Source organism: Rissa tridactyla, chromosome 2 (genome assembly GCF_028500815.1).
Source record: "Rissa tridactyla isolate bRisTri1 chromosome 2, bRisTri1.patW.cur.20221130, whole genome shotgun sequence".
Classification (NCBI taxonomy): Eukaryota; Metazoa; Chordata; class Aves; order Charadriiformes; family Laridae; genus Rissa; species Rissa tridactyla.
The window spans coordinates 150129082-150236109 of NC_071467.1; the positions used below are offsets into that span (position 1 = coordinate 150129082).

At 37.1% G+C, this 107028-nt stretch overlaps 1 protein-coding gene across 2 annotated transcripts; it reads right to left on the minus strand.

Annotated features, from left to right (window-relative positions):
* Positions 1-8580: 8580 nt before the first annotated feature.
* On the minus strand, positions 8581-95835 carry ODAD2 (outer dynein arm docking complex subunit 2). Of its 2 annotated transcripts, none has more exons than XM_054193330.1 (19): positions 95612-95835; positions 94317-94474; positions 92757-92952; positions 92078-92184; positions 91487-91623; positions 90361-90477; positions 87346-87563; positions 85485-85610; positions 85133-85277; positions 65381-65527; positions 64875-65084; positions 64471-64707; positions 61988-62098; positions 61350-61504; positions 57866-58108; positions 50248-50362; positions 36628-36816; positions 35832-36053; positions 8581-8822 (listed from the first exon to the last, which is right to left on the minus strand). In XM_054193330.1, exons 1-19 carry the CDS (start codon positions 95833-95835, stop codon positions 8709-8711), a joined length of 3171 nt encoding a protein of 1056 aa, XP_054049305.1. In that variant the 3' UTR covers positions 8581-8708. The 2 variants fall into 2 exon arrangements, with proteins under 2 accessions (XP_054049305.1, XP_054049304.1); XM_054193329.1 differs by having other exon boundaries at positions 85485-85616; positions 87343-87563.
* Between the last annotated feature and the right edge of the window lie 11193 nt (positions 95836-107028).

Below are 107028 nucleotides of genomic sequence, written 5' to 3' on the forward strand. Positions count from 1 at the left end.
TTGGGATCTGCAGGACAGCAGCCATCTGAGAAGGTTTTGGGAGACTGCACTGTTATCAGACGGAGACAGAAGGAAATCGTCTGAGCTGGAGGCAAGGCAGCCCATGGAGCTTAATGCACGTTTTCATTTTGCAAGTCCTCTTGCTTCCCCCGTGGCTCAGCCACTCGTCAGGACAGCCTGTCTGCACAGGCGGGAGGGATGCCCTCCTGAGGTTGCCTGCCCATGAACGCCAGTGAATGCCATGACACCAGGAGGGCATTTGAGTCACAGACCCTGTTGGGATCCTCCACTGCAAGAAAAGTTTCTGTAAGGTTTTTTGGAGCTCCCTTTTCACAGCAGAGTGAGGAGGGTAATCTGTATCACCATATACTTGCAAGCCTTTATGGAAAGGGGAGGAGCACGAGGGTAGTATATAGTGTATAGGGCACATACCCTTTTCCTGAGTGGAAGCAGCACTGTTTCATATGCCTTATTGGCTGGAATGATTCCCCAAAAGAGGGGTTGCCTTTGGATCCTGACAGTCTGGGTCGCCATCCACCATGCAGCATCCCGAAATCTGCATTTATCAAGCTAAGAGACTAAATCATCTTTCTTTGCTTCTTAACAAAGTCCTGCCTTAATAAATCTTTCTTTCCTCTGTGCTTCCTTCCACGCAGTGATGCGACTGAGCAGCAGCCCTCCCTGCAGCTGAGGACGCGGCTGCGCTCGTGTGGGCCCTGCAGCAAAGAGCACGGTGACAGACGGGGTGCGTGGGTGCGGTTGTGCTGCCCCGGTGCTGCCAGGGCCGGAGCGCATCGTGTGCCTGCACACCAGCAGGAGACGCAGGAATCACTGGGAGTAACTCCTGTATCCCTCCCTTTAGAATTTCCTTGGGCAGAAGCGATATTCTACAATTCGTCTTTTGATTTTCGCGCTGCCACCTATCGCTCAGAGCTTCCCAAGGGAACTAAGTGTTCCTGGTGATGGCAGGCTGGGTTTGCAGCATGTCCACAGCTGTCTCATTCAGCTGTTTTGCCATCACTTTGTTTGCAGTTATTTAAGACACGTTTGCCCAAATCACACTTGGTACTGACCAACACAAAATATTACCTGGTGAGATTTCACCTATTTTTCCACAAACCTTATTGGTTAAAACCTTGAAGGAGTACCTGCAGATTGTAACTGAATTCCCTCCACATTCTTACTGCTTTGTAAAACTGCTACTAGTTGATTATAGAAGCACAACTTGTTACTTCGTTGGCCCGTTTCATTTTAGAAAAGTAAATCTGGTGGACTTGTGACAATTACTAACTTTCTCATTGGATTAAATTCTTAGACAGTTTTATTGTTTCATTCTGCGGGATTTTCCAGGGTTTTCTTTGGCTGGGTCAGCCTTTCTAAACTGCCACTTAAGATTTCTATGAAAATATCTGCCTCTGGGCATCCAGTGCACACCCTGAGCCCTGAGCCCAGGCTGCTTATCAAGCCCCTGCCCAGCACTGCAGGATGCGTACGCACCTCCAGCGGAGCTTGTGGCGCTGGGAAACCCCATGGAGAAGCTCTGTGCTCAATCTCAGGCCTCTCAGGGACATAGACACTTACTTTAGGTTGCAAAGAGATGCTTCACAGCCCTAAAGCCGCTTCTGGAGTTGAGCATTTTGGACAGCACTTTCAGGGTCCCCAGCATCACAGCTGCGTTTTGTCCTAGTTGTAATGGTTGTCCATGCTACAGAACAGCTGTTACCGGGCCATGAGGGTCCTCTCTCTCGTTGTCTTTCTCTAATGGAGACTCTCTGAGACTTGCAGAGTGTCTGAGGGTGCTGGGGAGCACTTGAGCCTGAATTTCCCATCTCCCAGAGCAAGGATGCACATGGTAGAGTACAGAGTATTATCCTCTTAAAGCTGAAATATTTCCGTTCTTTAGGTTGGTGGGTGTGGATGTGGCAGTCATGTAGGAGAGGAGACACATGATTCAAATTCAGTTCTAGCAAAAGTTAAAGTGGTTTCTTTTACACATTCCTACAAAGTTCAGAACAGATTAAGTGGTAATTAGATATCAGTAATTGCCAGTGGAACTGAAATCATAACAAAGATCTCAGTAACTGTGTTGATTTAGAAGTGTCGACAATAATGAGTCTACACTCGTACTTGCAGAGCCCTAAGACTGATGAAAACAAGTATGTCCACGCAATGTCTTAAAGATATGCAAAAATCTGAAAAGCAACGTGGAGGGACTGAAAAGAGTTCTGTTTTGGTTTTGTTTTTGTTTTTTTTTAATGTCGAGTTTGGAAAGAATTAGGCCTCAGTTTCTTCAGAGAAATCACTCCTCTTTGTTTTGTACCTCTTCACGCCACATCAGATCCAGTGTTTGGCAGTCACCTATATTCCTTAGCTGCTGCGCTGAAAAACATTCACCTAGTCATTACATTCTGGGAAGCATACCAAGGCTGGCCCGCAGATGTCCGCTTTTCCAAATATTTTTCCTTTTACATGACACCCCACCACAGACAGTTGCAGAACGTGTTGGAAGGAGGCATCAATCTGACCATAACCTCTGCTTCTGAACATACTTTGCCCCTCATCTGCAAGTGCATATGGCATATTTCTCTCCAAGAGTTGCTCCAGCTCCACTTTGAATATTTTCCTGCCTAACCTCATGCAGGGGTAAGGATGAGGTAGTCTGCTTTCCAAATGGTGTAATTAAAAAAGAAAGTCAGCTGTAAGTGGGTTCAATGAAGATCTGCACAGCAAGACTGGCAGCCATGGGGACAGGAATTTTCCATATACTGGGCAAACACAGCACAAAAAGTGGCAATCCTAGATCCTCTGCACTATTGCACCCCTTGTGACCAAGCACAGTTATCAAGGACGGTGTGACTTTGGTTATCAAGACTGAAGCAACACCGATCTCTTATCTCAGAACATTAGGAGCTGTTTTTCCTTTGGGCTGGTTGCCCCCTGGAAAGTGGTCAGAAAAGACCCAGCAGTTTAATACATGTTATCGTCCTCCAGCGGGTCTCAGCTTGGCCCTAATCAACCCCGGTCCCATAACCAAGGTTTACTAAACTGCTGACCATCTACCACCAGCCTCCTTCTCCTCTTCTGTTTCCCCACTTTTTGAGTGTCTGTTTGTCCCAGTATGGGTTCCCCCACCCTTCCGTCATTGGAAGGTTTAATGCTGAGTGAAAAACCACGAACAGCCTTTGAACGTGTTCTGCCAAGTCTCTTTACAGTACAATACTGGCAGGAGTAAAACAGTGGGGCCAGGCAAATATGCAAGCTTCATCACATTAAAGGAAGCAGAGCAGCACAGTTATTGCATCATTCTATGGCTTCCCAGACGTTGTTGTTATTTTTTCATTAGAGCAACAGAACTGCACTTGGTGCTTTTTGCTGAAGAGCCAAGAAGGCCCCAAAAGGCTGTCGATTGGAGAAGAGAATCCAGCAACTGGAAAGATGAGTGGTTTACTGCACTAATTTTATAGCGCAGCCTTTACCAGTCTGTGGTAGAGGGAACCAGCAACATGATCTGTGTTCACATTTTTTTAAAAGACACGTAGCCAAATGCTTAAAACTATTTGCTTGTTCAAGACAAGTTATTTGGAAATTTAACTACTACCGAATCAACCAACATTTTTCAACACTAAATCATTTCAATTCCATATCATATGTTCTTAATTTTATCAGCATCTGTAACTTTTTAATTACCATTTTTATTAAAGCCTTTTTTTTCTTCCCAGAAGCAGTACACAAATCCCTAGTTATTTAATCTGGGTATTAGAAGGCGCAGTTCAAGGCTCGGCCATTGGAGCAAAATTCTGCTGGCAGAAGCACCCACTGAATCGCAGGTGCTCTGCTCTGTGTTGCTCTCCTGCATTCACCAAGCCCCTTGGAGAAGTGGGCTGTGTTGCGGCATGGAGGGACAAAACCTTACCATCGAGATTGTAATGAACAATCCCCTCCCCCTGCCCCCAGTTTCTAGGCAAATTCTCACCTAATGAAGAGTGGAGAAGCTTTAAAGGCACTCCAGGATCCTGACGCAATGCGGAGTTGACTGAAAACTGCTGGTTTATGACCTATTGTTTCATGGTTCAACATTATTATAAAGTCATTCTTCTGGCCTTTCTCCAATACACACTCAAAATGACAACAAGCAAAGATTTTGACTGGCCAACTACTTATCTTGTCACCACGTCAGGGTTCCCAAATAACGGAAGAAAACACATGAAATTAGTGAAGATGGTTTTGTGCCACTGGAGAACTGAAAAAGTGATAGGATTAGGCCATCCCATATAATTTGGTAGCTAAAGTCAAAGCTTCCTTACGTGGGTTTATGAACCTTTCAGAAAAAAAACATTTGTGTTCAAAGTACAATTGGTTACAGTCCTTGTAGAAGAAAGATCAAGCAGCTGAAGGGTACCGTGCTCCACGTAGACAAGGATAAAACACATAACTTGCCAATGACAACAAGAGAGAGGAACTTGCCAACTGAATGGTGTCTGGCAGATAGCACAGAAACAAGTCAAGAGGATAAACACAAGCCATGGTGATGCTGTCCATGGAAATCCTTCCCAGCAAGTCATATTACTGAACTGATAACTAGGCAGTAGGATGAAAAGCGCACGTTACAATGTAAAATCGCACTCAAGGAAAAGATTCATGAAAATGGATGACTTCTGTCTGGTTTGAATAGCCAAAGCAGCAAAATATTGAGCGTTGAGGAATATCTCTGTTTAAGCAGGGGAGAGAACAATAATTGCTAAAATTAATTTCTTCAGAAAGGGGCAACGTGACTTCCCGCTGCAATGGCTACGGCTGCAGACAGGCCGGTCCTGGCATGTGCCAGGTCACCGAACAGCAGAAGATTAGGTTGTCTGAATTGAGAAGCGGCCAAGTGCAGCACTGCTTCCTTCTGTTGTTCTGGATCCTGAGCAATGTGTGGCAAAGCTTAAGCAGCTGAAGAAGAGACAAACCGCAATTTACAGTGGGCGAGCAGTTACCTTCTGGCTCTGGAAATAAGCTCCGCAAACAGCCCGCATGGAAACTTGACTACCAGTGCTGAAGAAACATGTTACATGTTTCCATTGCTGTCATCCTGCTGTCATGGGTAAAAAAAAGATTATTTTGGTGGAAATGTGCAAGGAACAGCCATTTAATTTATTATGAAATGAAATTCTTAAACTAACATATTATCTACTTCAGCCTCGTGGGGCGATTCACATCTGACCCCCGACGTCAGCAGCTCATTCGACTCATTTCAGGAGAGATGGAATGAAAGAGGTACCGTGCTTTCCACAAAGCGATCGGTTAGCCTAAAGCAAATTAGTGAGTCAATTCTCAAGACAGCCATGTGAATCTCAAGCTCATTTACTCGCCAAAGAAAAGTTTCAGTGATGGAGCAGAATAACAAAGCCCCTAATATATTGCAGATCCATTGCACCCAGGCCGTGAAGTTTATATTTCCCTAACAACTTGGAGACAATATTGTGTGTCAGAACACATGCACTTGTCATTAGCATGAGCATTAAGAGGAAATGAACATAAATCCCAGATTCAAATGTGTAGTTTGAACATCCTGGGACAATTAAATTATTGATAATGGTTATCTGTCACCAAGCAATAAATCATAAAGTCACGGAGTGGTAGAAGAAAAGCTATCTTGCTGCCGACAGACGCGTAGACTGAAAGATGTGGTGGGCCTTTAAGCTTCCAGAAATAATTGCAAAAAGGTGAAAGATTTCTTCTCTTGCCTTTTTTCTCATCAACTACGGCATTTCCATACTCAAACCAACACTTTCTCATGACAACTGTTCTTACTTGGCCTCTGTTTTCTGACATTTTAATGAAAATGAGAAACGAAGCTGAAAAGGAGCAGCCAGTGAATAGCGGGCCTGGCCTTGTGGCTGTAAGTTGGAGCGCGACGCTCCATGTAGAGCCGGAAGCTGGGTCCCAAAATTGTCAAAAGTGACGGATACTCTCTGCTGACGGTAATATTGCTGTAAATAAACTGAAACTATTACAAGACTGTGAAAATACAGGAATTGCATAGAGAAAAGAAAGAGGCAGCACACTGAGCAGGCAATGGCAAATGAACAGAACAGAGGCTGGTCCTCCTTTTTATGTCACTTCATTTTTGCAATTAAAATACGACTCTACATTGAATTTGCACATGAAATTGCTCTGCACTGAATGTAACGTTGAGCTGCAGTGCTCAGTGTAACCGTATTTCCTAAGAGGCTACAGGTTTACGTGGACAAGTAGCAGCTGGTGGAAAGAGAACGCAGTGAAGGCATTTCCCGTCCACCACAGGAGCCGGGGAGCAGGAACTGGCTGGTGCCCGGTTATATGTGGTGGGAACGCTGGGACCAGGGCGGCTGCGGCTGCTCCAGTCGGTGCCAGGGCTTGAATAGGCTGACGGGGGCTGCCAGGAGGGGTGTGTGAGCAGCAAGTGGGACCCAGCTTTGTGAGGATCCCTTTTCAGAGGGCTGCGGCGCTGTGAAACTCAACACAGCCCTGCGGAGAAAGTGGAAGCTTTTCAAATGTACACGCTGTACTGCGCTGCTCAGAAAGGCTAGGGATCACATTCATTTATTCTCTTTCCAACAACTAAATCTCTTTGTATCAATTACATGGCATCCACCAGTTTTGGCCAAGAGAGATGTATTTTTTTAATACTGATCCTTTGCCCGTGTGGTGATCTGTATCGATGTCAGCATTTCTTCTCCTTGTACAGAACTTAAAAACTGCAGGCATAGGAGAGGAAAAGAAAACAGGACAAATAAGTCAGCTTAAGTCTGGGATTAACTGTCTGAGGACTTAAAATAGAGACTTCTGATCAACAACTCAGAGGCATGAGGGCTACCAGCATGAGTGAGAGTGGCAAGCTGAGGCCATTTCATTGTCAGCAACATGACATTTATTGCCCTGACGCCTGCGTCATAAAATTAAGTTTACATTAGAACTTGTTCCATTTGAAATCCACACTAAATGGTCAAGAGTGCCTGGAGAGGTCATGTTGAGGACAACAGTTATTGTCAGTGAGTTTTTTTTCCCGTCAACAGTTAGAAAAATAAGCCACCATTTTACATATTTTTCATAAGCAAGACTGTGATGAACTATTTGGATCTACAGCTCTTCTCCCAGAAAAGACAAAAATAAAACCAACCCTCTCCTCTTCCAAATGAATTTGGCAATTAGCATTTATTTTAGAAGTATTTTTGGGTATAGTGATGAAGCATATGATACTACTACAGCTGTGACATCAGTATAATAATAGGGATATATTTATTCAAAATAACACACCAGCCCTATGGGATAGAGCTGGAAAATACCTAAAATAGTATTTGCTTGGTCACTGGTTGCTGATGGAACTTGTGACAAACCCATGACTATGCTGGTGTTTGCCTTGATCAAAAAATATTACTTGGGTTAATATTTTGATCTCCACACTGTCAGCACCTGTCCGTACTTTGTTTCCTTTACAATACTCTCTACACCTGCCCTACGGGCCCAGTGCAATCCTCCGTTTTCAGAATTGCATCATTCTAAACCGAAATATTAACTGAGCCTTCACGTCTGCTTCAGAGAAAACATAAAAAGAAGTTGGATTTGCATTATGTCTTCCTTAGCAGCTTCTGCTATCAATAAAATTAGTTGCCTTGAGTAGCCATGCTAGTTAGAAGAAAAATAATGAAATTACAAACTACTTCCAAAACAAGAAAATTAAGGTCACTAAAAAAATCACTCAGAAGTGAGTACTTGACAAACACAAGTTATTTAAACATTTGGGTTTTTTCAGGTTTGTCAGCAGTCTGTGCTTGTAATTAAGACGTTACTGATCTCAGGGAAATACTTTAATATTGTTGAACACGGTACATACAGTGGGTCTGTAATCTACAATATCAAACATTGTTTATGTGGTTATTGAAAGCAACTCTTATTCTGAATATAATTTTATGAAGAAAAATAAAGTCACTACGTCAATACAATGTTGTCCTCAGTTTAAAAACAAAAAAAACCCCACAATAAGATAACGTATAAACGTAAATGTAATTCTCCACTTTCTATTTACAGCTGCTAAATTTAAATTTGAGCTAAACATGTTAATTAAAACACATTTCACCAGCTACTTATAAAATTAAGTACTATTTTGTCTGATGTTAGTAGAAACAGGAAATTTGGAGTGATGTCTACTGCTACAGCTGTTTGCAGTCCTTATATAACACCAGATGTGAGATTGATGTATCTGTATTTTGTCCTCTCCTGTGAATTGCAAGTGATCAAACAGGCAAAAACATAATGACAGGATGATTGGACAAGTTTAGCACGAAGGGAATTGTTCAAGACATTCATAAATCATTGCACAACCACACACGCAGTGAAGGAAGTTTTATTGTAATGTCACAGATACGCAAAACCATTTATATCTACAATGAATTTCAAATACAAGCGTATTAATTGTAGAAAAAGACTTTGACATATCTTAACTGATAGTCTTTTGAATGATGTAACACTAAAAGACACACAAAACTAGGTGTGAGTTTTATAAAAGCTAGACGTTGACAAACCAAAAATGTAAAAACAAACATAATTTTCCACAGATTTATTTTTGTTGTTAAATTATCCTCATGTAAATGAGCTCTGCTATGAAATACAGATGCTAGGAGTAATCACGTATTTAAACGTAGCTGTACTGCAAAACAAGTGTGGTGGTAAAAGCTGCTAAAGCATCAGCCATACTTTGCTTTTTCTGTTGCTAGAGCCAATCTGCGAATGTTTGCTATGCAACCAGCTGCTGCCTCCTGCAGAGTTTCATCTGTAGAGCCTACCATAGCCAGTAGGAGCTAGCAAAAATACAAGAGAGAAACAGTATAAGAAAAACAAATAAGTATGCTATTATTTAAATAATATTCAAATCATATCTAGAACAATTGCATGAATTTACTCAGACACATAATAAAATACTAACAATCACATTAACAACCCTGTATTATATATGTATGTATACCTATATATGTATACTTTTGTACATCTGTATGTATTAACATACACATAGAGCATGTCGCTTTATATTTTATCATATTTGTACCTCTAATTTGATATTTTTGTGTCTGATTTTCTGTTTAGCGTATCACGCCTGTCTATTGGTTGTGACATGGATTTTTTTTTTCTAAGTAGAAATTGCATATGCTATAATTGATATAATGGTTTCTTCCCCAGGTACACTAGTTTATTTGTACATGCTCAAGATTTTTAATAAACAAAGCCGTAGTTGGTTTTTTTTGGCCTTGATCCTGAAACTGGATCCATGTGCATGTCCCATTGACTGCAGCAGTTTTGGTTTCTTTGTTGTTACAGCAAACCACGCACATTAAACAGCCTGAGGGATACAGATCAAGGCATATAATTCTTAAACATTTGCATGTAAAAGTGAAAAACAAAAGCTCAAAAAAGGCGCCAAATTTCTGGCACTGATTCAGCTTTTCAGTCATGTGGAGTAGATCCTCTACTCTGGAAGTCATTCAATTCTTTCAATGGAAATTCCCTTGGAGTAAGGTATTGTTCAACACAAGTATGACATAAGACAGGCCTTCATGATAAAACATTTTTACATATCAGAAAACTATTAATAATGGTTTTGGATCTCACTTCCTCAGTGTGTTGCAAGTCAGTGATGCAACTGCAAATGCAATATATGCTGGAAAACAGAAGACTCTTGCTTAGCTTAAATCAGCTCCATGCAATCCCCAGATTTCTGAAAACCTGCCAAGCTTAATGTGCGTTCAGGTATTTTGAAGCTCAGACAGCTCTAATTAAAACCTGTATTTTCAGTCTGCAATACTTAGGATTCTGTGTTCACCCAAACAACGTTGAGTCAAACCACAGAGAAATCTGTTATCACTCAACTCCGGTGCATATTTTTCATACAGCTAAAATATTACACAAAATTATGAACTGCTAAATATAAAAGCATAAATTGAATGCAGACATCAAATTCGTATGCTACCTTTTTGTAACCTTCCAGCATTCATGAGGCATGGGCCACAGCTGCACACATATGGCATTTGCTTATAGAGATCAAAGCATTTTATACTTGAGGAAGTATTTGTGTTAGCCAAATGTACAAAACAAGCATCTTGCCAGTCACCTTTCACCCTTTGACCCCTACATGTAACTTGTAAAGGTGGCTGTGATGGGCCTGAATTATGTCAAAAAGAGTATTATGTAAATTAAGCATAAATGATAGGTTTTTTCTAGCAAGTCTTCCTATAATTTCCATTAATGTAATCACATGTCTCTGTACAAATAGCTAGATAAGAATTCTTAAAGTGTGAACTCTCCTAAAGGCATATGCCAGAGTTACAATTACATGACAAGAAATGATATGAGAAAGATTTGTATTTTTAAACTTTACTTGCATGGAAATGTTGGGCCAGGGGCAGCAACCAGAGAAGTCACTGGAAGTTTCACCACTGACTTCAACTGGCAGAAAGACCAAGGAGCCCATCTTTGCGTAGTGATAAAGCTGCTCTACAAAGCACAAAGACCAGAATGCAAGTCTTATCAGATGCTTAACTTCTTTTTTTTTTTTTTCTTCAGAAATATTGCTGGATGAAGATCTTTCCTCCTTGCTATTTTCCACCAGCTGACTTCTCATCAGCTTAAACTATAAAGTGTTTCTTTGGGTGCCTCTCAACTTTCTTGTATAACTTAAAGAGGAAAACTCGTATAGATCCTTCATATCCTTGACTCAAACCCCCAAATATGTATGCACATACCATTCATACAGTGGTTTTGGTAAAGCCGTAAGTTTGAAATTTGAGGGCAAGGAAACTATATGCCTTGTGATTATTCACTGCATCTTCACTGACCTAGTGGAAGGCTTCTTCAGCGCAGTGAATGGGGAACTCAAACTTTCATAATTTCATCATAAGATTTCTTATCAGCTTGTAAGAGCTTTTCATCACAAAAATAATATTTTGGGGACACATTATCTAGTAGAAATATAGCAAACAGCAAAAATAGATCTTTACCTTTATTATGACTACATGTTAGGTAGGACTCAATTCAAGATTATTTATTTATTTTATCCATCACTTCTTTCTAGGCTCAGAAAACTTAGGAAAATAGATATTTTTCTGTCACTTTCCACGCACAGCTCAATATTAAACAATAAAAATAGTAGGGGGGGGGGGAACTGTGCTCTTTATTGAAGGTGCATTTTGGAAAATCAGTGTTAGGTATCAAAGAACAGCGTACTACATAACACTGGTTAAAAGTACCCAAATAGATTTCTTAAGAATTAGTGGCATGAATGGAACCAATGCAAACAGCAATTTTTATAAAGGTATCAAATACTGTTTTTTTCCCTTCTGAGTTTGGGAGATCAAGGATCAGTTCCTCTCTAATTCATTGTTCTTCCAAGTCACTTGCCAGTGGTAACATCCATAAGACCTGCCACGTCATACAAAATCCTGTACTACACTGCGGCTCGGGGTTTTCATAATACGACTTCAAAGGAATATTCTTGGAAACACAGTCTAATACAGTAGCTGCCTCTGAGGACTGAGGATATACAGCAACATTTGTCAGTCAACCTACTCCTTTTGTGCTAACAAAAAGGCAGCTGAAGAGAAGATTATCGAAAATGCAAAATATTTCAATTTAAGTAGGTCCATATTTAGGAATCTAACTTTGAAGATTTTGATATAAATCCTGCCTTAAATGAAATAAAACTTTATTCTTTTTGTATGTACCAAGAAAGTTATAATTCTTTCGCTTCCTGACTGCCACTCCTTGACCCTTTCATGGGTTCAGTTCGATTTACCGGCAACTTGGGTTGTCCAATTCAGGTATGGAAATGTATTCATAGATTGTATACACAGACCATACCCACATATTAGATACATTTGACAAGTCCAAGAAATCTTTTTCTTATTCCAATGCACCAGTGCAATATAACGTCCTTTTTCTTGATGCAATGCCCTTGAACTTCATGTATCCCTTCCCTTTACTGTTCAGGTATTGTTTTCTGACACATGTAAATGTTAACAGATGTGAGAAGCAGTAAAAAAGCATGTGGTATAAATGCTTCTTTCTGGCACATAAGAGTCACTTTCCATAGACAGAGAAAGCATTTGCAGCACTATGTAGCCTTCATTTTCTGTTGGCAGGTATCTATATTCTACGGCGAGAGTCCAAAATTTTTTGCACAGTTAGCACGTCATACCAGCAAATAAGCACAAATACAAGCTGTTTGGAGAATGTACAGAGCATATGTAGCATTTCTGGGTTCCAAAAGCAAGAGCAATGCACAGCCGAACCATTTAAATATTCAGAACAATTAAGAAGATTTTGCTATTACTATCCCAGCTTTAAAATAGCACCGAATTGTGATACTATATTAGGATTGCACAATCATAGAATAATTCAGAATAGAAAGGATCTCAGGACGTCTTTAGTCCAATGTCATAGAATCATAGAGTTGGCTACAAGGTTAGACCACGTTCTCAGGGTTTTATCCAGCCTGATCTTGAAAATCTCCATTGATGGAGATGGCACAACCTCTTTGGGCACCCTATTGCAATGTTTGACTGGTCTCATAGACCCTACATTCAGTCAGTGGTTTCAGCTTATGTCTGTTGTCTCTCAGCCTCTTGCCATGCATCACTGCGAAAAGCCCAGCTCCATCTTTTGGATGACTGGCCTCCTTGTAGGTACCAGAAGGCTGCTATTAAGTCTGCTTGAAGCTCTCCCTTCTACAGGCTGGAAAAGCACAATTTCCTTAGTTTCTCCTCATAGGGAAATGCTCCAGCTCTTGACGGTACAGGTGGTCCTCTGCTGAACCCATTATAGTTTAGACACATCTTTCCCATACTGGAGGGCCAAAGCTGCGTGCAGTATTCTGTATCACTGCAAGTGCAAGTGCAAGTCCCTCTCAGGTGCAGGACTTTGCATTTCTCCTTGCTGAATTTCCTAACGTTCCTGTTGGCCGGCTCCAGCGCTGCCTAGGCATCTCTGAATGGCAGCCCTTCCCTTGACTCTATCAAAACCGTCTCCCTTGCCTCAACTGGTGATTTGGTGTACTTGCAAACTCTATGAGCAAGCAGTCCATTGCCTTCCCCAGGTCACTGACAAACATTAAATGGGACAGGTCCCAACAGAAAGAGCCATTCAGCGCTCCCCTTGCCATCATTAACTACTTATTATTATTAACTAACATTAGGCTTATTAACTACTACCCTCTGAACTGGATCATCTAATCATTTTTAATCCATTTGGTTGTTCACACATCTAGAATATTCTAACTTTGACAGAAGAATGTTGTGGGAAACAACGTTGAAAACCTTCTTAAAGTCAAGGTAAATGACATCCACTGCTCTCCTCTCATCTACAAACTTAGACACATAGAAGGCAATCAGGTTTACCTTTGTTAAATCTATGTTGACTGTTCCAAATCGTCTTTTTCTTCTCGTGCCCAGAAATGTGTTCCAAGAGGACTCCCTCCATGATTTCCCCAGAGACCAACATAAAGCTGACCAGTCTGTAATGCCGCAGACTGGGAGGAGGAATTGTTGCTCTGAAGACATGCTTTGCAGACTCTCATTGTTGGGTCTTATGCTTTCTGGCATACCAAAGGTGTAACAAAAATGGAAAATCTTTTTTTTTTTTCAGGGCAATAGTAAGAGGTAAGGGAGTAAGCCATAATATTTGCTTGGATATTCATGCATCGTGAATGATGCCACCTTCCACTGTCTGATAGCACAGCTTCCTTAAAATACTATCTCTACGGTCGCAAAATAACCAATTGAAAAATTATTTTCAAAAAGATAACATAAGCATCAACATAGGAAGTTGTAAAAGTGTAATTCCAAAATGGGTATGGATCCCTGGATGAGTAAGACAATAATAAAAAGGGGCTATTAATTCTCTTTTCTATGAAGATGTCTTTCTAGAATTTTTCACTTCTATGAAAGGAGTAGCTCAAGGGGATTTTAAAGCAGAAAAAGCGTAGACAAGTTTTGCAACAATAAATCCCGAATCTGACAAAATCTCAGATGTTCCATGTACGGGTACAATAATTTATAAATACTCAGTTTCCTTTGGTCACAGTCATTGCAACTTCCAGGCTCAGAGGTAGGAAGCAGGAAACATAGGAAGTGGAGATTTCAGAAAGAATACAGTTTTGCACATATTAATCTTTAAATAAGGGGTTAGTTATGTGATGTTTCTACAACAAGTTTTCCAAAACAGTGGAAAGTGTAGAAGAATACTGCTGGAAAGAGGTTCTCTTGCTCATATAAAACAGATAAAAGATCAGCCTATTCAGTACTCTGGAGTCCTGTGAACATGAATGCAAACAGTGAATAAAGAATAACTATAAAAAGAATATTTAATGCCCTTATTTTTTCTGGCTTCTTTAGTTTTTCTGCCCTGTAAAACAAATTTTATTTTGTTTTTTCTAATCAGAAGGAAATATGGACAAACTCCTTCAACAAGATTCCTATCTATGCTGGGAAGCTAGTCAGAGTTCACATAGAGCTTAACATTCCGGGAACTAAAGACATTTACTTCAATACAACTGCTGCTTCTATCTGCTGCGCTGGTGATGACATCTTGTAGATTGACACAGCATTTCCAGTTGGTGGTAGGACTTGCCTTTTTTTTTTAGATTTAGATTTAGTATCTCCCTTCTTTTACATGAAACATTTCCTAAAGGATGCTAAATTTCCAACACTATGATTTTCTAATTGCATAACACTTCTTTTCCAAAGAAGACATTTCTCACATGCTTTTTATAAATCTAACTTAAAAGAAAAAATACTTTAAATAAAAGCATATGGCAGAACCTTATCCAAGAAAGTATCAGTCTAGATCCAGCCAGCATTTTGCTAACTTTCAACACCATATTGCACACTGGAAAATATTAAAGCACCCAGTTTGAGTGTTATGTTACACATATTCCTATGAAAATACTTCTCATAAAATTAAATTATAAATAATAAAACATACTCCACAATCAAAGCATAATGAAGGTTAAGCTAAGTCTCTGTTTCTAAACTAAAATTGAGGCTGATTTCCTGATTTCCTCTTTCAGCTGAGAGAAAGGGTAAGACAACATGTACCATGCATGGCCTCCCAAGAAGAAGATGCTCGTAAGTTCTGCCGCGTTTTCTGTTAAGTTTTGCTCAGGTGGCACAAAGGGAATAGATTTCAGACATAAAGTCCTGTGTGCCAGGGAACACTCAGCTAGCAGACATACAAAATCCAGTACCAAGAAATTCCAGTAAAAGCAAAAGATGGGCTGGGCAGAAACCTACTGTGCTGATTCCCTCTTGTATAAGGTCTCTCCTCTCTGGGACTAAAGTCAGAGCAGCCCCTGGTGTAGCCTGATTCACTCACTTTGAATGTAAGGAGGTGGGAACTGAAGCTCTCTGGCTGGGATGGGACAAATCCTAGGAAGATTGCACCTGGCTTCTTTTCCCCTCCTCTCATTCCTGTCTTTCTTCTTCCCTCTCCCATAAACACATCTCCATTCTGGATAACAGACTCTGGGAATCGCTCAGGCATGGCTGGGGGGAAGGGGAGGTCCAGAGGATGCAGCTTGGGCGAAGGGACACCTAAACATGCTGGCAGTCAGCAGGCTGGGCGGGAGCTGTCTCTTCTTACTCATCTTTCTCTTCCCCCCTCAGAAAACCAGTAAATGAGTACAGGGGCAGGCAAATCTGGGCACTTTCTGCAAACAGGTGCAGGACATGTTAGGATGAGAACAAACTTGTCTGCAGTTTGTGGTGCACTTCCAGATATTAAACCATTTCACCTATCTCAGGACTTACGACAGGTGACTTGTCCTCTGCAAGTTGTTACTTTTTCCTGTGTGACTGTCTGTGACAATCCCCCAAAATGCTGGGAAACACGGGAGAGAGAAGAGTAGGGCTTGAGAGATTCAGTGAAGCATTCTGAATATCTGATTACTGGAACCCTATAATGAGATATTTACTATTTCTTCAGAATACACAGCTTCAGTGAACTTCAACTGATTTTACACCACAATAGATTTGAAGTTTAAAATCCTTCTGGGTACAGCTTCATTTTTTTGTTTTTCCTACCTGCTATCTGTCCCTTTTTGTCTATTTATTTTGTTTAGTCACCTCCTGTATTATGACTACACCAAAAGGTGTTTGGGACAAGGACTATTATTTCTCCAACACATCTGAATTGTGCCTACGACAATGGGGATAGCACTCTTGAAAAGAAATCCTCCTGAACAAACACTAGTAAAATACAAAATAAGAATATAGTTCTCATGCACTCCAGCAAGGCTAAATGTTGCTTTGCATCACTGGAGAAATTCATACAGCCTGAATGCCTGAAGGGAATGATAATACGGTACACACACATACTTGCAAGTTTTCATATATCTACAAAATACGAATAAACCCTACAAATAAACCCTACAGCTCGGTCTCCACTTCATCCGTATTTATTGTCTATTTCTTATATAATTATTTAGAGAAGGATGCCCCCCTTCTGTGCAAAGACATAATAAATTGGCAGAGAACTCTGAATATCAGTGACAAGGAGAAGTGCACAAAATGCTAAAATGTAAAAGTTTAAAAACTGTAAACTTACAGGACACTTTAAATAATACACTAATTTAAAGGTTTTCCCATCTTAGGTTGTTACAGGACTTCAGAGGGATATTTCCAACAACTTCAGATGTAAGTCTAACTAAATATAAACATACCATGCAATGGTAACGTAGCTAAATAAAACTAGTAATAAAAATTATTTCTAATCTTTGTTTAAAAGGTATGATTATATGTAACCAATTGGAGTCCTTAAGGGCAGATAGTTTGAATCTACATTCAGCTTTAAAAAGTTTGGTGCAATATTAAGAAAGAATTCAATCATCATGAACATTCCAATGTACAAAGAGTCTTACGGGATATGAAATTCATTCCACAAAAAGCAATAGGCAGATCTGATAATCCAGAAGTGATGAAGCCCAGGATCTTACAGCATATTTTCATTTGAAACACTTTCTCTATTTTATTTTTATTTCATTGTAGTTTTCAAGAGAAGATTAACATATAAAAGGCTTTTGGTGGGATAGAGAGAATAAAGAACTTTTTCTTAATCTCAATAGAGCGACATTTAAAAAAAAGCTTTTTTCAATTTACTGGAAATCCATTTTTTTAAGACTAAAACAGGAGCTTGCTTACCTACTGGATGTAGTGGACATTCAAAACAGTAAACTTATGTCATGGATGTTTCTTTCCTTTCATAATTTACCTCAGCAACAAGTTGTGGACTATCCCTCCCTAATGTTGCTGCCAGCCTGATCAATCTTTCTTCTTTGTATATTCTGCTCCTTTTCCATACTTGTCTGCTTTTTCACACTTTGCTTTCTTTTTCATTTTGCAGGAGCATGACTTTTACCTTGTCCTTCCTTCACAAGTATTACTGAGGAGGTAGTATAGGAAACTGAGAAAGAATTGCTAATTCAGTTTTCGTTTTCCAAATTTGTTAAACATTACTATCAATATGAATACTGCCATTTTGTCTGTCTATCTCCAGCAGTCACATAAAGATTATACGGAAGTTAAAAGGGGGCAGCTGCAAATAGGCTATCAGTAGCAAATCAGAGGCAAAAAAGGAGGTTTAAGCTCTCCATTAATTCTCACATGCTGAAGGATTCTACCTGACTTCTCAGCAATACCCTGAAAACATAGTGCAGGTTTTTTTCTCTAGTTTGCCCGATACTCCTGAAGTGCATAACTATTCTGTCTTTGAAGACAACATTGAACTGCAGCAAAGAGACACTACAGTTTCCAGACTAGTGACAAATTTTGCAATGTTTATCTCAAGCTGCATCTTATCCTGGGAACAGGGTACAAAATCTGACTGCACTAGTATTTTAAAAGTATGTTAGATCTACTGGTATGCGTGAACTGACTTCAAACTCTCTTCTGTATTCAATTCCAAGTACTGATTTTGATCTCTAAAGTTAATATAGCTTTAGGTCCAATGGTCTAAGTGGCTGTCTCTCTGCCTATATATGATTATTATAATCAAAACCAGTGGGGTGCTTTCGCTAGTAAACCTTACATATCAAAGTCTGGGGATAAAAGCAGGATGTTCTCACTGTAGAACCATACAATAACATTTATTTCAAATAATGAGCCGGGGTATTTTAAAGCTAGTTTGTTTTGGGTTTTTTTTGTGGCATGCAAGAAGACTGATCTATAATCTCATATTTTTAGATGTGTGGGTGGTAACAGTGCATACATTTACATAAACTGGAAGATGAGTGGTATTGTTCAATTTATAGTCTGGTTTTAGATTGGTAAATGTACTAGAAAATGCTCAGTTAGAACACAGCATAAATAAACGTATAGATGGTATGAACACAGCTCAGTATTTTTTATAAAAATATGAAACTGAATGTGATGAAGCAAGGAATGAGCTGGGGCTGCTCGTGCGCAAAGGTCCATGTATAGTCCACATAGTCATTCATAGATGTAGATATAAATGTATGATATCAGAAAAAAAATTAAAGCAACAATGAACATGGAGTGGAAGTTACTTTTCAAGATTGTCAAATTGCTTCTTTTTTGCTATTAGAGAAAAACATAAGGAATAAATTATTTTATACTGAGAAGTCAACTTCCTATAATCAACCCAAATTTCTGAGTCACTTGAGCACTGCTTTATGAACAAGGTGTGATATAGTTATCATAAATATATTTACTAGAGCTGGAAATTTATATGCTTTCCTAAAGTCTGTGCTGTGGAAAAACATTACTATGCACACTTATTGTGACAGCTAAATGCTTTGGGGATTTGGTGATTAAAATGTAAGGGGTTATCGCTCCGTTCAGCTTATATTCAACCACAGTATTTGTGATTTGCATATAGTTCTTTAGAGTGGAGTTAGACAGATATTTTTTTTTAAAAGAAGTAAAGCTTCTCCCCAGAACCACTCAAGGACTCTCTCTGGCCACAAACTGCTTGAGTGGCTGCTGGGTTTTGGAAGCTTTGTGAGATCAGAGGTTTTTAAAGACACTGTGCAGTCTGCAAGCAAGCAATAACACCTGCCTGCCTGACCTGTGTATGTCAGCCAGGAAATTCCAGAGGCCTTGATCTACTTCCTTCCATCTGTAAAGGCATGACTATGAAGTAGGGAATGAAAAATTCACTAATGTAAATTAAACCTAAAAATTTCCTCTGATTAGAGCAAAGGTCTGTTCCTTAACTTTTTCATTGAGTAATCGCTCAACTTGAATTCCAAGCTTCAAGTTTTGGGGATGTTTTCGGCTTATTCATTTGCTCGGGCTTTTTAGTTTTATAAAAAGAATGTTATAGTTATGCTTGGGCAAGTGGAGGCTGTAGCACACGTATAAAAGCTCTGCTAAAGCTGGTTAAACCATGTGTGGGAAGATGTGAAAATTAACGTCCTAAACCCATGCAACTCCATGCTTTAATATAGAAAGAAAAAAATTATGTGAGTCTTCTAGCTGAATGCTATCACTGCAAAAGGTAAAAGGAATCACGATTAAGACTCTAAACTCTGTACGGTGATTACTTCGTATCTCAGGTTAAGATGAAATGGTTGGAAAGGTTAGTTAACTAGCCACCCAAAATATTATGTCACGACACTAGCATTAGTGTTGTACAAGAACATTAATGACAGCATTTTGGACATTCTTGGGTGACTATACTTGTGGCACGCTGTCACCTAATTATAACGGTATGGGGAAACTGGTGTAAGACAGCACTACTCCTACACGGGCCATGTACTCTCTTTTTCATCAGTTCCCAACTCAAAGACGCTACGTTTTCATGAAAACACTGCATCACATGCTTGAATTATGATAAAATTAAGGAACTTAAGATCCTTTCCTGAACAGGAGCAAGATGTTTACGCAGGATGTTACACAATATTTTCGCAGAATATTGGCATTTGTCAAAGAGTGGTTTCTCAAAATACAATTCCCTCCTATGCAGTTGTGATGCTGAAGGATTAAACAGAGTATCAGTTTCCCCCCTACTTCCCAGGAGGTCAACACATATTTAAAGATAAATAACTCTTACATTTAACTGCAAATTTTACGAGAATTCTTGGATTATGAGAATAGCAGAAAAGTTAACAAAACCAGCCTGATCAATCAGAAGCAAACCCAAAATCCAAGTCAGGGCTTCAGGGTGTCCCTAGCTGTATGTTACATTAAAAGTTTTTCTGTCCAAATTGTTTGTGAGGACTTTACTGCCTTGCCCAAATAAATGGACATCTTTTCAGTTCTAACAGACAGTTACTGGCAGTCCCTTTGCCTCTGCTGCATGTGTAGCAGCACACTGCATACTGCCCAGTGTAGTAAATCCAATGCTTTCATGAAAGGTAAAAACTTTGCACTGAGCTGTGATGTACTTGCACAGGAGATGTGACCTCCATGGCTCAGCATTGGGAACTGCAGTTTGCAACTGGATCTCATCTCTGCTACCATGAAGAACTTAGTATTGTCAGCAAAGTTTGCAACCTCACCATTCACCACCCTTCCATTACCATTTATAAAATACTGAATGGCAAGATCCCTTGGCTGCAAAACTTGATCCTGATTCCTACATTTTGATTCCTTATTTTTAGCAAATTATTTATCCTTTCTAGGGTTTTGCCTTCTCATTGTATAGTAGTTTAACTTTGTGAAGAGTGCTGTTCTACTCTCTCTTAGAATCTAAGTATGGTCAGTTCAAGACTTTGAAGTAGCAACAACGTTATTGCACATGAATAGACTATACAACTGATGAGCAGACAAAATGCTTTGAGAAGCAAAAGACTAATAAAATATTTTCTATACGATGAATGTCCAGCAAATCCTGTACAAAAGTATGACAGGCCTTCTTTAGATATGTACATGCTCCATTAGCCTACAATGCCTCTGGAGTTCAGCAATTACCTCTCTTTGGAATTCTGTGAAGGAGCTAATCCAGTCTAACCACTGGTGGATTTGTGCAGATTGCACAAATACAATGTACAGCTATAAAAAGGGCAAATAAACCTGGATTCATCCCACATGCCTGTGGACAAGGTAAACAACAGGCAAGAACTGGTGAAGGACAGGACCCCCAGACGACAATTCTGATTTTAAGTGTTCTAAAAACCTTCTGGAGATTTTTAAACTTTCTATATTGCCACAGAGTCCAAATTTATGTACCTTAGCCTGAATCCAGTATTTGCAACTGTCATATCTGTATGGCAGTATAGAATCATAGAATCGTAGAATCTTCATGGTTGGAAAGGACCTTTGAGATCATCGAGTCCAACCATACACACACACACACAAAACCAAAAAAAACCCCAAAAAAAACCAAAAAACAAACAAGCAAAAAAACCAACAACCTACAATCTCTGCCCTTCAGAGCATGCCCTGAAGTGCCAAATCTAGACGTTTCTTAAATACTGCTAGAGATGGTGACTCAACCACCTCCCTGGGCAGGCTGTTCCAGTGCCTGACCACTCTTTCAGTAAAGTAACTCTTCCTAATATCTAATCTAAACCTCCCCTGCTGCAACTTCAGACCATTTCCTCTGGTCCTGTCATTATTCGCCTGGGAGAAGAGGCCAACACCCACCTGGAAGCACCTCTATGAGTGCCTGCTTTCTCAATACTATGTCATGAGAGGGTTTTTTATTTTTATCTTTATCTTCAATATAAATGCAATGAGTAGACTAGATACAATTTAAATTCACTTTCTATCTAGAACAGAATCACACTGCCAAGCCCACCACTAAATCATGTTCCTAAGCACCACATTTACACCTCTTTTAAACACCTCCAGGGATGGAGACTTAACCACTTCCCTGGGCAGCCTGTTCCAATGCTTGATAACCCTTTCTGTGAAGAAATTTTTTCCTAATATCCAATCTAAACTTTCCCTGGTGCGACTTGAAGCCGTTTCCTCTCATCCTATCACTTGGTACTCGGGAGAAGAGACCGACCCCCACCTCACTACGGCCTCCTTTCAGGTAGTTGTAGAGGGCCATAAGGTCTCCCCTCAGCCTCCTTTTCTCCAGGCTAAACAACCCCAGTTCCTTCAGTCGCTCCTCATAAGACTTGTGCTCTAGACCTTCACCAGCTTTGTTGCTGTTCTTTGGACACACTCCAGCACTTCAATGCCTTTCTTCTAGTGAAAGTTTTCCAGTTTCCACAGATCTGAAGATAATGTATAATTTGCAGTGTATCAGACTCCTTTGGTAATTAAATAACAATAAGTACCAATATTCTTTAACATTAATATTTTCTTCAAAACTTCCAGAGATTAAAAATTATCATAAACTGTTGCAAGAAATCTTGTACTGATTAGCAGCTGGTAAATTCACCCAATTATCATCCTTGGAGATAAATGCAAAATGAAATAAAATAAAATTCCCAGTAAAATGAAATTGTATGGACCTTCACTCATCATCTAGGAGAAGATACATTTCAGTTTTCACATGCAATTGATTGTTATATAATCCCCATTGCATCATAACCTGATCCAGCCCTCACTGAAGTCAGTGACAGAATTCTCATCAGCCTTCTGTCCCCTGGCTTTATGCCACAGTACAGAATACTGACAAGGAACATTAACACTAGAGCCCATCCCATAATCTGCACATTGCAAGAGGACTTTTCCTTAGCATCTGTACCTTGAAAGTGGCTGCGATAAGATGTGCCATATTACTAAAAGATACCACAGAGTGTTCTTTGAAATGGCAACATAAAAGAGATTACAATGACTGGGGCTTGAAGCCAATTTGAACCGAGTGATTGACTCTACAAGAAGAAGAAGAAAAAAGAAGTTTTCATAGATGACAACAACGAATGCATAATTCAGCACATTAAGGACTCCTGAGTGACAATTCAGCCTCTGTTTACCCATATGTATACATATGTATATGTATATGTATGTGTATATATGTATGCATATTGTTCTTCCTATTTCTTATGTTCAGCTTCTTTGAATAGCTCCTTACATACAAGGAAACTATTTTTGATCAGCTGAATGCCAAAAATAATTACCTGGCATTCTGCCCTTTTACATTAAGCCCAGAATCTCTCAATTAAGAAAACTAATTTTAATATCTGACAATTTAGATTAGATTTTATTCAATAAACATAAAAATATTTTAATATTCTTCTTTCTTACTATTGCCAAATTAGAAAGAAACATTTCACATAGTCACAAGGATAAGACTGGTCCAGGGAGCTAAACAATTGCAAGAAGCTGCTCTGTGTATTTCTGTGGTTTGAAAATAGTGCCAAGACGGAAGGAAAAGACATTCTCTGCATTTTCTAAAGCAAGATAAATACAGAAAAGAAATATAGATGAAAGATGGAACTGCTATCTATGGACTCTGCCAGATTCCTTGGCTTTTTGGCACACCTATTGAAGCTGGCAGACTTAGTGAGTAGCGATCATTTCCATTAAAAGGAGCAGCATATATTTTGGTTTAACATACTTTGTTTGTGCATTTTTAAAGTTCAAAAATGTCTATTTAATTTTTTTTTTAATAATTCCTTCTGCACAGTTGGCTGCAATTGCACTTATTTGAAGCGGCTCATTTATCACTAAAAGAGCTGCAGGGCACAGCTACTGTTAAACAGCTCCAACAAACCTACAGCTTAGTGGGACAAGCTTCTTTTTATAAGACTAAAAGATGTTTAAAATGTGCCAAGAGGAGCTTTATGCCAGCCTCTAGGTTTGCTATCCAAACGTTACTAAATTAGAGGTCTCCTGAAGCAGAGTTTGGGCAAAGATAAGCTGATCTCCTGTAGGCTGCTGTTTTTTCCCATCTGAGATCAGCCAGATTTTAACAGAACACTTGCTACGTATCATAAACTTTCGTAATGTGAAATTTTGAAAAATCATCTAAAGTCTGAGGCTTAATCTACACTGAAGCCAAACTTCATTACCTTTGGCAATGGTGCAAAAGCAAAACGTTTTACATGTAAATACCCCTACTTTATGAATGGTGCAATTTTGCTTATTATGAAGGTAAAGGCTTACTGATTTCTATTTCCTGGAGCTGAAACTGTAAAGAAAATGTTCACACCTGGCAGTTGCTAACACAATAGAAATTGCAGTGGCATAACTTTGTCAATTTTCATTAATCCTTCTGAAATGAAACAAAACATGCCAGTATTGGACTCAGTTTATGGAACCTCTTATATCTGAAATTTTAGAGTGTGATGTGATCAATACATTTGTGGGTGAAGGGATTGGGCATACTTTCTGTAGCCAACAGACATGCAGACGTTTTGCCATCTAGTGCCCTCTTTCTTGATGTCCAAGAACTGTAACAACTAATTTATAAAAAGCAACAGGCATCAGCTTGGACTCTGTGCCAAAAACGCTGTATCTCCAGCCTGAACTGTGGAGCCTGAATAGAGCCAACCATGATAGCTGAAAAGTGGGTTCTTCTAAAGTTAAAATCAAAATTTAAATATGTAAATATATAAATACATAATATTGTACCCCGATAATATTATTGTGTAGATATTATATTAAATATTTTTGATTGATTTAAAAAGTCCTTATCTTAAACCTTGCATAGTAATATAAAACTCTATATTCTGTATTCAGTGTCCTCACCAAAGCCTCCCCCCCACAAAAAACAACCAACCCCACAGACAAATACTCATAAAGAAGTAGGTGCCGGTGCTTTTACATTTCACTTTCTAAACTTCAGATATATATGGTTTGTGGCAAAAAGTTGTTTTTAGAATGTTTTCAGTAGAAATTACTAGTAATTGCCTTCCATATTTTGTAATTTACATCTATTTATTTCACAAAGATGGGCTTATGAAAGTCTTTTCACATAAAATGGTTAGACAAAACTTCTTGTAGGGATTTATGACTTTAGCAAACAATGACCAATATTCTGGAAGCTCTGCATAATAAAATACAAAAAATGTATTTTTTAATAAAGTCATTATAACAAAGTACAAAAGAACTCTCCAAATACTAAATCTACATTTCACAAAAACTTTCATAAATCATGATTAAACCAACTGTTATATATCCTAGATTATTACGAGGGAATGGAAGAGCCTATCTGTGATTAACCTTTCTACCATTAAGAATATAACTCAAAAAGCACAAGTATCTCTTATGTATTAATTCACCACAGAATCAGAAAATACAATATAGCTGTTATACCTTCTTTGACGAAACAAAACAAAAAAGTTAACACACTGAGAAAAAACCCATGCAAGTCCTCAGGCTATAGCCTGATGAGAAGACAGGAACAAATATAATTAAAAAATATGCATTCAAACATACTAATATACAAATGAAGTTCTGCTCTTAGGAGCATGCGTCGCTGCTTTGCCTGCCTTATTGTACCAAGCACTTGAAATTAGGTTTTCAGCATCCCTGGTGAAGCTCCTATAAGCTACAATAATTGATATTCTAGAAGGCACATATTAATATTTTGTCATATTAATAAAATGGAGTGCTTCCACGTTGTGCAAATAGTTATATGAACCAGACCACAGAGTAAAGCTAAAGATCAGTTATATGCACTGGTAGGTTGGATAGAAGCTTTCAATATTAAAAAACGTCAGAACATGAATGGAAAGTCTGATCTTCTGCATTTCAGATATGTAACATAATCATAAAGTTAAGGGTTCCTCTAGCCCAAAATTAATTAGTTCTGTATGTACAATGGAATAAGAACAGGAGAAAATGGGCTTGTTCATAGTGCAGCACAGCAATACTATCTTTAAATAAACTTATTTGGATAATAAAAGCAGCTCAGAACAATGCAGAGCTCAACAAGAGGCTAATTTATTCTAACTTGGTGTAGCCTTCAGCACAGACACACACATGCAAAAAATTGCCAACAGCACCAGTTCCCATATGGTGTAAGTGCCTTAAAGTCTGGGGGACTGGCTACTATCCAGTGGTCCTCTTTCTTCGGTTTTCACAAAAAGCTTACAGTCAGCATTTGGTATTTATGTTTTACTTACGATGACTGAGTTGCAGCTATGAATTAGCACTAATTGTATCCTGGTTTGTTTGAACTATCAAATATGATCAATAAAAATATTCTTACAGATTTTTTTTCTACCATTCCATTCCTATCTGTTTGTTCTTCTGCACCTTGTTGTGTGCTACATTTAAATTGGAATTTTCTGGAGTTGTTGTCTTCTTTGTACGTAGGTATACATCACTACCTAGCAAAGTGAACTACTTATCTGTGATCAATGGCTTTAAGCATCATCACAGTACACAGAAATAAATGAATAAAGAGAAAAAATAATACCTTTACTATTTATTAATTAGTTCAGAATTCAAGCGCAAACTTTAAGACAAAACATCAAGAAATCCTCATATGAGATACTAGAAATTACCTCATTACAAAGATTTCCCTAAATGTTTTAGAATACCATGTAATCAGGTACTTGCAAATTTAGAATTTCATTGGCAAGCAGAACAAGCATTTTTTAGATTCATACATCAAAGCCACTGGTGTTCTTTTCACAGACCTTAATCCATTTGTGTCTACATAATTCAAAAATATTTACCACCTTCCCAGCCAGTGAACCCCTTCAGTTTTCTAATGAATCGTTCCTCTGCCAAGCCTGGAATCTTCCATTGTGGAAAGGCAATATTTTGTTTTAAAGGCATTACAAGAAGAGTCAGTATCTTGGTCTCTTAAAATTTTCCTCACTAAAACAATAAAATGCTTGAATACATTTTATGACTGCTTTTAAATTGTGAATTATTCTTACAGAATTGGGAGCTAACTCTGACATTTTTAAAGTATATTGGCAACTATTCAAATCTGATTTAATCTCCTGAAAAAAAAATCAAATTATATCACAAGGTCTAAATTCACTGCTGATTTACATGAAGAGTATTACCTAATTTTTACTCCTGTGCACGAAGGCCAACATTATAGCATGCGAAGGTCTAACCTGGGGAATGGTTTCCAAAAACACATGGGAATCAAAGTAGAAAACTGGCTGAATATGAACTTTGAGGGCAACACTGTGGCCAAACAGAATAATGAAAATCTCTGATGTTCAAACAGAGCTTACATAGAAACAGGAAAGTTATTTTACCTGTTTTATGTATTCATGCAGGTATTACTGGAATACTGAATTCTGTTCTGAAGTATGTTGAAATTCACTCCAAAAGGGAAGTTCAAAAATAAAAAATTCAGAGCTGACACACAAATATAATTAAAGAATTAAAAAGATTAAAAGAAATTCCATCAGAGATTACACTTGCTTAGCTAATTGAAAAGATCACAATGTGACACGTAATTTGATCTTACTCAAAAAGAATGTATATGAGAACAGAAGTTATGTAGGGCTTTTCAGTTTACCAAACAACAGTGCCATACATGTAACTGCGTAAGATAAAGCTAGACAAACCTTAGGCTACAAATAAGGTGCAAATGTTTTTACGAGGAAGGTATTTGACTACTGGAACAAGTTATGATGGCTCCAGTGGATTTTCCATCGCTGGAATTTTTTAAGTAAAGAGTCAGTGTTTTTCTAAAAGATATACTCTATTCCAAACAGAAATAAATTGAAGCAATGTCTCTGGTTTGTATGAGCAAGGCTAGTCAAACTAGACCATTAAAATGATCCCTTCTAGTATTACGATGTATGTACCTATGATTATTTAACATGAGAATAGTGTCCAGTTTACAGGACTATAATCTTATTTAGGCTTTTAAAATATTGGCACGTTACCTTCCTTCCAGTCCTGCAACTTCCCCTGTACCGCAAGGCTTGTTGAAAATCAACATTCAGGAGGATATTAATTCAAATTCAGCTGTCTGAAAGCTAGCTGTTTAGTCTGAGCTAGTAACGTAGGTCCTTTCTATACTTAGTGGAGAAAACTAGGCACTTTCATGAGTCTATTCCTTCCAGATATCTTGGGCATCTATTTTCAGCTAGCACAAGTCTGCAGGTGCCTCTCTTTCCATTGACTACAGAAGGTGTCTTAGTTTAGACTACTTTAAACTCCATACCTAAAAGTGGCCAAAGTTAGATGTAAGGAATCCATCCTTAATCCTCCAAAGATCTTTTTCAAAATCCCTGGATTCAAGTTAGTTAGATCCACTAATTTAAAACATACGGCTTTGTTAGATGATGTTCAAAGCGTGCTTCAGTTACTGCTGGATAGATAGTGTTTCATCACCATCATAGCATATAAATGTCTCTCGTCTGTATTTTTCTAGAAAGAGAATATTTTTTTTTTTTAATAGCTCTTTCTTATTGCACTATTATTCAGAATTCTGTCATTCCTATCTAATAATGAACTGGACTGTATAGTCATTTAAACAAGTTCTCCACTGCCTTGGGATGGGATTCACCCCATTAAACATAGATGCCTACAGTGCAGATGTGCAGATCTGAGCTTTGAACCTGCACTCCCATTATAGCCAAAGGAGACCAGAAAATACTGCCAGTAGAGAATGAGGTGCCTTATCTTTCCATAAAGGTCTAAATTAGGAGATATGAAACACAATAAAGAATCTATTCCTCTTCCTTTACTGTTATAAGAAATTGGGTGACTATTTCAGATGGGCATGTCCACAATGTAAACATTTAAATTCAAGATCAATGATGACTTCGATGAATTTTGTTCTTACATAGCCTGATTTTGGGTGCTTATTTTCCCTTGTTCTTACTTTTTTTCATTACCTTAATAATCTCCTCAGAGGTCTCATTAGCCTCATCATAAAAAGCTGGCCTCAACTCTGTAGGTGATAAGGCCATTTAAACTTCCAAGGCCTTCTTTACACAGAAATGATAATGATATTCCACAAAAACAAATCCTTTATATCACTTACAAAGTCAGAAATTAACTTTCACAATACACAAATACACCTTTTATCTTTCGTCATTTGCAAAGTAAGAATGAGCAGGAATAATCAGTTACATGTTTTTCACTTGTATATACTTTGAATCTTTCAAAATATTTGAAGTTTTTTAGAAGGTATATTATGAGCAGTTTCCTAAGTGCCTATATACATCACCAGCCTCACTCACTCACTTCAGAAGCACATCCCAATCTACAGGTTGCCAACATAATGAAGAAAAAGTGTGACTGTAACACAGAGGAGCATTGCATTAATTTGACATGGTGACATGATCTCTAGGACAACGATTTAAATATTCTTTCAGGATCTTCAGAAGACTTGGATTCTTCCTTTAAAACATGTTTAGATTCATCTTTTCACTACTAAAGTAGTTGCACTTCCTCAATCTGCCTGTGCCTTGCAGAACAGTCTTTCTATAATTCATCTTAAAAGAGCATCCCTACTCTTCAGTGGACAGTGGAGATTTTCTCATCAACAAGCTTGATTGTTCTAAGGTTTCAGGAGCAGGCAGCTATGCATAGACATCTTTGTTCCTTTGCAACAGCTACATTTTAAGGAAGATTTTCTGCTGTTTCCATGAAGAATGTGGTGATGGCTGGATACTTCCAATTGTCTGTGACTTTTCCAATTTCTCTTCCCTGTAATTGTGAAAGACTCCAAGTGTAAAGAACATTGCCTGGTACTCCTGCTTATCTTGGCTAACTTCTAATCCCCCACTGGATTTCTCTTCTCCCTTCTTTTGTGGACAGATATCTCCAATCTTGAATTCAGGTTGATGCCGGTTCCTTAGTCTGATGTCTAAAGATTTCTCCTGCTTTCTAGTGCCCCACATGTCATTACTGGGTCTTTGAAAATACAAATCTCTTTTCCAGCACAGCCATGAATTTTTACTTCAGAAAGAGGAAATATTTTTTGGTGTTTGGTAGAAAGAACACATTGATTCATCTGTCACAGGTCGTAAGCATTGTTCCATTCCCAGTCATAAGAACATTGAGTGTGGAACTGAACATAAAAGAAAAACTTCATAAAATGCCTTTCTAAACTTCCTCCAAAATCACCCTGTTTGTCTACTCAGAATTTCACATGGCAGCTGGCATACACCAGTATTTCCCAACCCTTTTGTCACACAGCCTTGCTTAGAGAAAAGTGAATGTATTTTGGGTGCAGTTACAAATAGGTGAAAACTTGTTTTTCTCTCACTACTGGTTTTCTCTCACAACTGTGTGCATATAGTGCATATACCTGTTGTTTTGTGATTAGCAAATACAGTTTGGAGCAATGGCAAAATGTGAAATATGAGAATCTGGTTGAAATTATTTTCCCTATATATTTTTATTCCTGGTTTCCTGGACAGAAACATGTACATACACATCGCATAGTGAATTGTCAGAAAGTCTGATGCTTTGAGAAAGTCTCTGACCAACTTCAAGCACTAAGCAACTGTGTCATTCACGCAGAGTAAATGTTTCCCTGAAGCATCAGACTTCCTGTGCATGTGAACATAGCACATGAACATGTGCTGAAGAACACCTGGGATTATGCATGTATTGCAACCTAGTCAGAACTACAGCAGCTGTGACATTAATCCAACTGGGCATGATTACTGAAACACCAGATATCTGGTAAAAGGATGAAGAAATATCAAAGGAACGCAGACACATTTTCCAGAAGAAAAATATGATTAGTCCTGGAAAAATCTGTACATAACAACCTCTATATAAATACAAAGTATGCTTGCAGTCAACTACTCACTGGAGAGGCTAGAAGAACAAAAACATCCGGACATGATGTCATCGCTGAGAGGCATGGTACAAAGGTACCCAATAGCACAGACACAGTGCTGCAACTACTGTCTCACCTGTGCTGGGCAGACCAACTGAACAGACCAGGCAAGATGCAGCATTGTACTGACTCTTGCATTTGAGCAACTAAATTTCCTACACCCACTCTCCTTGCCATCTGGGAATGCCTCTTTAGCCTTTCTGAAACTCCAGTAATTGATTCTTGATGGTGATTCCAACAGTGCCAGAATAAAAGTCAAGCTTATAAGCATTGGTGGATTGGCCGGCTATGCCCTGAACTGTCATGGTGTGTGTGTTTATTTGCTTCATGATTTGCTCAGCTCTGGCAACACAGAACAAAAGTGCTTGGACTGGAGACACTATCATAGGCCCAAGAGAATATATCTTCTCCGGCTGCCCACAATGCTTCACTTATTATACGGGCATCCTCACCGAATAGGAACCACTATGTCTCACTGGTCTGATATATTCTCCAAAAAGGTCTATTTGTTACTTCACTTTGCTTTGCTGCTTTGCCATTCTAGGTATAACACAACATATAAGCATTAAAAAGTGGTTGAAAATATCACAGCAGGATAATTGCTAATTAAACAAGGCTTTATTTAGGGTTAGAAACTCTAGATGACCATAGATACTGTCCTCTTGTGTGTAGGAGAATTACATTCCCTGAAAAATAGGGGCAAAATCAAACTGCACACTTTTTAAAACACGGATATGCCTATACTGCATAGTACTAGAATAAGGCAAATAATCTGACACTGAGCTCCATGCTACCAAGGCTAGACAGGTATGAAAGCTCAAGATAGCTTGAGACAGCTAGCTCTGATGACTGCTCACTGCACTTTCGTCACTTTATGGTGTAAGAAGAACAGGTTTTTCACAGTTTATTACCATGGATTTCTGAGCCATGATAACTTCAACACATACACTGTTATTGGATTCTCTCTGGCTATATTCTAGTTAAAGGCAAATGCATTTTGCACTATGCCCTGCAGTCCTGATTCTCGATTGTTCATACATACTGTGGTTCCACTTCTGCACCTGCTTTTTTTTTTTTTTTTTTGACACAGACCAGAATGCACGCATCTAGGTTTAGTCCTAATGTGCAATCAGCATGTAGCCAGGCTACACACTTTGACATAAGAGCTGGGAACTGCTCCAGGGTCCTACTGTTCAGACATGCATTTTACCTATTTGCCTTGTGTTAGGGATTTCTTAAAGACTTAAAGGAATAAAGCTTTAGTGACAGCTCCATTTATACTTATTATGTTAGAAAAACCACAATTTTAAAATCCCTGAATAATTAAAATACAGTAATATTATTTGTGAAGAATGTTTTTGTTTGTTTAGATATAATTACTTTCATATTCTCCAGGTTAAATGCCTGCAGGATTCGTAACTAAGCACTTCCATGAATGTTCACTTGAAGGTAATTGAAAACAAACAGAAAAATGAACTATGTGCAGGTGTTGAATAAGATAATTCCATGTAGCTTACCTACTTATTTGTACCTCTTAGCACTAATTATGGGATGCATTTAAAGAATTTCTTCAGCTGGACGGATTTCTTAAAATAATTAATATCTTCTAATTTTAAAAGTATCAAACTTGTTTTCAAGGCTCAATTTACAATTGTGAATTGTTACACCTCATTGGTACATATTTGCTGGGTGACCCTAGGACTTCAGATTCTCCACTATACACACTGACTTCAGTAGGACACTGAACAGAAGACAGTTTACTTGAGGAGCTGGACAAATCTCTTCTTGAAGATTTACGCTTATTCAGTACATTTGACTGTGCATTGGCTGACAGTCTTAGGTTTGGATGACATCAACCATCTGACTAGTTTGATTTAGTTTATCTGAAAACACACTCCGCCAGCTTCCACTATTTTTGATTTTGGGGGGACTAACAAGAACTACTCCATCAGGTAAATCTGTATCTTCCCAGGATATTTCTTTTTTTTTACTGCCAGCAAGAAAAATGAGCAGTAAGGAATCATAATATTTCTTTTCCTGGCTATGTACTTGGTTCATAGGCACCTCCTGGCTACGAAGAGATTTCAGTCTACCAAACTGAACAGCTTATGGCATGAATCAACAGTGTAGCCTTTTAAGGTTAGAAATGTTTCACTGATATTCTGAATCACTTACAAAAATTCTTCCCAAGACTTCTCCATATTGTGATACTTAGCAGGTATGAAGGTCCTTCATGGCAATGTGAGGTCACAGGTGTTTTTATCTTAACACTCTTTAACCTCTTAATTCTTGATTAGGTTTGGTTGCATTTTAAAGATTCATTACAGAATCAGTTTTGTTTGCAGTCAGACTGCTTTCCCTCCAAAAACTGAGATCTTGTGAACCACAAAGGAGGATTAATCAAACCTCATGGAATTACTTCAGGGTATGTAGGATAGCATGGCATGTCTTAGTCACATACATTTGTAGCCCTGAACTAAAATTCAAGTGAATCTTCTGCTCCTGGAATGAATATTTCATTTCTGAATGATACAGAGTGGAATTCAGACATTTTATCTTAGATTTCTCCCGAAGTATCTAAACAACAGAGTGATTAAATCTGTTTCTCGGACAGTATTTCTATTGAGATATCCATCTAAATACAGTGAAGAAGGTTTCTTCCACATTAGACAGGGTGACTGTTTCTGGATACTGAATGGGAAAGCTCATTATCACAACTACGGCTATTTTCCATAATTGAATATGTCATGGGTATGGCTCAATAGAGTCCACTAAGAAGCTGGAGAATACTGCTTAATTATCAAAAGATAGTGAAGAAGTGATTTGCAAAGATCAATCATTATTTTCCTTTTGATAGAAATCAGATGATCTGAATCACAGCGTCATTTGGGTTGGAAGGTATCTCAGGATGTCATCTAGTCCAGCCTCCTAGTTAAAGCAGGGTCAACACTGAATTCAAACCAGGTTGCTGATGGCTTTGTCAAGTCAGGTCTGAATTCCCTTGGATGGAGATTCCATAGCCTGTCTGGGGGACTGTTCCAGTGCTTCATTACTCTGACAGAAGAATTTTTTTCCTTATATCCAGATGGAACCCATGAGATTCAATTTATGACCCTTGTCCCTTGTCCTCCTACCATGCCTGCCTTTGTCACCTCGATAAATTTCTCTTAGATACTGGCAGGCTGCTATTAGGCAGTGCTGCCCAAAGCCCTTCTTTCTCAAAGCTAGACAAGCTCAGTTCCCTCACAAGTCATATGCTTCAGTCCACAACCATCTTTGTGACCTTCCACTGGACTTGGAGCCCAAACTCCTGATGCAGTTTAATAAGTGTTAAGTCACCACACCTGACCTACTGGCTATGCTCCTGCTAACACAGCCCAGGATCCTGTTAGCCTTCATCACTCCCAGGGCACCCTACTGGCTCATGTTCTACTCTCCAGGTCCTTTTCAGTGGAACTGCTACCCTGACTGCTAGTCTCAACATGGACCAAATGCAGATGCTTCCTGTCAAATTACTAATGAAAATCTGCTTATAGGATAAAAATACATGTGTGTGCTGGCACACATGATGAAAATTGGTCATATATCCTCCCATATGTTCAGGCCATCCACCAGTTATGAGATGAGAGGCACCTCTACTTTGGTTCGGACCGGTGATGGTGACGGACTCCAGTGATGGACCCACATACAAACCCACATTCAAACACTCATCCACTGCATTACAAAAATACAAGCTTCTTCTACACAAGAAGAGAAGTGCACCCTGGACAAAAAGTTTAGATGCAATAAACATAACCCAAGTTCCATTATTTTGTAGTTTCCCTCTTCCTTTTATCACTTCTCTTTTCTCTCCCTGAACATACTGTAGTAATTCCAGAATATTGTGAATAATAAAAAAATTAAACACCTATGATATTTTTCTGTACATCCATTTTTATCTGCAAGTGAAAATAAATGATTTAAATTAGTCTAAATATTTTAACTATGAGTGAAAAATAAAGATGAACGTAGACCAAGATGGAATTATTACAAAAGTATATCATCAGTATTGGCTTTATACAGTGCATTCAGTGTGCTACAACTTACAAAACCTAAAACCTGCGTAATGACATGAATGAAAAAAATAGATGACAGGAGCGCAGAAAATGGGTTGTGTGAGTTGAATTGAAAGATAAGCAACATTAAAGTCATCAGACACTAGTTTCAAATAGCTGCAGTACAGTATATATTCCCCCATGCTATGTAGCCAGTATAATGCAAATGTGATGGGAAGATGTTACTTTCCAGCACTGAAACGGCAGCTTAGATCTGAGTCAGTTCAAGTAATGGCATTTAAACTGAGTCATTTTGACTAGTGTATCTTTTTAACCTGACTACAGATACAGCCAACTACAGACATATGTATAATTCATCATTAGTAGTAACGCTACACCATAATTCAACTCTTACTTTCAATACATTTACCTGAACATGAAGCAAAATGAAAAGTCTGCAAACAGTGAATCTTTCAGGAAATTTATGAAAACTGAGAGCTCCTACAATCTCCATCTCTAAGGCCGTAATCCTTCTCTCTCCTGTGCCAAAGGAATAAGTCTACTGGCTTCAACCAGTGAGATAAAACTTTGCTAGAAAAACCTTTTGAGGGAAAAAGTCTTTCTAGAGTGAGGTCTTTGCAGAATGTGCTCCTACTTAACTCCAAAAATAAGAATTTTTATAAGTAAATGCTGAATTCACTGAAACAGCTCCAGGTAAACTAAGCCTTTGTATTATTCTGTCTTAATTTGTCCCCCAAATCCAGTTACACTCAGTTTCTAGGTGACTTTCTGCCATACTAGGCAACTATCCATTAAGATAACCCAACTTCTTTTGCAAAAGTCACTTGAGAATGACAAAATGCTGATGTGATTTCACTACCAGCCTAGGTCAGAGTCAAGTCAAGTACTCTAGAGGTGAACGTCCACATCATATTTCCATTCCTAAGAACGACCTACCTGTAATATCTTCAGCAATGAAATACTGTTCCATAATTCCCTACTTAACCAAACATTGTCAGGATAAAGTTCAGAAAATTTGAGGTACATAGCAGTATTCAAGAACTATTTAAAATCAAAAATCTCTTATTTTGACCATGCCAAACCCCTTCAATAATTTGAACTCCAAATAAGAAAAACCTTCCACCTCACCTTCACCACTCCGTTTTCATGCATGGTGATACAGTTGTTGGGATCCTCTGAAAGTTGATATAAAGCCTGAGCTGTAGCTCTATGAACTGATGGATCTTTTGACTTCAAATAACGTACTAAAGGAGCTACAGCCTTGGTCTGTCCAAAGGTAATTCTATTGCTCCCCCACATGCAACAGTTGGAAATGGCCTCTGCTAAGTGACGTCTTAATTTGTCATTGTTCTGAAGAAGGTAAAAACATCAAAGACAACATAATAAAATGAAAATTTCATAGGAAAGCAGAATTGTATTCTCAAACATCTTTAAGGCATCCCAATTTACTTGCAGTACAATTAAAAACTGGAGAGAGATGTAAGGCATGGAGCTAGTAGTCCCCTCTTTGTAGGAAGTGCTATGAATCTTTATATTATTTCAAAGGTGCTTTTAAGCTAATTGGAAATTAGATAAGATTATCATTAAAATGTAACATGTAGCCCCATTATTGAGATTCTCTGCACGGTTCAGATTTATTGCTCTCTCAGCCCTTTGTGCTTCTTTCATACGCCAGCTGCATCTCTCAAAAGCAATATTCAGCAACAATGACTATTAAAATGAAGCTCATCTTCCAAAGCAATTTTAGTACCAGCCACAGAGTGTTTTCACGTGCAATATAACTCTGATAGAGGAAGGATTCTACATCTCTTCCTTGTAGCTGCTGCAAAATCTACCACTCTTGTCATAACCTTTTAGTTGGGTATAATGCAGTGTGACATAAGAAAGTCAGATACTTAGTATAGTATCTTTAGAAATTACTTACTGTGTTTGCTAGTTTGGACAACAGAGGGACGACTCCATGATCTGTTATAACAGCTAAATTTTCTTCATCTTTAGCTATATTTGTAATGGCTGCACATACACTTGCTAAAACTTCTTTATTCTTTGATTTTAGCAAATTGACTATCAGTTCCAAGCCACCAACAAAGGATCGAACCATTTCCCCAGCATCCTAAATGAGAATCAAAAGAAACATTATTTTAAAATAGTCAATCTATATTTATATGCAAATGTTAAAAAAAGAGATTGGCATGACGTAATTATTCAAAAGGGCAGCTATTGCTGTGTTGTGTTCACCAAGAAATATGGCTAAGTCAGAACTTGATTGACATATGAGAGTTAGACTGTTCCACATACCACCATCTAGGCAGAAATTCAACGCCTAAATAAAGCTACCTGGTGTCATTTTAGATACCACAGGGTATTCTTTACGGCCTCAAGCTGTCACTCCAGAAGGGTGCAAGTCTCCCTTATCTGCTGTATCGTATTTGGCAGATGGGTGCCTCACATACATTTTAGGGCATCTAAAACAGCAATAGACACCCCTGCTCAGGCTCTCATAGTGTCTTCTATTTCTTACATTAAGTCTGACAGCTAAGCCAAAGGAGTGGTTATATTATTTTCTTGTATCAATGAAAATAAGTATTCAAGAATACTTAAGAGTTACATAAGTCATGACAGCAAGTGTGGGAGAACCACGGTGCACTTCAGAGTATGAGCAATCTATGTAAAACGTCACTAAAGGACAAAAACACAACTCCAGAAAAATATCTAAGTATGCTCTTAGAGAAGAAACAGAAAATTAAACAGAACAAAGAAAAATAAACAGAAAAGAAAAGAGAAAAGAAAAGAAAAGAAAAGAAAAGAAAAGAAAAGAAAAGAAAAGAAAAGAAAAGAAAAGAAAAGAAAAGAAAAGAAAAGAAAAGAAAAGAAAAGAAAAGAAATAGAAAACTAAGCCTTGATCTTGAACGCAGTATGCATATCTGGTCCATCTTTTCCATCTTGAAAAAGTTATATTAAAATTAGAAAAGGTTTAGAGGAAGACAACAAGAATAATCAAAAGTAGGGAACTGTTCTGTAGAAGGAATGACTAACCAACTAGGACACTCAAGGCTATAAAAGAAAAAAGCAAGGAGCGGTATGATAGAAGTGTACAGAATCTTGAGTAGGATGGAAAGGGCACACAGGGATCTCTCTTCTAGGAGAAGACCTGGGAGCATCAGATGAAATTAGTAGGTGGCATGTTCAGAATAAAATGAAGTTATTTTCAAACAAAGCACAGCTAAGATGTTGAAGTCTTTGGAGCAGGACTGCAATGGCTGTTAGTTTACATGTTACATATTAACTATACAAAGTCACAAAAAAAAAATCCATTAAGGGTTATTAAATATAAAAGTATTCCCTCTGATTTAGAAAGTTCCTGAGCCACAGATTTCTTGAAGGTGGGAGGGCATTCTGGGGAGGGGAATCATGGCTGCAAGTTTGCCCTATTCTTCTGCCTCTCCTTTGGCATCCCTTGTGGGCTAGTATGAGAAAGAGAATACTGTGCCAGTGAACCTTTGGTCTGACACAGCATTGGCTGTTCTCACACTCTTGTGTTTATTAGTCAACTCAAATTACCAAGCACATGTTTACATGTCAATGTGTAAAACAGAGAAAACCAGCAGTTTGGGCACTGTGAGACTGAACTATCGGGTATGGCATTCATTTGGTTGTCTCAAGCAAAGAGGAACTGACAGTATCTGAAAAAGTGACAAGCAGCATAAAGTACTTCATATACCCTTAAAAGGACACAGGGTATAAATCTAAGTTTTATTTAAGCACAAACTCTTAACTGTTTAAGTTACATAGTGACTGACCAATGCTGTACACCAAGATTCATTGCACTCTGTTAAACTGAGATGCTTGAAAAGAAACGTATCTCTTTCTTTGGTCAGATGTTCCACCATGTTCCACCATGTAAGATTACATTATTTCAGACAATCTCTTTTCAGTTTCCTCTTGGGCAAAAACAATGCCAGAATAGAAAAACATCTACTTCTTTGAATGATTTTTTACATGTTTATTCAATCTGTGGGTAACTCTAAGCAACATTTTGCTAACAACCATCTAGAAGGGGTTGTCAGGATACCTAGTTATACAGAGCCTGAAAGACAACACTGTAAAATCCAGCAGCATTTCCAGAAACTCCATTATAAACATAATAATTAGGAAAGGGTTGGATGGAACTTCACGAGCCTGACCTGAGGATATCAAGTATTCCGATATAATCACCATTGCTACTTGAATGGACCCATCAGTTACTTTAGTTGAGTGGACCTCTGTACTGAGCTTAGCTATTTGTGTTTATCAGGACTTCTTTATAAAATCTATAATCCAGCCCAACATTTTTTGTTAGATTTTTGACCTTTCAGATACGGATGTGGAAAGATGAGTAGCTGTCTTAAAGTTCTTTGTCCAATGAATATAGAAACTAGCAAATGACTTAGTTATGGCTAATTTAGGGATTTCTGTAGAAACATAAGCAAATGAACTACTGATTATGAAATAGTTACAAGTCAGAAACCACTGTGGGCAAGAATTTCAGGTGGTTTTTGATGGTCATCTAATTTTTATGGAACTATTTACTAAAAGTATGCCATTAGTGCCCAAATCATACTCTTCAAAAGGGTACTGGATATAGGAACTGAAAATAGGTCAGAGGAGATTCTTGGTGACATTGTGATGGCACATCTGCAGGTGGCATTGAATGGCCTGGTGTCATCAGTAACTTTGTAAAAGAATTTTTAGTCTATGCATCTCAGTGATGGTAAATGTGCAGAGATGGAAAGAAAGGTCCAGCAAGTGGAATTTCTTTCATTTGCTTCCTTCGACAAGTCAATAGGAAAATTTTGAATAAAAACTACCAGACGCTCTCCTGAAACCCTTTTGGACTGAAAGGTCTTAGGACTTCATGAAAGTGCAAACATGGATAGTATAATTTTCCTAGGGCTAGGGAGTGACCCTGAGACCAAGAATGGTTTTGATTATATTTATTTCTTTTTGGGGGCTGATTTATAAACAGAGTAGGGTCCAATTCTATTGTGTTAGCTTTGCTGAACAAATCCATCAAATTGCTCATGGACTTGGTAAATAAAAAATCCAGAAGATGCTACAGTTCATCTTCTTTAGTTCTGGGTCCAAATGTCAAACAAAACTGTTAGCTGTGATGTTTCCTTTTCACAGAAGGAAAGGCAGTGAACAGGCCCATCAGTAGTGAAACATTTTCCACCACAGGCAGTGCAATTCTTGAGACTGGAAGGGAGAGGTCAAAGCCATATAGTGTGAGGGTCAAAACCAGAAGCCACAGCATGTGGAAAAAGGATAGTACCCAAGAGCAAACTTTGTGCTGAAGTCCTAAAAAACCCAGAATGAACAAATAACAGAGGTCCTTACAGAAATTAAAAGAGGATCTAAATATTTATGCAGAAGGACAATAAAGGTTTGTGACTCAGAAAAGCAGCTGAGAGAACCAGAGAAGGAAGGGCAGTGCTCTGGCACTTCTATTACCATGTAAGCTGCATGTAAAGGGAGGTGGGTTCCAGTGTGTTTCCCAGGGATACACGGGCATAAAAGTTTCTCTGTCACTGCTAGTGTATACATAGCACAATGTAAATATACCTACAGACAATCACCTGAATAAAACCAATATTTTTCAGTATCAGTTTTCATGTCTGTCTTGAGATCTTAAAATTTGACCAAAGTTGATAGATAATGGGTTACAGAGAAAGATTTCTATACAGAAATTCCTTACCTATACATATCAGAGGGCTAGAGAGCTAAATGAGCAGACACAGGAGAAGGAAAGAAAATTAGATATTCTACATTTACTTCAGTTCCTTGAAACTTACTACACAAGTGTACATTACCTTGTGTCTAAATATTGGTTCAATAAATGAGAAAGGCTTCTGTTAACAGGTAAACTCTGCAGTAAAGTGTCTAAGATTTGAAAGGGGCCCTGCTATACATGAAAACGATTTTGCGTTTCTGCATGGTTCAGATATCTGTGTATTATTATTCAGGCCCTTGAAAGATGTTTCATGAAGACATAAGATAATCTGTATTCCATCTTCATGAACTAATATGTACATTTTTTATTTTCCTACCTGAACATATTTTCTTTCCAGGTGATTATAACCCTACTTGTTAAATTTCTCTTCTGGCAAGCTCACTCTTTCCACATTTTGTAAAGGAGTACGGTCCAATTAAACCGATGGAATAATACATAAACAATCCAGCAGTAAGTAAAAGAAAAGAGTTTCAATAATCGTCTGTGAAACCAGCTAAACACAAGGACAGAACGTTCTACCAGTGATGAAAAGCAGAGAGAAACTGCAGAAACCACATGTCAGGAAAAGTTTCCCAAATGTGATTGTGGGTGTAGTCTGGTGGTCTGTGCAAGACAAAGAGAAAAGTAAAGAAGCAAGAAATTTGAAGAACAATGAGCAGAAAGAAGGACAGAAATGAGAGCTTTAAAAGCTGTTATGTTACTTGCAAGATTATATTTTTTTTCCAAAGAAATTTAAACAACAAATGCAATCTTTTTGGTATCATTTAGCAAAACCACATACTTGCTTTGTCCAGTAAATTTCTACTTTTTTAAAATGAAAGATGTGTATTTATTATATACAATTGCCATACTTTAAAGATATTTAAAGAAGAAATCATATGAAGTTGTGCCTGTAATTGCGGAGGTCTGGATTTAATTCTTTTGAATCTATGTTCTTTGAGTATACTTGTACTAGTGATCAGGTAGCTGTTCATACTATAAAGTCTTTTGTGTGATTTTGTTTTCCAAATACTCTCGGGCATTTTCATTTATACTTATTTTTGTAGCAGGAGAGAAGACAAGTCATATATAATGTGTCTTTGGAAATATTTTTTGCATTTTTTGTTTCACACAGAAAAAAATGCCATCTTTAAATTCCACTTTCTAAATTAATCAACACACAACATTTTTCGTGAGACTTATCCCAAAGGGTTTGTCATTTCCTGCTATTAGTGTGTGATAAGCTTTCACATTTACCTGTAGTCCTTAAACTTCACTGTAGAAATATAATGTCATTGTATCAAAGTCTGGGTTGTCTATTACCCAATTACTATTGGGTAATAACATGATTTTGATATTGAACTTGAAGAGGAAATTGTTCTATTTCCAGCCCAAGACTACATTTATACTTCAGTATTTATATATGGCAGCTCTAATCTATTAATATAGTCATTAAACTACATTTACTTTCTTTAATGTTACATATGAAGTTATTCAACAAACTTCAAGTATCTTGATAAGCTTAGCAAACATCTTAGGATACAACTATACAAAAACCAACTTGAAATAAAAGAAGAATGTATTTAAGTAAATTTTGGTAAGTTACTCCCCCTCCTTACCTATTGTGACAAAACTTTACTTGTTTGTTGTCCTAACAAGGCTACTCAAGTCCAAGTTAGGCAGGCAAAAAAAATGGTATGGTAAGAATTAAGCCTAAGAAACAGCCTTTATAGATAAAAATATTGATAAAATCACTCTCACTTTGAAGCAATAAAATAGATAATTTTATTGCATACATCTGAGTGTACATGTTAATAATAGGTTTAATGCTTCTGTTTTAACAATAATATTTCCTGAGCTGAACAAAGTAAGAGGCCAAACACAAAGACATTTAAAGAAGTAATAAAAATGTTTAAAAACACTTGGGGCGCAAGGGGAGGGGGCAAGAACATTTTACTGTTTATTAACAGGAAATATCATTTTAAATCTTCATCATTATTATAACTTTTAGTGTAATAACTAACCTGAGGTGACAGATATGAAGAAATATAGATTGTTAAACAACATATTAAGTGGCTGAAGAATATGGGAAAAGGTAACAGGATTTTTCATGACTTCACATGACCACATCTTCTAACTAGTGGGCAGCAAAGTTTTTATCCTCAGAAAGTACGATAAATATTATTTCAAAATTGGATTCAAAGGGAGGAGTTTGCAATCTCAAGCAGGAAAAAAAAACCTATCCGGCATAGATGCTGAGGCCAGCAAAGTTACCTGCTGAGCTAATAAAAGCCCCATCCTGCTACTCTTTAATCATATATTTTCATCCTGTTGAACTGCATGACCATTAAGAAAATGTAGTTAACTTTCCTTTTTCACTTATTTCTACATTGGCTTCTGCCAAGAGCAGAAATACTGTGAGACAGACCAGCTTTACACATGTTTTTTTTAATTAGGAGCAGAAAGCATTACGATATTTGCAGAAAGACAGATTTGGAAAAATCACTTGATCTTTGCAGTATTTATACAAGGAGAACATTTGGGATTTTTGAGTTCTCTTGTCATCATATTATATGGCTTTCTGTGGTTATTTTCATTAAGTAAATAAAGTTCATCAGCATTGAAACACACAGTTCCTGTAAAAGAACTACTGAATTATTTCATAATTGAATTCCTTTCTTATTTCTTCCGAAGTGAATACTGTTTTTTTATTTGAAAGTTTTAAAGCTAAACACCGTATTACAAAAACACATTGTGTTTATCTTTAAAAATACTCCACTTGAAAGATAAACGTTTCTCCACTAAAGACAAGTAGTATTTAACTCTTAGAACATCTTAAAAAGCTTAAAGTGTCAAAGCTAATTTGTCAAATTGAATTGCATTTGCCCAAAAAAGTGATGGTATGGCTGTGCAAATAAACTTTAGTTATCAAGAGTCATCTTTAAACTACCTTTTCTTCAACGAAGAAAGCTGCCCATTTCCATCCCCTGTTGCCAACTGAGTAACTTATCAGCCTAACGCACAATCCAATTTGAAGTTCAAAATAAAGAAATACAACAGATAAATTCCTGTATTATAGCTGCTCAGTGGAAAAGGGAAACACACAATTTATATACTGAAGTTTCTATCAATTTTTCTTATTAAACATCTCAATGGTATTATTAATCAAATTACTTTATATTTAAAGGCTAATTTCATTCCTGTCTATACAGCTGTGGAGGCTTCCACTGTAGCAGAACTGATGAAGAAACACCGTGTAAAGTGAGACTACTTCACTACATCTCACAAGTCTGTTCTGAGAAAATGCAATGGGTTGGGAAAACAACAGCAGACAATCTACATGGATTTTCCTATTCTCTTCACCTCACTGAAGCAGCTAAAGCCAAAGCAGAAGAGTTGCTTTAACATGGCTCCAATGCTACTCTGTAGCCTGTAAGAGCAGAATTCCTTACTCCTGGCTCTTCAGGAATTTGATCATCACACAGTTAAATACTTGGCAAGTCTATTGCTATTGATAGTTTCAAGAAACAAAAGCAAAGTCCATTAGCCAAGCATACAGCCCAAGAAAGCATGCAATGCATGTTCTCTAAAAGATAGTGGGGGAAGAAAAAAAAAGTCTAAGTAGTCACTCATGCAACTTCTAGTAGTCCTTTTGCCTATTGTTTTCCTTATTTTTCAGTCTGGTGGACTACACCTACGCTTCCTCCCCCTCCTCACAACTCTCACTGAAATTCAGTCCTGGGTAAAAGCCAAAATCCTAATTTTTTTCACAGAAGCAATGAAACTAGTAATATCAAAGTCCTTTGAGGCCACAGTAGAGAAAATGTCATTATTTGCTTTAGATTATTTTGAAAAGCATTTTAATAATGGAAGCATGAGAAACAGATAACATTGAGTAACTGGAAAAACTAAACGTTGTTTCCATTGGTTTTGGATTGAATTGAATCCAAGTAAGTGTCTAAGTAAACCTCTTGTAATTATTAATACGTTTATGAGACAGTCATCATTAATATGTAGTTTAATATTGTAGAGATGCAACACAGCAATATTGGAATGTTCTGAGGACAGTCTAGGTAAACAATCAATACAGTGACAACAGAAACTAATAAATTGTTATAACAATTATTGTTTGTATCTTTGCAACTCTGGCACGGTTCCATAAATTAGAGTGGTATATGAGAAGGCAATCATATCATATTATACCACTTACCATTACAGACCACTGAGAATCTAACAACAAGCATGAAGTATAAGATATGCTATAGTTCAATCAAAAGCTTCTGTGCTAGATAAAATGATTGCTTGAAATTTTCTGGTTTATATTATGCAGCAAATCAGACACAATGATCTCCATGCTCTTTTCTTGCCTTAAAATCTGTGGAAGTCCCATGTGGTAAGCGAGAGGGTAAAGAGGAAAAAAGGGAGATGGACAAGAAGGAAAAACAAAGAAGAGACGAAAAAGAAAAAATGTGAGGAGGATGGGGTTTAAACTTTTTATAGATTTTCAAAATCCAATTAGCAAGTCTAATTTAAAAGTACAGAAGCTACATGACAAGCTGTTGACTAGCATGCGCAGCTATTATAAACTAAGTTACAAGGCAAGCTAGTCAAATACTTTCCAGTGGAACAGTATTCCATCAGAAAATGTTAATGGAATGGAACCAAAACCTTCCATAAGAACACAACGACTTCTTGAAAAGTTTTGACAGAAACCAGGCAAAAAGGCAGGCTAAATTACCAACGTGCCTCTTCGTCTTTTCTCTTGTCAGCCAGATGGCTGGTGAGTAGCCTGCCAGGCTGCTTGGCTTCTGGTTTTCACAGAATCCCTGACTTCTTGCCTGATGGGCTGCCAAACAGCTGGAAAGCCAGGTCTCCAGGAGCTCCTAAGCTTTTTGGCTTCTTATGGTCTCTGAGCTCTTAGGCAGCTGCTTTGCATGGAACTCCCCAATGAGGAAGATACGGGTTATGCTCTTTGTTTCCCCTTGCTTACCAGCTTTCAGGTTATGTGTTTTATAGGAACTGGACTCCTATATTTCTAGACATTAAGGACCTCGGGGCAATTTATGGCAGTCCATTCAATATCTCTAGGGTAACATACCTATAGAAGGCCCAAACTCCTCATGATAGTTGGTTCACTAAACTTTTATGCAGTCTGTGTCAAGAATCATTGGATAGGCTGGTTCTGCATGCACCCTGGCAAGCATGGCAGCCAGCTATGGATTCACCAAGTCAGGTTTAACTTGCAGGGTTTCTTAAATCTCCAAGGACCCTGGTGCTCTGGAAGGCCTGCGGGGCAAGCCAAAAATTCCTTTTTGTCTCTCTTATAGTACTCTTTTGAAGCTTAGTTCATAACAAACACTTAAAAGTTGGAAAGTGTACATCCAGATATCAGGGATTAAGAACTGCATAAAAATGAGATCAAATATAGAGAGAAGTAGGTATGATTTATGTTTAAAATGATAATGTCTATAGAAAACAAATAGGAAAATGGAAAGAGAGCAGTAAGAGCACTAAGTTTAAACTGCCAAGGTTTCTGTATGGAATTGCAAGAAGCACAGCAAGGAAAACAAAGAAACTGGAAAATGCTTTACATACTCAAGCAGCGAATTTTGACATTATGGACTTAACCAAAGAATGGTAAGTAAACAAAAATGTATCGGTACTACTTGAATAAAATTTTTCAAATATAAAACAAATGAAAAACAATGTGCATTATGGGGCATGACTGATCTTTATACACACTAGAGCTTTAAATCAGTAAAATGTGAAAACAAAGCATCTTAATTCATTTAAAACAGCAAATAATTTTATTTGTTAAATACCAGAAGAATTTCCAAGTTCAACTACCTTTCTTTGTTACTTTTAGTAAAGAAATGTTCTCTGTGGTTTTATACATATGGTTACATTAAAATTTCCATAACAAGCAAAATCTATGTATGAATCCTAAACAGCATGGGTCATCAGCAGCATATTTTCCACCCACAGGTTAACTCCAGACTGCTGGCTCCAGCAGAAGTCACTTCCTCAGTATATAACACTTTTGCAAGAGTGAAGGCTACTTGGCCTTCACACTTACCCGTCTCATGACCCTCCCCTCTTAAACCTGGTTTAGTTTTGATTTTGGTCTTTTTTTGTGTCAGCGTGGACATTCTCTTTCCCTCTATGTAGGAGACAACTTTTTAGATGGCTGATCATACTTCATCACACCCATGAAATGCCACTGCAGAGTCAAAAGAGATGCAATAACTTGGGGGGGGGTGTGGGAGGGACGGAAATCATGCTTTATCAGGAAAGCGTGAGATGTCATTTTACAAGTACATTTTAAGCAAATATACCAACTTTCCCTCTCTCTTCCCTCAAATCCTCAGTCTCAGTCTATTTACTTAAATTATTTCGACAGACTTTGTACATAGCTGGCTTCCTGAAGTTCTTTAAGAAAGCCTTTATAACTGTAGCTGTAACAAAGGCTAAAATGAAACTTTGAGAGTTGAAAGCTGATACGCAAACACAGACAAAGGACAGGAAAGGATGAAACCTGACATTACCATTCCTATTCTAATGTTTGCACCCAAAACTCTACTAAATATGAGGACAGAAAACAACCTCTAAAACATTTTTTTTCCCCTAAGACATACTATTTAAAGGTTACTCTGTGAGGAAATAGGTATTTTCATACAAACTGAAGCTGGCAGTGTTCCTTTTATTGGCACAATGCCTTTGGATGAATTTTATAATAGCCCAAATAACATCTTTGTAGAGTTTCTCTAAATTTTTCTGTTTGGGCTGATGCACGTAGGGAGAACACTATAAATACTGTTTTTCAAAGAAGCATCATAACCAAATATTGCCATTCCAACATCAACAGAGTTGAGTAGACTTTTCTTAGCCATTTTTCATAATCATTTGTGTTTCTTGGACAGTGCACTTACACTTTGTCATTACCAATGTGCCTGCAGTAGCAACTTTTCCTTTTGGAAGTAAGGAACTAATTAATAAGAATCTGCTTCTATTAAGATAATTCCTTTGAATAAATTACATTATCAACTTTTTATGTCTTGTATTTTAAAGAAATGTATGAACTAATTTATCCCAAATCATGAGATATTTGTCTACGGCTCACAAGTAGCACTCACAGGTGCCGTGCAGATTTTCTCAGGAGTGTTCTACCACCCAAATTATATCACTACCAGTCTACTTATAAGATCTTCATTCTACGAGAAACTCTTAAGGCTAAAAATATTTAGAACTAATGCTGGCATGCAGAAGTGAAGAGTGATACCAAACCAGTATTATGGTTGCCAGATCTGTAACAGTTTATGTACTGCAGTGTACAATTTATATCCTCTATTTAAAAAGTCTTAGATCTCTCATGGACCAAATATCACTGACCTATATCATATTGCTGTAACAAAATATCATACTGATACAAATCTATTCTATGGGAAGTACTCTGAATCAGCTACCATAATGTAACTGTCGACATACATAATCTAAGGTTACGGGAACTTGGATTCTGCTCCCTTTGCAATTAACTTTCTGTCTAACAGCAGAGAAACTAGTTAGACCCAAAAGCTTAAAGGTGGCTAGCACCTAAACATCTTGAGAATTCAAGTCTTGGCCTTTTATGACTTTTATCACCCTAATGGTAAAACAGAAATGGTAGATTTTCCAATCTTAAACAGATTATGGCGAGAGTAAGTGCATGAAAGATAATCACGTACTCACATACTATAACAATAACAGCCCTATCAGTATGATAGATTAGCTTCTAAGATTTTATCAATATCATATAAAATAACCTTTAAGTTGTATTTACAGAAAATGTACAGAAAAATGGATGCTGCACTACATTGTTTCTGATACTATTAAAGAGTTCTATTTCATCTATGAATCTCCACACTACAGAAAAGAATCACTTCCACAAAAGAGCACAAAAAAAGAAAACAAATCCAGATTCCAAGCTCACAGCTATATGACACATGGTTTGCAGTCCCGAGCACAGGCTTGGAAAAGCCAGAACGCACATAATCCTTTTAAAGTCATATGCTTATTACTGCTTTTGAATCAAACACTGCATAAACCAAACAGTGCTCCTTGGAAGATCATGTAAATTGTTGAATATTATTAACTTTGAATTAGAAAAAAAATCAAGATTTTGTTTAGATAGAAAGAGTTACTGCATTTCCACAGCGTGGCTACAATCGCTGCTTTATACATATTTCTTTCCATTCAGTGTCAGAGGAAAGGGTATTATTGGTAGGTTTGTTTCAGTGTGCCACTCTGCCTCAGTCTCACACAAAGAACTCTTTGTGGGGTCACAGATTAGCATTTGGGCAGGCAGCCAAGGGAGATGAAAGGAGGATGGCTACACTAAGGATGTACATAGCTTACACTCATCAAATACCCAGGGGAAAAAAACAAGAAAAAAATCCATGTGGTCTATAATTTCAGTAGCTGTCCTCTGCCCCCTTAGTTTCTGAAAAAGTGCTTTAGTGGAAGCTCTAGCAATGTGGAGTTCTACTCTGGCACTACAGGTTGCACAGTCTTACACATAATAAGTATTACTTCAGTTCTGAGATAAAGTAATATTTTAACATTCAGTTATAGCAATATTATTCAAGAGAGAGGCAGGTATAGTCATATCTTGACAGATGAGACATGTATACACCCCACCATTAGGTAACAAAAAACTTTATTATACTAGAGCTTATATTTTTTTAAAAAAGATGGAAAGATAATACAGAATAACCAGCATGCTTGAAAAATGGCAAGCAAGCTGCCATCGTAGGAATCATTGTGAAGAAATAGAAAATGTTTAAGTTATAAAAATCAAGACCAAATGTTCTCACAATGTATCTACATCTATCCATCTATATAAATTAATAGCAACCAGACTGTGCTCAGTTTCAAACAGGAAACTGCCTGCAAAGGATGCTAAGGATATCTAGCACTTTGAAAGAATTTCTATTCTTTATATAGTCAGGATCTCAAATGATATGTAGACGGTTATATATTTGTGGTACAGTAGAGAGAAGATGCAAAAGCTGCATTAAATATGGAGGCTAATTACAAACAGAAGATATTACAGTACAAGGTTTAACAATAAAAGTCTACTTAGTATTCCAGGAAACTTCTAATGGGAAACAAAACCTTCACCATTTCTTTTACCACAGGTCAGTGGTAAGAATTCACTGAAGATGACTTACAGCTTATACTCACCGTTTTATCTCTATTTGGAAACTGACATGCAATAAATGAATAGCTCAGTCTTCTGTCTACAACTGACCTGCACAACAACCACTATTCACAACTGGCACTTTTTGTTGGCAGTCTGAGCAGAAAATCTAAGGATTACATTGGCACCGAGTCTGAAATATGCTCTGAAACCAAATGATGGTCTCTTGAGAACATAGCTGAAGTACCTCATAGCGGAGAACAACTACAACTACCTGTGCTATTCATAGCCTATGAGTAGAAGCTTTCTGTTTTCAGTATTGTCAGATTTTCAGCATGCTTTATTTGGGAACAGTAAGTTTAGGTCCTGATAAGTTATTAAAATATATTTTCCAAATACAGTAAGCACTGTAAAGGCAAACCAGAATGCTATAAACAGTGCCAGAAGGAGAATTATTCACTTTTGAAAAATGAATACATGAATTTTTTTAAGCGGTTAACAGAATGAAATAAAAAGAGTGTTAAGTAGCAAACAGCAAAACATTGCTGGAAATGATCCAAATGTAAAAATTGTATGTGAGTATATATATAACAAAACTATTACTTTAAATACATTTTTACCTTAGCATTTGCAATGCAAGGACAAATAGCCCAAGCTGCACTTGCTTGAACATCTGGATTAGGATTTTTCAACAATGACCATAACAAACGAACTCCATCTAGACGGTCAATTATCCTATTGCAGAAACAGACCAAAAAAAGAGGTAATTAATTATGGAATAGACAATGTTAAATTTTAAACTATATCAGTTTGTTTGGAATACTGCTTTAATAGACATTGGTATGACTTTCTTTAACATACTGTTTTGTTTTATGTAAGTGCTTGTGTTTTATTGTCAGCTAATTGCCATCAACATAGTCAGCAGCATCACTTACTATAGCAGATAGGTGTGAACAAATGATGCAAAGACAGAATATATTTTCTAACTAAATCTCATTAATGCTGTTTACTTTTTTCTCAGCACTGTCATTCAAAATGCTTACAGAAGATAAGTAAACTACATTATAACAAGAAGTAATATAAATGTGAAAACAAGCATGCGACGGTTTAATGATCTGCATGCAAAGTGAAATCTGAATTCAAGCATACTGGCTTCTTTCATATAGTAACAAATACTTTCCAAAACAAATATTTATGCCCCAAACTATGTACTTAACTTTTTATTCAGTCTATGCTTAATGTATTTACCTTACTCTATGACATATTTTAAAATACTATGTTTCTAATCTAGCATTAGAAATTAAAATGGTCACACCACAGTGCATCCTTTGTTGAGCACGAATAACGTGTAACTTGTTTCCCATGTGTTCCTTACCAACAAGACTAACACTGAACACTATGTTATAATTACTTAAACACACTGTAATCAAAGTATCTTCGTGACTAGCTGAAAAATGAATTATCATCAAAATCATCGCTACAAATCATTGCTACACCATCTGTGTTATGTTTACATATCAATCAGGCTTCAGGATCATAACTTCACATTAGGGTCCACTGAATACCTTAAATGGAAAAGAAGGTCAAACAAAATTTAATAGCCTTTACAAACATGCCTTTTTTTCCAAAAGATATGTTAAACCCAAAGCAGATGAGCTGAAGATAAAGAAAAGCAAATATACCTTCATTTTCTAACCTCAAAAGAAAAAGTTCAATAGTATAACATTAGTCTACATCTTTGATTGTAAATACAAGAGACATTTAAATACAGACTGTGCTTAAAAACATGACATAAAACATCTAATTTGTGCTCAGGAAATTTTTAAACTATTTATAGAATCAGCTTTGTATGTAATCCCACCATCATCTGAAGCACAAAAAATAATTAAGGACATGAACTCTGTCTAAAATAACCAGGGATGCAAACTGGTTAAACAACTATAACTACAAGTTTAAGTTAGTTCGTAAGTTTACGATCTGCTAATTTTAATACAGCTTATTCTACATACTCAGCTCCAAATTAATTGCAAGAAAATCATTCAAAGGACAAATTCGGAAATCTTAAAGCTTCAAAATAAAACAGCCTAGTCACAAACTACATAATAACATAAATATGTTCAACATAGTAAGGACAACTTAAGTAAAAGCTTCAAAACAAGCTTTTAAATCCCTTCAAACTCCCAACACTTTTAAGCAATTTTAACATTACTTTCCTGTCATTTCAGAAAGCACAAGGAACTTTTTCCTGTATTGGAATTAATTTAAAAAGAACCCATGAATCTTTCTTCTAGTCAAGCAGAGTACTGACCATTTACCAACAGGAGGTACTTCCTCCCAAGAGGGGCTAAATATAAATGACCCAGCTCCAACCAGTATATAAAAATCAAGAGATAGAAGCCAAACACTGAGCTCAGCTTTTTCCACCACACTTAAAAAAACAACGTCTAGGCTGATTTATCTTTCCTTTCTACTTTTTCAAAAGCTTCCTTTTCAATTGAAAGTTTACTTTCATTTTCTTTTCAGTTTTCTTGTCTTCATCTTTTCAAGGTAAACTAGCCTCACTCTATGGTTCATTTTCTAATTGAAGAAGATGACCAGAAATACCAGTTGTCTTACACTCAACAGAACAACTCAGAATATATGAAAGTATAGCCCTCAGTCCATTCAACATGTATAAAATCAAACTAAAAAACAGTATGGTCAAACCAAACAGATCTCCAAAGTACATTGTTCATCACTGATTACTGCTTTGTCTCAGTTGCTCTAGATTAACTTAAATGAAAAGAACTTTACATACATGAATGATGCTCTTAAATTCTCATACTGGAAGAATAATCACTGTGTAATCACCATACAAGCACAAACCCTTTTATTTTCATCTTGCTAAGAATATGTATTTGTGAATTAAAGAAAGCATTGCTAAACAAGTGACTAATCCTTTCTCAGTTCAGTTTCTCATCTTTCTATAGTTCCACTGGACACTGTAGCAGATGAAGAAACTGGGTGTTAAAAGAGCATATCTGCTATTAAGCAAAGGGAACACTGAAATAAATGGCCCTGAAAAATGTTTCCTCTATGAAAGTGCTTAGGCATTAGTTTCCTTTCTATGTGAAAATTCCTTTTTAAAGTGATCAAAACTACACATTTAGGTTTCTTTACAAATAAACAAAGGAAGAGATGGGAAAAAAGACCTGTAATCTTGAAAATTTCAGCTCTGATGGCATTACCCTAAACAATATTCTGATTCGCTATTATATATAGCTTTTGTATCTAACTTTCTTCCTAAAATTTATTATAACATTATTAGCAGGATGCTGTAAAAACCTACCTACCACAATAAATACAAGCAAACATACCTCGAAATTTACTTTGGTTGGCATTCAGTTCTGTATTCATCCATAGCTAATACATTAGTCACTCTGTGGTTACAGTCACTTTAAATGATATATATTATAGCTATTTATTGACATTATGATGATAAAATTAAACTACAGTTAAACCTGTATTAAGCAACCATTCACAGGACTGTTAAAGGACAGTTCTTTTAATAAAGATGCAGAACGTTTCCTTTGAAAGCTGAAGGAAATCTCACAAAAGCTGAAATAATATAATATTTAGTTGATATCAAAAATTAACTACTTTCTAGAACAGCTGAACTACATGTATGTAATGTATAGAACACTATTAATAGTCACAAGCGTGAAAAGATTTCAAATCATGGAAGTCACCCAAAGTAGAAATGTAAGCTTTATTATAGGTAATTGTTGTCTGATGCTTCACTATAAGTACATAATAAAATATAAATATGCAGAGCTCAGAAGCAAGAGCCCAGATTCTGAACTGCTCTATACCTTAACATAGCAGAGACATCTGCTGGACCTGGACCAAGATGGCCATCTCTTCCGATTCAAAGCTCTGTGCCTTGTCATAGACTGTGCTTATTTGATCTCTGATACAATTTAGAACAAGATGTAAATTATTCTGCTCCTCAAAATAACCAAAAGTAGTTGTATCGGCAGTTAGAAATAGCTGGAGTGAAGAGGCGCTCCTATCATGCACTCCTGCACTGGCCAGCCACGATTAGAGCAGAGATGAAGGGGTGTGCAGCTCACATCACTCCTACAAAAAGGCAACTGCAAGGCGTATGAGCAAAAACATTTTCCTGGTTTCCACACAGAGCAGCTGACACATGGCGTATATAGAATACGTCCTATGGGCAAATAATTTTAATGCAATTAAACCTATTCAGAGATTACCAGAGTGTCTAGGACAGCCTCTGGGAAATCTCAGGTTACAGTGAATTGGTGTTTGCTATTTGACCAGTGCAGATAATTTAACAAGATATATTTTTTTAATTACTTTTGTTAGCTGTTTGCAGTCAACAGTTGTTTAATAAAGACTTCACATTATTTCATTTAAGAACCTTGATATCATGGCAGCATGAACATCATGAGATGTCTGTGCAAGATGCGAGTTACAATTCCAGAAATTTACTTTGTTTTTTTTTTATATATCTGAAATGAGTGAAGCTGTTAATCTGAAATAGTTTCTCTTTCAAATTCAAACTTAATACCGAACATTTCCAGTAGAAACTTCAATATGTACTGCTTAAACACACATGCATACACACAGCCTAGACATCTGTTTGTCATATCTACCATCTTTTTCTGTTACAGTGTTATTTGCTTTTGAGAAGTCTAGTTTAATTGCCTGCCAATTTAGACCACAAATACAAATGTAAATAAACAAAGTTATACTGACTCTGTATTGTGCTTACTGGTAAGATTACAGGGTTTAATTCTGGCAGAATGTAATCTTGTCTTTTTTGAAACCACAATTTAGCATGTTTCTTAAAACTTTCACTAGTTGCTGTGGACTGCTTTAATAAATAATATTATATACCAATGACTCAAACTCCATCTGTTTGGCTAAAATAACTGTATGTTTTAGTTTATAAGATTCTAAACCCTCAGTTTTGAATGCTAGAGATAAAGTCTAGAGGTTTTCAAATCAAAAGGGCAAATGAAAATCTAATGGCAATTAAAGAGTATGCAATAGTCCTCTGTTTTTAGTAAGAGAAGAAGAATAACTTGTAAAAAGTTCCTCAAAAAGACAAATGTACATAAAAGATGTACAGCGGCATCTCTGTCAGTGGCCGTGCAGCAGACTGAGTATGGAGAACAGTTTCATGCTGTCCACATAATAGTAAGGAAGTTCAGTCACATAGTTATGCTTTTTTAAGAAAAGTTAACTTATTTTTTGCTGTGAGAGAAGCTGGCTGCTGTTCTTTATTTTATATAGGTCAATAGAGTCAATAAGAATCACTTAATTGTTTTAAGTTGCCTTGAAGTAAAAGCTTGGTGCAGAAAAGTAACACTATTGTACCTTCCACTCAGTAGCTGTAGAAGTTGAAGCGTCAACTAGGAAACATAACAGAGATAAAATATATAAAAGACATATAGAAGCTGTAGATTCACCTATGCCTATCTACTAGTCTTCTCTGTTTGCCAGCGCAGGCTTCCTCCATGGAACATATGATAAACGTACAATATTTCCCTCAGAAGTTAACTGCACTGTTTCAGCTTTTTATTTCTCATACTAATCTTATCCTCTTCATTACATACCTTGGAATCATTCACAGACACTACCTGAGCTCCACTCCTGGTCTGTATGGTTTCCGCATACCTACTGCATAACCACATTCAAAACAGAAGACTGCTCAACTGAATATTTAGTCTCTAATCCACACTTTGTTAAACACACACGCAGCTCACGAAATGTAAGAATACATGTGAAAATTCTCAGTCCTTACAGGTGCTTGATACTCCCTTTAAATTTTCTGGCTTTGTTCTGGGTTTCTAGTATGTATGAAAGTCAATGATAGTAGAATCCAGAAAAATCATCATAGTTTTCAGAATTTCTGTAAGGCCAAACTAAAAAAGTAACTCTTTAAGCAGCTCTTGTCTGTACCAAATGACAAAGAAAAGCTTTAAGACCTGCCAGCCAAATTTGCCAGGAGAAAAGCTAATATCAGAGAATAACTGCTCTCCTAGAACCTGTCAAGCCATTTTGAGGAATACATGATTATGAAATAAGGAATGTAACAGGGATCCAGCCAGATGAACTAGAAAGACCAGAAACAGCTAAATATCAAACTGTAATAGGAAGTTCTCATCACCTGTGTATGCTTACAGGCTACAAGTGACTTTGCTTTGCTTCTTTCTGGAAGACAATCTTGGCGGATCTCCACATCCCTGTTAAGATGTATCTTTTTGGTTAAGAACTTCACAAAATGTTTACAGAAAGAGAATAAACTTCACAGTAGTTTCTAACAAGACTGCTTATTGTTTTAGTCCCAAATTCTGTAAAAGGAACAAAGTCATGCTACAGACTATGTAGCCTTCCTGTCTTCGGTGACTTACTCTTCCCGATGAGGAGGAGAGCAGCTTGGATGAGGAGCTACAATTTCAATTACTGCTCTGCTGGCCTGAAAGGAGGAGAAGGGAGAGGAATGGATGTCCTGATTTGTTTGGGGTTTTTTTGGGGGGGAATCTAATATCTTAACCCTCTGAGAGGCAGAACACTCAACCAAGCAAATAATTTAAACATGTGTGGGGTTGCACTGGCGTCAATGTTTTAACTAAGCATTGCTTTTAAGTATTTTGCTGGATTGGTATCAAACTTATCCATACATGGATGAATCACACCTTGGGAAAAGATAGCAGCATTATCTCTTCTAGTACTACAAGTCTAAATAGCACAATACATCAGGTACATGTCACGGTCTTGCTAATAATAATAATTTCTGAGTCATTTTTTTTGTAGTAGTAGTAAAAAGTATATTCTACTCTTGATCTAAGATCTTGCTTACTTGTTAATGGTTTAAAATATTTTGAAAAACATTTTAAAAGTTGAAAACCTTCAATAGACAATTTTTTCATACGAACCAAATTCGATATTTGATCCCTTTGTCCACTCTTTGCAAACTCCATAAATTTTGTCCCAAACAAAAGTCTCTCCATCTTAAAAACCAGATAGACTTTGTTCACCACAATTTTAGCAGCAACTTATGTTATTTTTGGTGCTTATACTGACCACATTCCAGTATGAAGCTATCCATACTGGATACTACAAGTGATAGTCCTGAGTACCGGAGTATGTCTGAGATTTTATAAATATTAATTTATATTTATTGGCATTTAAATTTCTCAGTTGATTTATAATGTTAATTCTGTTAGGTTTATACATTACTCTAAAGGCTGATTTTTAGTGAGATACGTTGTGAACTTGATTTCATTTATTTATACTTCTACGCTACATGGCTAACTGTTCATACAACCCATGTTTACAGTTGTGTACCATCTAGCCTTTTGCCACTGGGTGACAGCCAAAGCATGAAAACAAAAGCCCTATTCAGGAAAAGAATTCCCTGCACTGCTATATGAATATCAAGTGAATTATGCAAATCAGAACAGGAGGAGTTTAATAAAACTCTCTTTCTGACTCTCCTTGTGTATAAGGAGGGAAATATGCTGAGAATCTTGAGGTAAATATCCCTGTACAGGAACAGTAAGCACAGTAAATGCCGACCTCAACATCTAACTGGAACACTTAATCGTAAAATTCGAGGATCTTTGTAAGCTATACAAATCTACATCACAAAACCAGAGTGCAGCAACTGTCTCTGTAAAAAGACAGTCTTTTTCTTTGGTCCTGCAAAGGAATAAGAGGGGAGAAAAGGGTCAGAAATAAGTCTGAGTTCATAAAAGGAATGATGGAGAGTAATAAAGCAGATAAAATACAAATAAAACTCCACTTGAAAAATTTTAAAATTATTTTACATGACATTGCACATTTCCTTTTGGAATAACTTTCTCTAACTGAGGCTATTATTTATGATTTGAGAACACATGTAAAAGGAGAAGGCAAAACAGCTACCTATCATACAGTACTTTGAAACGATGCTCTGTAACTTTGAATTTTAACTTTAATAAAAATCAATTTGCTAAAGGTTTATCTGATTTCCCCCAAAATGCAAAAGCTTCTAATACCTCCTTAATTAATTCTCTTTTTTATATATAGCACATTTTACAGTAGGATGCAACTAACCCACGCAGTCCTGTAGAAACAAAAAGTAAAATATCCTTTTAAGTCAGATTAGACTTGACTATATTTGTGCCAGAATTACTAAAAAAATTTTTTTCTATATTCAAAGTGCTATGAATATGAATAGCTTACATCATATTTTCAGGTTCTGTTGCACAAGCTCCCACTGCTTTGGTGACATTCACAAGTAGTGCCTGATCAGTTCCAGTAAGTAACTTCACTAGAGTTGGTATTCCACCACATTTACGGACAGTAGTTCGATTTATTGGCTCTTGGCAACATTCTGCCAGTGCTCCAACAATATTTACAAGAACTTCTTCAGGCTGGTCAGTGAGCAGTCCTACCAAAGCTTCTACGGCTTTACATTCCCGAAATCTAAAATATAGAAATAAAACCGAAGTTGTTATTTTGAGTATGTTACTGTCACAAGTTTAATTTTATAACTGAAGTATAATTATCATTGGTGCATAATGTTTAATTTCTGTATGTAAAGTATCGTGTTGAAGAAATCACAATCTAGGTAAAACATTTCAATTAGTTCTTGAAAGTGTGACATACAGCATAATTTCTTACTCTACCTTTTTTAATACATTTCTCTTAGCTATCTAGGAATCTGTAGAGTAGTTTGAGGGGTTTTTAAAACTTGACATGTAGATGCAACATCTATAAATAGCTGAAAACATACTGGAAGATTGGCAAGTACTGTGGCATCCTGACTTCCAGTACTTTTTCCTGCCATGTTAACAATAGCTAGAGTAGTTGTGTATCAGACACTCTTCCACCTTTCTGGACCAAGGTATCGCTCTTACTTTTCACTAGATGTCAGCCTTTAGAGGGTTTGCCCTGACCAGTTTTATACTTGATTCAGGCCTAGTAAGTGCATTATCCTAAGGTCAGGCCTATAGTTCTAGTACATTTCTATTGTACTATGTTAGATTCCATTTTGAAATCAAATAGTTGACAGAAATTTGAGTTGACTGCTATATTAATACTTCCCCCATTCTTCACAGACTTTTGATACTGAAAAACAAAAATGTGTTTTTAAAAATCCTGGAGGTCCCATTCTACAAACAGAAGGTCAGCTTTCAGAATAGGACTTTACTCCTCAGTACTGAGGTTGCCTTCTAAGTTCATTTTGTTCAGAACTTAGAAGATTCTTAGCACTTAACAAATACTGTATCTTCCTTTCATACATTTTCTGTGATACACCTTGACAATTCCACTTGGTATATCAAGCTAGATCTAACCTGTATATTATCCAATAATTATGCTTTGATTTATACCTTTGTGTAAATATGTATATTTCCTACCCTAAAGAGATAATTTCTCTGAGGGTACAGAGTTCTCATTCGTGCTTCCCCCGTGGCTCTTAGCTTCTGAAAATGTCTACTTGAGCTACAAATACTCTTAATTTTCCAGGAAAGAGTTGTACCTGTGGCTTTTCTTTCATACAAAAAAAAATTAGTATTTTTGAGGTTTTGATGGCAGAACTAGAACTGTTTCAATATAAGTTTATCTTTCCAAGCCAGTTTATCAGTATAACAATTAAAGTAACTGAGAAATTAGAAATTGAGTATCAACTGCTTCACAGATGGAACATACGAGCTGGCTCTGCGATGGGCAGACTACACTCTGACAGAGCTGTTGGCTCAGGCCATCTTGTGTTCAGAAGCAGTAGGGCTGCTTGCACACAAACTGGAAGCTGAGCTAGTCAGGCCCGGCCCAGGCACCTGTATCAGCTCATCGCTGAGTCAGTACATCTCATCAGCGTACTTCAGGTATGGGAAATACTCTGGAGTAGCTCGAAGGCAATTAAGTGGGCCTGCAGGAACCAGCAAGGTTTGTTAGTTCTAGCTTCATGTCAGACTCAAGCTCATCCCTCTAGATTGACTTATGTTTTCGTATTATCCTCCCTCCCGGTTCTGTAGTGCCCTCCCATCTTGAGTTTGGGTATGGTTTACTGCTTCAGACTCAGCACTACATAATACATGAATTCAGCTCAAGTCTGGAGCTGTGCCTGGCTAGTAACCTTCCTGGAGCACAAGCACTTGCCAAAGATATGTGAGTAGCCCAGCAAAAATCTGTTTGCATTCGGCCAGAATTATTGGCTACAGCTATACTAATAAATAAAACAGGCAATGGCTCATTCTCTAGCCCTGAGGACAAGCAGCACAACATAGCATCCATATGGCTAAAATCTCTTATCCTCACAATTCAGGGTGGCCTCACCCATTTTGACTAATGGAAACAATCTGCTGCCTGCAGTGTTCCCAAGGAGTGTCTGGGCATTGTCTGGGAGAGTGCTTGCTGGCACAGGCCAAACTGTGTAAGGGACTGTGCTAGCAGTTAAACAGTATGGATAATCATAACATAGTGCCTGAACCTTGAAAGGTTTGGCCCTGTTTAGTTTACTAGTACAGAGAGCACCATTCAATCCATCTCATCGCTGATTGACCCAGAAACAGGATGCCTCTGTGCAGATACCCAAACCCCACAGAAAAGGCAGCTATACCCTTCTGAAAAGTCAGGTTACTGTGTAATCAAAAAAGCAAAAAGCAGCAAGACAGCAGTAGTATATGTAATGAACGTGGCTCTCTATACCAACAGTTTGGGAACTCATTTAGGACAGTAAAAAGCCAGACTGTAAATGCTTATTACTGGAATTCTTTCTATTTTTTATGCTGCAGTTATCTATCATATCTGCTTGTCCAGTAAAGTACACTAAAATCAAGGCTGCAAGAAGAGGTTACCTCTTACTGATACTCCTTCCAGCCTACAAATCTTACATTCCTCTGTACAGAGCAGCATAACTTCAGCAGGAAGACTAACACACACTCCAGTGGAGAAGGCTTTTTTTTGAGGTAAAGTGCGTGAATCTGACAAACGAATTTTAGATGAGTCAAGTATTCTCAATCATTAAGCTGTTCCATGAAAGGCAGAGGGTGATAACTCCTGCTGTCACATTCTCAGACAATCATTCAAAACCCTGATACGGAGAGGTTGAACATACCTATGGTAGGACTCTCATCGGTTAATGCCACTCATTTAGAAGCTGGGTGTCCAGACTAAGCTACTTTTCTGAGCCCTTTCTGTAGTCAAGGAGAGAGGCACCTAGGTTAATTATCCTAGATTCCAGTATATTTCTAAAGTAGGGGACATAATGTGTATTAGATAGCTACCCTAGATGAGATAATTTGCTCTCTGTCTGCCTTGTAAAACGTTAAAGCTAAGTGTGCTAACTGCTCTCTCTACCATGTAGCATTGATTCCGGTTTGTAAACTACAGACAGGAGTGGGGATATCAGATACACCCATGTGTCAAACGTTTAGTATGTGCTAGTACACCTCCTGACTCAGTGTCCTATATCTTAATTATTCTTCAGAGGCGCCAATTGTCCCCATTGACTCTTAAGATTCTAGGAACTTAATACTGTTTCCACTGTACCCTGATGAGGTCAGGTAGCAATTTTTTAAGTACTATAAAACCTAAGTTGAAAGCCCAAGTGATTATAAAGTACGGTTTTGAAGAACCATGACACAACAATTATGAAAACAATAGAGGCCCATAAAATCAAAACACGAGATTGTAATAAATGTTTGTAAAATTAAATTGTTACTTTGACACATTTTCTCCACTGATTGCACATTTCCAGATTGCTCCTGTCACAGCTGCTAAAAGTTGTTTGTTTTCAGAGTTTCCAAGCAGAACAGACAGTGGTTCTAGACCTCCATGCTGTCTAACCAGGTCACGTGTTTCTTTATCTTCTGCACACTATACAAAAAAAATAAAAACATATATTGTGTAAAACATTTTAAATGATGCCTTTAAAAGCTAGGTGTATGATGTTGTAACTAGCAAAAACTAATAAAGAAGAAAACGTAAATGTTTTATTAAAGTAACTGAATATGCTAACAACTCACTAAGAAAGTCTGACAGTAAACCACTACTGTATATGCTGCAGCGCTTATACTGTTACATTGTCCACCTTGTGGGCAAACAAACAAAAAAAACCCAAAACAGCTCTTTGAACAGTATGCCTTGCCTCTTGCAATTGGTTACCTGTGCAATTTAGGGCTTGCACACAAGAAGAGCAATTAAATTACAATATTAAATATGCAGCTAAAATATTCTCAGAAGAATTAAACCAAAGACCATCAACATTTTTATAATTTCTTACACATTAGAGAAATAGTAAAACTAAGAAAAAAAGGGCTAATCCTGGCTCTCATCTACTGATGGTAATGATACAATTACCTTAAATATGGCACTTGCACAATGCATCTGAAGCTCCTCATGTTCTCTACTCAGATTTTTCACAAGGTTCTCAATCATTCCTTCTGTCCTTATTGCAAGTCTGTAACTTGGCTAAAAAGATAAACTGCATCTTTTAAATCCTGTATATTACCAGTTAATAACACTAATCACAATAATAATAATACAGGCTTTGATCTTGAGAAGCCTTGTACTTTATTTTAAGCATGAGTCACCTGCATTGCCTTGAAAATACTATTGATGTTCTCAAAGTTAATAAAATACATAAATTCTCTGCAGTGCTCTTCAAATCACCTGTAAAACCAGGTGCTGCAATGCCTGTTTTGTAGACACCTGGCTTAAACAGAATTCAGAATATTCTGAAAGTTGTCCAGACTCCCTCCTCAGAGCCAAGGAAGAAAAAGTTGCTTCAGAATGCAATCAAGAAATACCCACTCATTTCATTGAGAGCCAACAGCCTAGAACAAGGTTAGAAAAACATTGTTGTGGTTTCAGCTGGGATGGAGTTAACTTTCTTTCTAGTGGCTGGTGTAGTGCTATGTTTTGGATTTGGGATGAGAAATGAGAGCACACCGGTGGTTTTGGTTGCTGCTAAGCTCTCAAGGCCTTTTCTGCTCCTCACACTGCCCCACCAGCGAGTAGACTGGGAGTGCACAAAAAGTTAGGAGGAGACACAGCCGGGACAGCTGACCCCAACTGACCAAAGGGGTATTCCATGCTGTATGACTTCATGCTCAGTACATAAGGCTGGAGAAGAAGCAGGAAGGAGGGGACATTCGGAGTTACGGTGTTTGTCTTCCCAAGTCACCACTACACATGTTGGAGCCCTGCTTTCCTGGAGGTGGCTGAAGACCTGCCTGCCAAAGGGAAGTAGTGAATGAATTCATTGTTTTGATTTGCTTGCATGCATGGCTTTTGCTTAACCTATTAAACTGTCTTTATCTCAACGCATGATGTTTTCCTCACTTTTACTCATTCTCTTCCCCATCGCAACTGGGGGGAAGTGAGCAATTGGCTGCATGGTCCTAGCTGCCAGCTGGGGTTAAACCACAACAGTCCTTTTTGGTGCCCAACGTGGGGATAGAAGGGTTTGAGATAATGACAGATTTGATTGGAATGTGCTAGATTGAATTTACAGCTGTTATTGCTGTTTAGTTATTAATTGTCAGGCTCCTGTGCTTGCCATGAGGTTTGCTTGCCCTACTGCAAAATTAGAGACTTACGCTCGTTAGTGCTTCTTGCTTTTGCTGTTTGCTGTACTGCTGTACTGCTTATCACCTTACTCTGCTGTGCCTGGAAACATTTTGATAACAGCAATGGCGATGCGCCTGGGCTGACGATGGCCAGGGCTGTTGTTTTCTGTGCTGTTGTACTGGACAGGCTGGAAACTCCAGTGTGAACTTGACTCGAAACAACTCCACAGTCACTAAGGTCAGTGAAGAAGGAGGGGGAGGAGGTCCTTTAGGCACTGGAGCAGATTCCCCTGCAGCCCGTGGTGAAGACAAACTTGTTCTTAGAATTAAAATTTTTAAGCGATTTTTTTCTTCCAAATTTTAACCCATGGACTTTTTAACAAGGGACCATTATTTAAGAGAGGGGAAACATCTGTGCAAGAGACGCTTTTAGTGTTATTTCCAAATTTGGGCAGATAAGAAACCCTCAAAAACTTCACCTTCTCAATATAGGCTTACTGAAGCTAAAATCTGCCAGGTTGCTTTCTCATGCAGCATGCATAAACCTGTGTAGTTCAAGAAGCTAATTTTGAAAATACAAAGTGTTTTATAATGTAAAATCTTTTGAAAAATCATATCTTCCATGTCTCAAATTCACCAAGAGAATTTATGTATATTTTTAACCTTAAGTGCAATGCACCTTAATTTCAAATATGATTCCACAAATGGAAAAATAACCACTCACCTTATATGGTGAGGGCAAAAGTGCTTGTATTCAAATTTAAAAACTGAATATATTCGAAGTTGTGAAACTCGTCAAGGAAATATGTGGAAAACCCACATATATTCCTTTCTTCTTTTTGAAATCAGACACTGTCTTACCTAATTCACAAGGACATTGTAAACTATGCTGCCCTGCACTGCACTGGATTGTCTTGGCCACATCTGCAGGTCAGCTATGTAATATTTAAATGTACTGATTAACCAGAACTTAGCATCTTGAGTTGCCAAATTTAAGTACGATGAAAAAAATTGAAAAACAATGACATTGATTAAGGATTTCATTTCTATATCTTTTCTTTCACAAAATATGCCTAGCCTTTTAAATAAAAAATATGCGGTCTTTACTTCATTACAAGATGTGACCTTCTCAAAAACAGTTTGACCATACAGAGCATCTGCTTCCTGATGGGATAACTGTCCTGGTTTAAGTGACAGTCAAATGAAATGCTTCCTTTTAGTAGCTAATTGTTTTAATGACTAAAAGTAAGTTAGCTATATGTGTTTACTTACCTCTGAGGCACATTCTTGTAGCGTCCCCACTACTGGGGTTAAGATGTTTGCATGTGAACATTTGAGCCATCTAGCTAATAATGGAATGCCACCAGCTTTACGGATTGCTTCTTTATTTTTGGTGCTTTTGCTGCAGCTCCAGAGTGCCAAAGCCCCACAGCGGGCTATTTCTGTATCTTTTGCTTGGTATGATGTTAGACTGGTTGATCCCACTGAATTACATTCCAACAGCCCAACCTAAAAAACACATTCTTTTAACTATCTACAGGGAAGTTTGATACTATACTGCTTCTTAATGGTGGTAAACACTGTGACAAGAATCACGTGTGCAACACATGATGTATTTTTTGGACAAAAATCTGCATATGACAAGACGAATTTTACAAATTTTAATGTCTGCTTACCAGTCTCTTGATTCCTCCATGCTGCCTTACTGTCCTTCGTGCTTGTTTAAATCTAGCAACATTAGCAATTGTTTCAGCTGCCAAACATTTTAGGTCTTTATCTGGAGAGTCCAGTATTTTCACCATGATCTCTAAGCCCCCAAGATCTGCAATTGCATGCCTGATCAGCGTATTTTGACTAATTTCCTTCAGGATTTTTAATGAACCAATCTAAATAATGGAAGATAACAGAAGTTAAACATTATTTAAATATACATAAACAGAAAAAATATATAAAATTCTGGGTTATCTAAAACATTTTATCTTTTAAATTGAATCAGAAGAAAATAAGGAAACTGAAAGTCAAATAAATTGACTTTTTTTCTAAAAAAAACTTGAAATTGAGAAAATACAGAAATTATAAAAGAAAGAAATCATTTTCTTTAGACTATATAACTTTGAAAATTGAAAAAAAATGTTCTAGTGGAAAAGGCATATTCATTGCTCTATTTGACAAAGCTACTTACCTGACATTTAATTTCTTCTGTATCAAGTAAATTAATTAACACTTCAAGACACCCAATGTCTCTGATGGCCAACTGACAAGTTTCTTGAGCCAGATTGAAATCTCTCATTGAACACAATGCGATTACAGTAGCTGTTGGATTACCTCCCTAAAATAAAGCAAATAATTAACAAATGTGTAAAGTGCATTTAATATAAAACTTAATCTCTTCTACTCGTACTAGTAAAACTACTACTAAAGAAGAAACACGTTAAATTATTTTGATTCTATGGTGTTAAATAATGCAGACAGTAAGAAATGGAATTATTGATAAAGTCTGCAAATGGCATATAGATTGAAGTGAGAGTGAACAGCACAGGTGACAAATTACTAATATGGCTTGCTGTGAATGGACTAGTAAATTAGGTGGTCGAATATTGTGAGTTTTGTATGAGTGTTTGCAGATAGCAAGAGAACACATAGTGAAGATACAGACATTTCAGAGAAACTATCTGCATTCTTTGCATTGGTGTTCACTCTGGAAGAAACCGAAGAGAGTCCAACTTGAATCTTCCATTGTGGAGGACATTTCAGAGGATTTTTCTGAAACCGAAATCACTGTAGAAAGTTTTTATTAAAAAACCCTGACACCGTGGACAATAATAAATTGCCATTATTAGATAGTATTCAACTGAGTTACAAAGAAAACAGGGTAAAACAGTTGATTCAGTACAAGTGGCATGCATCCTCTTGCTTCAAGCTGCCCTGTTACCAGTGTCCTGGGAAACAACAAAGTTGACAACTTTGAAAAGACATCAAGGGTTATTCAAGGCCTTTCAGCCAAATATCTATAATGGACAAATTGGTTGACTTTAATAAAGAACAGAATTAGCAGATATCTGTCTAAACATGATATTCTTGCAACAATATGATATACTTAGAGTCACCGTGGGTCTGTTAAGATAAGTCTGACCTTACAAAACTTACCAGACTTGTGGCAATGGAGATGTAGTTGATACGGCTAACTGGACTCCATAAGGATTTTGACAAAATCCCTCCCTGATACCTTTTAAAAAAACTAAGCCATTATAGTATAAGTCAAAAGGTCATTGAATGGATTGAAAAGAATGACTAAAGGATAGGAAACTGGGGATAAGAGCAAACAGTAAGTTCAATAAAGGGATGTGATTTAGTAGAGTTCCACGGATCTGTGTTGAAGTTGTGCAATCCAACATACTCACAAACACCCTGAAAAATGGAAGGACTTGTTATGTGACAAAGTTTGTTGATGATATTATGATTCAGGGTCAGTTGTAACAAACTGGTAAAGAACTTACTAAGACTAAGAGGGTAATAAAATAGCAAATGAGAAAATGAGAAGTGATGCACACCAGAAAAACCAATCCTAACTCTACAGATTAAATGATAGGTTTTTAGAAGACCATTAAAAATTAGAAATTATATATTGCAGTTAGGGTAGATGGCAATCAAAAAACAAATGGAATATTAGGATTTATTTGGGAAAAAACAGTGAACAGAGAATGTCACTATAGCACCGTATAAATCCACCGTTCACATTCACCTCCAAAACATCATGCAGTTCTGCAGCCTCAGTTTCAGGAAGGTTACTATAGCACTGGAAAAGTTTCAGAGAAGACCAATAAAGAAAATCCAAGGATTTTTCAGTCTAGAAGAGGGATGTCAGAAGGGATATAATGGAGGTCTACAATGTTAGGGATGGCAATGAGTGGGATAGGCAGGGACTGAGGTATAATAGGATTCAGGTTAAAAAGAAGAAAAGGGTGATAGCTCTTCAAATGAGGCAAGAGACTAGTGGAACTAGTTATGAAAGCTATAAGATTTCATTGAAGGTCAGTAAAAATGTAAATATCTCATTCAATTTTCAACTCCCTGAGCTAAAAACAGGTAGGGGCTAGAAAGCTGTGTTTGCCTTGTTCTTACTTCACCCTGGGCATTCATTATGGTCCTGGATTTCTTCTGCCTTGGCGGAATATGAATGGAGTTTCACACTACTATAAGCCATTGCAGTCAAGTTGTGGAAACTGGAGGTCGGGACATCTGGAGTGCAGAAGATGAGCTTTAACCACAGAAAACTTCCCTCCCGATTATCGTGTCTCTCCTCCTGTTGCTGTCAAATTATTGGGATACATTGTCTTTTGATCTGCCCAATACAGTTTCTTTTATGTCTAAATTTAAGGTCATACACTTACAAATAGTGAAAACAGGACATAGCTCAATGTAGGAGTTCTATGTTGGAAACCAGAGCATAAAAAGACTTGGGATGTTGAATATGAACTTAAGATTACAGTGTAAAATTTGATTAAAAGGATGAATTTTGGGATGTGTACGTGAAAGTACTGAATAGGAACATAGGTATTATCCCTTTTTAGGCACTTGTGCAACTACAACTTAAATTCTGGGTCTAATTTTCCTTTTTACAGTTCTGGAAGGAAAGTGAAAATACAGAGATGATTCAGAGAAGAGAAATAAAAATGATTGCAAGCCTGGAAAATAATTGCATTAAGACAGACATGAGAAGCACTATTCACTTTATTAAAAAGTAAATTAAGGTATGATTTATTCATAGTGAATAAATAAATCTATGAGGAAGAGGAATGTGATCACAGAGAGCTCTACAGTTCTAGCGCAAACATTTGATGATTTGAAATGAAAGGTACTAAAATTTAGATCAGGAGTAAAGTGCAAGTTTTCCATTGTGTGGTTAATTATCCTTTGGAAGAAATTACTAAGAGTGATGATAAATTTTCCAGCAGTAGAAATTTTTCAGTCAAGACTGGATGTTTTTCTAAAAGATAAGCTCTATTTCAGTCACAGCTACTAGACTAAAAGCAAGACAAAGTGCAAAGAATACACCCTGTGGTATGCAGGAAGTTAAACCATACGATAACAATGGATTCTTTTGAACCTGTAATATAGATTTACTATTAATCAAATCAGGTATGAACCCAGCTGCGCAGAAATGAGGAGGGCTGAGCTACCATGTAGCTGCAGCAGAAGCTGGAGTGCATGAGCAATGCCAGCTGGTGCTAATGTGGAAGTTACAACTTAGAGCACCTAGTAAATCAAACTACAGTATCCACCTCCCACATGCCTCTCAATTCCAAGGAAGCTTTGGCTCCCATCCAGATGTGAACTGTGCTGCCCAAGCCCACCTCTTCCAAATGACACTTCTGAAACTGTAAAGGACTTTGAGCCAACCCTTTCCAGAGGAAAATGCTCTGCTCAACTGTGCACATCATACTGAAATACAGAACATCGAAAAACTGAGTAATGTTTGCTAATATGAAACAAGTAGGTCTAACAAAAACATCACATTTTGCAGCGTATGTCTTAAAACAGAAACAGTAAGACAAATACAGGAAAAGTCTTTAAATTTAACATGTTCTTCAACAGGTACCATAAATATAGTAGAGAATCACAAGTGAAAAAATACATCCAAAAGGAATGTGAGAAAAAAACTTGATAAAATTTCAGATAAGTAACTTACATCAGACAAAACACTTCTGCTAATCAATAAAGTATATGTGGATGGAGCTTCATAGCTAATTTTTACTTAAATTTCTTGTAACAATAGATATCCACAGAACTTCCCCACAGAAAATTGTTAAATATAAAGGTAATTTTTTAACATCTGTAACATATAACATCCTAAGGGAAGTTTCTAAAATTTTTTCACATTATCATTTTTTTAAACATCGTTATCATCTTGACTTCAGAAGAAAATGAAACGTGTCTAACTTTATGAACATATTTTGATCGGGTTTGTAAAATATGTCCTAAGGAAAAAAAATATTGTAGCATTTCTCAAATGCTTCCCTAGAGAAATCAGTTTACCGACACATATCAAATCCTAAATGATTTTTTAAAAAATCCGTAAGATGTGATTCCACAACTACAGAGAATATTCTGTAGCTCAAAGGACCAACAGCTGTCCTTTTATGAAGTTTGGGATCTTTTCATATAGCTTAGACTTTGAGATTTACTTTGCTTTGTATTATAAAAATTTCGCAACAGGTATTTAAAGAGAAGACTTGTCTTTTTATTATTTTACATAAATGTATGAAGTATATTGTTAACCTGACAAGCAATGTCCCTTCTTTTGAGGAGTGCTTCTACAGTGAAACTACATTTATACATAACATAGTCATTCATAATTGACTTATCTTACACGTATAATGGTTGGCATACGACATTTAATATGGACCAGGTTTTTAAAAAACAAACAACTTTTAATTCTCTTATATTAAATAAAATATAGAACTGTATATAAAATACATATATGTATTTTATTTTTTCAGCTTCACTTGAACTGTTTTTAAAGTAAAACCACAATAAAGTATTTTTGATATGTGCTGAAGCATCAGTTCTACAAAATAAAAAATATTACTGATGGTTTCAACAATTATTTTTTGTTTCTTGAAGTTATCATTACACCAAGTCTTGCAATACTTACAGCATCGATTTTAACATGCATGGAAATAGTTACATCTCCATTAAGCTGACATAAAATCTGCATCATGTCGTTATACCATTTGAAATCTGATATGCTGGATGCAAAATAAACTCTACTGGCAGATCAACAATCAACTTTAAAGCTTGAAATTAAACACAGATTTAATTTAAAATATGCCCTCTATTCCTATATGATGGTATAATGTATAATCCACAAATTAAATGAAAATAAAACAGTATCATTGTTACACTATCAGTAAAACATCTTCTGTGCAATGTATGCGTAATATCTCTATTATGATACTCAGAGCTCACAACTGAGAATTACAGAACTACAAAGAATGTGGAGTAAAACTTGTCTTTATTTTGCTTTTATTTTTGAGGTGTTTCATGGACCACTTATAATACAATAATGCACAGGCTCATCTAGTTAAAACTTTTAATGCACATACACAAAGGCAGCTGTTGTAGATGATGATAAGACTGTATATAAATTTGGTATCTGTGAGGCCAATTTCACCTTCTGTGATGGGAGAAAGAAAAGAAAAAGATCTATGTAAGACCTTCCCCATAAAATTTCTCCATTACAGTAGGTTAGGGTGTGGAGCCTGCCTTTATATTCTTTCCACAACTGAAAAGGGCATTTCAGGAATGATGAAAGCTACACAGGTATCATGCAAAGGTTGCTCAATTATCTTTTCATTCTTAAAAATGTAAATCAAGATTTAATGTAAAAAGGAATAACAGCCCAGCTATTTGACTGCCTTCATAATATAGGTCAATAAATTTTCATCCATTTATTTTTGTGTACCACACAATAACTAGCATTTGACTGACACACACTTTGCATCTGTCTGGGGCATGACTTCAGTATTGATTTAAAAATGTCAAGTAATGGGAATTCTAAAAGTTAATCATTTTTAAGATTAAAATAATGAGCTTGCTTGACTTCACCACTTTTTTTTCCAATACATTTTGAAAATTTGAACACCAGAACAGTCAAAATCAGTCTTACCAGCGCTGTACAACAATGTATCCTTACTTCCCTACGCCTGCTCACTGCTCCTCATTACGAAAAAGAACATTCATTGCCTTTCCCACAGGAACTGAGTACTGAGGAACTGTTCAGTTGTTTGCTTGTTAACTTCTAAAGGTTTTAGAGCAACTGTTTCCAGAAGACAACCCCGTACTGCACAGGCATGTTCTGAATTTTGTGTTCTCATCTACTTAAGTTTGCACCTGAGCATTTATTATGAGCACATTTGATCTGAATGGAGACACTTTGCAAAGCACTTCAGATCTGCCTTTGAGAGCCTGTCCTGTTATTCCATATACTTCGCCATTTCTGTTTTTCAAGAGTGACTTCATATTCACATCCAGAACTCTGACAAAACTGTTGAAGAGTGCTAGGTTTAGTCACCACTATACTAGAAACATCCTTATTTGGTGATGTTTCTCCAAATATGACTGTATGGATTGGTTAGTCCACTCTGAATGCACAGCGAGATACAAGATGCATAAACTTTTGGCTGCATCCAGGCCCTCTTTTAACTAGCTTGTTTAATGTGCTATCTTTCTCCATTTAAAAGTCCTCAGGCCTTCAGAAATTCCTCCTTAGGATCTCATGAAGTGCTGGACACTGTTTCCGAAGTACCTTCTAACACTTTCTGGCAGAAACACATTCAAATACAGCATGCCTCTCCCCCACCTCACTGCTCAAAGATCTCAAGTTATAGTAACTCCTCAACAACAGAAAGTGGTAGAAAATAGCTACCTACTTAGTTGCAGGTGCTAGTGTTTGTTAAAATTAGCATTTAAGGTCATCCTAGGGCTTCTTAAGCCACAAGAGAGTTCCAGTGGGGGGAAAAAACCAAAATCAGCTACAGGATAGCAAAATATCTCAAAAGCACAATCTACACAGAAAAATTGAAGGAACTGGAGCTCTTTACTCTAGAGACGAAGACAATAAGAAGGTGGTTTAAAGAACAGCTATAAAGACAATCAGCTGTTCTCCGGGTCCATTGTGGGCAAGACAAGAAATAATGGGGTTAAACGACACCAGGGCTGATGGTGCTAGGTATTAGAAAAACTTTTTTAATGGCAAGCATATCTAAATTTTGGAATATATTGCTTACAGTAGTCATGAAATCTCCATCAAAGGAAAGAAAAGTTAAAGAAATACATGTCCAGAAGACACATAAAGAATTGATGCTGTTTTGGAGGCAAGCAGATGGAGTAAATGACCTCCTGAATTCTGCTCTAGCCCTATTTTCTATTATTTATTTTTTGTGAACTTTTACGACCATGAAATTTTACAAATATTAAATGTTTTTGATCAGATGTTTACTTCTCTAAAAAGAGATGATCCATAATAGATAAAATCATAGATACAGATAATAGATAATAAAATATACAGTCTTAAGATTTCTGACTGCTACTGGCCAGATGTGTTTTCCTAGTATCCTTGTTCCCCACTTTCAACTGAATCCTAAAGGCATTATTGGAGTACAAGTAATAAAAGTACTAAGGAGACTATAAAGAAGATGATTCCAAATGCGTTGCCCAATTTGTAATAAAATGCACATATATGCATAGAAAAACATAAATATTACAATAAAGTTACGCTGCATTTCAGTTTCCTGAGAGAAAGCAAGATTAAATAAAATGAAAATTATACAGCTTTTTTGCTCACAAAAATCTCTATAATTATGGTATCTGTCTGGAGTTTTTAAATTTATTTATTTTAAAATGTATTTAATTTGTGTTTGGATTTAGAGTAAATGTGACTGAATGCAACCAGAAATTGAAATATTGTTCTACTTTGCATGGCAATGTCAAGGTTTATTTTTTTTTCTGTTTAGACCTATGGCTGAAAATTATTTTGCCATAGTAAAAGTTCATTTTACTTACTGTATTAAGTCTTGGATAGATATCTTAATGTGCATGTCTATGATAGTATGCCTGTGACTGAATAACAGGAAAGAAAATTGCTGTTTGTGGGCAGTTTTGTCATTCTTATGTATAATACCCTACTTTTGATTATGAGTATATATAATCTGAATGGCAATTACAATATACTTGAAAAATTAGGACTGAACATACCAAGTTAATATATTTTTAGAAAATACTGAGAAAACAAAGAAGTTTTATGTGATGTCCAAAAGAAAGTAGGTCAAATTGTATTATATTTATTGTTATACCAGAAATTATTTAATTAAAATTCATTAATGGGATGAAAAAACTCCTTGAACAAAACCACACTTTAAGTGGAATCCCAGCCTAAAATATTATTTAAATGTTGCCATTTTCATAAAACAAGAAAGCCAAAATAAGTAGTAAAGTATAAAACAGGATTCTTCATTTACACCTTTGCGATGTTTTGATTTTCTGTTGAACTTCACTCTCAAAGCATGGACAATTTTGTAATTTTCCACTGGAAAATACTTCAAAATTTAAATAAATTTTGATAAAGATTAATGAAATACTGAGTATTGCAGTACAATATATATGATTCAGCAAGGCAATTTTTCTATGCTACTGAACCTCTAAACACTCAGTTTTGTTTTGGTTTAAATCCTAGTTCCAATTTTTCATTTTAGTTTATAAAACATACAAGCTGCAACTTGTTAAGAGATCAGTTATGGACAAGTATAACTGAGTTATGGAATAATTCCCTGCCCCATTTCCTGAATCTTCTGGCGTTCTTTGGCTACAGCCTGGCAGTATGTAAACCATACAGATTAATATAACAAAAGCCAGTGGAAACTCACAGGCATCACAAAATCACAAAATCTAAAATGTTTACATTGGACTAAAACCATGCACAGAAGTTGCGCAGTTTTAGTTGCAGATTAATACCTTGACTCTGACCCTTCCCAGTGGCAAAAGTGACATATGTGTTATGAACCATACACAGTGAGTATAAATTGTCACCATATTTTATGAAATTGAAAAGAAATGAGTTTCTAAACAAAAGAATAAGTCTATTATTTTCTGAGTGAATCAGAAGGTTTTGTTAGGCAACTGTTGATTCCCTCTTGAAAACTCTCCCAAGACATGCATCCATTCTGTTAGCTTTCCTTTTCTGCATTCATGTAATTGGATTCTACAATAGAGGAGGTAAGAGTCAATGTAGTCCATGTGCAAACATATGAACTTTTACTTTATTGGACCAGGAATAGCAGAATGTTTTTCCCGGTAACTTCTCAAACCTCAAACTTGGAAAAAAGTGAAATGCTGACCCAAAATCCACAAAGACCTGGCCAAGGTAATATATAATATCTTAACAGTGCAAGTTTATCTTCTCATTTGTGAAATTTTCAGTTTAGGAGTCTATTTGTTCCCCAGTTGCATCCGGACAATTTTCTAAAGACAATGGACCACACTCTTTTCAATCCTAGATAAATTTGGGGAGAAAAATAAAAAGATTATAATGTGGAAAACAAACCCACAATCCCATCATGATTTCTAGATCAGATCACTGCAACAAATGTTAATTTGGGATTTAATATAATTGATCCATCAAAAACTACTGTTACTGCAAAATGTCACCATTCAAGAGAATGTGTGAGCACTGAGATCATTCCAAATTTTAGCTCTGGCTTAGGTTTTAGTTACCGTAGGCCACCTCTAGTACCTCTGGTAGTCATGTGGGAGTTCAGACTTCAGCTTATCTGGCAAAGTGGCTTGGGGTAACTGTATTTACAGAGTAAGTCTTAGATTGTCTCAAACTCACACCATCATCTCCCAATGACACTATAGTGTGAATGAACTCAGCTTCAGCAACCATCCTAGACTTCCTCCGGCCACCATGACCGGCTCTTTTAGAATACGCAAATTGCTTTATGTAATGCACAAACCATGATCTTCCACCATTCGTTGTAAGAGAAGCCGCTCTCCTTGGTACCATCTTATCTCTCCAGCAGTACGCTACCTTCAGCTGCCACTATCACCAACAGATGGAGTCCCTGAACAGGTGATTTACCTCAGCATCCTTGATGATAGGACCATGTTTTTCAAAGTGACAGGGCACACATTTCTTCAGCCCTAATTGAAGTGAGATTGCTCACTTGTTTGTTTGGATCATGACATACTGAATCTCAGTCACTGTCCTGCCCTGTCCTCACTTTCAGAAGAGATTGCTTTGGAGAACAGAGACTTACATACTCGGTAAGTCACACACAATAGGAGAGCTGTTACATTCAATGCTCTCTGGTATCGAAATGCAAAGCTTTCTGCATGTCTACATCTGTGGCTAAAAGGTCAGAAAATTCCCTCTAGAAATAGTCACACTAACTTCTACCATCAAATAACAAATCGTTTTGGGGTGGGAACTCCATTGCCACAGTAAGTGTCATAGTAGTGTGCAATGTCATCACACATATACTCAACCTGCCTGATGAGCATCAGAAACACGGCCAATACCACTCACAGCTTGACAAAACATCTTCAGTTGTGAGGTTAAAGAAGATATCCATTCCATCTTGCTGCCTGCTCTAAACTGATAGCCCCATCCAGCCTGGCCTTGAACACTTTCCAGGAAGGGGCATCCACAACTTCTCTGGGCAACCTGTTCCAGTGCCTCACCACCCTCACAGTAAAAAATTTCTTCCTAATATTTAAACTAAAACTTCTGCAAGTTGAAAAACTTCAAACCTTCTGCAAGGCCAGCAAAGAATCCTTTTATCAAGTTTAAGGGAATCAGGCCCTGGCATTCAGGACTAACTTTATTCAATCTAAAACTGCTGCAGTCCTATACTGTCCTGTTGCAAGTGGATTATCTCCTTAAATCTAAGTATTTGCAAACATTTTTTTATATAGGCTTCCACCTGACATTAGTCTTTATCCACTTTCTTTCCTCCCTTTCTGCCTTCATTCTCTGGCTGAAGTCATATGTGATACCACATAAATCACAAACCCTTGAGATAAATTTACCCTACAGTAATCCTTCAATGGCCTTCAAAATGTTCCTTTGACATGAGCAGTGAACATTTAGGGCTTATGGTGTCCTTGAGCTATGCTTCTCTCCCAATTCCTTCCCATCCCATAAAGATGCCCTTTACGCTGGCTATGCAAGCTCCCTCCTAAAAGATAGCGACTAGCTAAAAGATACCAACTGGAGAAACCATGTTCTTTCAGGAAAACTGCTAAATATGGCTAAATTTGTTTCACAAGCAAACAAGCTCTCAGATGTATTATGTGCCAGTACAGATAGGTGAGAACAGCTAGTTGGGTTAATATAGATTAAAGTAATTCAGAAGGCCAAGATACAAACTTAAAAGTGATTCTTGGGTAAAGAGAACAAAAATGCTGTTTCTCATAGAACAGTGAGTGAGTTGGATTCATATGATTCCTCAAAGAAAGGACATATGTATGTTTTAGTGACCAGAAGGCAGCTAAGGTCCTTTGCACCTGTGTAGAAATTATTGGATTTTTTTTACTTTGCTTTTCTGATTGCTCAGACAACAACAATCTCAGTCAGATGCCACAAAATCTTCACATGTTGCTGTTTTTTTGGATAGCTAGTTCTTACAAATTCCTTCCAGATCTTTATTTACTCATGCTTTTCTCCAGAATCCAGATAGCCACTCTCTTTGTTGACCAACATAACGTCAGAAGAATCATCCTAAAAATGTGAGGATACTTTGCAGCCCGCTCCCTGAAGAGCTCCAAAGACAATGCAACGTATGGTGATAAGAAGGTAAAGAGCTGTGCAAAGACAGGAGGCCTGGTCTACTGAAACCCTTATGAAGAACTAGAAGCAAGACAAACCTATAGGATGCTGAACACATACATGCCTCTTGTCTATGTAAACAAATCTCAAGCACAGTCACTAAGCTGTCTACGCCCAAGTTAGAGCATAGATATCTAGCAGATGCCGATCAATTAATTCTCCCATTAACTGAGGACTGCCAATTAGTTTCTAACGCTGTTACCAAAAACGCTGATCTTCACAAAGTACTGCAAGGAAAAAAGGCCAGAAAGCATGCAAACCCCTATTTCCATAAAGAATCTGGAATAAGAGTAAGCCTAGAAGATTACATCACATTACACTCACTTATGATTTCAAACGCAGAAGACTGTGGGGATGGGAATCATCTGTCTAAATCCACTTATCTACAGCCATCCTACATTTCTGATAATTAAGATCGAGTCATCTATAGCCATCCTACATTCCTGTTAATTGAGATCAAGTCAACAATGAAGCTGAAAACGTGATCCATCTCACTCTGAATTAGATGCTTAAAATATCAGATGAATCACATCCTAAAAGTACTTATTTTTTCCACTGATCGTAAAGGTAGCCTTGAATGCCCAGCTCAGCTACAAACACCTACTCTGTTTACATTTAGAGCTAAGTGAGATGAATCCCAATCAAGGTATTGCCTTTTATGTCTTGGCACTTGAACAAGGATACGGCCCCCTCCTTTTCCTTTGTCCATTTCATCTGTGGAAAATAAAGCATATATATATTTTTAAAAGAACATGAAGAAATTAGCAGGAAATGAGGATTGAATGAGAAAGAGAAAAGGGTCTAGGATTAAATTTTCTAAAAAAAACCAACCTAGACAAACAGCACTGCTAATTTTTTAATTTAACATTGATACTTGTAAATCCTGACTACAGCCTTGGAGATCTGACATATGCCGCCTGTAATACAGATGTACTACTGACCTTGTTTGACAGTGTCAGGCCTGCCTAAGCAATTTTGATTTTGCCTAGCACTTGGCTCACAAAAAGAATAAAAGCTTTAATGTTATTACAGCTATTTTACTTTTATGGATCCAACTCATTTGGGAAACCAGTGGAAGTGAATCTGTGGAGAAAATTTAATGAGGTTGAACTAGGAAGGACCTGTGCCTGTGCAGACTATACTGGAGACCTAGCAAGCTGCTGAAATTTCATAAGCACTGAGCAGGCAAAAAAGACAGTGTGATTTGAAACCAGCCAAACAAGATTTTTCAAGAAAAACAAAATGATACCAACAGTCTATGAAAAACTAAGAGAAAAATTTTCTTTGGAGAAATAAAACAAACTTTAAAACTGAGCTTAGTGAGAGCACAGAAAAAACAAATACAGATGAAGATATGGATAAAGCACAGGCTCCTGAAATAACTGTGTGTATAGTAAGCTGTGATTAAATCAAGCCTAGATGCAATGTGGAACACTTAAAACCAATGAAGAATGCTGTTCACACTTCTTAAAATTCTTGGTAGCTTTAAGACACAATTATGTTCTAATTCTTTAGGAAAGCCAATTTGATTATCTACTTCATGATTATAAAGCTGTAAGTCAGATGGAGACAGCTGTGTCAATTTACAATTATTTTAGAAGCACGGTAGCTATGGTGTCAAAACCGTAGCTCATTAATTTCATTACCTGCTTTTACAATAGAATACAATCCTGCAGAAAGAGGAGAATCAAACATCACTTATTTTACATTCTTTTCCTCAGCCCTTAATTTTTGACATACCACCTCTTCTTTCTCATTTTTTCCTGAATTCCACTCTTTTTTTGCCTTTTTTTCCTTTATTTCTATCTTGTCTTTCATCTAATCAGGTATGAAACTCTGGAATGGGTGACCCTCAGAACATTAATTAAACCTGCACTACACAGAAATTCATCAGAGTTGGTGTTAATGGTCAAAAATCAATGGGCTGTTATGAATTTTACATGTCTCTTGTGATGAGGAATGATTGTTTGTACAGTATTTTGAGGAGAGAGCTATGCAAGTGCTTCAGAGTTGCCAATTATAATAATAATTTGCAAGTTCACCGTTTGCCAATATTTCCTACCCAGTAAATTTATCATAAAAAGATTTCTTTTTCATGATCAGCACTGGCTAGGTTGCTAAAAAAATACATATCTTAACTATGCAATGCAGTTTTTCCATATTTTTATCCCCTTTTTTTCAGTAATCACATTCTTGACTGAAATTAAAAAAAAAAAACAAACCCCACTTGGCTAATACTGGAAGATGGGAACAGGAGATGTTCATGAACAGTGGAGAAGAGTGTGATAATAAAGAGATTATTTGCTAAGGCTGACAGGTTAGCCAAACACATGCCTAGAAACACTAGCAGGTGGCATATGATTATGTCTCATGCATTTGGTATTTTCTGAAAAATAACAGTCTACCACTTAGCCAAACTACAGCAAAATTTATTTTTCATCTTGATCTTTCAATTCAACTGTAATAAGCTCCCTCATATTACCCCACCATATACTTTCATAAGGGAAAAGATTTATTGTTAGACACTACTAATAAGGTTAGCCAAATTATCTGCGAAGTTGGTCAGTCCTGAAAACACAGTGAGAAAATTATTTTATATACAAAAATATTTTATATGCACTTATATATGCTTATTTTGTATTTAATAGCTAAAATATAATCTCATGCACATCTTGATAATGTGATATTATAAAGAAAAAAGAGTTAACTCTTATCCACAGATTGCAGAAAAAATAATATAATGTGCAATATATTTCCTACACAGATTAAATATTTTTGCTCCTGCCATTAGATCCTAATATTTGCTTCTATTCCACATCTAGGGCCAGATTTCAAGATTACAGATAAATTTCTTTAATAATTTTGCACACAAAATAATTTCCAAGTTTGTTACATATCTGACCAAATTCATAACTTCTACGTTAAACTTTTAAGTATCCAACTACAATTGTAAAGTTCTATCTACCAGTAATTCTTCCTGGGAAAATGGAAGCAGAGTCAAGAAACTGAGAGGTAGTTCCTCAGAATTTTTATCTGCAGTTCTCTGTGCAGTTTGTTGTTCAGGGATATCCATAAATACCAGAGATTTTAGACTTTTCCTATGACTACCACAAAACTTTTGAGCATTATTACAATGTGTAAAATAAGTAAACAAACAATTGGTACTTTAGTGGGTACACTGTACCACTAATACTATATTTTCTTGTCTCACAAAATTTCAAATTACTTTTTGTGTAGTTTCATTTTAAATGAATTAGTACTAAAAGACACACTTTATTCCTTAGGCTAATATGTTCGTGTCTCTTTTGAGGTCCTGTATTTTAGAATAAAACAAAATAACTTTTTTGCTAATCCCAAAATACGATTGATTTCTTAATCAATGCATAGTTTATGAAACAGATTTAAACTTTTATAATGAGTACTAGTGTAATCTTAACAATTTGGAACGCTTCCAATACAGTTGTAACTTAAGAAAGCCACAGTTTTCCATTATGCAGTTAAAAAATAGTGTGTCTATCCTCTATTTCATGCAAGTTTTGAGAAAAATCTAGAAGCCATATCAATGTCTTCGCAAATGCCGTGAATTATAATTCGTTCATATAAAAGAGTTGCTGTATACACACCTGTTAGACCACAGGAGGGTTGAGACTGCTACACAATTTTCATTTGCACAAAAAAGTAATAATTTATTTTGAAAGGCTGGATGTTTTCTATTGCAAAGTTTTATGAGGAAGATATCTATTTTTCAGATATCTAAAATCTTAGACCACAGATATGACAAGTTTCATCTTAGAGACAAAGTGTGACTGCCTTTATGTTAAGGCACAGTAGGGAAGCGTGCAAGCAGTTTTTGACTCCCTCTTTCTTCCCCTACAAGGAGAGAAATGTCACATTGCATACCTTGTTTATACACTACAAAAGACATGCATGCAGCATGCATGCATGCATGCACACATGCAGCTGCCATTTAAGATTTGGTCCTCAAATGTTCTGAAACAGGCTCCCTGTTTCTGTAATAGTTTGGATCTTCCTTGTCCACATTCCTATCTTTCATGCATACGTGGATTTCCTACACCCTGGTTTGCCTCAAGCCCTTAAATTCCAACCTCCAGATGTCTCCTTGTCTTTTCCTGGGGAATAAAACTATCCCATACCATTTATTTCAGATCCTGCATCTCAGCTCCTGGCAGAGCCTCCCTGCATCTTTTCAGTGTCTATTTGACTTTCTGCATTTCTAAACTGTATCTTTCTTCCCCAAGAATACTAGTGCCCACCATGTACAAAGAGCTCAGCTGGGGATCCACTATTTCTTCCTGCAAGCCAACACACAGCTACATTTCCCTATCTGATATATTTGAGCTTCCTGAGAAGAGGAAATAAACTCTGCCTGTGGTGCAGCAGCCACACTACATCCTCCTGGCTCAGCTCTGCTCACACTGCAAAGGGGAAGCATAAGTGATTGGGCAGTAGATCTTGCCCAGCCAATACTCACTGCAACACACACACTGTAAGAAGCAAACCTATAGCTTTGATCTCTTAAGACTTCCATTTCCTTGACCCAATTGCCTAGAAATAAGTGAGGATTTTTAGAGGGAGCTGGAGAGGAAGAAAAGGGAAGAGGCAAAGGGCAGAAGGAATATTCCTGTACATTTCTGCCTCCCTGGTCTGCTTGCCATCTTTATGTAATATAAGCCCAATACAGAGGGGCCTCCTGCCAGCTACAGAAATGTTGCTTGAACACAACACTCTTCCAAAGGTCCTGCCAAAATGCAGCTGTGGAGCTGACCTGAAAATACCCAGTGTATCCCATAGTTCTTTCAACCTTTGCCTTGTCCAGTCAACAAGATTTCACCGAGTCACGTGACAGATACCCTCCCTTGCCAGCCATCCACTGCAATGCAGCACCAGCACACACAGGCACCTGGGACCTGTGTTTGGGGCACGTCCTCCCTAGCTCCTGAGTGGCACCATAGCTTTTCTCCAGCTCCTGGACCTGGCACAAGATGCAAACAGCCGGGGAGAGACAGCAGGTTTGTCCACCTATGTTTCCAAAATAGAAAAGAAACACAATGCTGTTCTGGGAATGAGGTTATTTGAACTGATGTAATTCAAAACAGATATGAAATTAGTGGATACTTTACATGAGGTGTGAGAATTGACTGGTTTCACTAGTATACCCCTCAAACATAGCCAAAAGTAGAATGACTTTCCAGGTAAGAAACTGAAGGAAGAATTCTGTAACTGACATGGTCCTGCAGAACTCTATCCAGAGCTCACCCTGGCATAGGTGTATATATAAATCACACCCTTATAGGGAACCAAAACAGAACAGCACAAGGGTTTAAGGGATTAAAGCTTATTCTGGAGATTGGAGTTATTCTGGGCGCCAATTCATCTCTTAACATCTCAATTTTATCTTAAAACTGGCAATAATCAGTGCTCAACAGCAGGCAGCACAAAGCATTGTGCCCAGCTATCACCTTTATTTTCTTTTTATATTTTTTTCAGTGAACAGTCCTAGATCTGTTGTAAAGATTCTGCATTTCTACCTGATGTTCCCCATTTCGAGTAAAAAGATCGAAAAAAGTAAAATGTGACCCCTTCACCCTATTCCTAAATATTTTCAAATGTAAAATATAGTCCTTCCCCTAGAAATTGGATACTTCAGAAGCACCACTTTAATAAATAATGTGAAGTCTGAGGCAGGCTCTCTGTAGTGAATCTCACTATTACAAACATCAACAGAGCGACTGATTACAATTTTATCTACTCTAGCCCCAAAAGATGCCTAACACAATGCCATCACCAAGCTCACTGATCTATCTTTGCTGCCCATTCTTAAGTTGATGAGGAGACATGGCAAGAGCACACATGCTCTATCTTCTGTTTCACAGCCCTGGGAAGCTTGAAGGTAGGACAAGGAGCCAGACCACAGAAGCAGCTGCTTCCCAGTGGAGCAATTCCAACATGGTTGCTCTTTCCCAGAAAGGAGGGGGAATGGAGAAGGGCAAAAAGTCAGAAGGGAATTTCCCCTGCACTGGAATTTTCTCTCCATGAAGAGGCATACAAAGCACAGCCTACAGGAATAACTCACAGGAACTGGCAAGTTTGCTTTATACGGGAAGCAACCACTCTCTAAAGTTTTAATGACAATCTAACATTGGAATAAAAACTAGGTATCTTTCAGGTTTTGTGGAAGTTTTGTATTTGCAAATTGATCTTTTATAGAGTCTTCCTGAACTGTGATTCACATTTACTTTAGCAGACATTCAGGAAATGGTTGTACCTACAAATTACTGTATTTCCTAACTTGGTATCTCAAACTACTATTATTTAAGGCATTTTATTAAATTTTTAAAATGTGCAAACAGTGTATGCAACCTTCGAAGACACACAAGCCCTCTGAAATTTGTGCTTCTATATAAATATGCTTGTAGATACTTAAATATTGCAGTCATAAATTTATCTTCTCTTATGTTGCATGTGTCATGAACACTTGCCTACATGAACAACAAGAATGCCAAAAAATCTCCTAAGTCTGGCCAGAAGTGCAGTATTTATACTTGAATTAAAATGAATTCCATGTGCAAGCTAAAGTAGCACTCCATCAATAAAAATTTCAACCACTGTCTGTGGTATGGCACTGAGGCATCTCTTTTCAGCTTTATCTGACACTAGGGATTTCTTGCTTTACGTAGCTAAGAATCAACAGAGAGCTATTTTAAGTATATCTTCAAGTACTTTGTTTAATTTATACCTAATTTAAAGAACTATAGGAAGACCCCGGTGTGCATGAATACATAAAAAAGGATACATTTGAATTTTCATAGCAAAACTTCATATGATAGAATTTTGTATTATAAACACTTCTGAATAGGTACGCACGATTTGATCAAAAATGCTTTCTTTTTCTAGTTCTAAGCCATTACGTAATTTTGCTTGTTGACAGCTGGAACAAAATATACTCATTTCTAAAACAAAGGAGCATGAAAAATATATTTTCCTGTTTGCCATTCTCACTCTTCATTCAGAATGGCTTCATGCAAGTCTAGATATGCTTTAGTATTCAGTCAAGTCCAATACTAAAATCTAAACATGACTAAATGAAGGATCGAGAGAGGAAAGGGAGTTTGAGAATTATGTAACCAGGAGGGAAGAGCCTTGCCAGTAAAGAGGGTGGTCCATAGACAGGCCAATGAAAAGATTTCTGGGAGTTCATCAACAGTAATGAATTTCAAGTATCCTCTCCAGGAGAACCCTGTGTCTTCATTGAAAAATTACTTCTCTGAGCTCTCAGAAAAGTACAAAAAGGTGGTCCATAAGACAGACAGAAGCAAGCTATTAGTAGATTGAAAGATTTGAAAACAACACCTTGAACTGTAGTTCTATGCAAATAGAAACAATTGTATCATGCAAAATGTATATATATAGTGTGTTTACCATTAGCTTATAGATGAGCAAGTTACATGCTGAATTACACTTGCAAAGGGTTATTTTAGCAGAGCCAAAATGACAATAATATAGAGGTCCAACCTAGAAAATATAAGGCAAAGAGAACTGTAGAGAGACTTGTATTATCTACGCTTTTCTGTGTCTCCTGGGCTACAACCGTAGCATAGGTCCCACATACACAAACTGAGAACAAGCAGTGTGAGTGCACTGAAAACTGTTTAAAAGACTAAGTTAATCTTCTACAATGGTTAAAGGGCTGGAAGAAGCCAAAGCTTTGCTTATTCTTCAGAAGTATTTCTGCTGTACCAAATGCCAGCACCATCATTTTATTGGTCGGATGTGTATACTCTGTAGCTGTATTCAAAAAAACAAATAAACCAGTACTTTTATTAGTAACTTACAGTACATAAATTCCAGTACAAACTTGTAAAGGAATTTCTCCTGAGGGAAAAACATAATTAGTTTTAGAGTTTTCCAGAATAGTAGAGGGTTGTTGGTTTTTTCACGTGTTTCAGACATACACAGAATTCTAAACATCTATATTTATAGGTTCCAAAACATTTTCAACAAGTCTGTGTAAAAAATCCTTTTTTTTTGTTTTAGAGGATGCCTGTTTATCATACATTTTCTTGTCCACTAACAGCATCTATCCAGACACAAGACCATGTTAGAATTACTTCAGTTATGCATTAATCATAGTTGATGAAAGACTTTAGGCAAGTATTCAGTTTTAATAAAAACTCTTGAAAGTTACTATCCACATAAAGAAATATCTTGGAAAGTTTCACCCAAAAAGCAAACCAGAAACCAAATAATTAATAAAGAAATTATACCATCTTAAGTTTTAAATAACACTGAACAGATGGTTTAATCTAAGGGTCTATATAAGCCAAAAATAGCAGATAAAAAAAAATGCAGGAGAAATGGGTGTGTGATAGGAAAGTCCACAGTTCCAGGATTTGAACATACTACATAGCAAGGCTATTCTAAAATATATGGAAGGTGGAAAGGTGAGGAGCTGGTCTGGTGTCCTCAGATGTAGAAGGTAAAGAGTAGTGCTATTTTTAAGAAAATTTATCAATGCTTCTTATTTACCTTTAAATATTTTGCAAGTTTCTGAATTCCCCAATATTCTGATGGCAAATCGGTGTTTCCTTCCTGACGACGTACAGGCTGTTCTTCATCTTCCTCAGTCTCTGAGGAACTTTCACTAACATCTTCAAACCTGCCTGATGTTTTACTAAAAATAAATAAACAGCATCACCAATTTTAAACAGCTATAAACTAATATGAACAAGCACATTTTAAACAGGTATGACAACACTGCCTAATAACAGAATTAGAAAAATATAACTGACATTGCCAAATACTAAGTATGGTAACAATTACTGTAGATATGGAAAATAAAAATAAAAGAATTGAAGGAAGAAAAATATGTAACCCATACCATTTTGAAGCTGGTTGTATTTTAACAGATTCAGAAGAAACGCCACTGGCTGGCTTTTTGATTTTCCGAGACACAGTACTGCTTCTCTCTTCTTCTTCAGCATGTTTTTTTTCAGCCTTGTCACTAAAATATTTGTTTTAATTTAAAAAAAAAAAGATTATCTATATAGATAGAATCAAAAAGCTATGGTTGGACAAGCACTATGTCAGTACATATGAGTCTATAAACCTACAACATAAACTTATTAAACAGAAAGTATGCTGTGTCTTAAGTGACTATGTTTGCTTTAATAAAATAGTGGAATATCAGAACAACTATATTATGCTGACCTGTATATGATACAAGAACAAAGAATGAGTATATGCAGACAGACCACAGGTCTGTTTATCCTGGGATACCATCTCCAACCATGACCAATAGCAGCTATCTAGGTAACAGTAGAAGAACAATGGAAGAACACAGAAATTACTTTTTCCAGAATATTCCTCAGCAAGTTGTGAATTAGGGAACTCCTGATCATCCTTGTATTAGCAGTTTTGGATGGATTTTTCTTCCATGAATGTCTCTGGTTGCTTTTTGAACTCACATAAACAAATGGCCTCTACCATCCTGCAGCAAAGAATTTTAAAGCTTAGCCATGTGTTGTATGAAGAAGTCTCTCCCTTTGTTCTGAACTGGTTTCACTGGCTCTTTTCATTTAATGCCCTTTATTCTTGTATGAGAACGGACAGTGACTATCTGTTCCCTATTTACCGTCTCCAGTCATGATTTTTTGTATCTATCTATCTTATTGTCCTTCAGTCATCTTTTTTCCAGGCAGAAGAGTTCTGGTCTGCCTAGTACTTCCACTAAGCTGTTCATAGCTTTGATCATGCTGAATACAATATATCTTGCTTCCCTCGTATTCCAAGAAGACTTCTAGGCCTAGCTGGGCACAATCTCTGGTGCTTTTTTGTCCCTAATTTACAATGTTGTGAAAACAAAATGTCCTTTCAAGCCTGGGCCGATCATACCATCACAGTCACAACAATAAAAGAGAATACTACTCATGATTAAAAGTAATTTCACTACATCTAGACTCTTAACAGTGACTGTGGAAAAATATAACTTCTTGCATGTGGAAAACCACATTTTTTTAAGTGATGACTGTAGGTCACATCCAAAATCTCTTGAATGTTTCTTGCAACAAGTCAAATTGGCAGACTTGAGAAGATACTGACATTTTTCTGTAGGATGGCAATCAAAGTCTTTCCTTCAGACACTCTTACTCATTAACACAAAATCAGGAAACATGAAATCAGAACAGAGTTCCGATTTCAAAAGACAAATCCAACAATATCCAGTATATGTATACTCTATTTTTGGGTGTCCAAACGTTGAGATAATCTCATTAGTGAAGGCTGTTCCTACGCAGAGCTAGAAAAGTGGCTCCTATAATATGAAATCATTAAAAACTGGGAGCGTAAGTAAGAGTCATCCTGATTTTCCATCCTGGATCTCTTTTACCTCCATCAGAAAGTGTGGTTTAGATTAGATTGGCTACTCTGTCTTGCTTTAAAGGGCATTTTACACCAAAAATATGAGAATGCCACAGTCCTGGAGGACCAGCACTGCAGATGGTTGTAAGATATTTCTCTGCCTTGCTGTGGAAATCATCATGAAAGTTGTTGCATTATAGAAGAAAACTGAGAAGTCTCTTTGGTAGACTGTGCTGTCTTCTTAGAAATTAACATGTAGTAAATTTTGTTTTATTGCTCCTAACTTAAGATAATAACGCAAACCTACAACATGCAGCCCGATCATTAGCACAATTTAGAGAGTTCTATAGGAAAATTGAATTATGAAGATAACTACTTATCTGTGGGATGCAGAAAGTCCAGTATTTTTCCATTTCATAGATGGTTCTAATTTCTTCTTGTCAATGGTTCTCCGTCTTGCTGTAGAACTTTTCACTTTCTCACATACATTCTTTTCTGTAAAATCATAAGGGTTCTGGGACTGGCCAGAGACCTTAGAATCAACTACTTCCATACGCTGATAATTCTTCTCATATGTTGGTTCTTTAAAAAAAAAGTATTCCTAATAAAAGAAGGAGGCATGGTTTGTCAGTCATATTGCTATATGAATAATGCATATTAAAACAATAAGTTATAAGCACAATTCAGGATGCTGTGGTTGAAAATTGTATGTATTAAGGATAAAATTAGATTGCCTTTAAAAGAATGAAAGATTGAAACATTAATCTGGAAAGTAGCTGTTACTGTGTGCAAATTAAAGTTTTTGAAATAAATGAACTAGCTAAATTTGGAACTTCCTGAACATATTTGAGTGTTGGGTGTTGTTTAATTTCTAATGTCTTAAATAATTCGTGACACAAGCACTTTTATAGAACCTAATTCTAAATGAGTTTTAAGATCTAGAATTGCAAAGTCAGTCATTCTGCTTTCAATGCATCACTTATATAAAAACTATTTCCCTGCATAAAGAATTTACAAAAATTTCCCACAAAAAAAATGAACATAAACCTGAAAGTAGGCTATGATAAACTGCTAGACTTCAGTTCCAAGTAATTTAATTTGACATAGCTTAGAATTAATATTAATATAAACACATTCCATTTCAGTTTTTTCATCTTCTGTCTCTCAGGACAAAACACTGTTGAACAAATCACATACAAAAATGGAGATGAGTGGCACCTACCAGTCCTTCAGCTGTCTGTGTCTAGTACCATGGCTGATCAAAAATATCCAGTACAGAAAGGAGTCTTGTCAACTCTTATTCTCTATTGGAACATATTCAATTTTTACAGGAAGACAGCATACGATCATTACTTATTATTATTATTGCAGCTGTCACTGCCAGCTAGGTGAAGACATTCCTTTACGTATCTGATTCAAGGCAGTTTTAAGGAGACTGTCACAGTACGGTCTGTTTCTGACTAGTCCCTGATGTGAATCGGCTGTTCCAGACTTGCTGACCCAACTGTCTCATCATAAACTAACTCATGCTAATTCTCTCATTCTGAAAACGTATTCTAGACAAGACAATTTAATACATGATAAACTAGACAAATCACAGGGGAACTGATGCTGCAGCTTGACCAGCTAAGCACATGTTAAAAAGTATGTTTCCTACAGCACTATATGCCAACACAGCAATTCTAAATGTTAGCTTAAACAAAGCCAAGAAGATATTATAAAAGTTAATTGGGTTTGTAATATATGTGTAAGTAACAAGCTTTTTGAAGCTCTCCTCTCCTCAGAAAATAAATCAAAACTATTTCCACTCATAATTTATTTAATGTAGTCAACCTTGGAAATACAGCTTTTCTCTGTTTTTCAGAGTTCTAGAGTAGAGAAGATTTTCCCTCCAATACATATACTCTGCAGCTCTACAGTACTAACTTGTTTAAATTCTAGTCTTCAGCAAGGCAATATGATATGATATTCCTAAGCCATTAAAATGGTATAATTTATACACTTCAGCATAAACTTATTTACACAGTCAGGGAATATGAAGTGATTTCTATGACAATTGAAGGAAAATAGGATAAATTCCCTTTATTTACTCTTATTTAATAAGGGTACACATTTCTTCAATAGCTACAGTATCTTTACAAGAGCAGAAAACCAGTAAAGAAAGGTCTATTATCTCTATTATCAATATTAACATTAATCTATATTAACATTTAGGAATAGACATGTAAAAATTATTAAAATATTACTATATTTTCCCTTTCATGACCATCAAATGAAGCCAAATCACTTCCAAAATACTTTAAACCAGTAATTATGTCTAAAAGATTCATATATTGTCACACTTATGAAATGTAAACCAATATGTAGATACCATATTAAAAAAATACTTACCTATGGGATAAATAAAACACATTTTGGAACTTATTGCACTTTCAAACAAAACAACTTCAAATTTAATACCATTACTGTTGATATAAGCTACTGTATTTTCGTACATCTTGAAATACTCTGTTCTTTCAGAACTGTCAAATATCTGTATCTCAAAAAACCATAAATATCAGCCCTACATCCCAGAAAATCAGAACTAAAGGATAAGAAAATTTCCCTGTTAATGATTTCCTTCTTGCAATAATTAAAGTTGCATATAAATAACCACAATAAAACTTTTGACAGGTTTTAGCTTGTAATGAAATTTACCACCACGTTATTAATCTGTTATAACCACACTAGAAATCTGAAAAAAGAGTTTTTATCAGGAATGATGAAACAAATAGAATTGGAGTGGTGCTGTGTGATTCTAGCTAATACAGAACTCTAAATAAAATCCAAACCACTTGCATTTTACAGTGGCTAAAGCAACACACAGTGCGTAAGCTGGATGCTTAACTCTCAGCTCTGATATTTAAATCAGGCAGTTCTTGTAAAAAAGTTGGGCCGTTGTTTCTATTTGGGTTACAAAGAATGAAGATAAAAATTTAAGTGGTTTTGTTCACAGAAAAATAGTGTCATAAAAAGTTGACCTTTTCTGTAAGGATATCATATTTTCCTGCTTTAACATTTCCAGTGCTCCATAAAGAATAACACCAAAGGACAAGGAGAACTTTTTATGCAAAATTAGAAGCTGACCTCCCATGTTGGATCAAACCTCATGATAAGGTATGATAGAACAATACGTGACATAGTGTATTATTTGTTATTTACAAAAGGGAACATATTTAGTAGGAAATGAAACAAATTCAAAGAAAAATAATAAATGCATTTCAGAGTCTTTAAATTCATTTAATCACAGATTTATCTTTGATAAAGGACATAAACATTCAGTCAGATTTATAATGTAATTCTTACCAATGTACAATGTATGCTTCTACAAATATATACCAGTATCAGTAAATACATACCTGTTTAGCCATATTTTCTACAAATCTAGGTGATCTCTCCCTTAAAAATGTGACAATGTCTTTATATACATCACTTTTTCTTTCATAGTCAATGTCATCTTTACCCTTTAGCTGACCCTTAAAAAAAGAATAAATCTAAAATTATTAATAGTATTGCCTCACGCAGATAATTTAATCTGAATTATAAAATACTGCTAAAGAGCACAGAGGTCATAATGTAATGTAATAGGTACAAAAGTCTCATGCTCAGCAGAGTTCATCAAACTTCAATAATGCTTTGTAAAGATGCATGGATCATCTCCATAGATCCCAACAGATAATCAAGATCTTACATAGAATTCTGCAAATAATTACTATAAGTTGATTGCGTGTAGTTCCACTGAAAAGATCCACTGAAAAGAATTTATGGCTTATGACAAACTACCAAGTAAGTGTGAGCTTCCAGTGTACTATGGCAGACGTCTAAAAGGATCAGAAGACAATGTGACCTTACTAGCCTAAGCTAAGTCAAAATTTCCCTGGATTTTTTAACTGTTAGGAAACCAATTTGTGGAGTTATGCCTGACCGACATCAGCCTCCCTTCAAAATGAATGCAAGAGCTCTGGCCACTGCTTAACACACATAAGGGACCATCATACCTAAATAAAACCTATCTGTAAGCAAAGAGGTAACCAAAATGAAAAGTAGAAGAGAAGAGATAAATAATTTCTAAAAAGCTTCCACTGAAAGGAGAAAAAACTGTTTATCATTTATAAAAAGACGAAAGGAAGCTTTATTAGCCGCACACAATAATATTAACTTCAGATCAAGAGCAATGAGGCACTGGAGAGGCACCTAGTCTCACAGTACCCTTAAACAGGAATAATGTGAAGGACTGTTAGGGCACATTTAAAGACTAAACAAACACTGCTAGCAAAATACACTCCTAGTATAAAACTTATAGAAAAAGCACTCAAAACATATGGGAAAACTAGCATACGTTTATTACTGTGTCTTCTCCTTCTCTACCAATAAACTAACTCTGCAGGTTTTACAGCCTCAACACCACTACTCTAAACCTGATGATTTTTTATTTTAGCACATAAAAATATTCATTACTCCATGGAATCCTTTATTATTACTTACTCCATTTAAAAACACTCCTGCTGTGCTGCAAGTGATATACAAAGGATCAGTGTCATGTGGTTTGATGACTAAGTAACAAATTTCTCCATGCACTTGTCTCCAGGGAGGAGCTCGGCATCCATTAGAGAACGTGTAATCTGTAACCAATTAGCATTAGTGTTTTCATCCAGTTTTAAAGTATTTTTTAATAGTTTTTCTTGATGATTAATATAACATGTATACAAATAAAATTCCCAAAACAATACCTTACTCTCAAGAATTCATACTCAGGAATTAACCATGCAAAGTTCTGTGACCCGGAGCCTGATCTAACTAAGAACTGCACACTGCTTAGTACTTTTCAGGATCAGGCAGTCAGTTTACTTCCTCTGCTTCCACTAAGATACTCATATGATTGGAGATTACTTCTATAACTAAAGGCTTAAGAAGAACAGCATTCTATATATGAAAATACATTTTATTTTACGTCATAACCTTAAAGTAGGAATAAACACTTGAAAGTCATTACTGAAATTATTTTAGCAAATTCCACACAGAAGTCAAGTACTTTAATAAGCGTATATATAAACATCAGATATGATCAGATCAGACCTGATGTATACTCCAGTGATTCCAGTACTGTATCTTCTCCTTTCCCAGAGAAATTCTTGAGAAGATTCACTTCATTATTTACAGCAGCTGGATTTAGTCTTACATCTCTGCAATTAATAGAAAATGGTCTAAAATGTATTCATCAAAAGGATGTACTCAGAGGAATGAAAAGAGAATATTACATGATTTTTTTCTTTTACGTTGAGTCTTAATAGTAGCAACAAAAATCTGGAAATGGGTCATCTTCCATTGTTTTTCTTAATATTATCTGTTAGTTTAGTGAAATTTTACTTCCGTAGCTAGTATGAAGTCCTTGTAACTATGAAACAGACTCAATGTAATACTTAATATGCTTCCATGAAGAAATAAACATTTCCTCGAAAATATTTAGCTGTAACTTAGTTGTTTGTACAAATGACTTCAATTTGCTACCAAAATGCAAAACATATGCAATAAAACCCCCACAATCGCGGGCACACACTTGCATACCCACACCTACAGCAAAATCTTCAGAAAAAAATGTTTTTTCAATAACTTAGTGAACAGTGAAAGTTATTTCAATAAATTTCTTTATGTCACACCAAAAGCATATGTTGTGGGTTGAAACCAATCTGATTTAACAATAAAACAAAAAAATGCACTGGCTGACATGCTTAGCTTCCATTTGAAAAGCACTTACTGTGAAATGTGTTTCAAAGAACTATTAAGCAGTTGCAAATCCAGCTGATGAAGAAGAAGAATGATTTTCATTTTCATCTCTGTTTCAGGGTCATCATCTTTTTTCACTTTGTCAAGTAAATGCAACATGGACATATCATCTCCTTCAACAGTCCCATATTCAGGGCCGAGAATTTTCACTATAGGATCTCTGTTAGCTGTAAACAGGAAACAGAATCACATAATGTGATACCATGTTAAAAATGATTAGGCAAGACAAACACTTTTTATCTCAACTGCCGAATAATTTTGATATATTAATTTACAATAAGAACTTTAATAATGTTCATAGTTATTCATCAAATATTACTGTATGATGCATTCTTTCATATCCCTCTGTTGTAATTTGAAATGCACTTTTAAAAGTATGAAAACATTAAGAATAAAAAGAAATTTTTCATAACAAACAAAATTGCTTTTCACAACAAAAATTAAAACTCATTCAATCCAGAGATGAATATTAACTACTTCCCTTTATCAACAGCCCCCTTTCCAGAAAATATGCCTGGCTGATCACCAAAACAGGAAATCAATGGGTTTAACTCAGTGAAAATTGATCATTTTGGAAATATGATTTAATGTTAAAGAACATCTTTAAAGTTTTCTAGCAGCGTTCCCAATGGCCCCATTATTTCCTCAGCTATGCCAGCTGTTCTTTTTGGTAAACAGTGACATAACTACATGTCAATGGGTTTTACATAAACATTTTGCTTTGTTCCTGCAAGTGAAGTCTTATACATCTGTGAATGCCTCTGCACGATACCCTGCCCATATTATTCTTCCCTATAATTCATGATTGATCGCTGTCCATGACTGGACCCTGGATTAGATGGGTCTGAAGTTTGATCCAGTATGACCATTTATATTTTAGTATCGCAGATGTAATTTCTGCTAATATTACCAAAGAACATTACTAATCTCTTCTGCCTCCAATGAGATGAGGATATCCAGCTTAGCATATCAACGGTCTTCTTGTCAGCTTGAAAATCTAGGACTTGAATAGACACAGTAAAAGTACTTGTACCTATATTTTAAAAGCCTTTGTGAGACGGACCTGGAAGTGCTCACTGTAACCATGTAAAAAGAATGTCTTAAGCATGTAAGTTTTTCTTTGGCTGTTTTTTTAAGGATGTAACATTTTAAAAGAGGATTAAACTACAAACATAGGAAAAACTGCTATTAGCCTCCAATAAGACATTCTTTTTCAGAAATCTAAACCTACTGTCTGTTACAATAGCTGGGGTATTACTCAGCATACATGAATTTGTACAGGAGATTCAACAGTTTTATTTTAACTTTATTCCAGATTTCTCTGTTATTGATTTCTGTGAAAATCAAAGAAGAAATAGAAACTTCATTAAGTTCTGGATCAGCAGCTTTAGCCACCTTCATGAATCAACACCACCTCATATACTTAAAATGAAGGCATGCCTTTCTTTCTTCACATTTCACAAACATGAACTGAAGGAAAAGACATACTTTTTAAGAGAGAGGAAAGATGAAAAAAAAGAAGAAAGGAAACCTTCAAGGCATGCCTGTGCTTCCTTTAACTTTTTTTCCATAGCAATTTGTAGCAAACGGGACAGCTGGTCAAAACTGCGAACTCTGAGAGTTGATGCCGTGAGGAGAAGCAATGGTTGGCCATCTTTGCCTTTGGCTTCAGACTGAACAGTTGCTTCACTAGAAAAATTAAATTATACTTTTTTAAAATAAGAACTTAAATAAACAGCAAATTTTAGAGAAGAATCTTGAATGTTATTCAAGCTTCACATGATAAAACATATACAATTTCTTTAAACTGTTTCAGAAAACTTCCAAAGTAAACCAATTTATCCAGTAGATGGATGCGCCCAAAGGAGGCTGTGACTCCATGGAGAGCCCGTGCTGGAGCAGGCTCCTGGCAGGACCTGTGACCCTATGGAGGAGCCCACACTAGAGCAAATCTTCTGGCAGGTCTTGTGACGCCATGGGGGACCCAGGCTGGAGCAGTCTGTTCATGAAGGACTGCAACCCGTGGAAAGGACCCATGCTGGGGCAGTTCATGAAGAACTGCAGCCTGTGGGAAGGACTCATGTTGAAGAAGTTCGTGGAGGATTGTCTCCTGTGGGTGGGACCCCACGCTGGAGCAGGGGAAGCGTGCGAGGACGAAGAAGCATCAGAAACAACGCATACTGAACTGACCGCAGCCCTCATTCCCCTTCCCCTTGTGCCCCTCGAGGGGGAGGAGATAGAGAAAACTGGGAGCGAACTTGAGCTCGGGAAGAAGATAGTGGTGGGGGGAAGGTGTTTTAAGATTTGTTTTTATTTCTTGCTATCCTATTCTGACTTTTGATTGGCAATAAATTATTTCCATGAGTCGTCTGTTTTGCCCATGACAGTAATATGTGAGTGATCTCTCTGTCCTTATCTCAACCCATGAGCCTGTTGTTGTATTTTTCTCCCCCTCTCCAGTTGAGAAGGGGGAGTGATAGAGCGGCTTGGTGGGCACCTGGTGGCCAGCCAAGGTCAACTCACCACACAGGAGCCACTCCTAACATTAACATAAATCTCAGAGTTAACCATCGTTAAAGGCATGTAGTAAAAAGTCAGAGGAATAGGCAGTGCAAGTTGTATAAATCACTAACTAAACAGGTCCGTATCACAACCAAGACAAAATAATCTCAACCTCTCAAAAAACCTACAAATTTTAACTCAAAATTTTCAAGTCACTCATTTCAGCCTCCCAAATACACTACAGCTTTCCTTATGCTAAACGAACACAGCTTTGCTTTGTAGTTCACCTTCAACATTTCAAAACACACTGCAATTCATACTTACTTAATGTCATAACCCTCTCCAAATACTGAACAGCCCAATTGCGTTTTCCACTCAAGGGGCTCTCTGAAGACAAACGCCGCTTCCTGAGGATGTCTAGTGCTGAAGTCCTCCGCAAACTTAATAATTTGATTTAAAAGAGATTCGTTCAAAGGGGTGATTTCGAGTGTGCCAGTTCCAGAACCAGCAGCAGTCCACTGAGCTGCTCTTGCCAATGCCGCTCCCATGGTCTCAACTAGTATCAAAGATGTACACCTTGGCAAAGAAACAGTCAGGGAAAGACCAAACTGAGCCCTCAAATTATAAATGCAACACACTGTGGATGCTATAGTTTGAAATAAACATATCTAGGCATGACCAGATTCTTTTAACTCCCCAAAGCAGGGAAGGGGGAATTGAAGAAGAGAACTCACAAATATTTTTAAAGAAATAGGGAAGTCTGGTGAAAACACTGTTTTCTTCATCTTGATTAATTAATTCCTGTTGCTGTTAGAAACTCAGGGAGCTGACAGCGTTAGGTCTCTCATGGCTGTAACAAAAGGCTTGCTCTCAGGTTCTCCTTGTGAAGTTGATGCCACAGTTACAAACCGTATGTGCAGGGGACAGACACATGCAAGCCCCAACGATGACAACCCCCAGACGTTTCCTTTAAATGGCGGTAAAAAAAGGGGGTGTCAGACCCGCTCGCGAAGCCTGGAACGGCCGAGAGCCCCCGAGGCGAGGCGAGGCGGGTGCGGGGAGGCCTCGTCCCTGAGGAGAGTCCGCGGCGCCCGCCATGGCGCCGGCCCACCCGCGCTCCGCGGCGTGCCCGGGGCGGGTAGAGCCTGGGGTGAGGGCTGCTGTAGGAGGCGGGAGGGATCCTGGAGCCCGGCGGCAGCGTGGAGCCCCCCAAGGAGCCGGGCGGATGGACGCCCCTCACCGCTCGCCCCCATACCTTGCTCCGGGAAAGCCGCGCCGGACCCCGCCATCGCCGCTCGGGCCGTGGCCGAGGCCGGCGGCGTTGCTATGGGGACGGGGCCCGGCGGCAGCCGTTACCGGGGCAAGCGGGTAAACACAAGCGGCGCCCGGCGGCAGGGCAGGGCCATTGCTGCCGGACTGCCGCCTCCTCGGCCGCGGAGGTGTGCCCCGGAGCGCGAAACCCTGAGGGAAGCCCCGGGAGCGCGAAACCCTGAGGGGAGCCCCGGGGAGCAGGAGGATGAGTGCGAGGAATGGCTGCTCCTGCAACCCCAGCCCACAGCGTCCCTCAAAATCCGGTGGTGCTGAGGTAGGGGCACCTTAACAGGGCTTGCGCCGTGGAAAACGCATGTTTCTGGCTCGGGAAAGGAGGCTGGAAGCCAACCGAGGGGTGAGGCGTGAGGCTGTTGGTGCTACTCGGGAGGCATAGAATCATAGAATGGTTCGGGTTAGAAGGGACCTTAAAGATCATGTAGTTCCAACCCCCCTGCCATGGGCAGGGACACCTCCCACTAGACCAGGCTGCTCAAAGCCCCATCCAGCCTGGCCTTGAACTCTTCCAGGGATGGGGCATCCACAGCTTCCCTGGGCAACCTGTGCCAGTGCCTCACCACCCTCAGAGTGAAAAATTTCTTCCTAATATCTAATCTAAATCTACTTTCGTGTGGGCATGGTGGCTGGCGGTGGCTTGTGGAGGGAGGGAAGCTGCTGCTGAAGGGGTAGGGCATTCCTCATGAGAAGGTAAGAGGGGCTGTATGCGTTTGGTGTGGTATTAAATAATGTAGAATGTAGTTGATTAGAGTTACTTTCTACCACAGTTTAAATGAAGACCACTGAATACTCTTTAGCTTGAATGACTAGCTTTCAGTCATTACAAGAAAACAACTTTAATTAATAAGGTTAACATTGGACACTTTTAGTTCTTGAGGCAGTGTGACAGTTGATGCTTGAAACGCTTGTTGTTAAAGAAAATGTAATATGGAATTAGTATTTCTTGAAAGAAGTAAAAGACAATATGTATGGACTGTGCCAATGAATAAAGTCCTTTTATATAATGAGGGCAAGACAGCACTATAAACATGCAAATAAATTACCCCAAACACAGAGTGGAAGTTAGTATTATTTCCCCAGTCACGTTCTTGGTCCATGATGTGAACGAGCTATCACTCTGGATAAATTTTTAAGTTACAAAGCTGCCTGCTACTCCACTCCCACCTGCCTGTCTCCTCTTTTGTACCACTGGGCAGGTAAGAACTCTTTTCCCTGACTTCCCTTCCCACCCATGAATCACGCCCAGTTTCATTATCTGTGTCCGCCAAAATACCCATCAAATGATAAAAATGGGTTTAGATTTGACCTAGGAAGGAATGGTTACATGTCACATACTAGCTGGGGTTAGGAAGTTACATTCAGCTTTCAAGCGTATGTGTCCTTCCGAAGGCTTACGAAAATGATCCTTTCAAGGACAGCCCAACAGAACTAACCAGCTGTCCCAACAACAGAGTTAATGTAGTCAAGAGTTATTTTACCAACTCAGAGCTCAGCTGGGTAAGAAACCTCTAATGATGAGGAAGGTCATGGAATGTATGTGGGATGTATCTCAAAGAATAACAGTGTGGGATTAATACATTCTTTTCATTGAGATGATTGTCCATATACTTTTTACTCACTGAAATTTTCAAGCAGTAACTACGGATAAGTACATGCAGTCCGCACACTAATGACTTAAGAATAGCATTGGCTTTTCTTGTTTCACTGCATAACTTTGAGGAGATAGAAATTGAATCATTTGATGAGGTGAAAATGAAAGCATTTTTAGTAAAAAGCCTGGGTAAAGACTTAATGCGATTTCTTTTCTTTAAGGAATACCATCTATGAAGGCATTTCCAGAAAGGATTAAATCTCTTCTTTTTGCTGAAATAATGACCATTGAAAGTTGAATTTGATGGGCAGAAGGTGCAAACAGCAAAATATGAAAGGGAGTAAAAGTATCTATCTCCACCATGGGTGGTGGGGAGTGAAGACAGTGAGTTTTCACACAAAACTGAGTATTTTAAGCAAGAAGTCGGTGGAGTAAGAAATAGAATTCCTAAATGAGATCACTCTGTTCCACTGAACAGCAAGAAGAAAAGATATTTCAGTGGCGAAGATAAATGGCATGATTTGCCCTCAAAGAGTATGCATCTCCAAAGAGTATGAAGCTCCATAAAAGGGGCTTCGCTAACTAGCTTAGGCTTAGTTACCGGTGGAATTCTTGTGGGGACAGATAAGTCAAAAAATGAAACAGCAGAACAGTTCCTGCAAGCCAGCAGCGAGGAATGCTGCTGGGATCTGGCATTAGAAGCTGAAGGGCTGTGGACGGTCTAGAGGTTGGAGGTGCCTTTGCCCTTTCTCCTTTAGGGTGGGCGACTACTGAGTTTGTAGCTCAGCTGTACTCATAGGACGACTGCTCTAACTCTTCTGAAGACTAGAAACCATCTGGTTTAATTTCTAACCTCAGTTTGTATGACTAGTTTGTGTCTATTTGTTCTTGCACCAACACTGGTCCTTTGCCTTATTTTCCACGGCTACTTTTCCTCCTTAGATTTTACACCCAGTTTCTGAATTAGAATATTTTCTCTTAGACTTCACTTTGCTAGGCTAAACAAGTTTAATTCCTCTAGTCTCAGCCTGCAAGTTCTTCATTTCTCTTACCATCTTAGTATCCTTTACTTGCCTGTGTTCCAGCCTGAGCTTGTTTTTCTTAAATAGATTTGACACTAATTCCAAAGACATTTCACCAAGACCCTTTACAATGGCATTACTAGTCTTCATCTCTTTTGGAAGTTCCTCATCTGCTACATTCTAGGATTACATTTGTTTTTCAGATCATATTAGGGATTGTTGTCACTTTGCAGTTGAATAATACACCCCCAATTTTTAATCCATTACTTTTATTTTCAGCCGTTGAGTTTGTAGCTTTCTGCAGGATTTAAGCATATACTATTGCAGTTTGCCATTATAAAATAAAATTCCATTTCTAAAGAAAAAAAAATATTTATAGTACACGGTCTCTATCTTTTGGTCCCCATCCTTACAAAGTAATTTTTGAACCTGACAGCAAATTTGAACCACATTTCACAGAGGATTGTGATCTTGGAAATAATTAAGCTCCTGCAAGTTTTCTAAAACCTGAGGTAGTTGAATAGAGGGGAAAGCAAAATTAACGCCCTTGCGGAGTTAAAGGCAGGCATATGAACTGCAGATGATGATCTGTGGCAACCAGACAGCCAAGTGTTTTGTTCATACCGTGATGGATGATAAAAACATGAGTAACCACAGCCTTGTCCAGTGGGTGTTTTATAGAGAAGGTAGACAGCAGACAATTAAGGGACAAGGCACGTAATTCTATAAGAAATCAGATCTCATTGCTTTTGCTGCTCATGAATTTTTTCCCTGACCTTCAAGTCAAATGAGAAGGTTAGGGAGCCTAACCCACAGAGTTTGTGAGTGCATGGATTTCCAGATGGTGCCTGTTCACGCTCTGCCATGCCTGCCCTACACCTTGCTGGGTTCTGGAAACTGCATTCTTCAGTGCCAAAACTCTTCACTTGTTTCCCTATGTGATATGAACTATTTCTCTTCCTGCTGTCTGCTCATAGTCTCTGTGCTCGGAAGTCCTTTGCATGTTTTCAGGCACGTATTGGCTGTAGCAAGGCATTACTGCAGTTATTGCGTTGGTGGTTAAGCTCTGGGTGATTCCGTTGCTTGTGTTCAGTCTTGTCGTGCTGACAAGAAGTCATGTCATCTTACATGAGCTATCACTAAAAAAATAAGCACTTAGGAACTCTCTCACTTAGCCAGACCGAAGGGTATTTAATACCATCTTTTGCTTTTACCAGATTTGATTGATCAATCCTATTAGTACCTCCCAGCACAAGTGTATAAATAGATATCTTAGAAAATTTTGTCTGAAAGCTAAAGGGTTAAGTAATCACTTAAAGAATTATGAAAGTATTCTCATGGTGACTCAAAATCAGCATGTAAAAACTTCCAGGCAATAAAGTCATAATGTACTCTCAAAAGCAGCTTTCTCAGGAACTGAGTCCACCCAGAGATGGCATTTGCACCATGTTTGGATAATTCTATAAATTAGTATGTTATGGTTATGTTATTTTTACATTTTTAAAGTAAAAGACATTTTATAAAACAGTAGGTGAAATGCTTGCCTGAGCGTAGTCAAAGATGAGATCATTTGTAACTGGCACAAAGAAATGGGGAATATGAAGAATTTGTTATCATGGAGAGAAGGGCAATTGGAAATTTTTTTTACAACCTCAAAGTTGCAGCCAGAATATGTGAGCAATTTTTTGTGTATATTTTTCCTCACATTATTGTAGAATAGGGTGTAGATTATTACTGTTGAAGTAGAACAGTAATACAAGTTGTAAAAAACAGTTGTAGAGGCTTACATAAAATAAAAAAGCCATTCAAGGTAAATAATACCAGCTATTACTTCTGTTAAATAGCAGTTTAGCTGATCAGCTTCATGGGCAGTTTGTCAGACAAGTTGAAAATCAGGACAAAACAAGCTAGTACTTGTCAATTTCCTTTTATTGTTCATTAGCTTGCTTTTGTTGCAAATTTTACTCTTTTTTTTTTTGCATTCACAAAACAAAAGTCCTACTGTTTTGGTGAAAAGAGCTTACCTAGAGAAATGAAAAATCCAGTTATGCTGCATTTATCTCATTTCATATCAGTACAAATGCAATATTTCGGTGCCTAGTGTTGTTATGCATCTTAAATTCTTGTAATCCGTTGTTAGTTTGTGGTTGGTTTTTGTTTTTTTTAATTAGGGAGGAGTGTTTTGTGGAAAGGCAGTTTCAGCTCAAGAGGTGACCTACAAGAGAATGTAAAAAGAGGGAGAGGACACGATGAATCTGTTGATGTCTTTTCTTTAAGCACGATTTTATGGAAGACAATGTTCAAAACCTAATCCTTAGAAAGCAAATGACTACTCATTTTTCACTGAGTCTCTGATATCTGTGTTGTGGTCTCCTACTTACCTCTTGTTTTCTGAGTAAATGTGCTTCAAAAAATGCCAAATGATCTGAAGTGAGGTTTTTTTAAAGATTGGACACTTTCTTGGCCCTAGAAATTAAAAGATAGAAAAGACCATTTCTCAAATGGGACTCAATACAAGGGACAAAGAGGTATGCAATGTTGTGCATGGGTGTCTGGCAAAGAGACATTTACTTCAGAAATCTTCAAGGAAAATAAAGCAGGACAATATTTTGGTTAATAAGTTATAGATTAGCAATATCTGGATAGTTATTTTGCGAACAATGACAATAACAGAGATTCTGCAGTTCTTTTTAAGAAATGGCTTCCAGATGGGAATCATGGTTTACAGTCCAAAACTGAATGTGATTTAATAAGTTTTTATCAGTAAAAAATAAAAAAATTGAGACTATGAACTGTGTTACTATACTGTCCTTCCCTCTATTGTAGATGGTTGTTTATTCCCTTTTGTTCATTTCTGATTACTACTGCCCAGGTTTTTTGAATCTTTCTGAGTATAACTTGGAAGAAATAATCAGTATGGTGTAATAACCAGATAACTGTGTTATGCCATAATAATATTTGGAGTACCAGGCTAGAGGACTGTGATTTTGAAAGACGCAGTAAATTCATTCATATGGTTTCTTTGTGGCATCAGAACAAGATATAGGTCAGGTTATCAGGGGCTTTAACATGGTGGGATATCTTTTCAGTTAAACTTAGGTTGTTTTTCCTGGGTTTGTTATACTTTAGTGGGGGATAATTACATTCAAGGATTTTTCTTTTTAATTCCTACATTACCTTTCTGCATCTTCAACCTCGATTCCCTCTTCATGTAATATTTTGTCTTGAAATTTCTGCTATTAAAATATGTGTACATAATAACACTGAAAGAAAAAGCTTCAGAGAAAGATATTCTGGAGTAGAGTTATTTAAATATTTAATTTAAGTATTAATTCTGAATTGTTTTAAAATGCTGACTTCTACAGAAGGAGTCACTCCTCCTCTAGAGGAGTGTTGACTCCCTTAGCCACCATAATTAGTTCATGTACCGGTCCAAACCCTTACACACAGAAAGGATTAATGGCTGATTATATTTCTGATTGATTCTTCCCTGCATACAACATTTATATTTATTTTGCTTATATTCTTCCAGGGAGAAATAATATCTATGCACTTTGATGTTTATATAAAATGTTTTTTCTAGAACTAATTAATTATTCTGACATTATTAGTATAGCAATTCAGTATTCATAGAAGCTACATAATGTCTTTTAAAACTTGCTCATTGGTTGGTTGAATTGGTTTTATGAGTGGATTGTAACTACAAAGCTAACACAGTTTCTGTACAACCATCAGAAACATACAGAAGCCTTTTAAGGCTTCAGTGTAAATCAATCAGGCATTCTAATTTATATTATAAAAATTAATGGAACTTCAACAGTGATATTTTTTTCTCCGAAGCAGTAGAGATTCAATTAAAACAAAACAAAATAAAACCAACAGAATATTTATGCAGAATAGCGTATGTCAAGTGGAATGGACAAAGTGGTAACGCTGCAAATTAGAGCACCTTACTCTAAGTCAGGGGTATCCAGAACTGCTTTTCACCTTTGTAATTTAGAAGAGATTTTGACTTTCTGGCTAGTAAAACAAAAAATGGAGAGTTATTTTAAAATGTAGAAGAAGAAAAATTGTCAGCTACAGCTATTGTTAGTTATGTGTTTAGCCTGTGGTGTTAGACATTTGAAATAACTTGGTATTAAAACTAATACTGCAGAGCAGTGTGTCTTGTACTGTGATTGAAGACAGCATTTTTAGCTTTCAAACATAAAGCCTTTGCAAGTGAATGATACTGACATGCCCAAATGCCTTTTGCTTTCCTAGGGGTTTCTAAAAACAGCCTCCTTTTTCAAGGGGGAAAAGGGAGAAAGGATTGAGCTGTTTGTTTTGGGGTGGGAGCGTGAAAAGGAGATGTTTTAAAATTAGAAATAGAATGTCATAAGTAGTCTCCATTTGTGGATTTCTTTTCCTAGAGGAAAAATTAGAGGTATTGGTGGAAAGTATTTTGGACGGTAACTTGGTGATATTAATCAGGAAAAAGAGTCTGGCTGTTTCCTGAAGACTGGATTCTCACAGTAGGGGCTAATACAAAACGTGCAAAAGACACTACATAGTTAAAGAGCATTTAAAATCCTTTTCTTTTCAGGTATTCAGCTTCCAGTTATTACTGTGGTAGTCCCATTTCACTACTTCGGCAATCACCAATAGTAATTCTGGGTAATTCCCTGCACAGTTTTTATGAAGAGTAACATAAAAAACAAAAAATCCAAATCGTTTTTCCCCCGTTATATAATCAGAAAGAAAGCCAAGATTGACATCAGGGCGTTTTCTCTTCTTTGTAGGTCATTTTAAGGCAGAAATTCAAGCACCTTGGAGCAATCACTGGTTTTGAAGAGACTGCTTCTATCATTTATGGTGGTACAGTAATATTATACGGGAAAATGTGAAATTGTGAGAGGAGTGGAGATCAGAATAAAGCCAAATCGCTACAGGGTCTGAGCAACAACTGGCTGTAAAATTAATATGGAGCAACAGTTGGATGTTGCAAGGTTGAGCACTAATCCAGTGCCTGGTAGAAAAAGAATTTATTTCTCTAAATTTCAGTTTCATAGTGATTGTACTGTGTGAGCTATTAAACACAACAAAATAAAAAAAGCAATTATCTCTCAAGTCCGTAAAATATATTTCATGATACTGACATCTTCACTCAACTTGGATGAAAAAGAAGTCCTGTGTGGATGAGAATAGGGATTATAGCTCAATTCCAAATACATTTACAGTAGAACTTCAAATTAGGGAGGAAAGTTGCCTTTTTATCAGTATTATTTTTATTGAGAGAAGCTGAACTGCGTGTTACATATACATGTCTTCTTGCATAGTGTACATTCTGATACAGTTAATTCAGCCAATTTTCTGGTATTATTCTCAAGATCTATGCCATGGATATTAGAGTCCTCCATATGGGTACATTTTTCCTCTCATTCTTTCCATTTCATCTTCTGGTAATAACTGTATAAAATCAAGCATTTTAGTTGACATTTATAATCATTAAGGTTGTTCTGGAGGATCTGAAGCTCTCACACATTTTGGTAGTTAGTTATTTTATTGTAGAAAGTTGCATCTAGCTGTTATATCTTCATTTATTTTTTAGCTCAAGTAGAGGAAGAGATAAAAACTATCTATTTTTAAAAATCCTCTATTCTTTTTGCATCCAATTTATGCATAAATTAATATTTCAGTTTATTACAAGAGCTGTTGATTTCCAGCAAGCCTTCAACCCTCGATGTAAAATTTTGGGGATGAAGTAGGCCACTTTTTCAAAATGCATGCACATGTGCTCTGTTTGGATTTGGGAAAAATAACACTGAATAGTTTGAATGTAATTTTTCCTGGAATATCAAGTTAGCATCTATTGCTTTGCTATTGAAAAGGTTACTGATTATGATGCCAAAAGACTGTCATACTGGATAGTCTAAAATAATTTCTCAGAGATGGAAGGAGATTCTGTCCCTACTGGAAAATCATACCTGGCAAGACTTTTGTATCAGCTCCCATTGTCATCAATAGATTTCTGTCATTGATTTCGTGGGAGGAAAAATTTGGTCCATCAACAATACTGTCAGACAGCAAACAGTTAAGCTTAATTTTACCAGACTTTTTAAAAAAATTTAGTACTCGTGACATTCTAAAACATAGTTTAGTTATATTGATGACATTTTTCTGATGAGATTTCAATGTAAAAGATTTGTGATTTATTTTAATTTTGGTAAAACCTTTCACACTGAAAATAAGGATGGTCTTTGTGTATCAGGGTCAGAAGCAATTGGGCCTAAGATTCTGGAGAAATCTACTACCAGTTAGCAGTTTGCTACTGCTGTCAAGTAAATACAAGCATATATAAGCATGGTAAACCCAAAATGATGTGTTTTAGTGATTCATTTATAATGGTATTTTAGTCTTTTAATATTTTGGTTCAGTAGCACCACTAAATTTGAAACAGTGACATTTAAGAGTTAATAGAAGTTTTGTACCATTAAAATGACTAAGTGCAGAATAAAATTAGAGGATCCAAATCTGCAAATTTTTATGCAAGCAGTCCTTTGCATCTCCTGCTAGATATGCTATACTGCATGATAAGTATGATGTAGAAATTGGTGCCAAAGCTGGCTCATGGATTGGAAGCAGACTAGCCTATTTGTGCAATGCTTTGCCAAAGCTAATTTACTTTGCTAAAAACCAGGGTAAATTAGACAGTGTACAGCATTAAGCAATGTGGTTAAACTGCTTCCAGTTACCCAAGCTGGCTCCTTTTGAGCTGCTTTGGCTATCTCTCCACAGCACTGTGTTGTGCAGCACAGAAACGCCCTGACTAAAATTGATGTGTGTGAAATTTTATTTATGCAAGGAAAGACTGACGAATTGTACCCATCCTTTCTTCTCCAGAAATTCTGTCCTCAGATACATGCAGAACGTACAACTAACCATGTCTTCAAATAACTACAGAATAACTGTCATTGTATTTGACCTCAGAAATGTGATTCTCTGAGTAAACACAGAAAATGGAGGCACCGCAACTGATTATAATTAAATACAAGTGGCTAAGCACAGATCTGTGGTATAAATAGATGTGTTACGGCTGACAGTTAAAGTTTGAGTTCAGCTTACGTGTGAGCCTTTGCATTACTCATGTAAATCAATGTTCTCACTTACAAGAGAAACCTCATAATTTACCACTACCCATAAAGTATCCTCTCTGTAATCAATAGTGATTCCTATGTGGAATTACTGTGCAGAGTAACCTTTCTTCCATCCATATCCTCAGCATGATTGCTCTATGGTTTGGCACCATGACAGAAAAATATCCAGTGAGCTCAGTAGTTTTCTGCGTGGAAGGACTTAGCTGTCCTAATTTGGTACAAAAATTCCATTCAGTTTAAAGTAAGCAAAACTGGAATTAAATGCTCCAAATCGTGAAGGATTGAGTAGAATCTTCAGGGGGGAAAATTGTCTGCAATCTCACTGTATTGAGGTTTTACAATTAAATTCAGCTTAATTTTATTCTATATAGAAGCAGAATACAGTAATTAAAAACGTGTCTGTCATACTGGTAACAGTAAAGGATGGCCTGGTGATTTTTTTTCCTCTCCACTTTTGGTGATAATTACCTATGCTGGACGTGAAACAGAGAGCAGACCATATTCAAATGAATCTCAAAACATTTTTCTGCTTGCTGATTATGTGAGCACACCTCGATGCACATACAGACAAGCTGTGCTTGGCTCTTCACCCTGCCAAACAGGAATGCTGAGCACAGGGGTGTTTCCAAACCCCTCCACTGCTCTCGGTAGCCTGGGGGTGCCCGT

Bases quoted from the DNA above. Each gene is read 5' to 3' on its own strand.
- ODAD2 (XM_054193329.1), bottom strand. From the start codon at position 95,835: ATGGGAGCGGCATTGGCAAGAGCAGCTCAGTGGACTGCTGCTGGTTCT. The intron at 94,475-95,611 runs GTAAGTATGAAT...TAATTTTTCTAG, and splicing joins GGAGAGGGTTATGACATTAA to TGAAGCAACTGTTCAGTCTG. The intron at 36,817-50,247 runs GTAAAAATGTAT...ATTCTCATTTAG, and splicing joins CTTGCATTGCAAATGCTAAG to GATGCTGGGGAAATGGTTCG.